The sequence below is a fragment of the Rhinoderma darwinii genome, chromosome 1, assembly GCF_050947455.1.
Source record: "Rhinoderma darwinii isolate aRhiDar2 chromosome 1, aRhiDar2.hap1, whole genome shotgun sequence".
In the NCBI taxonomy this organism is placed as follows: Eukaryota; Metazoa; Chordata; class Amphibia; order Anura; family Rhinodermatidae; genus Rhinoderma; species Rhinoderma darwinii.
The window spans coordinates 564,072,974-564,210,840 of NC_134687.1; the positions used below are offsets into that span (position 1 = coordinate 564,072,974).

Genomic DNA, 137,867 nt, shown 5'->3' on the forward strand with positions numbered 1-137,867 from the left:
AGAGTTCGCGGTTGCCAATATCATAGTTACTCTCATTGGGCGAAAACTTCCTGGAGAAGTAGGCACAGGGACGGAGATGGGTGAGGTACCTGGTACCCTGGGACAAGACAGCCCCCACTCCCACCTCGGACGCGTCAACCTCCACGATAAATGGCTCCATTTGGTTGGGCTGAACCACCACCGGGGCCGAGATAAAGCACTTCTTAAGGACCTCAAAAGCTTTGACAGCCTCAGGAGGCCAGCGGAGGAGATCAGCACCCTTGCGAGTGAGGTCCGTAAGAGGCTTAGCGATGACCGAGAAGTTAGCAATAAATCTCCTGTAATAATTAGCGAACCCCAAGAAACACTGTAACGCCTTCAGGGAGGCAGGTTGGTCCCATTCCGCCACAGCCTGGACCTTGGCGGGGTCCATGCGGAATTCATGAGGAGTGAGGATTTGACCCAAAAATGGTATCTCCTGCACCCCAAACACACATTTTTCGGTCTTCGCAAACAGTTTGTTTTCCCGAAGGACCCGGTGCACCTTCCTGACATGCTCAATGTGGGGTGACCAGTCCTTGGAAAAGACAAGTATGTCATCAAGGTACACTACAAGAAATACCCCCAGGTAATCTCTTAAAATCTCATTTATGAAATTCTGGAAGACCGCGGGAGCATTACACAACCCAAAGGGCATGACGAGGTATTCGAAATGACCTTCGGACATGTTAAACGCAGTCTTCCACTCATCCACCTCTTTGATGCGGATAAGGTTATACGCCCCCCGTAGATCAAACTTAGAGAACCATTGGGCCCCCTGAACCTGATTAAAGAGATCATGAATCAAAGGAAGGGGATACTGGTTCCTTACAGTGACCTTATTCAAGTTACGGTAGTCAATGCATGGCCTAAGACCACCATCCTTCTTCCCTACGAAGAACAAGCCAGCACCTACCGGAGAAGTAGAGGGGCGAATGTAACCCTTGGCCAGGCATTTCTGGATATACTCTCTCATGGCTTCACGTTCGGGACAAGAGAGATTAAATATCCTACCCTTAGGGAGCTTAGCTCCTGGTATCAAATCGATGGCGCAATCGTATTCTCTATGAGGATGTAACACTTCGGAGGCCTCCTTAGAGAAAACATCAGCGAAGTCCTGAACAAACTCAGGTAGCGTGTTCACCTCCTCAGGGGGAGAAATAGAATTAACAGAAAAACATGACGTCAAGCATTCATTACCCCATTTGGTAAGATCCCCAGTATTCCAGTAAAACGTGGGATTATGCAACTGCAACCAGGGAAGGCCTAAATCCAAATCGGACGATAATCCCTGCATCAACAGTACAGAGCACTGCTCCAAATGCATGGAGCCAACAAGGAGTTCGAAAACAGGGGTATGCTGTGTAAAATAACCATTAGCAAGAGGAGTGGAGTCGATACCCACTACCGGGACAGGTTTAGGCAAATCAATCAAAGGCATAGCTAGAGACATAGCAAATTCCACAGACATAATATTAGCAGACGACCCTGAATCCACGAAGGCACTGCCGGTAGCAGACCTACCACCAAAAGAGACCTGAAAGGGAAGCAAGATTTTATTACGTTTCATATTTACGGGAAATACCTGTGCGCCCAAGTAACCTCCCCGATGATCACTTAGGCGCGGAAGTTTTCCGGCTGCTTTTTCTTACGCCTAGGACAGGTGTTCACTTGATGCTTGTCATCCCCACAATAGAAGCAGAGACCATTCTTCCTGCGGAACTCTCTATGTTGTTGGGGGGACACGGAGGCCCCGAGTTGCATAGGCACCTCCGAGTCTTCCGTGGAAGAACGAAGCAACAGAACCTCGGTAGGCATCATGGGGGCGTCAGAGGAGAAAACATAAACGTTCACGTTGTCGTTCCCTGAGACGTCGGTCAAGTCGTACCGCTAAAGCCATAACCTGGTCTAGGGAGTCAGAAGAGGGATAGCTAACTAGCAGGTCTTTCAGGGCGTTCGACAGACCCTACCTAAACTGGCACCTTAAGGCAGGGTCATTCCACCGAGAAGCTACGCACCACTTCCTAAAGTCAGAGCAATACTCCTCAACAGGTCTCTTACCCTGACGTAAGATCACCAGCTGACTCTCGGCAAAGGCAGTACTGTCAGTCTCGTCATAAATGAGTCCGAGGAAAGTTCAGGGGCATCAGGAGCCAAGGAGAAGGCCCATTCTTGGGGCCCTTCCTGGAGCCGGGACATAATTATACCCACCCGCTGGCTCTCAGAAACTGAGGAGTGGAGCTTTAAACGAAAATAGAGCCTAAAACTCTCCCGAAAGGAGAGAAAAGTCTTCCGGTCCCCTGAGAACCGGTCAGGCAACTTGAGGTGGGGTTCAAGAGGTGAGGTGAGGGGTACTACCATGGTAGCATCAGGCTGGTTGACCCTCTGAGCCAGGGCCTGGACCTGTAGGGAGAGACCCTGCATTTGCTGAACCAGGGTCTCAAGGGGGTCCATAGTGGTGTGAGGGACCAGGGTAGAGTAGGTATATGGGCTTGTGATTATGTAATGACAGGGATAGGGAAACAGACAAGTGAGCCCTAATCTACCCGCCACTCAGTCCCTGCCTACTTGCAACGACCTGCCCTAGGCGACGGGGTACAACTGGGCGACGGTCCCTACCCTCAATAAGTGCACGACAGACAACAGACAAGGAAACACAGAACAAAGGGAAAAGGGGCAGTTGCCGACGGCAACACCGTGAGCAGCAAGATTAGTAAACGAGCCGAGTCAAACCAGGAGAGTACGAGGTGCCAAACGTAGAGCAGGAGAGTAGTGAACAAGCCGAGTCAAACCAGGAGTGTACGAGGTACCAAACGCAGAGCAGAAGAGTAGTCAGTAAGCCAGGGTCAATACGAAGCAGGGACAAGTAGTTCAAGAAGCTGCAGCAGGGCCAGGAAACCAACAGAGAAGAATCACAAGCAAGGAGGAACAGGAAAGGCAGGTATAAATAGAGGTTGGGAGCTAGCTCCGTCTGGCCAGGCTGTGAGAGGCTCTCCCACTCCTAAGCCTGCCATCCTGAGTGGTAGAAGATGGAGTCAGTCTCACAGACATAGAAGCAGGTGCAGACTGATTACCTATGGGCGTGGATACAGAAGCTGTGCCTGGCAGAACTTTAACAACAGGTGTGCCAGTGTTTCCAAATCTGAACAACACATTTAGGCTCTGTATCCAGGTAAAATATATACTTCATAAAAATGCGGTCTACCTCATAAATGTGCTACATCGTGGCCTGCAAATCTTTAACCAGAAAACCCAAAGTATTAGGGGTACACCCTCCCTTAAAACATCTTTGTAACAGTCCTATCAACGTACATGCATCAATGAGATGATGCAATTTTTTTCACAGTGGTAGGCTTTTAGCTGAATATTAGTCAATCAAGTGCAACCTCTAAATACTTAAAAAGTTTAATATAGTTAAGAGGTAATTTAGGACCTATAATACCTTCAGGCATTAGTATATATATATATATATATATATATATATATATATATACAAGACATAATTAAATAATAAGTAAGCCAAAATATGTCTCAAAACAGTTACGCAATCAGACCATATAGTCCAAAATATATATTTTATTCGCCCATAAACATGGACAAACCCCCTTCCCACAATTACATACAAAAAATGAAAACTTAATTAAAACCATAAACTCTATTGAGACAATTAAAAAATACCAGCGACTACAATATTTACTTAATCCAATATTACAGGCCGTAGTTACTAATATAGAGGAAGCGTATCTAGAACACAATATATTCCACATGCTAAAAACCCAGATTGCTACTAGAGAAGTACTAAGTAAATCTCCAAAACAGTGCTCAGTAGCAAAAAAGAGAAAGTTAATTCCCTGTTGCTGGCATGATGGAAGATGGAAAAACCTCATAAGAGAGACACCTCGACACGTGTTTCGCACCCTTCGTCAGGAGAATTTTCATGTGGTAAGCTTAATAAACATTGGTAATCGAGGCCACCACTGTGGTTTTGTGCCTTTGTTTATATATGACTTTATGAATAGTGTTCTTCATTGGATTGGACATTTGCCAATTCCTAACCACGAAAATGAAATCAGTGAAAGTAAATTTTACACGTAAAATCTACAAGTTGTGATGTGGTCAGTCCTGTATTCAGTTGCGAAACATATATTCTGCCACATAATGAGATAGCAATACAATAAAATAGCACATCATTTGCGTTGGTTCCAGGAGCTTTAACCCTTCGGAGCACCATGATGTAAATGTACGTCATAAATTGCCTTGCCTAGAGGTTCCACAACCTACGGTTACGTCATGAAATTGTGCGGGGACAGCAGTTGTGGGAGCCCGGCTAGGATTGATATGGAGCAAGAGGGTGTATCCCTACACAGTCAGAAACTGTCAGTGCTGATTGTACAGTATCTGAGTGTATAGGGACATGCCGCATTGTCATGGGGAATGGTAACACCCAGTTGTCAATTTATTATACAATTCCAGGAGGAATAACAGAGGAATAGCACAGTGCAGAGCTTATAAGAAAAGATGCTTAATGAATGGGGAAAGAGATTGTCAAAATCTAGAGGGATTTTGATATAAAGCTATGGATGTTTTTAAGTTTCCCTGAGAGAAAATATGTCAAAAGATAATGACTATCTCGAGGCTCTATTAATTCAAAAGATGTGTCATTGTATATTGAGTGTATTTTCCCTTGCCTCAAAGCCATAAAACTCAGTTGCTCTGGCATTAAATCTTAAAAGAGAGTATAGGCAACCTTGGTGAAACAGAGATCTACTGTAATATTATAGAAAGTGCTTCAAATCTTCACAGGGCGTGTAAGCTGCGTAAAAGCACACAGTGTATCCTCCCCGGGCGCCGCAGGGAATTCCGGGCAAAAAACTGCACCAAATTGTGGTACAGTTTTTCGGCTTGAATGTCCACTGCGGAAAATTGCATGTAGAAAAAGTATAACACATACTTACCCTCTGCCGTCCTGCAGCCCGGCTTCCTGGGATCACGTTTAATCCCATGTCACATGGACACAGAATTCTGGTTAAAGAGGCTCTGTCACCACATTATAAGTGCCTACGTAATCTGATCGGCGCTGTAATGTAGATAACAACACTGTTTTTTATTTTGAAAAACGATCATTTTTTAGCAAGTTATGAGCAATTTTAGATTTATGCAAATTACTTTCTTGATGCCAAACTGGGTGTTTTTTTTACTTTTGACCAAGTGGGCGTTGTGAAGAGAAGTGTATGACGCTGACCAATCAGCTTCATACACTTCTCTCCATTCATGTCCATCTGTACGTGATCTCGCTGTACTGTCACATACATTTACATTAACTTTACTGAAGTGTCTTGAGAGTGAATAGGCATCACCTCCAGCCAGGACGCGATGTCTATTCACAAACCCGACACTTTGGTAACGTTTGTGTGGGACTTAATGACAAAACTGAGTGATCTCACGAGACTTAATGACAACATCTACAAAATTCTCAGTATTTACGCTACGTGTGAACTTACTCTTAATGTATTGTTTCACACAGAAGAGAAGCGACCCTGTTTAGGCCTTAGAAGGTGCTATTTTCACATGATGATTTTGATTTACATGTTCCAATCACATTGTAAGGGACTGTTCATTTCACATTTTGGAGATAATTTTGGTGGGTAACACACATTGTTCAGCTATAACATTAGAACTACCTGCCTAATATTGTGTAGGTTTCCCTCATGCCACCAAAAGATCTCTGACCAGTTGAGGCATGGACTCCACAAGACCTCTGAAGTTGTCCTGTGGTATCTGGCACCAAGACTTTAGCAGCAAATCCTTTAAAGAGGTTGTCCACTACCGGACAACGGAATTCCGGCCGAGCTGCAATACTGCAGCTCTGCTCCTATTCAAGCGTATAGGAGCAGAACTGCAGTTCTTCAGCATGGCCGCTATGAAATGTACGGAGTCAACTGCTTCCTGCTGCGTACAGTGCATACTGTGCAATGACATCTGGTGCCTGCAGGAAGCCGGAGAAGCTGATCGGTGTGGGGTCCGGGTGTCGGACCCACACTGATGTTATACTGATGACCTATCTGGTGGATAGGTCAGTAGTTGTCCAGTAGTGGACAATCCCTTTAAGTCCTGTAAGTTGCGAGGTGGGGCCAGCATGGATCGGACTTGTTTTTACAGAACATCTCACAGATCTAAGGAATTTGGAGGCCAAGACAACACCTTGAATTCTATGTTGTATTCCTCAATGTCACGAAGGGTCTGTGGACCCACTGGGCCGTACCACCTTGATGGTAAGGAAGTTGGCCAACAGGGAGCAGGTGATTGTCTATAGTTCTATAGGTACCTGTGGCAGCTCAGACAGCAGCATGGCAGGCTCGGCTAGGACTTAGATAGCAGGCGGACGTCAGGCGAGGTGAAGCAGGTCAGACGTGGATGTATCGCAGCACGACTTTGGCACAGCTCCGTGCTAGACCAGGAAGGTATAGATTGCTAGGAACAGGAACTGGAAACAAGTATAGGTACAGGGACAGTGACTGGAACAGGAAACACACTAGGAGGCCATCACATAGACAAACTATAGGGAACACAATAATGCTAAGGCATAGAACTAGGGGGCTGGACCCCTCTTATAGTCCAGGGTACTCACGGGTCAAAGTTCGTCAAAAAGTCTGATGCGCGCGCTGCCCCTTTAAGAGCAGGCACGCGCACCCTACGGGATCCGGCAGAGGTGAGTGTACGCGAGCGTTGGCGTCTCCTGAGGAGGAGGCTGGGGCCAGCACTTGCCGACTCGTGGCTGCGGCTGTCAGGGGGAGGTTGGAGCTGACAGCCCGCAGCCACGGACATTACAGTATCCCCCCTCTTACGCCCCCTCTTCTTGGGACCAGAGCGAGAGGGAAACTTCTTCAGAAGAGTAGGGGCATTGAGGTTCTCCTCTGGCTCCCAAGACCTTTCTTCAGGACTAAACCCCCTCCAATCCACCAAATAAAAAGTCTTTCCTCTCACTCACTTGGTGTCCAAGATTTCCTTGACCTCGAAGATGTCCCAGGGGGCCGCTGGAGGCAACCACAGGGCTGGGAGTCTTGAAATAGCGGTTCAGGATCACAGGTTTCAGGAGGGAGACATGGAAGGAGTTGGGAATCCTGAGGGTAGGAGGCAGCAGAAGCTTGTAGGCGACAGGGTTGATCTGCTGCAGGACCTCGAATGGTCCGAGGAACCTGGGGGAAAATTTACATGACGGCACCCTCAGTCGGATATTATTTGACGACAGCCAGACCTTAGTGCCAGGAAGAGACTGAGGAGGCTCTCTTCTCCTTGTGTCAGCCTTCCGTTTCATGTGGTCCACTGCCATTAGGATGAAGGATCGAGTCTGCTGCCATATCTGCAAAAAGTCTCTAAACGTGGAGTCAGCTGCAGGTACCTCGGAAGTATCAGGCACCGGGAGAGGAATTCGTGGGTGCTGGCAGTAGACAATGCAGAACAGTGTATTCCTAGTAGACTTGCTGGTGTGATTATTATAGGAGAACTCCGCCAACGGGAGCAGCTACACCCAGTCATCATGCTGCTTGGAGAGGAAGTGGCATAGGTAGTTCTCCAAAATCTGGTTGATCCTCTCGACCTGACCATTGGACTGAGGATGGTAGGCAGAAGAAAAGTCCAACTTCACGCCAAGAAGTCCGCAGAGGGCTCTCCTGAACCTCGAGGTGAACTGAACCCCCCGATCAGACACAATATGCTGCGGCAAGCCGTGCAGGCGGAAGATGTGTTGGATAAATAACTTGGCCAACTGAGGAGCAGAAGGAAGACCGGTCAGAGGAACGAAGTGGGCCATCTTCGAAAATCGGTCCACGACCACCCAGACAGCACTGCATCCAGCAGAGAGAGGCAGGTTCATGATAAAGTCCATCGCTATATGCTACTAGGGAGCATTGGGCACAGGCAATGGCTGGAGCAGACCAGCAGGTCTGGAGTGGGTGGCCTTGTTGGCTGCACATACAGCACAGGAAGAAACGAAGTCCACAATATCCTTGGGCAGAGTGGGCCAACAGAAATGACGAGCAATCAAATCCCGGGTCTTACGTAACCCCGCGTGACCTGCCAGTCTAGAGGAGTGACCCCAGCGGAGGATTCTTCCACGATCAGCCAGGCGCACAAAAGTCCTCCATGGGGGAATGTCCCCAATTTTCAGGGGATTGACCGAGAAAATGCAAGATGGATCGATAATGTTCTGTGGACTTTCAATGGTGTCTTCTGTCTCGAAAGACCTGGACAAGGCATCGGCCCTCACATTCTTGTCGGCCGGGCGATAATGAAGCTCAAACTGGAACCTTGCAAAGAACAGTGACCACCTGGCCTGACGAGGGTTCAGCCGTTGGGCTGTCTGAAGGTAGGTCAGATTCTCGTGGTCTGTAAAAATCAAGATCGGATGAGCTGCGCCCTCTAGTAGATGTCTCCACTCCTCCAGAGCCAATTTTATGGCCAGTAACTCCCGATCCCCAATCGAGTAGTTGCGTTCTGCGGAAGAGAAGAGCTTGGAAAAGTATTCACATACCCTTGACTTGCCCTTGGGACCTCTCTGGAACAGGAGTGCACCAGCACCAACAGAGGATGCGTCCACCTGTAATGAGAACTGCAGAGAGACATCCGGATGATGGAGGATAGAGGCTGACATGAAGGCACTCTTCAGGCTATTGTATGCGGACTCTGCCTCGGGAATCCACACCTTGGCGTTAATACCCTTCTTAGTAAGGTTAGAGGTGGGAGAAGTCAGTGAGGAGAAGTTCAGAATAAACTGCCTGTAAAAATTAGCAAATCCCAAAAAGCGCTGTATGGCCCTCAAGCCTTGAGGAGGTGGCCACTCCAGGACAGACTTTACCTTTTCAGAGTCCATCTCTAGACCACTATTCGAGACGATGTAGCCCAGGAAGGGTAGAGCATCCTTGTCAAATACGCACTTCTCCATCTTGGCGTACAGATGATTCCCCCTTAACCGTAGCAGAACCTGACGGACATGTCTCTGGTGCGTCATAGGATCTGGGGAGAAAATCAAGATGTCATCAAGGTAGACTACAACACAAACATAGAGGAGGTCACGGAAAATGTAATTCACAAACCCCTGGAAGACCGCGGGGGCATTACACAGGCCGAAGGGCATTACTAGATACTCATAGTGTCCATCACGGGTGTAAAATGCAGTGTTCCATTCATCACCCTTGCGAATGCGGATTAGGTTGTAAGCCCCACGCAGGTCTAGTTTAGAAAAAAAAAATGCACCACGTATACGATCAAACAGTTCGGAGATCAGTGGCAACGGATATTTATACTTCACCATGATCTGGTTGAGACCACGGTAGTTGATGCAAGGACGAAGAGAGCCATCTTTCTTTTTGACGAAGAAGAACCCGGCTCCTGCCGGGGAGGAAGACATTCGTATGAAGCCTCTTTCTAAGTTCTCTTTCACATAGGAGGACATGGACAGAGTCTCTGGCAAGGAGAGAGGATACACCCTACCACGGGGAAGGGATGCACCAGGGATCAGTTCAATAGGGCAGTCATACACCCGATGTGGGGGCAATGTCTTCGCCTCCCTCTAGCTGAAGACGTCCGAAAAGGCAGCATAATGACCAGGCAATCCTGCCAATGTCCGAGGTAGAGAAGGCTGAGTCAAACGAATCCGCACCAGGCATCGACCTTGACACTCAGGGCCCCACTGGAGAACCTCTCCAGAATTCCAGTCCAGAACTGGGGCATGCAGTCGGAGCCAAGGCAGGCCCAGCAACACAGGGTTAACAGCTTTGGGCAGGACATAGAAGAACAGAAGTTCGGAGTGAAGGGCTCCCACTTGGAGCCTCAGCGGCTTGGTCACGGCTATAACTGGGTCTGGCAGAGGTAGTCCATTTACTGAAGCAACTGTCAACGGGCTCTGCAGAGGGGGGGTGGGCAATTGCAGAAGGTCCACCAGATCTCTGCGGATGAAATTAGCAGCGGATCCAGAGTCCAGATACGCAGAGACCTGATGCGTTTTCCCGAAGGACACTATGGTCACAGGTATGGACAATTTAGACGGAAGTCCATCTTTACCCAAGGTCATCACTTAAAGCAACCCTAGGTTTTGGGATCTTTGGGGGCAAAGACGCACAAGATGACCATCGAGTCCAGATGTGCGTCTGCGTTGTCTCTCTTGAGTAGATAACGTACACTGGTCCATTATTACTGACTTCTTATGAGGATCGACATCGGGGGACAGCAGGGGTTGCTGCAAAGTAGGAACCAGACTAGGAAGGGCTCTCTCCCGTTGAACCTCTTGAAGGCGTTCACGGATCCGTATATCAATCCGGGCAGACAGAAGGATGAGGTCATCCAGGGTAGACGGCAGATCCCGGGTGGCAAGTTCGTCTTTAATTCTGGTAGATAGTCTATGCCAGAATGCAGCCACCAGAGCCTCATTGTTCCATAAGAGCTCTCCCGTCAGGGTGCGGAAGTGGATGGCGTACTCACTCAAGGAGGTGTCTCCTTGACGTAGGGTAATCAAAGAGGCCGCTGCAGATGAGACCCATCCAGGCTCCTCAAACACCATGTGAAAAGTCCGGAGGAAAGCAGGGAAGTCACGGGTCTCTGGTCCTTGTCTCTCCCAGATAGGTTTCGCCCATGCAAGAGCCTTGCCGGTGTGGAGAGAAATTATGAAAGCGACCTAGGCACCATCAGACGAAAAAGTCCTAGCATACAGGCTGAAATGGATCTGGCATGGATTAAGAAAACCACGACAGGTACTTGCTTCTCGATCTGAAGTCTATAGTTCCATAGGTATCTGTGGCAGCTTAGACCGCAGCAGGGCAGGTTGGCTGGGACTTAGGTAGCAGGCGGATGTCAGGCGAGGTGAAGCAGGTCAGACGTGTATGTAGCGCAGTACGACTTTGGCACAGCTCCGTGCTAGACCAGGAAGGTATGGATTGCTAGGAACAGGAACTGGAAACAAGTATAGGTACAGGGACAGGGACTGGAACAGGAAACACACTAGGAGGCCATCACATAGACAAACTATAGGGAACACAACAACGCTCAGGCATAGAACTAGGGGGGTGGACCCCTCTTATAGTCCAGGGTACTCACGGGTCAAAGTTCATCCATGAGGTCCCTTTAAGAGCGGGCACGAGCATGCGCGCGCACCCTACGGAATCTGGCAGAGGTGAGTGGATGCGAGTGCTGGCGTCTCCTGAGGAGGAGGCTGGGGCCAGTGCTTGCCGACTCGTGGCTGCGGCTGTCAGGGGGAGGTTGGAGCTGACAGCCCGCAGCCACGGACATTACACTCAAACCAGTAGCTGAACAATTTGTGCCATGTGGAAGACTGGATTATCCTGAGAGAGGCCACTGCCATGAGGGAATACAATGCCATGAAGGTGTGTGCTTGGTTTGTGTAACGTCCGTGTTCGCTGACCACGAACTCCTTCCTTCCTGTCGACGCCCTTCTCTCCAGAGATGTCTGCACATGCGGCCGTCCTGTTCCTCTGTGACCATTAGGGTGCGCTCACGAGCTCAGTCCAGCCTTAAGGAGCCAGAGCGCACACATGTGTGAGATTGAGCTGATTGCTCCCAGATCACCCTGGACTATAAGAAGGGCTCTGCCCCTCCCTGCATTGCCTGAGCTTGTTTGTATTTACCCGTGTCTGTCTTGCAAATGGTTCCTTGAGTGTTTTCCAGTTCCAGTGTTCCCGTTCCTGCTACCTGTATCCTGTTTCCCATGCTACCGTGCAAATTTCATCCTACAACAGGACAATGACCCAAAGCACACCTCCAAATTATGCAAGAACTATTTAGGGAAGAAGCAGGCAGCTGGTATTCTATCTGTAATGGAGTGGCCAGCGCAGTCACCAGATCTCAACCCCATAGAGCTGTTGTGGGAGCAGCTTGACCGTATGGTACGCAAGAAGTGCCCATCAAGCCAATCCAACTTGTGGGAGGGGCTTCTGGAAGCATGGGGTGAAATTTCTCCCGATTACCTCAGCAAATTAACAGCTAGAATGCTGTTATTGCTGCAAATGGAGCATTCTTTGACGAAAGCAAAGTTTGAAGGAGAAAATTATTATTTCAAATAAAAATCATTATATCTAACCTTGTCAATGTCTTGACTATATTTTCTAGTCATTTTGCAACTCATTTGATAAATATAAGCGTGAGTTTTCATGGAAAAAACAAAATTGTCTGGGTGACCCCAAACTTTTGAACGGAAGTGTATATACATATATATGTGTATATATATATATATATATATATATATATATATATATATATATACACACACCCCTTGACAGTCGCCGTTGTAACAAGATAATCAACATTATTCACTTACCCTGTCTGTGGTTTTAATGTTATGGCTGATTGGTGTATATTTTGCCTATGTAAATGCTATAGACACACATAAATACACAAATAGAAAAAGTAAAAATTCTCATACAGTACTTTGAGCTTTTCCTGTAATATGGCAGAAACTGATATTACTGTTGCATATAATTATCCTGAAAATTCTTCTAGAACCCAAAATTCACTCCACGCCATGTGTCAGGTTAGTGAAGACATAGTTAACATTGGTTTATCTCCTCATGGGAATGTGAATGTTTTTACTGCTTGAAACCTTAAATCCCTGGCATAACCTCACTGTGCCAGGCAAGAAGTGTTTTGTATCTCTCCAATACTTTTACACTTTCTTTGAAGGTGGAGGTAATAAACACCCTGGGATTTAAAGCCCAGCTGGCATTTCCCCCAAGATCCCACCTCTTTTTGTCAGAGGGACTGCCAAATAAACACTGTAGGAGTGAGAGCAGATCTTCAGTGTCCCCAAGAAGTGTTCTGCTGGCCAGCTGTAGCCTCTTCCCATGCATGTTTAATAGAAGAGATCAAGTCCTTCCACTGCTCCCGGGCACTCTATAGACCAGCCCTCTGCTGGGGAGCGCTCTACTTCCACTGCCTGTCTGAAAGGAGAGAGCAATCTGCGTCCTGGATAATATCACACAGTAGAAATGATAATGCCTAAAAGGAAAATCTTGCTGCTTTTGTTGCAGATGCTACTGGAATTATACTGGGGATGTGAGGCACAGACAAATTACCAAGGTAAGCAATTTATATTTAGCTCATAATTCACAATGTACAAATTCAGCAAAGTGACTATATTCTAAGCACCCATTAGTATTCTATTTCCTACTTTCGGTCAAACTAGGTCTACTTTAGCTCCCCATATACGTAATTATTCATTGTTCATAATGCAAATATAATTGTTACATATATAATACTAAAAACCATTGGTTCCGAATGATGGAAATTTGGTCCATTGATTTAAACACTTAGGCTGCATGTAAACGTGAAGATTATCTTCAGGTTTTTTTTTTAAGTCGTTTTTTAATTCGAAAAAAACTGTGAATTTTGCAGTAAATACTTAATTATAGTGCTTAATTCACTATATTCTGAGCAAAATACACATGGGACAATAGAAATTCCATATATTTTACATGATACTAATCATTTTCAACAGGATATATCTTTTAGTGTATGTCACCTTCCCAGTGTGTGTGCTGAGAAAATAGGAATGCTCATCATATCGTGGCCAAATCTTTACTTCTTTTTCATATATATTTATTAATTACCTTGTGGAATATACTTTTTTTTTTTGTAGATACTAACTTGAGTAAAATAATTAACACAGAAGAGGACAGTATTATGTTACACATTGATCTGGATAGGTTGATGGCTTTCGCAGAAGATGAGGTTTAACACTGATAAATGTAAGGTTATGCACTTGGGAAGGGAAAATATATGTTACCATTACATACTAAATATTAAAACACTGGGTCAAACTGGCATGGAAAAGGACTTAGGAATATTAATGGACAGTAAACTTAACTGTATCTATCAGTGTCAGGCAGCTGCTGCCAAGGCAAAGAAGTTCATATGATGCATCAAAAGGAGCATAGCTGCACAGGAGAATGCAGTTCTACCACTTTACAAATCACTAGTCAGACCGCATATAGAGAGAGTATTGTGTACAGTTTTGAACACCAGTGTACAGGAAAGTCATAAAAGAGATGGAGCAGTTTTAGAGTTGGACAACCAAATAAAAAAATAGAATGGGTGCACTACAGTACCCAGAAAGATAATCATAACTGACCTAATAACTATGTATAAATATATCAAAGTCAGCACAGAGATCGGTTTAATTATTTTTTATATCAAGAACTGTAAAACTATAACTATGTCTAGAGGGAAGAAGGTTTCACCATCATCATGGAAGGGATTATTTACTGTAAGAGCAATGAGACTATGGAACTGCCTGCTAGAGGAAAATTTATGGTTGATTCGTTGAAAGAGGTTAAAAGTCCTGAATGCCTGTTTTGTAAGTGATAATATTCAAGTTAGGCTTCATTCACATCTGCGTTGGGCTCCCGTTGTGACGTTCCGTCTGGGCTTTCCGTCAGAACAGGACCCTGAACAGACACAAACGGAAACCAGAGATTTCAATGGTGACGGATCCGTTGCCCATGGTTTTTGTTTGTCTCTGTTGTGCACTGGACCCGTCGTTCTGCCGGAAGCAATAGCGTTGTCGACTACGCTATTGCTTCTGCCAAAACTAGGGATCTGGTGCACAACAGAGACAGACGTAAACCATGGGCATCAAATATAACAAAACATAACAAAAATTATATACATTTGGTATCGCCGTAATCGTATCGACCCACAGAATAAAGTAAAATTGTCATTTATAGCCCACGGTGAACGCCGTAACAAAATAAATAAAAAAAATTGTCAGAATTGCTGTTTTTCGGTCACCTTGCTTGGCAAAAAATGGAATAAAAAGTGATCAAAAAGTCGCGTGCACCCCAAAATGGTACCAATGAAAACTACAGATTGTCCCGCAACAAATAAGCCCCGACACAGCTGTAGTGGAGAAAAAATAAAAAAGTTCTGGCTCTCAGAATGCTGTGATGCAAAATGTGCAGAGCGTTCCAAAAGCGGATAAGATTTATCAGTGCGACACCGGCCACACATCTATGAATTATTATTTATTTACCATGTTATTATACCCTCTTATACCCTGATGTACCCGTCACAGTTTACATATGCCCCCACATTATAAACTGAAATATCAGCTATACCCCAAACAGAACAACTATCAATCAAGATCTGCACTCCGAAAGCCAAATGGCGCTCCCTCCCTTCTGATCCCTACAGTGTGCCCAAACACCAGTTTACGTCCAGATATACGGCATTGCCATACCCGGGAGAAGCCGCTTAAAATTTTAGGAGGTATTTATCTTTGGTGGCACAAACTGGGCACAACATATTGTGCGCTAAAATGGCATATCAGCGGAAAATTGCAATTTTCACATTGCACCATCTGCTGTGCATTAATTTCACATGAAAAAACACCTTTGAGGTCAAAATGCTCACTACATGCATTAAAATGCCTTAAGGGGTGTCGTTTCCAAAATAGGGGGTCACTACTTGGGGGTTTGTTTTCCTATTTGACTTCAGAACCCTGCAATTGTGGGCCAATGGTGTGAAAATCACCGAAATAGACCTCAAATGTGCATGGTGCTCTTCACTTCTAAGCCCTGTCATGTTTCCAGGCAAATGATAAATGTCTTGAGGGGTGTAGTTTCTAAAATGGGGTCACTTCTTGGGGGCTACCACTGTACTTTGGTACCTTAGGGTTTTGCAAATGCAACATGGCGTCCAAAAACTAAGCCAGCAAAATCTGCATGCCAAATAGCACTCCTGCCTTTCTGAGTCCTGCAGTGTGTCCAAACAGCAGTTTTTGACCCCATATGGGGTATTGCCGTAATCGGGAGAAATTGCTTTTCAAATGTTTTTCCCCTTTATTCCTTGTAAAAATGTCAACTTTCCATGTTTTATCAGAAGAAAAGTAATTTTTAATTTCACAGCATAATTCCACTAAATTCAGCAAAAAAAGTGTGGTGTCAAAATGCTCTCTATACCCCTCGATAAATTCCTTCAGGGGTGTAGTTTCACAAATGGGGTCACTTTTGAGTGGTTTCCACTGTTTTGTCCCCTCAGGCGCTTTGAGCTCCAAAAGCCAAATGAGGCTGCTTCCCTTCTAAGCCCTGCCGTGGGTCCAAACAGCAATTTATCACCAGATATTGGGTAATTCCATGCTCAGAAGAGTTTGCTTTACAAATGTTGGGGTACTTTTTTTCCCTTTATCTATTGTAAAGTTCTAAGCCTTGTAACATCCTGGAAAAAGAAAAGAATGTTCAAAAAACAATGCCAACATAAAGTAGACATATGGGATATGTGAACCAGTAACTATTTTGTGTGGTATTACTATCTGTTTTACAAGTAGATACATTTAAATTTAGAAAAATGCTAATTTTTGCTAATTTTCTCTAAATTTTGGTATTTTTTACAAATAAACACTGAATGTATCGAGCAAATTTTACCACTAACTTAAAGTACAATGTGTCTCGAGAAAACAATCTCAGAATCGCTTGAAAAAACAAAAGCATTCCAAAGTTATTATCATATAAAGTTACACAAAAAATGGCCTGGTCCATTAGGTGAAAACAAGCTGTGTCCTTATGGAGTTAAAGGGAATGTGTTGCTAGAATTTTTATTTTTATTTTTTTTAGTTAAACAATTATTATTTGAGTGATTACACATTGTTTTAATTTTTGTAATTTTTTCACAAGTCAGGAAATATTATAAATTAGATTCTAGTTTATAACATTTCCATGTGCTGGGCACTAGAGGGAGCAGTTCCCAAAATTGTAGCATGGTCAATGTGGTAAAGCAACCTCATTGCTTTATGCTGCAAATTTGGGGTAGACACAATCTCTTCTAGTGTCCTCACACAATCCCCCCCCCCCCTTATTCTGGCTAGTGCCAGGAGAAGGAGGGGTTTGAATCTTCAAACCTCCTACACTGTGTTCCGCCATTTTCTGAGCGACTGCACAGTGTAGGAGGATTAGATACAGTGCTCAGCAGACAGTATAACACGAACATACACGAACATAATACACACATCACATACACGAACATAAATTACCAGCTCCTGCCACCGCTGCCGCCTCCGCTCCTATGCCTTGCGCCTTCGCTTCCTTGAACATATGGCCGGAAGTCGCGGCCGGAAGTCGTCATCTTACTGTCCGGCAGTGGCTTCCGGTCCACATGAAAATGGTGCCAGATTTCGCTCTGCGAACGAGCTTCGTTTTGGTCTGTGTGGGAGCGGCGCATGCCACGCAGACGGCGTTACGCTGCAGAGAATGGAACGGCTCCCGTTCGCATTCTCTATGGAGTTGTATGTGCCGTATTCCATCTCTGTATGTGTCGTTAATCGACACATACAGAGATGAAAAAAAAAATGTTAGCCCCCATAGAGAAGTAAAAGTAAGAAAAAAGTAAAAAGTAGAACACAAATAAATAAAATGTATTTTAATATCATACTAAAAGCAATATGATAAAAAAAAATATTTCATGACACCTTCCCTTTAAAACTGATTATTTTGTATTGATGTGTATGGATAGATAGATAGATAGATAGATAGATAGATAGATAGATAGATAGATAGATAGATAGATAGATAGATAGATAGATAGATAGATAGATAGATAGATAGATAGATGATCCTCTGGTGGGCCCAGGCAGTGAGCTGCTTTTATCCGGCAGCAGAACAGAGAGACATTGTCCCCCTGCCCCGCTGCTTACCATGGGCGTCGCTAGCAACGGGCCTTCGGGGCCAAAGCACCGGAGGTGTGTACTGTTAGTATGCTTCCTATATGCTCCAGAGGAAGCCGGAAGGGCGAAACCCAGGGTCGGGCTGCAGAACCAGGCATGCCGTATGAGATTGTTATATGCCTTTTTATTCTGTTTGTCTTGTAAGTATGGATTAGAAACGTGGAGTTTGTACTCTCCATAAGGTGGTGCACTATCTGTTTTTTCTCCCTTGTTGGAGGTATAGACTAGCAACTGTAAGAACTTACATAGCACGCTGCTATATCGCTTAGTGGAACTATAAGAACCAGTTCTATCAGACATTTTTGGCATTTCCTGTGGATATGTCATAAATGTCCTAGATGGGAAAATTCCTTTAAATATGGTCTGCAGAGCACTTGTGTAGGACTGGTGTCTACCACTAATTGGTCACTAGGTGGTGGTAATATCGGTCTTTGGTTTACTACACACGTTTTACTACACAATTAAGAGTGGTCACAATAGATAGATAGATAGATAGATAGATAGATAGATAGATAGATAGATAGATAGATAGATAGATAGATAGATAGATAGATAGATAGATAGATAGATAGATAGATAGATAGATAGATAGATAGATAGATAGATAGATAGATAGATAGATAGATAGATATGGCATAGATAGAATCTATCTATCTATCTATCTATCTATCTATCTATCTATCTATCTATCTATCTATCTATCTATCTATCTATCTATCTATCTATCTATCTATCATGGAGTGAAGCTCTATACATGTACTGTCCAATGTAGAATAAAAAACGGCAACTCTGACATAGTTTTTAGGGATTTTTTTTATACAGCGTTCACCATGCGTTATAAACTACATGTTAACTTTATTCTGCGGGTTAGTCTGATTCCGGCGACATCTAATTTATAGCACTTTATGTTTTACGACTTTTTGCACAATAAAATTACTTTTGTAAAAATAATGTATATTTTCTGTTGCCATGTTGTGAGAACCATAACGTTTTAATTTTTTAGTCACCGGAGATGTAGGAGGGCTTGTTTTTTGCGAGACGAGCTATAGTTTTTCTAGGTATCGATTTTGGATACCTGCGACTTTTTGATCACATTTTAATCAAATATTTATAGGGCAAAATGACCAAAAACCAGAAATTCTGGTATAGTTTTTTACAGGTTTTTTTTATGCCGTTCACCGCATGGAATAAATAAAATCATATTATAGTTCAGGCCGCTACGTTCGAGGCGATACCAAATACGCATGGTTTCTTTTTTTAAATAAAGGACTTGATAAGGATAACGAGCGATTGTATTTTATTATATTACTTGAAATTTTTATTATATGTTTTTTTCACTAGGGGATTTGAAGGTCCAACCAAGATTTCTTTTTTGCTAATACATTGCATTACCTATGTAGTGCAATGTATTAGATCTATCAGTCATTCACTGACAGCATTGTACACTAGACATTTTATAAACATTAAAAGTTATCAGCTACCTAAATGTACAGCCAAGAGTTGTACATCATCAGCAGTGGTGAAATTTCCCAAAATATGAGGTGCCAATTATCTACATATATACTGTATATGCATAACAAAATAATTCTACGCTTAGCATGCCCTATGAGAGTTTATGGTTCATGTGTTCCCTCATTATAATTACATTGGCATACCTCAGTGATATTTATGGTCCCTGTGCACATTAGGCTTTTCTGTAAAACCTATGATGACAATAGCAGTCTATCTGGACTGTGCCAACATCTGTTTTTATTCTTAATACTCTAAGAATGGACTCTGTGGATGCCATCATGCATATTTTCCATTGCCCGGTCAGGATTTTAATAAGCTTCCATTGTGTAATGCCACGCAAGACGCTTTTCTATGTAGCACAATGTGCAGACGTAACTGCTGCTGAGTACGGATATTAGTCATCTTTTAAGAAAAATGGACATATCAACTTCTCTTTCATTTTTTAAAAATGCTGCACTAATAGGCGTGGTATAAGATTAGAAAATGGATCGGGTTGTGTCTGGTATTGTAGCTGAGCTTCATGCACTTGAATGGGCCTTAGCTGCAATACCAGCATAGCCAACGGACAAGACCACGCTGTTTCTGGAAAAAAGTAGACCTGTTTTCTAATCTCGAACAACCCCTTTAAGCAGACAGTACTATCCTGCCAGTGCATTGAAATGCTATGTTTGATGTGACATATGAATTGATTGATGTACCAGATCTGGATTTATTAAAGAGAAATCTATTCACTGACATTTACTAGTTGTGTATTGAAAAGCATCCACAATTAGCAAATTTGATCCCACCATATGACTTTGTTGAGGTGACACATCCTTGTCCAAAAACCACTCAGCACTGTAGTTCTATGTTCACACCACTGTTAGGCTGGGTTCACACGACCTATTTTCAGGCGTAAACGAGGCGTATTATGCCTCGATTTACGCCTAAAAATACGGCTACAATACGTGGGCAAACATCTGGCCATTCATTTGAATGGGTTTGCCGACGTACTGTGCCGACGACCTGTCATTTCCGCGTCGTCGTTTGACAGCTGTCAAACGACGACGCGTAAAATGACTGCCTCGTCAAAGTAGTGCAGGACAATTCTTTGGACGTAATTTGAGCAGTTTTTCATTGAATTCAATGAAGAACAGCTCTAAATTACGGCCGTCAATGACGCCTCACAAAATGCGAGGACGAGCAACTACGTCTGCAATTACGCAGCTGTTTTCTCCTGAAAACAGCTCTGTAATTTCAGACGTAAATGCAGTTTACGTGTGCACATACCCTAAGGCTGGATTCACGCGAGCACATTACGTCCGTAATGGACGGACGTATTTCGGCCGGAAGTCCCGGACCGAACACAGTGCAGGGAGCCGGGCTCCTATCATCATAGTTATATACGATGCTAGGAGTCCCTGTCTCGCTGCAGGACAACTGTCCCGTACTGTAATCATGTTTTCAGTACGGGACAGTAGTTCCACGGAGAGGCAGGGACTCCTAGTGTCGTACATAACTATGATGCTAGGAGCCCGGCTCCCTGCAGTGTGTTCGGTCTGGGACTTGCGGCCGAAATACGTCCGTCCATTACGGACGTAATGTGCTCGTGTGAATCCAGCCTAATGGCTTCTGTTCTTAAAAGTGCCACGACTGGTATGACAGATCCGTTTTCGAACAGAGCCTGTCGGATCCCACAGACTTATAATGAGGTTCTTTAGGTTCCCATTGGGGTTTTTGATGGCAAGAATAGCACTGAAGACTATGCTATTCTCTCCATCAAAACTCTGACGAACGGAAAACAACACCTATGTGAACTGAGCTGTAATTCTTTTCCATCAGGTTTCTGTTGCTTTTTGACTAGAATAGTGTAGCGCACTGCAGTATTCTTTTCAGAAAAGAAACAGATACCTGGTGGACACATTATGAATCAATGGGAATAAAAAAAAACAGATTGTAATGCATCATAATGGATCTGTCATTTCCATCATAGATCCTGTAAAAACAGAAGTCTTGATGCCAGTGTGAACTGAGCCTTATAAATAGGCATTCTTCTAAGCTACATCTTAGCAACAGGTTACCCTATTAGGTTTCCTCTAACCTGAAACTGAAGTTCACCTGCATTCACCTGCCATCCACAACTGGCAAATGCTAATGACTTGAGTCCAGATCATTTCCCCATTTGTTTCTATGCAGTCTTCCTAGTTTACTTGGTGTTGGGCCAGTATACTTCTTCCCTGTGTCTGGCAGCTGTAGTCACTTTGTGCTAAAATGAACTATGACTTTTTTGGGGGGAGAAGGGATTTGTGAATCTTCTTTTATGTAAAATTTGAAATTTGAAATAAAAACGATATGATTTTAAAAAATTAACTATGACCACAACCTTCTACTGTTGTTCGCAAAAAAAAAAAAGCAGGGGAACTGTTCATAAGTGCCTTGTTCACACAGTGCAGATTTGCTGCACAGATTTTGCATGTAATTTTTAATCCAAAACCAGGAATGGAACCTAGACAGAAGAAATATATAAAAGAGGGCCTTACGTCTGCTCTCCTGGACGCAATTCTGGTTTTGTCTTAAATAATGTATGCAAAGTCTGCAGCAAATCTGAACTGTGTGAACAAGACGTGAATAACGTCCGTGTGCTGCACATGGAAATCACGCGCAGCACATGGACCCATTGATTTTAATGGGGCCGTTCACATATGCGTGAGTTTTCCCGCAGCGAGAGTCCGCTGCGTGAAACTCACTGCATGTCCTATATTGGTGCGTTTTCACGCACCTACGCACCCATTGAAGTCTATGGTGGCGTGAAAACTACGCACTGCACACGGATGCACATCCGTGTGCGGTGCGTGATTTGTGCATCAATTCGTTTGAAAATAAAAAAAGATGTGCTTTGCGAGGGCGTGAATAACACATGCCACTCGCAAAGCACACTGATGCAAAACGCAACACACGCAGACCAGATTCACGTGCGTTTTTCACTCGCGTGAATGTGATACGCTCGTGTGAATGAGGCCTAAAGGAGTTTAGATATGTGGCATAGCCTGGATCAGTAACACATCCACAATATTGATTAAACTAAGAGTTAGGCTACATTCACACGAGCGTATATCTGGTCCGTGTGCGTTGTGTTATTGCATCTGTGCTTTGCAAGTGCCATGTGTTTTTCACGCACTCGCAAAGCACATCTTTTTATTTTTAAATTAAATTGATGCGCAAATCACGCACAGCACACGGATATGCACCCGTGTGCTGTGCATGATTTTCACGCACCCATTGACTTCAATGGGCGATAGGTGCATGAAAAACACACCAATATAGGACATGCGGTGAGTTTTACGCAACGGACACACGCTGCATAAAAACTCCTGCATGTGTGAGTGGCCCCATTGAAATCAATGGGTCAGTGTGCTGTGCGTGATTTTCACGCACAGCACACGTACGAGTTTTACGCTCGTCTGAATGAGCCCTTATTCTATCATTTAGTTAATATGTTATTCCTGTAATATTAGTTGCGTATCTGTAACCATGACCAATAGAAGTGCTTTAGGTTTATAGTTCTAATGTATTAAAAAACATATGCAGAAAATCAGTGTTAGATGACCCAAACATTTTCAAAACAAAATAGTTTTTATTGAGACATCCAACGCGTTTCGCCACCTTTTCCCCCTGACGAAGCCTGGTGGCGAAACGCGTTGGGTGTAAGTGGGCTCCTGGCACATCGCTACTCTATACCCCATTGTATATCTGCATGATCTGTCAACTTCTATTCTATTATTTTTTGGCTACCTTGCCAGTTCTGTGTATCGATTCTGATGGTCTATTTCAAAGTTGTTTATTTTTGTTATGTGACTCACCATGGCTGTTTATTTACAATGTACTTCTATATGGTATACATGTTATGGCCAGTAGCCCACTCAGTATTTTCTTTACTGTGAGGACTTATATTTGAATCCATTTTTGATGCTATTAACTGTATTTTGTATTTTTATCATGTCTCAATAAAAACTATTTTATTTTGAAAATGTTTGGGTCATTTAACACTGCATATGTGTTTAAACTATGACTTTGGTGTTTGACCAAATTATTCTATTGAGGAACTTTTTGGGTGTTATAGAGTTCTAATGTATTGTGCAACCAAAAGTTAATCGTGTAAAAATAAAATATCTTCAATAAGGGGACCTGTCAGCTCTCCTGATATGTATTCTTCAGTAAATACATTGTTATTTCAATGGGAATACAAGCACAGTATTGATTAGCCAGAAGAGCCTACAGATTTAAAGGGATTAGTATCAGTTCCTTGGGGGTGGAGATATGTTAATACAGATCACACATCTCATAAATATTGAATATATTCTGATGGGGTATATTCACACGTGGCAGATTCATTGCAGAAAATTCTGAAATCCATTCCATAAACTTGATAAATGAAACAGTCGTAGAAATTTCTGAAACAAATCTGCCGCATATGAATATACCCTTGCTATATGAGATTTGATGAATCTGATAATAGTTGGTAAACAAGGTAATACAAGGGCATCATGGGATATCAAAATATAATCATATAATGTGCCTGGGGCTTTGTCAGTAATTAAAGGATTCAATATGAGATAAAGAAGTTGCGGCACTTACCAAAGAATTTGGAAATTTCAAGGTTTTATTCCCTCGTGGTGAATTTCACAGCGTAGTGGATGCGGCTGTTACCTTTTTACTTGTGATTGTGTCTGCCATGCGGTGAAATACACTATGAGGGAATAAATCCTAGACGTTTCCAAATTCTTTGCGGAGTGCCGCAACTTCTTTCTCTTCTACTGGATCATACATTGCAGCTGCATTCATTTGCTACTGAGCAACACCATTGACTACTGGGATCAGGTTTAAAATTTGGAAGAGTGCCGATGCGTCTCTATCACTATTAGATCAATAATTAAAAGGGTTTTCTATGAAAAACAATGATGGTCTATGTTTAGATCGGTGGGGATCCGACCCTTGAATGGGACTGAGCTGCAGTACCAGGTACAACTACACATATGAATGAACCTCTTTGCCTGGATAAACAATGCAGGGGTCCCTTTGTACTGCTGATCGTGGAGGTCCCATGTGTAGGACCACACACTGATCACACATTAATAGACTATCCTCATTTCCCATTAAAGATATAGGGCAGAGAGCTTTTACTTGACTGCACTCCAGGCCTTGCCTTCGCCAGAGTCAAATTAATTATTACTATACATAATTTAATCTCTATAAAAATTCCAGTTTTATTTCAATAAAACGTAACCATCGTATAATGAAAGTTCTGCAACTTTTAATATACTTTATTTTATTTCTTCCCTATTTTCAAGACCTCTGCCTCCAGTCAGTTGATGGAAACCTACTATGTTCACAAGTATGCATGGCTCGTTTCATTTTTCCAGTCTCTGGAGCAAAACAATAAATTTTTCATTCATTGACTGCCAGCAGAAATCTTGAAAATGATGAGTAAAATAAAACACAAAGTACATTGGACAGCTGTAAAACTTTTCATGGCACTTTATATTGCATAAATCTGGAAACCCATTAATTGCAAGCAATGCTTTCCCATAGGACATAAATATGATTGGTTCTCAAGTTGGCAGGCTATGCATGTGTTTTTGCAATTTGTAAGCATGCTGTTGAGTTCTGCAAAGTCCAAATATGATTAAATGTATGTTTTATTAGACAGACCTTTGTGTATATACATTGCATAAAGAATAATAGATTAACTTTTAGATTTGTTTAACTTTGATTTGGTTTATTTTCCTATTACAGCCCTTGATCTCCTATCGCCTTCAGTCCAGAGACAGATCACACATTACCTTCAACAGGCGCTCAACAATCCCTCCATGAATGAAGTGTATATACTGTCCACATTTAAGCTGCAGCCTAAATCCACAGCCACTCTCTTTGGCCTTTATTCTACAAAGGACAACAGTCGTTTCTTTGAGTTCACAGTGATGGGACGTTTAAATAAAGGTAATCCAAAAGAATGAAATTTTCATACTGAAATCCAGACAAAAGTCAAGTGATTGCTGTATAAAACATTTTATCATACTATACCCCCACATCATGTCTATCCAGCACTGTCCCCCATTATTTGTATTACTCAAATGCATCTAAAAGAAAAAAAGATGAAGCAACTATGCAAATAAACTTGACTACAGATAGCTGTCAGGCTACTGGGGTAAGTGATCACCAGGGGAAAGTTTTGTTCAGTCATACATCCAATGAATGAATGAATGGTCAACCATGTAATACATGGATGGGCTCTCCGCTCTGGCTCATGTATGTGGGTCACGAGAAGGGGCCCCCTCATTGACATAACTTAATGGGGCATATGGATATATTCAGTCTTAATAAGACAACTCGTTTAAGAAAATCCAACTATTTTGTGTCTACAACTCCTATGCAGACCTATGTGTCTCCATAGTTACAGACTACAAACAAACCAGTGTGTGGGCTGGTCCTGCAGATTACGACAAAAATCCCGGACAAAAGAGTGCAGCATGCAGCACTATTTTTTTTCAGGTACAATGACGGAAACCCGATGGAACCCATTAAAGTCAATGGGCGCTTTCATCCCAATATTGTACTAATTTCAGGTAAACCCTATAGGCGGTTTATTCTGCTCTCCAAGAATAACCATATTTTGTGTGCACTGTCTTGATCCCTCGACATTGAAAGTCTCTAAAAGTGAGGCTCTTGAGCATCTGCATAAAATCTTCATTCTGTATATAGACATGAACGTTATGGGGAATTGTTGCAATCAGCATCTCTGTACTAAAAATACATTTTAATGTAAAACAACTATACTGTAAGCTCCATTAGTCGCTACCAGGACCTTGGACAGCCATTTGTGGTCATACATTTAGAATTGTTGCCAACCTACATTAGCAACTATACCTTCAACCCTCAGATACTACGCAACAGTTCCCTCCTTATTATTTTATTACGTAAGGGTATGGCCTTAGCAGATCATGCAGGAGCTTGCACGTATAATTCACATTACAATCCACTCTACCATTAATTTATTATATACTCATGTATTACAAGTAGCTACCAAAAAGGCACATTGTTAAAAACTCTCCTTTATGGTCATGTCTCAAATTATTGTGGCAATGTGAAGAACACTGAATGTGATTTTATGATGGGGCATGAGTGCCTGAAGATCGCTATTAAAACTTGTTATGAGCCCAACACTGTCCTGCAAGTTCATTCCTGCCAAGAGTCCAGAACACTACAAGTGCCAAGTGTCCTGAAAATGCACTGATTCTTGGATATTATGAATGAAGTCTATCTAAAGCATGCATAATTATGCTCACATGAACACTGACACAAAAATGGGATATAAATGGGACTGCAGGCATGGCTGGGCTTAAAGGGGTTTTCCAGCTTCTGACAACTGATGACCTATCCACCGGATAGGTCATCAGTACATGACATGTGGGGGTCCGAAAAGCCGGGCCCCGCACAAATCAGCTGGTCCGGTGCCTCCATGCATTGGACGTACATGCCGGAAGATGTTGGCTCTGGCCACGGAATAGCGGCCGAGCTGCAGTACAATTCAAGTGAATAGGAGCATACCTGCAGTTCTGCAGCATGGTCGCCTATGCTATGTACGGAGCCAACTGCTTTCGGGCTCCGTACCAAGCATTATGTGCCACAACATCAGGTGCCTGCAGGCCACCGGAGCGGCCTATCCAGGTGTCGGACCCGCACCGATGACATACTGATGTACTATATAGTGCCAAAATTCTATAATCATACAGTTTTTTAACGAACATACCATATCCTGTATAGTGCCCAAATAACAGTGCTAGACAGTTTCCTAAATAACAGTGTCCAAAATATAAACTAGGGAATGTAGCTGTATCCTTAAAGAGGCTCTGTCACCAGTTTATAAGTGCCCTATCTCCTACCTAATCTGATAGGCGCTGTAATGTAGATAACAACAGTGGTTTTTATTTTGAAAAACTATCAATTTTGAGCAAGTTATGAACAATTTTAGTTTTATGCTAATTAGTTCTTAATGACCAACTGAGCGGCTTTTTACTTTTTACCAAGTGGGCGTTGTAAAGAGACGTGTATGATGCTGACCAATCAGCATCTTACACTTCTCTTCATTCTGGTTTAGCTTCTTTCACTGCACAGCGTGATCTCGCGAGATCACGCTGTGACGGGACTTCCTCCCACAGGTCCTTCACCGGAGCGATGGAAGAGTCAACAGACATCGCCTCCAGCCATGCCAGGAAGTTTATCCGAATCTGCAGCGGCTGGAGGCGATGTCTGTTGACTCTTCCATCGCTCCGGTGAAGGACCTGTGGGAGGAAGTCCCGTCACAGCGTGATCTCGCGAGATCACGCTGTGCTGTGAAACAAGCTAAATATGAATAAAGAGAAGTGTATGTTGCTGTTTGTTCAGCATCATACACTTCTCTTTACGACGCCCACTTGGTAAAAGGTTAAAAAACGCCCACTTGGTCATTAAGAACTAATTAGCACAAATCTAAAATTGTTCATAACTTGCTCAAAAGTGATAGTTTTTCAAAATATAAACCACGGTTTTTATCTATATTACAGCGCCTATCAGATTAGGTAGGAGATAAACTGGTGACAGAGCCTCTTTAAGGATACAGCTACATTCCGTAGTTTATATTTTGGACATTGTTATTTAGGAAACTGTCTGACACTGTTGAGAAGGATCTGGGTGTACTTGTAAATCGTAAACTAAATAACAGCATGCAATGTCAATCAGCTGCTTCAAAGGCCAGCAAGATATTGTCATGTATTAAAAGAGGCAAGGACTCACGGGACAGGGATGTAATATTACCACTTTACAAAGCATTAGTGAGGCCTTATCTAGAATATGCAGTTCAGTTCTTTGCTCCAGTTCATAGAAAGGATGCCCTGGAGTTGGAAAAAATACAAAGAAGAGCAACGAAGCTAATAAGGGGCATGGAGAATCTAAGTTATGAGGAGAGATTAAAAGAACTAAACCTATTTAGCCTTGAAAAAAGACAACTAAGGGGGGACATGATTAATTTATATAAATATATGAATGGCACACACAAAAAATATGGTGAAATCCTGTTCCATGTAAATCCCCTCAAAAAACAAGGGGACACTCCCTCCGTCTGGAGAAAAAAAGGTTCAACCTGCCGAGGCGACAAGGCTTCTTTACTGTGAGAACGGTGAATCTATGGAATAGCCTACCACAGGAGCTGGTCACAGCAGGGACAGTAGATGGCTTTAAAAAAGGCTTAGATCATTTCCTAGAACAAAAAAATATTAGCTCCTATGTGTAGAAAGTTTTACCTTCCCTTTTCCCGTCCCTTGGTTGAACTTGATGGACATGTGTCTTTTTTTCAGCCGTACTAACTATGTAACTATATGTAACTGTTATTTGGGCACGATACAGGAATGGTATGTCCATTAAAAAACTGTATGATTATAGAATTTTGGCACTATATAGTACACCATAAGGTGGGCGTTAATAGAAGGTACTGCACAGGGCACCAACCAACCCAGCCTTTGCTAAAAACACAACTAAAGAATAAAAATGGGGATGGACAGATAAAATGATGCAAAAAAAGGTTGAAAATGTAATGAAGGCAAGAGCTAGAGTGTTCTTGTCGTGATAGTAGATAGTGCCCTACACGCTATAATTTGTCTTTTTTGCTTCTCTTTTAATATTGGTTCCATCACATTCTTGGCTCAGCCTCCCTTCGATACCTCAAGAGTGATGGGAAAATTAACTCTGTCATCTTCAGCAATATTGAACTAGCTGACGGGAAGCAGCACTCAATCCTTCTACACCTCAGTGGTCTACATCGAGGGTCTAGCACTGCTGAGCTCTACTTGGACTGTGACCAAGTGGATGCAGTCAAAGATCTGCCCCGTCCACTGTCAGGGGTGACCCTAAATGCAGGATCTGTGCATCTAAAGACACTGCAGAAAAAAGCACAAGTAAGTAAACATATGGAAGAAACATCCTGCAAACCCTTATTTACCTGCCAGGGAATGTATATTTGAACATTTTTTACCTAAACATTTTTACTATGTTTATTCATATTTATAAAATTGGTTTATTTATGCTGAGCCTATTTTCTAACTTTCTAACAGAAATTACTTCTAAAAGTTGATTAAAAAAAAGTTGCTAATAAAAAAGCATTCCTGTAATAAATGATAGGACAAATTTAATCTAAATATATTGCAACATAATCATCAGTATTTTATGTTTCCAGCAACTCAAAGGGAACAAAATAACTTCTTCAGCCAGTTTCACAAGGTTGTAATACGTCTGAATTTTAGAGCACATAAAGGCCACATCACTCAAAATTCTACTAAACTGTTTTAAACTTGTCCTAAAGGGGTTAAAAATAAATAAACTTGTCCAAGATGTTGAAATAACACAATTCCTAATATACTTTAGAATTCTTCACCATATCTGTTTACACTATTGTATACGGTCCGCTGCAGTGATGTGTCAACCATAGTGACGTCACTACAGCAGGCCCATGGCTGGCTGGCCATCCCTATGGATGACGTCACGCAGGACATCATGCAGGAGTGTAAAAAGAGATAGGTCGAAGGACCAAATCATCAGTAACGGTGGAACAGAGAAGATTTTTAAAGGTAAATATATTAAGAATTTTATACCTCCAAAACTAAGATGCATTCTAGAGGTCTACCTTCTCTTTTAAGACACATGTCCTGATCTGCCAATAGGAAAAAGTTATACTATTTTTAACCGATTACTGAATCTTCCTACAGATCTTCCTACATCAATAATATGTTCTTTTCTATATAACAACCTTGTTGTTGTTGCAGGATTCTATGGATGAACTTAAGTTGGTAATGGGGGGTTCTCTTACACAAGTCGCATCTATACAAGAGTGCTTTATGCAGCAGAGTGAACCTGGCCAATATACAGGTGGGTTTCTATGTAGAAAACTTTTGAGAACTATCTCCATTAAAGAAGATAAATGGAATTGAATATAATAGCATAACAGAAATATCATCACTGTTATTCTTCCAAATGTCCGTTTTGATGAATAATTTCTCAAGGTACTGATTTTCGGAAACAGTCTCCTATAATACACATATAGGATTATATAGGATACATCGATCACGAATACTATTACAGAAAGGGATGGCATATTGTTAGAAGCTCTGGTTTAGCGCTGCTTCACCTTCAAAGATTTTCTCTGCACAGCGGCACTCTCAGCCAACGCCTGAGTAGGGAACTGCAGCATGGTCCCATTCACCAGAATAGAGCTCTGCTGCAGTTCTCTGCACAGCGGATGGCCAGGAGCACTGCTGTGCATGAAAAAACTGTGAATTGGAAGCAGCGCTAAACCTTAGCTGCGCCCCTTCAATCTCAGGATATGTGGTAGTCCAAGTAGTCGGACACCCACCGATCAGAATTTGATAGCATATCCTAGCAATATACCATCACCCTCTTTAGCACCACTTTTTTATTGTTTTAATGCAAAATTTAAAAAAGAAAGCTACCTTGCAAATAGTCATGATTAAAAATCAAAAATAGTCATGATTGAAAAAAAAAAAAAAAATAGTCAAAAAATAGCAAATGCGGGTTACAGTCCACGGCCATCCGTGACCGTAATCATGGACCGTGCTAACCTACAGACAATAGAAGAAGAAAACATGGACGAGAATAACACATGACTGCAGGGTGGTACAGGACATGTATGTAGTCTGTAATCATATAGGTTGACATAGGAGCTATATACACAATTTTTTAATCAAGACTATGTGAAAAGCAGATGCAATACAAATGGTTGCAGAGTGTAAATAACTGTTAGGGTATGTGCACATGAGAACTGTCTTTTACGTCTGAAAAGACAGACTGTTTTCAGGAGAAAACAGCTGCGTCGTTTCAGACGTAAAAGCTCCTCCTCGCATTATGCGAGGCGTCTTTGACGCTCGTAATCTTGAGCTGCTCTTCATTGAATTCAATGAAGAACGGCTCAAATTACGTTGCAAAGAAGTGTCCTGCACTTCTTTGACGAGGTAGTCATTTTACGCGTCGTCGTTTGACAGCTGTCAAACGACGACGCGTAAATGACAGGTAGCCGGCACAGTACGTCGGCAAACCCATTCAAATGAATGGGCAGATGTTTGCCGACGTATTGGAGCCGTATTTTCAGACGTAAAACGAAGCATAATACGCCTCGTTTACGCCTGAAAATAGGTCGTGTGAACCCAGCCTTAAACCAGATCATACTGATATTTTATAATATTGTAATAGAGATAGGAATATGGCAAACCCAGCCCTGGAGAAGGTGATGTTTATCACCGTTAAAGATCATGCTGTATAAATAGTCCCATTCTGAAATTTGTATGACTGAAAAATGCCTTCCATACATCTGAATGGGGTTGTTTCTGCAGAATGTGCATGGATTTCTGTAAGCCCCGTTCTAATGAATGGGACCGTCACAGAAATTTCTACAACAAATCTGCCGTTTTTCGAATATGGAGTCACCTAATTTAAACGACTTTTCTTAAAGTATCTTTCTGAGGTTATTTTGTAAATACTATAGTACTACTACCAGTAATCTCTAAAGACACAAAAATGCTGTACCACAATTGTAAGAAGCTCCTGATCCATTCTGACATTTTTTACTATTAGGATTCTGGAGGTTATAGAGGGATGCACAGGGAATGTGTCCCTGTGTAGAAGGACTTTATCAGTGATCATTTATATGGAGTAGTCACACTATAGTCACAATATTAAAGTGATCGATTATCCCTATATGACACTTTCCACATAGTCACCACAATACCTGTCTGTATCCACTAATTCTATAATATACCTGTAACTTATAGATGTGTTTTTGTGTAGGTGACGTCAGTAGACAACTCTTGGGTCAAATCTCACAGCTGAACCAGCTACTTGGGGAACTCAGGGATGTTATGAGACAACAGGTAAATTCAATATATTAGCAATGTTTAAAGATGATGTTTTCTGAAAGAAAGATGATATACTGAAATTATACCAAATTTAAAGGGATAACATATTCATAGGGCATAACATAGATACATTTGAAAGTATTTTAGATAATTTCTTTATATTTTAAAGGTGAAAGAGACCATGTTTTTGAGGAACACTGTGTCAGAATGCCAGGCTTGTGGTAAGTACTGCTGGATTATTGTATGGTCATGCAATATAAAAGCTCACCTGTAAGGATAAAGAACTTCCAGGAAGACAGTCTAAATAAAAGGCTAACACAAAATGAGAGTGAAAGTGAGAGAGGGAGAGAGGGAGGGAGAGCGAGAGAGCGAGAGAGAGAGAGACAGAATGTAGATGCCTCATTTTGTACCCTATTCATATTCCCCATCTCCTCTACTACTTTCAGCCAGGGGCGTTTCTAGGGTGTCCCAATCTGTGGGTGTGTGGACCCACTGGGCCGCACTGCCGTAGCAGGATGGCAGCTGGCCAAACTACACCGTGTTCCAAATTATTATGCAAATGTTATTTTTCGCTGATTTTCCTAAATAGTCGATGCAAATGACAGTCAGTATAATCTTCAAGCCATCAGCCGTTGGAGTATAATGCACAAATCTCCTAATGATAACAGATTTTTTTTTAGAAGTAAAAAACTCAAAATGCACTGTTTCAAATTATTATGCACAACAGAGATCAAAACATTTTAAAGGTTGTAAAGAGAACTAAAATGGTAATTTGTTGAATTTGCAGCATCAGGAGATATTTACAGAAATCAAAAGCTCTTTCAATCAAAAAAAACTGAACAGGCCAAGTTACATGTTAACATAGGACCCCTTCTTTGATATCACCTTCACAATTCTTGCATCCATTGAATTTGTGAGTATTTGGACAGTTTCTGCTTGAATATGTTTGCAGGATGTCAGAATAGCCTCCCAGAGATTCTGTTTTGATGTGAACTGCCTCCCACCCTCATAGATATTTTGCTTGAGGATGCTCCAAAGGTTCTCAATAGGGTTGAGGTCAGGGGAACATGGGGGCCACACTATGAGTTTCTCTCCTTTTATGCCCATAGCAGCCAATGGCACAGAGGTATTCTTTGCAACATGAGATGGTGCATTGTCATGCATGAACATAATTTTGCTACGGAAGGCACGGTTCTTCTTTTTGTACCACGGAAGAAAGTGGTCAGTCCTAAACTCTACGTACTTTGCAGAGGTCATTTTGCACACCATCACTGACCCTAAAGGGGCCTACCAGCTCTCTCCCTATGATTCCAGCCCAAAACATGACTCCGCCACCTCCTTGCTGACGTCGCAGCCTTGTTGGGACATGGTGGCCATTTACCAACCATCCACTACTCCATCCATCTGGACCATCCAGGGTTGCACGGCACTCATCAGTAAACAACACGGTTTGAAAATTAGTCTTCATGTATTTCTGAGCCCACTGCAACCGTTTCTGCTTGTGAGCATTGTTTAGGGGTTGCCAAATAATAGCTTTATGCACACTTGCAAACCTCGGGAGGATTCTACACCATGAGGTTCGCGGGACTCCAGAGGCACCAGCAGCTTCACATACCTGTTTGCTGCTTTGCAATGGCATTTTAGCAGCTGCTCTCCTAATCCTATTAATTTGTCTGGCAGAAACCTTCCTATGCCTTTATCTGAACGAACCCGTCTGTGCTCTGAATCAGCCACAAATCTTTTCACAATACGATGATCACGCTAAAGTTTTCTTGAAATATCCAATGTTTTCATACCTTGTCCAAGGTATTGCACTATTTCACGCTTTTCGGCAGCAGAGGGATCCTTTTTCTTTCCCATATTGCATGAAACCTGTGGCCTGCTTAATAATGTGGAACGTCCTTCTTAAGTAGTTTTCCTTTGATTGGGCACACCTGGAAAACTAAATATCACAGGTGTCTGAGATTGATTACAATGATCCAAAGAGCCCTAAGACACAATACCATCCATGAGTTTAATTGAAAAACTAATAATTAAATGTTTATGACACTTAAATCCAATGTGCATAATAATTTGGAACACAGTGTACAGTGTACCAAGTTAATATATATAGTCCAAGCACAAGGGTACCTGTGATAGTCCAGACAGTAGCAACGGCTAGGCACAAATGGAATCTTGATAGCAGGTGATGCAGGCGAGACAGATGACACCAGACGTGGTGTAACACAGCAGACGTGACAGATGGCAGAACTCAACTCCAACACTATAGCGGGCACAGGAACAACTACAACACGGAATACAGGATACAGGTAGCAGGGCACGGGAACAACGGGAACAGGATAACACTGAGGGACCATTTGCAAAACTAACAGGATTACGAACAACGCTCAGGCAATGAGCAAAAGGGCAGGGCCCTACTTAAGTTCAGGAAAATCATGGGCTAATTAGTGATGTTAAACATGTGTGCGCACTCGCCCTTTAAGGCCGGCCGTAAGCATGTGCACGCACCCTACGGGACACAGCAGAGTCGAGCAGAAGTGAGTGTTGGCATCTCCTGGGGAGGAGATGCAGACCAGCGCACACAAGTCAATGGCTGCGGCCGTTGGGGGGTGACTAGTCCCGATGGTCTGCGGCTATGGATGTTACATAGGGTCTTAAAAGATCAGGGGCACAAGCCCCAAGACAAATGTTTTGCCCCTCATAAACGATGTTATGTGCGCCGTGCATTTAATGTTCTGACGCTGAACAGCATCAGGACCAAGCGCTGTGCCCTAAATCCGACTTAGGAGCGAGGAAGATAATAAGTATATGTAAACTTTACAGTAGTAACAGGCACCTTTGTAGTTTACTACATAGGCCCCAGTTACTACATTTACTGTGGAAAGACGTGGTATGGGGGGCTCATGACTTCAGGACCCTGTCGTAACTGCGACCGCGGCCACTCTTGTTGCTACGCCACTGCACAAACCCAAACTGAAATAGAATTATGTGGCAGTTTGACAGGCAATAAAATCTTGAATTATCAGTAGGGAATACTTGTGTGCCTAGGTAAGCTTCCCAGGACTCACCCAGGCGCTGAAGTCCTGTTAGTTGTCGCCTAGATTATTTGATGATTTGGTGTCCGGTCTCAACACAGTAGAAGACATCCAACATCCCTGCCAACCGCAACAAGAGTCTCATTGCGTCGGCTATCAGCGAGAAACCACAGAGAGGTAAGTACATTACATCAGGACTTCCCCTTCCAGATGAACTGCATTGTTAGCAAAGGGAAAAATTGGCCCATGGGTCCTGAAAAAAAGCATTAAGCAAAAAAACAGCAGGCCCTTCCTCTCTGAGTGACAAAATCCAAAGCCATAATTGGGGGATCCATGTTGATCTTTGTTATGGTGCCCTCCGACTTCTAAGTACGCCACAGATTGCAAAGATGTATAAAAATATTTACCAAAGGAATAGGTTTTACCCTTGTTTAAAGGGTCTATGTTTTACTCCAAGAGCCAATAAAGTAGGAGGTATAATATTGATAAGTATTTATACAGGTTCCCTAACTAAATTTAGTTCAAAGTCAGTTACCCTGTAAAAGAATAGATGCTGATAGTGTAGAAAACATTAAGAGCTTATTTACACGAATGTTGTATATGTCCTTGTGACGTCACACGGACGCATGTATGTCAATGGGGCCGTTCACACGACTGTTGTTTTAACAGACCGTGTGAAGGGTCCGTTGAAAAATAGAACATGTCCTATTTTCTTCTGTTTTCATGGATCCCTCAATAGTTTCAAGTCTATGGGGATCCGCGAAAATGGGTCCCATGGGTGAAACTCCGATGTGAAAAACAGCCGGTTTTTCACGTCACAGTTTGCACTTGTTCGTCTGAATAAGCCCTTATTTGCAGCATTGTCACAGAGTCATATTTTGACGGCCTTCTTGCTGATTTCTGGAGGCAGGAGGATCTAGCATTTTCTAAGAGGGTTGAACATGGCTGGGATAAATGATTGTAGTCTGTGTAGCCTGTATTCTGCTGTTCTATGTGTATGCCATAACTGTAGTTTGTTATTACTGTTATCTGACTGGTTATATGTGTAGGAGCAATATTATTACTAAATAAGCATGCCCAGAAAGCCCAGCACAGGAGACTGAGGAAAGTTCTAGAGCGAAGGGGAAGGAGCAGGAGGCGGAGCTCTGTGCTGACTGGAGCAGACAGAAAGTGAAGGGAGAGAAACTGCTGAGAAACTCATGAGAGGAGAGTATAAAGATAAATAAAGTTGTGTAAAATCTGCCATCTGCCTGGTTCCTGAGCTAATATATTGCGCTGGTTGTGCCCCGCTTACAATCTTGGAGCATAAAGACACTTGTGAAATGTCACATTCTTGGAGGTATGTCCTGTCAAGGATGATGAAATACTGGAGATGGCGCAGTTAACCTGATGATCATTGTAGTACCTCTGCAGATGTTCTCTTTATTGAAAGAATTAGTTAAGGTCCAGAATGATGAGGAGATGTGGACGGAGCTTTAGAGTTTAGATGATGTGAAGATGGTAGTCAGTTGACATATCGCAACCAGGGCTAGACTGGTAGCCATGTAATAAATACATAGTGGAGCAGAACAGTAGGGCTCACCTATCCTAGGGCTGATAAAATCCCTGCTGATTGCAACAATGATCCCTTACAAGATACAGTCCCATGTGCAAAACATAACCCCCCCCCCCCTTCCTCCCTCTCCAACATACAGCCCTGTGGGTAAAACATCAATCGCATCCCTTTAGCCCCCTCCAAAATAGTCCCATGTAAAAAAAGAAAAACATCCCTCCCTGCAGCCCCCCTAGCATACAGTCCTACGTAAAAAAAAAAAAAACACACACATCACTCTCCACCCTTCATCTTCATCCAACATAGTCTCATGTGCAAAACATCACTCTCCTCCCTTCAGCTCCCTCAAACATACAGTCCTATGTAAAAAAAACACATCCTTCCCATCCCTTCAGCTCCCTCCAACATGCAGTCCTATGTAAAAACATAATTCCCCTCCCTTTAACCCCTCCAACATACAGTCCGATGTTAAAACAAAACATTACTTCTCTCCCTTTATCCCCTGCCAAAATACAGTATTATGTGCAAAGCATCATTTAGCTGCCTCCAACATACAGTCCTATGTAAAAACGTTACTCCCATCCATTTAGCCCCCTCCAACATAAAGTTCCATGTTAAAAATAAATAATTCTCCTCTCTTCATCCCCTTCCAACATAGTCATATGTGCAAAACCTTCTTCTCCTCCCTGGCATTTGCCAGATGGGCAATACAGCCCTGACTGCAACCTTGAATGACATGAGCTGAATTTTTTTTTCTAATGTTTCTCATTTTTCAGGTCTTCAGGCTTTAGAAAAGTCAGATCTTATTAAAGAATGAAACATTTTAAATAAGCCAAAAACATAGAACACAATGGAATTGATAAAGGCCATTTAAAAAAGCCAAAAACACAAAGATAAGACAAATAGATAAATACCCAATGGAGACCAGACTGTGATCCCCACACATGGAAGAATCTTACCCCAACCTTGAAAATGTTATATTTATTAACAAAGAACTTACTGAATCTTTATCCTGTTCTCTAAACAGAGGTTTCATCCATAGAAGAGTCTTCATGAGAATTTAAGATGCTATCGAAATGCTATTATAGATGTTAATATAGATCAGGGGTCTCAAACTCGGCCGGGTAAGTGGGCCGCATATAGAAAAAATGGGAAGTTGACGGGCCGCATTACTTTCAAATTTGATACAATACAAAATTATTGTTAATCAATTAGTTATTTGAACTACTATAACATTATATTACTAGAAAAATAATACTACATTACTATAATAATAGCGCTAGGTTTAAAATTTGAGATATTTCTCCACGTGCTTATTTCAACAATCCAGCTTTCCAGTTTAAGTGTCGCTAAATGCAGTCCGGCGGCTCAGTTAGCACACATGTCAAGATTGGGCAGCCCCTTTTTAGATAGTGCCGCAGTGCCCTCTGTGGATGCTGCCGCAGTGCCCTCTGTGGATGCTGCCGCAGTGCCCTCTGTGGATGCTGCCGCAGTGCCCTCTGTGGATAATGCAACACACCCCTAGATAAGGCCACAGTGCCCTCTGTAGATAAGGCCACAGTGCCCTCTGTAGATAAGGCCACAGTGCCCTCTGTAGATAAGGCCACAGTGCCCTCTGTAGATAAGGCCACAGTGCCCTCTGTAGATAAGGCCACAGTGCCCTCTGTAGATAAGGCCACACTGCCCTCTGTAGATAAGGCCACAGTGCCCTCTGTAGATAAGGCCACAGTGCCCTCTGTAGATAAGGCCACAGTGCCCTCTGTAGATAATGCCAGTGTCCTCTTCAGATACTGCCACACACCCACTTGTAGATAATGCCACAGTGCCCTCTGTAGAGGCTGCCAAAGTGCCCTCTGTAGAGGCTGCCCCAGTGCCCTCTGTAGAGGCTGCCCCAGTGCCCTCTGTAGAGGCTGCCCCAGTGCCCTCTGTAGAGGCTGCCCCAGTGCCCTCTGTAGAGGCTGCCCCAGTGATGTCAGGGGCTTGCCCAGAGCTGGAGTCCCGGAGCAGAGCCGCTTCTGGCACTCTGCCTGGGATTCCAGCTCTGCTCCTGACATCACTGTCCATATATGGACAGAGATGTCAGGGGCAACCCCAGAGCTGGAGTCCCAGGCAGAGCGCTAGTAGGCTCTTCCTGGGACTCCAGCTGTGCTCCTGACATCACTGGGACTCCTGCTGCGGGGAAGCCCCTGACATCATTATCGATGTATGGACAGCGATGTCAGAGGCTTCCCCAGAGTCCCGGAGCAGAGCCGATAATAGCGCTCTGCCCGGGACTCTGACACACTGTACATATATGGGCAGTGATGTCAGGGAATTCCACAGAGTCCCGGAGCAGAGCCTGTACTAGCGCTCTGCCCGGGACTCCGGCTCTGGGGAAGCCCCAGACAAAGCTGTTCATATGTGGACAGCGATGTCAGGGAATTCCACAGAGTCCAGGAGCAGAGCCGACACCAGCGCTCTGCTCGGGACTCCAGCTCTGGGGAAGCCCCAGACATCGCTGTTCATATGTGGACAACGATGTCAGGGAATTCCACAGAGTCCAGGAGCAGAGCCGACACTAGCTCTCTGCTCCGCTCTGGGCAAGACCCTGACTCACTGTCCATATATGGGCAGCGATGTCAGGGAATTCCGCAGACTCCCGGAGCAGAGCCGACACCAGCGCTCTGCCCGGGACTCCGGCTCTGGGGAAGCCCCAGACATCGCTGTTCATATGTGGACAGCGATGTCAGGGAATTCCACAGAGTCCGGAGCAGAGCTGACACCAGCGCTCTGCTCGGGACTCCGTCTCTGGGGAAGCCCCAGACATCGCTGTTCATATGTGGACAGCGATGTCAGGGAATTCCTCAAAGTCCCGGAGCAGAGCCGACACCAGCGCTCTGCTCGGGACTCCGGCTCTGGGGAAGCCCCAGACATCGTAGTTCATATGTGGACAGCGATGTCAGGGAATTCCTCAGAGTCCCGGAGCAGAGCCGACACCAGCGCTCTGCTCGGGACTCCGGCTCTGGGGAAGCCCCAGACATCGCTGTTCATATGTGGACAGCGATGTCAGGGAATTCTCCACAGAGTCCAGGAGCAGAGCCGACACCAGCGCTCTGCTCCGCTCTGGGCAAGACCCTGACACACTGTCCATATATGGGATGCGATGTCAGGGAATTCCACAGAGTCCCGGAGCAGAGCCGACACCAGCGCTCTGCCCGGGACTCCGGCTCTGGGGAAGCCCCAGACATCGTTGTTCATATGTGGACAGCGATGTCAGGGAATTCCAGAGTCTCGGAGCAGAGCCGATATTAGTGGCTCTGTGTCCCGCGGGCCGCAGATGACAGCCCCAGGGGCCGCATGCGGCCCGCGGGCCGCGTGCTTGAGACCCCTGATATAGATGTTATTATAGATGGTGTAGTATTCACATCATTCCAGAACAGTTCTGTAATGAAAATATAATTACTGCAAAGGGCCCGGGCAGCAGATGTTATCAATGATCTAGGAATAGAAAACCATTTTACATTGAAGAGATAAGACTGACACATTTATCAAGGTGTGAGACATACTTATAGGCTTGATGATGTCATAATATGTTAGAACTATATCATGTTGTCACAGGAATCATGTGTAAATGGACCACACCCATCTTCTAGATGATGTAAGTACAGGAAGTGTGTACAGATGCTCCATGCCTAGATTGTAGATTATGACATCACAAGAAGTATGTTCTGATTCCATTCCAGACAGTGATGGATAGATGGATCCAACATATTCATAGTATTTTTTGATACTTTCTTGTTTCTGTTCAGTGCCAACACTATAATATAATATAATATAATATACACATCCAGCATATTTAATATAATGATATTAATTTTACTCAGCACTAAGGCCCTATTCACATCAGCGTTCGGTTTCAGTTGATGGGTTCTGTCAGACCTTTCCGTCGGAGGAATACATCAATGGAAAGGCAAATGGAAACTATAGCTTCCATTTGCATTACCATTGATTTCAATGGTAATGCTTCTATTGCTAATGGTTATCATGTGTCTCCGTTACGTAAGGTTTCTAGTTGTTTTTTTGCGGAAACAATATTGCAGTCGACTGCGCTGTTGTTTCTGCCAAGAAAACGGAAACCTTACATAAAGGAGACAAACGGAAACCATTAGCAATGGAAGCATTACTATTAAAATCAATGGTAATGCAAATTTATTCTATATTTAGAATGGTAATTCTAAAATATTTATTTTATTATAGTATTTATTTATAAATAGAATATTTTATTGTGGTTCCTTAAAAGGAGAGCAAAATAGGTTGTCCCCCCAATCATTAGGAGAAGACATCAATATTTGATTGGCAGGGATCTGAATAAGGAGCCTTGCAAATAAGCAGAATTAAGGCGCCACGTACCATGTGATGTGTACACAGTGGCTTATCTGTATGTGTTGCCTGTGCCTGGTGCTGCAGCTTGGACCCCAACCAATCACATATTGATAATCTATCCCGAGGATAAGCAGTCAAATTTAAATCCTTGGAAATACAAATGTGATCATTTTTCTTATGGGATTTCACAACAACTTTTTCACTCTGTAAGAATGGTTTCATACTCAAAGTTTTTATAGCGAAACACACTATAAACAGCATGCTATAGAAGAAAAACTAATGTTACAAATGTAATTTGGTGTAAGTTGTAGACAGAAAAAATCAGGTGCATGATCCGTGTAAAAACTTTTTTCACCACTTTTTTATGCTGATTTTTTAAATACTGTACCTTAAAACCTGTGAGGTACGTTTAAAAATGTACAGGCCAAAAAAAATGTGCTGCGAATTTTGCGCACTTTTGCACATGCAAAAGCACTCAAAAGAGCAAGCAAGCCTGTTTTGTCAGCATTTTAAATCCTCCCATTGGCTTCAATAGGAAAATTTGTTGCATTTTTGGAGTGGAAAATGCACAAAGAATTGACATGACTTTATTTTTTTCTCAATGCGATGTGTAATTTAATTGCGTCCTTGTATAAAAATAGCGCTTATTCCCATTGAAGTCAATTGGAAGTTTTATAAAGTGCCTGTACTTTCAGAAAACGTTTGATATTATTGATATTGTCATAGAGGCATGTCAGAAGATTTGATCGGTGGGGTTCTGGGTACTACCGATCGCTTAAACCATGGGGCAGAGCCACCCATCTACCATGTGCCATTTATAATACTTATGTGGCAGATAGGGCTTTGGGCCCCCACAAGCACCAGGGGGGCTGCCTCTGCACCCACTACAATTATGCCCCTGCTCACTTTGTTATAAACTCATAAACCATTTATACCCCATCTCAAATTATGATTCTTCTGGTAATCTTTTACAGTACTTATAAATATATTCGGCACGGGCCGCTACCTTGCTACGCCCCACAGAGGTAAACTTCGATTTCCGCTATAATTTATGTTAGTTGCAAATTGTGACTTTTGGGTCTTTCTGCAAACTTGCGTAGATAGCTTGATATATTCCCCAGTGTATATACAGTGAAGGAAATAAGTATTTGATCCCTTGCTGATTTTGTAAGTTTGCCCACTATCAAAGACATGAACAGTCTAGAATTTTTAGGCTAGGTTAATTTTACCAGTGAGAGATAGATTATATTAAAAAAAAAAAAAAAACAGAAAATCACATAGTCAAAATTATATATATTTATTTGCATTGTGCACAGAGAAATAAGTATTTGATCCCCTACCAACCATTAAGAGTTCAGCCTCCTCCAGACCAGTTACACGCTCCAAATCAACTTTGTGTCTTAAATGGTCACCTGTATAAAAGACTCCTGTCCACAGACTCAATTAATCAGTCTGACTCTAACCTCTACAACATGGGCAAGACCAAAATGTTTTCTAAGGATGTCAGGGACAAGATCATAGACCTGCACAAGGCTGGAATGGGCTACAAAACCATAAGTAAGACGCTGGGTGAGAAGGAGACAACTGTTGGTGCAATAGTAAGAAAATGGAAGACATACAAAATGACTGTCATTCGACATCGATCTGGGGCTCCATGCAAAATCTCACCTCGTGGGGTATCCTTGATCCTGAGGAAGGTGAGAACTCATCCGAAAACTACACGGGGGGAACTTGTTAATGATCTCAAGGCAGCTGGGATCACAGTCACCAAGAAAACCATTGGTAACACATTACGCCGTAATAGATTAAAATCCTGCAGTGCCCGCAAGGTCGCCCTACTCAAGAAGGCACATGTACAGGCCCGTCTGAAGTTTGCAAATGAACATCTGGATGATTCTGAGAGTGATTGGGAGAAGGTGCTGTGGTCAGATGAGACTAAAATTGAGCTCTTTGGCATTAACTCAAATCGCCGTGTTTGGAGGAAGAGAAATGCTGCCTATGACCCAAAGAACACCATCCCCACTGTCAAGCATGGAGGTGGAAACATTATGTTTTGGGGGTGTTTCTGTGCTAAGGGCACAGGACTACTTCACCGCATCAATGAGAGAATGGATGGAGCCATGTACCGTCAAATCCTGAGTGACAACCTCCTTCCCTCCACCAGGACATTAAAAATGGCTCGTGGCTGGGTCTTCCAGCACGAAAATGACCCGAAACATACAGCCAAGGCAACAAAGGAGTGGCTCAAAAAGAAGCACATTAAGGTCATGCAGTGGCCTAGCCAGTCTCCAGACCTTAATCCCATCGAAAACTTATGGAGGGAGCTGAAGATACGAGTTGCCAAGCGACAGCCTCGAAATCTTAATGATTTAGAGATGATCTGCAAATAGGAGTGGGCCAAAATTCCATCTAACATGTGTGCAAACCTCATCATCAACTACAAAAAACATCTGACTGCTGTGCTTGCCAAGAAGGGTTTTGACACCAAGTATTAAGTCTTGTTTGCCAAAGGGATCAAATACTTATTTCTCTGTGCAAAATGCAAAGAAATATATATAATTTTGACAATGTGATTTTATTTAATTTTTTTTTATATAATCTATCTCTCACTAGTAAAATTAACCTAGCCTAAAAATTTTAGACTGTTCATGTCTTTGACAGTGGGCAAACTTACAAAATCAGCAAGGGATCAAATACTTATTTCCTTCACTGTATATAATCTCAGTAGTTAGAATATAAAATATGGGTCTAGTATCTAGGTCTTCAATATCTGCTGTCACTGCTTTACATTTATGTTGCCCTTTCTAATTTTACTATATCTCATTTGATAACATTATTATTATTGTTTTTCCAATAAAGGTTTAACGCCAGACTATCCAAATCCAACACAAGCTCCAAAACCGCCACAACCTACTACACCTCCAAAGCCTCGGTGTGATGCTACCTCATGTTTCCGGGGTGTGAAATGCACGGAGACAGAAAGCGGGTTTCAGTGTGGACCTTGTCCTGAAGGTTACACTGGCAATGGTGTCATCTGTACTGATATAGATGAGGTACTAAACCTGTAATGGCATCTGCAATGATAGATTAAAGGGGTATTCCCCACTCACATATCTATGTCATATTCACAGGATTTGCTATAAATATGTGATAGGTGCGGGTCCCACCTTTGCTCACTTGTTTCGGCCTTTTCCATAACTGAAATGAATTGTGAGATCTGCTCACATGCATGGTCGCCTTCCCATTTATTCACCACCTGGATGCGGTGGCTGGCAGCTAACTCACCAAGCTGGATGGGGGTCAAGGGACCCCCGTTCTCCAAATAGATGCAGGTCCCAGAGGTAAGACCTGCGCCTATCACATATTTATGGCATATCCATATCCTGTGGATGTGCCATAAATGTGCAGTATTGGAATACCCTTTAAACCCCTTCGCGCACCCAGGCGTGCTTTTACGTATGGGTGCGGGGGGTAATATTTATAGTGCCTTCACGCGCTGGGCAGTCCCCCTATACTGCGGGTGTCGGCTGTATTTTACAGCCGACACCCGGGACTAACAGCCAGGAGCAGCGATTGCGCTGTTCCTGGCTGTTTAACCCCTCAAATGCTGCGGTCATTCGCGACCCCAGCATCTGAAGCATTGAAAAGAGTGGGGGGCAGCTCCCTCCAACAGCTCATCGCCCCCCCCTCCCCCCGCAACGAGATCGGGGGCTGACGACAGTTGTCATAGCAGCCCAGGTGTCTAATGAAGGCACCCAGGAAAAAATATTAAAAGTTAAAAAAAAAAAACTTTTCCCATTTTTCCCCTAAAGTAATGTAAAAAAATAAACAAAATTGGTATCGCTGCATCCATAAAAGTCTGAACTATTACAATATAGTGTTATTTAACACGCACGGTGAACGCCGTAAAAAATAAAAAACGTAAACTGCCAAAATCAGTTTTTTGGTCACCTTAGCTCTAAAAAAAAAAATTCATAAAAAGTGATAAAAAAAAGTTCTACGTACCGATAGAAATGGTACCGATAGAAATTATAGCTTGTCCAGCAAAAAATAAGCTCTCACACCATTCAATCAGTAAAAAAATAAAAAAGTTATGGTTCTCAGAATGTGGCAAAACATTTTTTAACATTTTTTTTAATAAAAAGTTTTTTATCAATAAATTTAGTAAAATATATTAAAAAAAACTATATAAATTTGGTATCACCGTAAACAAATTGAGCCACAGAATAAAGATAAGTTGTCGTTTTTACCGCACGGTGAAAGCCGTAAAAACTAAACGCAGTTTTTCCAACTTCAGCCCACAAGTTCAGTTTCCCAGTACATTATATAGAACTATAAATGGTGTCAATAAAAACTACAACTCCTCCCGCAAAACAATAAGCCCTCACACCACTCTATTCATGGAATAATAAAAAAGTTATGGCTCTTGGAATGCGGGGAGTGAAAAACAAAAATAAAAAAAAATGGCTCAGTCCTGAAGGGGTTAATCATAATTTAATGAAAAGTTCCGTAGTTTTTATATATTTTGCATTTCAATTCCTCACCATTTTCAAGGTCTCTGCTTGCTCTCATTGAATACAAACATTCTTGTTTACATCCAGGTGCTAAAAACCTGTCTTGATCATGTCCTGCTGACACAGTAGCACAGCTTGTTACAAGAGAGAGCTCTGATGCACTTAGGGCATGACCTGACGTGGCGGAATTGTTCTGGAATTCCGCTGCGGAAATCCGCAGCGTACACGTTTTTCCATTGCCTTCCACAGATTTGTGGTTGGGTTCGTTTACACGTTGCGGACAATTCCGCTGCGGAGCATAGGCTGCAGTGCGGAATTTGGTGTCCGCAGCATACGCTGACTGTTGCGGACGTGTAGCGGACTTGTTGCGGACTCATTGCGGAATTTCTCCATTGACTTCAATGGAGAGTCAAAATTCCGCAATGAAGTCCGCAGATGTTATGTGTGCTGCGAAGCGTATTGGTTTTACAAACATGACATTTCTTCATTCTGGCTGGACCTATGTATTTCTAGGTCTACAGCCAGACTGAGGAAGTCAATGGGGCTCCCATAATTACGGGTGACTACGTGTGTGCACCCGTAATTACGGGAGCGTTGCTAGGCGACGTCAGTAAATAGTCACTGTCCAGGGTGCTGAAAGAGTTAAGCGATCGGCAGTAACTATTTCAGCACCCTGGACAGTGACTTCCGATCACAAAATACATCAACCTGTAAAAAAAATAGAAGTTCATATTTACCGAGAACTCCCTACTTCTTCCTCCAGTCCGGCATCCCTGGATGACGTTTCAGTCCAAGTGACGGCTGCAGCCAATCACGGGCTGCAGCGGTCACATCGACTGCCGCGTCATCCAGGGAGGTCGGGCTGGATGGCGAAAGAGGGAAGCGTGACCAAGACAACGGCCGGGTAAGTATGAATTTCTTTTACTTTTACTATGGAAAGGGCTGTCCCTTCTCTCTATCCTGCACTGATAGAGAGAAGGGAAGTACTTTCACCTCAATACGCAACGGCCAGTCCGCTTCAATTTAATGCCCATTTTAGGCAAAGCCGCAACAGAATCTGCAACGCAGATTCTGTGCGCCATTGATGCGGACAGTGGTGGAAGAACTCCGCCACGTCTGGGCATACGATTTTCAGAAGTTTTTTGTGCAACTCGCAATTTTCGCAGCGTTTTCCAAAAACGTCCCAAGAAGTGTCCTGCACTTCTTTTGACGAGCCATCATTTTACGCGCCGTATTTTTACAGCGACACATAAAATGACAGCTCGTCTGCACAGAACATCCTAAGACCCATGGCAAGCAATGGGCAGATGTTTGCCGACGTATTGGAGCCGTCATTTCAGGCATAATTCGGGGCGTAAAACGCCTCCATTACGTCTGAAAAGAGGTCTTGTGTACATACCCTAACGCCACGTTCACATATGGGAGAATTTTTCCGCTGCAAATGTTGGTGCAGTTCCGGGACAATTACGCAACGAATCTGCACCAACATTTGCATATTTGACAGGTAATTCAGACGTTGGAGATATCACAGCGGACTTGCCACAGATTTCAAAGGCTGAAATCCGCAGGGAAATTCCGCTGCTTCTCTGCAACATAATATGCATGCTGCGGAGGAAAAATTCTGCACCGCATCCTAAATTCCGCACAGTTATTTTCCGCAACGTCTGAACTAAGTTTCCTAAAAATTTATAGAAACAAATGTAAAAAACGGCTGCTGCAGAATTCCACTGCGAACTATCCACAGCGGAATTCAACAGCAACTCCGCCACGTCTGAACGTGGCATAAACAAACCATTTACCTGTGGGAACAGGAACTTATCAGGACGGGTTTTCAGTCTCTGGATGAAAACAAGAATGTTTCCTTTTGCTGATAGCCAGCAGTGATCCAAAAAATGGAAACAAGGAATGGAAACAAGTTGCAGAACATTTCATTACACTTTAAGCCCTTCCCGCACCTTGACGTAACTGCACGTCAAGGTGAGCAGTAACTTTGCGCACCTTAACGTGCAGTTACGTCTGTGCTTTGACAGTTAGTAGCGCAGTACGGCGGTTAACTGTGCAGCGTGTCTGCCCTGCTCTCCCCGTTACCGATCAGCGGCCCATCGCCGCTGATTTCGGCAGTTAAACACTTAGATATGGCAGTCGATTGTGATGGCTGCATTTAAGGAGTTTAGAGCAGATCGGCAGCCCCCACGTGAAATCACGAGGGCTGGCGATGGTTGCCATGGCAATCGGAGGCCATACAATGACCTCCGGGCTGCCATGCCGGAGGCTGGTCCTCATAGGCTTCCTGTCAGTGTGACTGTCATGTCACAATGACAGTTAGAATACATTACACTACGTAAGTAGTGTAATATGTTCTAGCAGCGATCAGAGCTGCAAGTCTAAGGCTATGTTCACACTGCCTATTTTCTGACATTTTTCGGGCAGTAAACGCACAAAAAACGGCTGAAAAATCGGAAGCAGAACGCCTCCAAACATCTGCCCATTGATTTAAATGGGAAAAACGGTGTTTTTTTCCGAGTGCAGGTCACTTCTTGGGACAATTTTGGAGCCATTTTTCATAGACTCTATTGAAAACAGCTCCAAAAACGGCCGTAAAAAAACGCTGCGAAAAACGCAGCGAAAATCACGAGTGGCTTAAAAACCGTCTGATAATCAGGAGCTGTTTTCCCTTGAAAACAGCTCCGTATTTTCAGATGTTTTTGAGTTTGTGTGTGAACATACCCTTAGGCCTCATTCACACGACAGGGTCCGAGTGTTAATGCCACCCTGCCCCTTGTAGGTAATGCCACCCTTCCCCTTGTAGGTAATGCCACCCAGCTCCCTGTTGGTAATGCCACGCACTTCTCCTGTAGCGTAATCCCCGGCCATAGAGTCGGGGATTCCGCTGCAGAAGTGAGTGACATCGCTGTGTCCATATATGGACAGTGTAGTCACTCACTTCTCCTGTAGCGGAATCCTCGGCCATAGCGTCAGGGATTCCGCTGCAGAAGTGAGTGACATCGCTGTGTCCATATATGGACAGTGTAGTCACTCACTTCTCCTGTAGCGGAATCCCCGGCCATAGCGTCGGGGATTCTGCTGCAGAAGTGAGTGACATCGCTATGTCCATATATGGACAGTGTAGTCACTCACTTCTCCTGTAGCGGAATCCCCGGCAATAGCGTCGGGGATTCCGCTGCAGAAGTGAGTGACATCGCTGTGTCCATATATGGACAGTGTAGTCACGCACTTCTCCTGTAGCGGAATCCCCGGCCATAGAGTCGGGGATTCCGCTGCAGAAGTGAGTGACATCGCTGTGTCCATATATGGACAGTGTAGTCACGCACTTCTACTGTAGCGGACTCCCCGGCCATAGAGTCAGGGATTCCGCTGCAGAAGTGAGTGACTTCGCTGTGTCCATATATGGACAGTGTAGTCACGCACTTCTCCTGTAGCGGAATCCCCTATCCCGGTCGGGGATTGGGGATTCCGACTCCTACAGGGAGCAAAAAAAGAACCTCCTCCTCCTCACATGCACTCTGCACTGTGAGGAGGAGGAGGAGAGCTAGCGCGAGCGACGGTAGACCCAGCCATCACTCGGGACACATTCCGGTGATGGCCGTGTATTACCCGGCCCCATAGACTTCTATGGGAGCCGGGCGGCCGGGCACCCGGCCGAAAATAGGGCATGTCCCATTTTTTGATGGCCGGTTTTCCCGGCCCGTCAAAAAATCGGTCGTGTGAATAGCCCCATTAGGGGTCTATTGTTCCTAATGCAGCCCGGTGACGGCCGATTTATGAACGGCCGGCACCCGCCCGGGAAACGCAGTCGTGTGGATTCCGCCTTAATGTCTCCTAGTGGGACAAGTAAAAAAAAGTATAAATAAGTTCATAAAAATATTTTATAAAAGTTTAAAAATAAAAGTTATAAGTTACATAAACAAACAATGCTTTCTTTCCTATAAGTCTTTTATTATAGGAAAAATATTAACACGTTAAAAAAAGTACACATATTTGGTATCGCCGCATTCGTAACGACCCAATCTATAAAACTATAATGTTATTATACCCGCACGGTAAACATCGCAAAAAAAAACAAGTAAAAAACAATGCCAGAATCACTATTTTTTGTTCACCACCCCTCCCAAAATATACAATAAAAAGTGATCAAAAAGTCCCATGTACCCCAAAATAGTACCAATAAAAACGACAACCCATCCCGCAAAAAACAAGCCCTTACAAAGCTTTTTTGACTGCAAAAGTTATGGCTCTCAGAATATGGTGACACAAAAAATAAATAATTTTATTAAAAAAAGTGATTTTTATTGTGAAAACACTGCAAAACATACAAAAAACTATATACATATGGTATCGCCGTAATCGTACCGACCCGCAGAATAAAGTAAAATTGTCATTTATAGCCCACGTTGTAAGTCGCAAAACAAAAAAAAAGAATAAAAACATTGTCAGAATTGCTTGTTTTTGGTCACCTTGCTTGTCAAAAAATGGAATAAAAAGTGAGCAAAAAAATCGCATTTACCCCAAAATAGTACCAATGAAATCTACATATTTTCCTGCAACAAATAAGCCCTCACACAGCTCCGGTGGAGAAAAAATAAAAAAGTTCTGGCTCTCAGAATATGGCGACGCAAAATGTACAGAGTGTTCCAAAAGCAGATAAGATCGGGTGCCCTTTATCAGTGCGACACCGGCCACATAAGACCAAAAAATGTCTAAACAAAAATGACACAAAAGTATTTCTAATTTTCAAAAAATACAAATCTTTATTGTCCCATTACGGGAATAACCGCCCTCCCACAATTACATACAATAGTTAAAAAACATATAATAAAAGACAACCTCATGCGAAAGACTCCACCATGATATAATCACGTTTATAGTCAATTGAAAACTACCAATAATAAAGTTAAGTGTTTACACCAGAGACCAAGTATCTAGAATATGGTCTCTCATGTTACACCATATGATTATTGCATAATGATAATAACACAATGGCAATGTATATCAATATCTTAGTGGTTTACCTAGGGTGGACATGCTGGTAGATGACATTCTCAGATCCGAGGAATCCAAACGGCGCTCCTTCTCTTTTGAGCTCTGCTGTGGATCCAAACAGCAGTTTATTACCACATGTGGGGTATTGCCGTAATCGGAAGAAATTGCTTTTCAAATGCTGGGGTGTTTTTTCAGAAAAAAAGTAGATTTTGATCTTCGCAGACTAATTCATTTAGCAAAAAAAAACTGTGGGGTCAAAATGCTAACTATACACTTAGATAAATTCATTGAGGGGAAAAAAAATTCACCTCTACGTTGCTTTAATTCCTGAAGGGTTAAAACACTTACTGAATGCTCTTTTGCATACTTTGAGGGGTGCACTTTTCAAAATGGGGTGATTTATGGGGACTTTCTAATATATAAGGCCCTCAAAGCACTTCAGAACTGAACTGGTTCCTGAAATTTTATTGAAAATATGAAATATTGCTGCTAAAGTTCAAAGCCTTGTAACGTCCTGGAAAAATGAAAGAATGTTCAAAAAACAATGCAAACATAAAGTAGACATATGGGTTATATGAAATAGTAACTATTTTGTGTGGTATTGCTGCTTGTCTTACAAGCAGATACATTTAAATTTAGAAAAATGCTAATTTTTGCACATTTTCTCTACATTTTGGTGTTTTTCACACATAAATATTGAATTTATCTACAAATTTTTTTTTACTAACATAAAGTACAATATGTCACGAGAAAACAATCTCAGAATCACTTGGCTAGGTAAAAGCATTCCCACATTGTTACTACATAAAGGAACACATATCAGATTTGATATGCTTCGTCCTAAAGACCAAAACAGGCTCAGTCCTGAAGGGGTTAATTAAGCTTTATTTCCAGAAAATCAGGAAAACTCTAAGCTAAATGTTCAACACTACAGTGATGTCACAGTAAAATATGTCACCTCTCTCTAACTTTCATTGTTTTTCCCTTTTTGTTTCAGTGCCGATTGAACCCTTGTTTCCCTGGAGTTCGATGCATAAACACTATGCCAGGTTTCAGGTGTGAGGCTTGTCCCCCTGGATACACAGGACCAGTGGTTCAAGGGGTTGGCAGTAATTATGCCAAGCAAAATAAACAGGTAAATGCATCTTGCGATGTAAGAAAGGTAGATTGTAATTGAGTTCCTGTCATTCTCTGATGCGGTAGATGGGATTTCATACATTACATTTCAAAGGTGGTCACTGGTTACAATAAATGAAGGTTATGTATCCCCTATCATGGCTTTAAACAACCTCCTGGATGTATGGAGATGGAATATGGCACCCATAGATTTCTATGGGGCTCTGCTGTATTCCGTATGCCCTCTATGATGCCATGTTCCATGAGATGCCGTATACATTGTGGTTATGGGTTAATAACTCATACCCCTAGAGGTCTATAGTGCTTTAGTGGTTAACACTTAACCATTAATTAATTACTATTATATTGTTTAGGATTTTGCAGGGGTTAGAGGTCGTCTTGGGTAGGAAAGTGCACCTATCATTTAATTTCATTTAATTTAATTTAATAAATAGGTCCAAAATTATTTTTAAGGTCAGAATTCTGTTTGTTTTTTTTTTAATAAAGAGCTCCAAATCCACTGGTTCATTTCATGCGTTTATAGCGTAAAATGATTAAAAAAAAAATCTGTCTTCGCGCAGTTGCCACTCGAGGGTGGTGGCAGAAAGAACTTCAGCCTTTAACTGGTTGTTTTTCCAAAATGTCTTAGTGGCAGGATTTCTAGGTACTAGGAAACCCCCCACAGTGCATTCCTGCCATCACAAAAGGAAGAAATCCACAATTAAAACCTGTGTCAAAAATCCACACAAGAATGGTGCGGATTTCGTCACAATAAATTAGATCTCTTTAAACATAGTCAAAGAGGTGAAGAAGGAGTGGAATACCGGGGTTGTATGGCGTTACACCTGAACTTTCCGTTTTTTTACGTGACGTAAGAGTTCATCCACTGGAATGGACTAGAATAATTGTAAATAATTGATTTGTGTTGACCATTGATTGTAAATAAGTGCTTTACCTGTATAGGGTATTGAAGGGCACAATAATCAAGATTAATATACTCTTCCATAACTGCCTAGTAATACCTACTAACTGATATAGACTGCTGATGTCTTATAAAGGCGCATCCAACTAAAGTTTCTAGATGAGAATATTGAGGTGCAAGGAGGTGGCACATGAACTGCGGTACCGGTCCATAGTACAACACCATATTGTAGCATGTGTGTCTCTGGGCACCATGTGCCTAGCACTGCCAGAAATCCAGTTGGACCAAGAGGTTCTACAATGTGGGGGAATTGAGACCACTTTTCCTAAACTGTCTAGTAATGTACAGCTTTTATTTTGCTTGTTATAACAACAGCACTTCTTCAAACTTACTAGTGGAACAGTTTTCATCAATGTTCCTTATTATATAAGGCTTAGAGTATTTCAGTGTTCAGGTCTCGGTATCATGGCCTGTCATTCTACATGAGGATTTCCCCTTTACAATGTAGCAGAGACAGAGACATCCTGAAAAATGTCTGACCAACCACCGGAAAAATAAACCGCATCATTTCTAAATTAATGGAAAAACCTGAGGCTATGGTAATATTTGTGCGGGAAATGATTACATTCACTGCATGAAGCTGAGCTTGTGTTTTCTTCATTGAGAACTTTGCAGGAAACCCCTCAGACATGACACATGGCGATCATATGATTGCATTACCTGACTGGTTTCCTGGATCTAAAATTACCACACTGAAGAAGAATTGTCTGAGTTACTGTACATAGGTGGAAGCAATTTATTGATATTCATGAAAGACGAAGACGGGGGACTGATGAGCGACATGACGAGCAACAATTCTGTCTAAATGTTAAAAGTTATGGTATCTGATCCATTATTGTATCTTATGTCCTTTTTTTTCTATTGACGAAGTTATACTTGAGAGCATCCTATGTCCATTTTCAGGAGCGTAACAAGTCTCGAATTCACATTGTTGACAATGAACTAAAGTGTGGTAATAAAAACAGCAACGTACTTACTGTGGCAGTAACCACAGGAGGGATAGGGGAACCCACACGCATACTTGCAAACAGTCTCGTTTTTGTGGGGCAGTTTTGTGAACCGAACTGTTAATATAGTATATTAAAATGGTGCTTTTGCCATTTTGGGGCATTCTGTGGAATGGGGTGGGACTTACAATGCCCTGCGATTTGGAAGTCAAATGTTGGTAAGTATGCGCATATCTGAGCTGAATAACAAAAAGCGATAATAAACCATGTGTCTTTTTCCCCCCAAACCGGAACAATGCACCAAATTCTGACTCAAATTGTGGCCCAAAAAAACATTCATGTAGCGCTGCACATTTTTTATGCATTTTAGACACTTTTTACACCTCACTCAACAGTTTTGAAAGTGTAGTGTAAGGAAGAGAAGGGTGCCTAACCTGTCTAGCAAGATGTGCCGAATTTATCATACAGCGTGCTCCGATGTAATAAGTTTGTGGCATCTTCTGACTGTCTGGTCTAGTTTTCTCTTCTCTAACTTTAAGGCTATGTCCACATGTAGCAGATTTGCTGCAGAAAATTTCCCCAGCAAATGCAGCTTTTTCCCTGCAACGAGTGTCTTAAAAAGAAAAAAATCCACACTGGCAATGCTTCCCCGGTCCCCCGCTGGTCTCTGCTCACTCGGCATCCAGCGATAATGTGAAGTCACATGTGACCGCTGCAGCCTGTGATTGGCTGCAGTGGTCACATCTCTCGACTGTATTTACATGAATGTAGCCATTATGCAGACAGTATCTCCCAACATTGTTCCTTCACCTGTTTGGCCCCCTTTAGCTTTTGGACCCTGCAGGAGCCATAACAGATGTAAGTACACCAATCTTTCCCATCTATATAAAGTAATAGGTAAAATCTTATGCCCATCATGTATGGTATCTTTCTCCTCTAACTGTGCAATGTTTGTATGTTATAACACATTTTATGATTCATTTTTTTCTGATCTGATGTTAATGCAGGAATGTTTTCTTGTTTTCATAAAGATCTGCCTTGATATTAATGAATGTGAAAATGAAAGAAATGGCGGATGTGTTGCTAACTCTATTTGCACTAATACCATGGTAAGTAGCCTCGTCACTGTGCTGGATATCTGGATCTACAAATATCATGTATGAGAGTCCACTCAGATCTTTCCATATAATAGGGGAGATCTATCAAAACTAGTGCAAGAGAAAGGTGGAGTAGATTCAATCAGATTCCAGTACTCATTTCTCAGTGGCTCTTGGAAGCAGTGATCTGGTTGCTATGGGCAACTGCTCTAGTTTTGAAAAATCTTTCCTAATGTTCTTTAATTTTCAGTGATACGTCCTCTGGATAGTTCAGTTGATCTTGGCACTTGTGTGATTACATAAACAAGTCACCCTGGCATGGAGGCACGTGCTGGCAAAGAAACAACAGTTAGGCCTGGTTTACATCTCTGTTGGAGGCTCAGATAGGGGCCTCCGTCGCAGATACAGCCCAAAATACCCGAAAACAATAGCGCATCATGCTCCGCTATTGTGTGGGGTAAAACCACGGACACCCTGATGGAAACCCAATGGAACCCATTAAAGTCAATGGGTTTTCTCGGCCATCGGTGGTGTCCATAGTGCAACGGAAACGGCGCTTCCAGTCATTCCATTGTTCTGCTCCTCTGATGGAGCAGAGCAACGGAAGGGCAACGCTGGTGCGAACCTAGCCTTAGGCCTTATTCACATGAACGTGTTATACGTCCGCGCTACGTGATTTTCACGTGCGTCACACGGACCTATTTAAGTGAATGGGGCCGTTCAGACTGTCAGTGATTTTCACGCAGCGTATGTGCGCTGCGTAAAACTCACGACATGTCCTATACTTGCCCGTGTTTCATGCAGCACGCACCCATTGAAATCAATGGGTGCGTGCAAATCGCGCTCGGCACCCAGAAGCAATTCCGGGTGCCTCACGTGATTCGCGCTACAGTAGTAAAAAGAATGAATGAAAACAGAAAAGCTTTTCTCTTTTTAAACATAAAAACAGAGAGTCATAATGATGCCGGCTGCGCGAAAATCACGCAGCCACGCACCATATGCTGATGCCACACGGACCTTTTGCACGCGCAAAACGCAGCATTTTTTGCGCGCGCAAAACGGACACGTCCGTGTGAATAAGGCCTAACACACAAGTTTTCGGTCTAAGATTGTCTGGTCATATAAACAGTGTATTAGGTCAGGGGTCAATGTGCACAACTGCTAGCAAACCTCTACATTTGGCTGCAGTCTCTAACACGCTGTAGTGGTGCCATGTGGTCCTTTATGTACACATATTTAAGACTGGGGCAAGGGAGGAACAAGCTCTAATGGTGCTCAAGGTAGTGATTATAGAATGCACAATTTGCCCCTGTAGTTCAGTACAATAGCTGTCGGATGGCAATAATTCAGCTTACAGCCATTTGCCCCCATTCATCCATTTGTGCATGTAACGACCATATATGCATGCATGGTTGTGTCCCGTGTGTGTGTGTGTATATATATATATATATATATATATATATACCTGTATATATGTGTGTGTATATTAAAACCAATATTGGAAAAACTGTAAGGAAATGTATCATCAGAAATTAGGTTTTACTTGAATAAGGTTTTTATTATACAAATATTTTTTTACATATGTTAGTGGTGGTTTGTTTTTTTATATTTCACTATCTGCATCAATTTTTTTTTCAAAATATTCCAGCTTTCAGACTGTCCACTAGAGCAGTCACAATAAGTGGATATTTCTTCTTCTCTATACCTCACTTGTCAGCCTGTATATACAGGCACAGGATAAGGAGAACAGCTCTATTGTATTACCGGCAGTCTAGATAAGGTAGAATAATAACACCATACACACAGATAAGGGTATGTTCACACGGCCAAATTTCAGACGTATACGAGGCGTATTATGCCTCGTTTTACGTCTGAAAATAGGGCTGCAATACGTCGGCAAACATCTGCCCATTCATTTGAATGGGTTTGCCGACGTACTGTGCAGACGACCTGTAATTTACGCGTCGTCGTTTGACAGCTGTCAAACGACGACGCGTAAATTTACTGCCTCGGCAAAGAAGTGCAGGACACTTCTTTGCCACGTAATTTGAGCCGTTCTTCATTGAAATCAATGAAGCACGGCTCAAGGTTTACGAGCGTCTCAGACGCCTCGTAAATTACGAGGAGGAGCTTTTACGTGTGAAACGAGGCAGCTGTTAAGGGTATGTTCACACGGCGGGGGTCCGTAACGGCTGAAATTACGGGGATGTTTCAGCCTGAAAACATCCCCGTAATTTCAGCCGTACCGGCATGTGCAGGCGCTTGAACGCCGCGTCAATTACGGCCGTAATTAGCGCTGCTATTCATTGGAGTCAATGAATAACGGCTCCAATTACGGCCAAAGAAGTGACAGGTCACTTCTTCTACGCGGGCGTCTATTTACGCGCCGTCATTTGACAGCGGCGCGTAAATATACGCCTCGTGTGAACAGACAAACGTCTGCCCATTGCTTTCAATGGGCAGATGTTTGTCAGCGCTATGGAGGCGCTATTTTCAGACGTAATTCGGGGCAAAAACGCCCGAATTACGTCCGTAAATAGGCCGTGTGAACATACCCTAACAGTCTGTCTTTTCACACGTAACTGCCTCTCAGCGTGTGAACATACCCTTAGGCTCTATATGCAGCTCCCCTGGTCACTGCGGCAGGGGCTCTACTCCATCAGTTGACTCCCATTTATTTCAGCTGCCATAAAGCGCATACACCCTACTATACTGACTACACAGGAAGTACAGGAAGTAAGTGTGGGTCTCCAATATGTCCACCCCCAGGGAAGGTTTACAAATAAAAAATAAAAAGATACAACATTTAAAAAAACACCAAACACATTATTTATTATCTATATACTTGAATCTCATGAATGAAACTGAAATGAAATACATGACACATTCCCTTTAAATCTTGCTGTCCAGGGTTCTTTCCGCTGTGGACCTTGTAAACAAGGCTTCGTCGGTGATCAGATCAAAGGCTGCAAAGCAGAAAAGAAAAGCTGCTGGAACAGGGGGCAGTACCCCTGTGATGCCAATGCACAGTGTATCGAGGAGAAAGGAGGAGACATAACCTGCATTGTGAGTATTATACAGTATTATACAGGAGAACTATAACTGGATATTCAGGTTCCTGGGTTAGGGCACAGTACATAGAATATCGATAGTCTCTACTAGCTCCCTTTATCCAAATATTATAATGCAATAATGTATCCAAGCAGAATTATTTCTTATTGTTTATTATTTATTCTTATTTTAACCTCTTGTTATAACCAAGAGCCATATGCATATTCACTATACTATCAGAGTGCATGTGCTGGACAGCAAGCCTTGTCCAACCCTTGAGATCATCAAGCCAGTCTGTTCTGCCTTCATTCAGCATATATACAAACATATCGCAACACGCAACATTTTGAGGGTAGCACGCCATGCTTCTTAAGAGTGACGCTTGAGAAAGAGGGTGGGTCACCCTCGAAACAACACGTGTTGCGAGCAGGTTGTATATGCTGCCCGAACACTAAACGAACTGGCTTGATAGTTTCAAAGATGGGACCAGACTTGATGTCCTTCAAGTGCACGCTGATGGTATAGTGAATGCACATATGTGCGACTGCAACTGTTAATGACTTACCCTGTTCATACTGCAGCAAAAACGGGCGAAATTGCCTCCCATTTTAGGAAGGCGGAGGCGTAGGGAGGTGCGAGCAGAAAAAAACGCTTGATGTAAAAAGAAGCGACATGCCCTTTCTTCGGGCGTTTCCGTTTCTGACCTCCCAATGGGAGGCATGGAAAGCATTTTTCGCTGCGTTTTTTGCCCGCAGTGCTCAATGGATGCGGCCGAAAAACACCGCCAAAAACGTGGCAAATGGCGGGCATTCAGGTCAAAATCTGTCTGCAAAAAACTCTGTGTGAACAGGGCCTTACAGTTGACTTAGGTGTAACTTATTGTCACTTCCTGTAAGCAATTTAACTTTGACAGAGGAAAAAAATTGAATTATAAAAAGTTATTTGCCTCAGTCACACACAACTTTGACACAATTGGAAATGACGCAACAAATGTCACCATGTAGCCCTAGCCCAAGAAATATTTATCATGAGCCTTGCTAACATTAAAAAATATATATATTTCTGGCAACACCATATTTCATTATATGGTTGTCAATGATCAAATAATAATAACTTACTTTAAGCAACATACTTTACAGTGCACAAAAACAGTTAACAAGCAGAATGACAGGAAATACAAACTACGAGGGAGGACCCTCTCCATAACAGATTACAATCTAAAGGTTTACATTCTAAGGCCCCATGCACACAAACATATATTTGTGGCCGCAATTCACCCGCAAATCTGCGGGTGAATTGCGGCCCCATTCATTTCAATGGGCCCATGCGTGGTTTCCACGGTCCGTGCATTTCCCAGGAGCCTGGACCGCAAAAACATAGGACATGTCTTATTACGGCCGCATTTTGCAGTCCAGGCTCATTGAAATGAATGCACACGGCCATGTGCATGGCCCACGATTTGCGGGCGGCCCGTGAGTGACACTCCGCGGTCATCCGAACGGCAAATCACGGCCGTGCACACCACTACGGTCGTGTGCACGAGGCCTAAATCCCTCATACCTCCTAATAGGAACTCTGTAGGATCTGATTTACTAAATATTCCTATCACGCTGAGCTTCTGCTACTTAGTGGTATGAACTATAATTATACATAAAAGACAGCCCTGCTAACATGAAAAGAAGTTTATGAATAATAGAAAAGACATTGATACAATCCAAAAACAAACCATGACCCAATTATTTGAACAATTAATAATAATGAAAAAAAAATAATTAAGAATTTCGGAAACATTGCGAAAGAAATATTGTAAAGAAAAACGGAAAGGACAAAATTGAAGATATAACTTCAACCATTCTAAAACAATCCGATTATTTAAGTAATTAAAATAAGGGCAAATTCACACGTGGCGGAATTGCTGTTGAATTCCGCTGTGGACAGTCCGCTATGGAATTCTGCAGCAGCCGTTTTTTACATTTGTTTCTATAAATTTTTAGGAAAGTTAGTTCAGACCAGGGGCGTAACTAGGAAAGACTGGGCCCCATAGTAAACTTTTGACTGGGGCCCCCGCTCCCCTGGGTATCACACAACCCCCTATAGATAGTGCCTCCCTATAGATTCCGCCACACAGCGCCCCCTATAGATAGCATCATACAGCCCCCTGTAGATAGCGTCATACACAGCCCCCTGTAGATAATGCCTTACAGCCCCCTGTAGATAACTTCATACAGCCCCCCTGTAGATAACGCCATACAGCCCTCCCCCTGTAGATAACGCCATACAGCCCCCCTGTAGATAACGCCATACATCCCCAAATCCCCCTGTAGAGAACGCCATACGGCCCCCCTGTAGATAACACCATACAGCCCCCCTGTAGATAACGCCATACAGCCCCCCTGTAGATAACGCCATACATCCCCAAATCCCCCTGTAGAGAACGCCATACGGCCCCCCTGTAGATAACACCATACAGCCCCCCTGTAGATAACACCATACAACCCCCCCTGTAGATAAGGCCATACAGCCCCCCTGTAGATAATACCATACAGACCCCCCTGTAGATAACACCATACAGCACCCCCTGTAGATAACGCCATACAGCACCCCCTGTAGATAACGCTATATAGACCCCACCCCAAACAAAAAAATGGCCTATAGTTTGTCCTACAAACGAGATGTATCCCCTATCTACAAGATAGGGGATACATGTGTGATCGCTGGCAGCGATAAGGAGAACGGGGGACCGAAAGTCCCCCGAAGTTCTCCATGACAAACCTCGGACTTCCGGGGTCTGCGCAGTTCAATAAAAATGAAAGGAGCTCTGGTCACACATGCGCACAAGCGCGACCGGTGCACAAGTCATTTCTATGGAGCTGCCGACAGACCCCGGAAGTCCGAGGTTTGTCATGGAGAACTTCGGGGGACTTTCGGTCCCCGGTTCTCCTTATCGCTGGGCGTCCCAGCGATCACACATGTATTCCCTATCCTGTGGATAGGGGATGCATGTCTTTTGTAGGAACAACCCCTTCAGTGGCGTCGCGCTGTAGCAGCCATAGCGGCTGCTAGCGGAGCCTCCAGTCATGGGAGGGGGGCCCCTCCGGCTGCTATAGCGGTAGTTACGCCACTGGTTCAGACGTTGCAGAAAATAGGCTGCGGTGCTGAATTTTCCTTACGCAGCATGCTCATGACGTTGCGGTGAAGAAGTGGAATTTCACTGCGGATTTCAGCATTTGCATTGCAAAAACTGAAATCTGTGGCAAGTCCGCTGGGTTTTCTGCAACGTCTGAATTACCTGTCAAATATGCAAATGTTGGTGCCGATTCATTGCGTAATTGCCCCAAATCTGCAGCAACATTTGCAGCGGAAAAATTCTGCCACGTCTGAACGTGCCCTAAATCTGAAATTCCTCAAGTATGTATGATAACAATCCTACAAAGGAGACACAAATTTCCAAAACATAGAACTTATATGAAAAAAATTAAAAAAATCTTTATTGAAAATACAGTACGGAAATTGATATAATATGAAGGATAAAATGTTAGCAGAGAACAAAACAGGGGACCAGCATGTCCAGATCACCCCACAATTTAACAATAATCCATAATGATTTTATGTTCAAAACAAAATTGAGATTAAAGAGGCTCTGTCACCACATTATAAGTGCCCTATCTCCTACATAAGGAGATGGGCGCTGTAATGTAGGTGACAGTAATCCTTTTTATTTAAAAAAACGATCTTTTTTCACAACGTTAGGAGCGATTTTGGTTTATGCTAATGAGCTTTCTTAATGCCCAAGTGGGCGTACTTTTACTTTCGTCCAAGTGGGCGTTGTACAGAGGAGTGCATGACGCTGACCAATCGGCATCATGCACTCCTCTCCATTCATTTACACTGCACTAGCGATATAGTTATATCACTATGTGCAGCCTCATACACAAGCCCTAACATTACTAGTGTCCTGATAATGAATACACATGACCATCCAGCCTGGACATCATGTGTACTCAGAATCCTGACACTTCTGACTCTTTTTTTGTGACATTCCGGCAAGTGAAACCAAATCTCGCGAGATTACGGAGCTAAACGAGATTTGGTTTCACTTGCCGGAATCTCACAAAAAAGAGTCAGAAGTGTCAGGATTCTGAGTACACATGAAGTCCAGGCTGGATGGTCATGTGTATTCATTATCAGGACACTGTAGTAATGTTAGGGTTTGTGTATGAGGCTGCACATAGTGATATATCTATATCGCTAGTGCAGTGTAAATGAATGGAGAGAAGTGCATGATGCCGATTGGTCAGCGTCATGCACTCCTCTGTACAACGCCCACTTGGTCGAAAGTAAAAGTACGCCCACTTGGGCATTAAGAAAGCTCATTAGCATAAACCAAAATCGCTCCTAACGTTGTGAAAAAAGATCGTTTTTTTAAATAAAAAGCATTACTGTCATCTACATTACAGCGCCGATCTCCTTATGTAGGAGATGAGGCACTTATAATGTGGTGACAGAGCCTCTTTAAATACATAGACTAGCAGTGTCAAACTGGGATTCACTGAGCCCTCCATAGGAGAGGGTTCTGAGCGCCCACCCATCTATACAGATTGTGCACATTGTAAATGTTGTCATTGCACACACAAGACATTATCCATAAGGTCATATAGGTTGTTTGTGAATAATCATATAAGAAGGTATAGATCCTAGTAGCAAGTGATTGGTTCCAAAGGTCCATTTTCCTATTGGACCTTTGGGACCCTGCTGTCTAAGGGACCAAATAATGTATCAGTGCTTTGGCCTACTAGAGGATCCTCTTGTTATCTTGTGGGCCAGTCCGACCCTGCAGACTAGAGCAGATTTAGAGTAAAAAATATCTAAAACTGTTTACAACTAAAGTGGTGCAGGTAAACCATGTATTCTATCCAGCAAAGTGCCCTCCCTCCCGGTATTTGTGATTTATGAAGCTTGTTAGATGCACAGACTGTATTATAAGCTATTACACAATGTAGGTCATGTACTGTTGTATTGCTACTTGTGTCATTTTATGTCCTGTAATGGTTTCCTCTTCTCCGCCTTTATTCCAGTGTGCAGTCGGCTGGGCTGGTAATGGATTTGTCTGTGGAAAAGATACTGACATTGATGGATATCCCGATGCAGCTCTTCTGTGCAGTGATGAAAATTGCAAGAAGGTTGACAATTTCTATTCATATGAATGACAGTTGTAGCAATTGATGCTGAAAAATGAGAATCATTTGTTCCCAGTTATTCACCTGCTACTTCATATATGACTTTTTTTTTTTTACAATCTAAGCACGATCTGTGTGGTTTTTTTTTATCATGATGGTTTGTCATTAGATTTTCAGTCCGTTTAACTATATGCAAAGTAAATTTAAAAAAAAGAAAAAGCCAAAGAAAGAAGGTCACATTCCTATAATAAAGCTCTAGAATAAACAATTGTTATTTTGTCTCTATCCATTATTTGACAGTTATGTGCTTTTCTCATTCAGGACAATTGTATGTACGTTCCCAATTCTGGTCAGGAAGACTCTGACAAGGATGGCATAGGAAATTCCTGTGATGATGACGCAGACGGAGATGGTATTCTTAATGAGCAGGTAATTTGTAGCATTGAACCCCAGTACTCTGGGGAAAGAAAAATGTAATTTCATGTCCTTATTATCCATAGTGTGTTTTTAGGTAGAGGAGCTTAACCTGTGGGTTGGGACTGCACTAGACGGACTATTATACAGTATGCCTTGGTATCGCTACGCCAGGAATACACTTTCCGGTAGATAGATAGATAGATAGATAGATAGATAGATGGATGGATGGATGGATGGATGGATGGATGGATGGATGGATGGATGGATGGATGGATGGATGGATGGATGGATGGATGGATGGATGGATGGATAGATAGATAGATAGATAGATAGATAGATAGATAGATAGATAGATAGATAGATAGATAGATAGATAGATAGATAGATAGATAGATAGATAGATAGATAGATACTGTGACGATTCTGTGCCAACGGTTCCATGGTCACCCGCCGGTCATTGTTTACTGGGCCGCAGCAGTGGTGATGTCAGTATGGATGGCATATCACCACTGCGCCCAGTTATTGACTGCTGCATTCTCATGTACATTTTATAGTATTTTACCACAAAAATCCAACTTAGCTGCTATTTTTCTAAAGATCAGGGAACATAATATGTTGGATAACACCAGGGGCGGTTCATGGGCCCCGGTGCAAAAGTCCTACATGGCGGCCCCCCCCCCCCCCCCCCAGTTCTCTCAATGGCTGATGGCCCACAGCTTTCAGCTGAATTGCTGGGTCTCAGGGGCGTAGTTAAGGTCTTAAAACATCAGGGGCAATAGCCTCAATATATATGCCCCCCCATAAAAAATGTATGTGTGTGTGTGTGTGTGTGTGTGTGTGTGTGTGTGTGTATATATATATATATATATATCTTTATATATTTATATACACAAATATATAATTTTATATCGGAGACAGCATATCTGTAGCACTATGACCCTGTAGCTATGGATAGGATTAGATACAGTGGCACAGCAGACAGTATCACACATGATAGGATTAGATACAGCAGCTCAGCAGACAGTATCACACATGATAGGACTAGATATCGGTTGTTGGACTACATCGGATTCGAGGACTACTTCGATGACGGCAGTTTTTTACTCAATAAAATGGTTAACAAGGTTAATTGTTTTTTCTTTTATTTCAATAAAAGAATTTTTCTGTCTTTGTATTTTTTTAAACTTTATTACTATCGCCATAGTAATGGCCACTGGCTGGTTGACAGTGTCCATTACTAAGGCTGCGCTTAATGTTAGCCGGTGAAAAGGCTAACACTAACCCCCATTATTACCCCGGTATCCTTCGTCACCAGGGGTACCGGGAAGATCCGGGTACGATCCAGTACCCGACCATCAGTACTGATGGTGGAGCACTGGGGCTGCTGCAGGCTGGTTTTATTAAGCTGGTAAAGGCCAGAAACAGTGACCCTTCCCACCCTGGTAATGCTAACCTTCTGCTGCTATGTTGTATCTGGCTGGTTATGAAAATTGGGGGGGACCCCACGTCGTTTATTTTTTTTTAAATGATGTGCGGTCCCGCTCATTTTTCATAACCAGCCAAATGCAATATAGCGGCAGGCTAGTATTACCAAGGTGGGAAGGGCCACGGTTTCTGCCCTTTCCCAGACTAATAGTACCAGCCTGCGGCCGCCCCAGTACTCGGACATCACTAAAGATGGTCGTGTACTGGATTGTACCCGGCACTTCCCAAAACCCCTGGTGGCGGTGGGTAGCGGGGTAATAATGAGGGTTAGTATTAGCCTTTTCACTGGCTAACATTAAGCCCCGCCTTAGTAATGGATGCTGTCAGTCATTGGCCTTTAACTGAAATAAAACTCCCGCACATAACCCTCGTTAACCATTTTATTGAAAATAAAAAAAGCAGTCATCGAAGTGGTCCTTGAATCCGACTTCGTCCAACAACCAAACCTGTAAAAAACACAAACACAAAAAAAACCATTAACATTTAAAAAAGCAAAACAATTATTATACTTACCTTCCTGGGTCCATGGCAGTTTACGAAGCAGTGACAGCTCTAAACTCTCATTGGTTAGTTTACATCACATGGTCCCAGATTATCCCCTGGTCATTGGCCTACTTTTAAAGGTAGGACAATTAAATAAGGTGCCGGGCACCACATGATGTAAACTAACCAATGGGAGCTTGGAGCGTCACTGCTTAGTTTACTGAGGCTTGTGAGAAGCGCATGACCATCCGACATGCGTCAGTATTTTGGCACATCACGGGCCTGTGCGCCACTAAAACAAAAACCTATTGCGGGGACTCCTTCAGATACAAAGGAGTCCCTGCAATAGGAGTTAATAGCGGTCATTCACCTACTTTCAAAAGTAGGCGAATGATCGCTAGTAACCGGGTAAGGCCCTGTAGGCCCAACATACCTGTAGACATGATAGAGGCAGGGAACATGAAGAGATGGCACAAAAACACCTCGACGCGCGTTTCGCCTGAGACCGGCTTCGTCAGGACGAAACGCGCGTCGAGGCGTTTTTGGGCCATCTCTTCACATTCCCTGCCTCTATCATGTCTACAGGTATGTTGGTATGTTGTCCCTTCTATATATTATATGGGGCATGCACTAGTGTTTCTTTGTATATGCGCTGTTAACTCTCAGCGTTTGTCTGCTATGCATGCATTGCATTAGGCAGCATCTATTTAACACATATAGTTATTCTGTATTTCTTGCCTTTTTTGGCATCTTGTTACACCTTCATTTATGGCATGCTAGAACTGGGACGTTTTTGAGTTTGGTTGTCTCTTGTTTCCCTTATGGTATGTTGTCATCTATACCTGATCGCTACTTCTCTCGATATATGATCCGTTTTATCCTTACTGTATTTATTACTGTGACACCATGTATTGTTATGTATCAATAAAGATGTATATTTTCTACAATATATGTCAGTGATTTATCCTTATACTCTATTGGGGTGTTATGTCCCCTGTGCTTTTGTGCTTTTTAGGTTGTTTCTGAGGTTTGTTGGGGACTTCCCTTGTGTTCTACCTTGTCCTGAGGTTTTTTGTAGGTGTAAGATCTTGACTTGCCGGCAGAACACTTGCCGCATTTTATGGCCGCAGCCATTGAGCGCCGCAGGCAAAAACCGCTGCGGAAAACGCTTTCTCTGACTCCCATTGAGATCAATGGGAGGTCAGAGACTATGACGCCTGAAGAAAGGACACCACGCTTTTTTTCCTGCAAGCGTTTTTTTCCGCTCACGGGGGAAAAAACACCTCCGCCCCCATTGAAATCAATGGAAGGCGATTTCTGTCATTTTTTGGCACAATTTCCAATGCAGTTTCCGCGTCAAAAACTGCGCCAAAAGACTGTGTGATCTCCCCCTAAGCATTACGGCACCGAACCATAATCATATAATTGATAAAGGCACCACTTAGTAGTTATTAATCAAGTAATCATTTAAATAACTACTGGCTTCATTCTGCAGCGCTCATCATACCTATGTTTTCTTGCTACTTGTGATATTAGGATGTACCGTGTTCACAGTGCGGTCAAATTGCATTTTTTGCCAATACAGGGGGGCTGTATAGCACTGCCTACAGGGGGGGGGCTGTATAGCACTGTCTACAGGGGGGGCTGTATGGCACTGTCTAAAGGAGGGGGCTGTATGGTACTATTTACAGGGGGGCACTATCTACAAGGCCAGGCTGTGTGTGGCACCCAGGGGAGGGGGGCCCAGTCAAAAGTTTGCTATGGAGCCCAGTGTTTCCTAGTTACGCCCCTGGATGTAGTGAAGGGGGGGAGGGTGCCGCAGAGCAGCTGTATCTGTCCATCTATCTATCTATCTATCTATCTATCTATCTATCTATCTATCTATCTATCTATCTATCTATCTATCTATCTATCTCATATCTATCTATTTTTGTTTATGTCTAATTGTAAGTGTGTGTGTTCAATATTAACCCCTTAGTGACCAGCCTATTTTAGGTCCTAATTACCAAGCTATTTTTTTTTGTTTTTCTATAGTCGCATTCAAAGAGCTATAACTTTTCGATTTTTCTGTCAACATAGCTGTATGAGGACTTGTTTTTTTGCGGGATTAGTTGTATTTTTTAATGGCACCATTTCGGGGTACATATAATTTTTGATCAACTTTTATTAACTTTTTTTGGGGGAATAGAAAAAAAAAACTGAAATTCCGCCATAGTTATATGCGTTTTAAATTCATGTCATTCACTGTGCGGCGTAAAGAACATGTTACCTTTATTCTATGGGTCGGTACGTTTACGACAATACCACATATGTAGAGGTTTTTTATGTTTTACGACTTTTACGACTACCACAATAAAAACACTTTTGGACTAAACTTATTTGTTTTTGCATCATCGCTTTCCAAGAGCCGTAATTTTTTTATTTCACCGTCAATGTCATGATATGAGGGCTTGTTTTTTGCAGGACAAGGCTTAGTTTTGATTGGTACTGTTTTGGGGTATATGGGACTTATTGATTAACTTTTATTCTGACTTTTTTGGGGGGCAATGGATATAAATAGCAATTTCGCCATTGTTTTTTGCGGTTTCTTTTTACGGTGTTCACCTTGCGGTTTAAATTTTTTATTTTTTACACTTTTACTAAATAAAACCACTTTTTATGGGAAAAAAATATATATTTTTTTACAGTCATTTTTATTAATTTTTATTTTACATTACTTACTTAGTTTTTTAGTCCCACTAGGGGACTTTACTATGCGATCTTTAGATTGCTGCTATAATGCTTTGGTATACTTCGTATACCAAAGCATTATTGCCTGTCAGTGTAAATCTGACAGGCAATCTATTAGGACGTGCCGTGGTCGCTATTGACCACGGCATTTAACGGGTTAACCGGCAGCGTTTGAAGTAAACTTCAATCGCGGCCATTGGAGCAGGAGCCCGGCTGTCAGACAACTGAGCCCCAGCTCAAGCCTGCACAGGACACCCGAAGTAGCCACTGACGTCACTGTCCATATAGCATATATGTGACTGGCTGGGTGATTCCGCTTCTAGAGGGAGTCCCAATTGCACAATCTACAGGGGGGAGGGGCTCTGTGGCACTACCTGGGATGTGGCACTATCTACATGGACACTGTGGTACTATGTAGGGGCACTATCTACAGGGGACACTATGGCGCTATGTACATGGGCACTATCTACATCAGGGGTCTCAAGCACGCGGCCCGCGGGCTGCATGCGGCCTCTGAGGCTGTCATCTGCGGCCCGCGACCCACGGGGAGAGGAGAGAGCGTTTGGAAGGAGGATCGCTCCTTCATGACGTCAGTCCTCCGGCGATGCGAACACATTGGTGAGCCCACGGGGAGAGGATAGAGCGGTCGGAAGGAGGAGCGCTCCTTCATGACGTCAGTCCTCCCGCCAGGGGCGAATTAAGGGTACCATGGGCCCCGGGCACTTTTTCAAGTATGCCCCCACCTGAACTACGAAGAAAGTACTTTGAAGATGTTGTACCGTATATATTTGCAGATTTCTGTTTAGGCGGACACAGATCTGGCACAGTTTTAAAATAGCTGTAAAAGCAAAATGAGCCATATAGAAGAGAAAAACCAGAATACTTTGAGACACTGAAGTGGTCAGGAGCTTTATAACTTTTTTATTTTTACGTCAATGGAGTGGTGTGTGAAGGATTATTTTTTGCGGGAGGAGTTGTAGTTTTTATTGGCACCATGTAAAGTACTATGTTATGGGTGAATTGGAAAAAACGGAGATTCCTTCATGTTTTTTTGGGGGATTTAGTTTTTACTGTATAGTTTTTACCTTCTCTTAAGGTAAAAGTAGATTTAACATATACTTTTATCTTAAGAGAAGGTAAATATAAACAGACCCAGAATCAAGCTCAGTTCAAATATACAGACCCAGAACCAAGCACAGTACATATATACAGCCCCAGAACCAAACTCAGTACATATATACAGCCCCAGAATCAAGCTCAGTACATATATACAGCACTAGAACCAAGCTCAGTACATAAATACAGCCCCAGAACCAAGCTCAGTACATAAATACAGCACCAGAACCAAGCTCAGTACATATATACAGCACTAGAACCAAGCTCGGTACATATATACATCCCCAGAACCAAGCTCATTACATATATACAGCACCGGAACAAAGCTCAGTACATAAATACATCCCCAGAACCAAGCTCAGTACATATATACAACACCAGAACCAAGCTCAGTACATATATATAAGTCCAGAACCAATCTCAGTATATATATACAGCACCAGAACCAAGCTCAGTACATATATACAGCACCAGAACAAATACATTCGAGTACAGAGATCATTTGCAAATTCAGTTTAACCCCTGCTGTATAAATTTGTACGACATAAAACGACAGCTCCCAGTATAGCCTGAACAATGGTTAGAATATGCTAGGAGTTGCTGTTTAACAAAAAAGAATGCTACCATCCGTCATCTCGTTGCAGATCATACAGTGACTACAGTACTGATAAGTCACAGGGAGAATAAACATTTACATTGAGTGACTCACAGGTGACATCTCAGATTCTTTTTCTCTTTTGTTCTCCATCCGATCCAGACCTCTATGATGACTTCTCTCGGGCACGGCCCATTTCTGCAGTTCACAGCTCAGATGTCTTCAGCTCCTCACTTTTCCAACATTTCCGTATCTGTAAAAGTAGATAAAATTCTCATGATGCCACACTCTATGCCCCTAAATATAATAGTATCATACAATGAATATAATAGTACTATACACTGTACTCCTGAATATAATAGTATTATACACTGCGCCCCTGAATATAATAGTACTATACACTGTGCCACTGAATATAATAGTACCATACACTGCGCCCCTGAATATATTAGTACTATACACTGTGCTCCTGAATATAATAGTACTATACACTGTACTCCTGAATATAATAGTACTATACACTGTGCCCCTGAATATAATAGTACTATACACTGTGCTCCTGAATATAATAGTACTATACACTGCGCCCCTGAATATAATAGTACTATACACTGTGCCACTGAATATAATAGTACCATACACTGCTCCCCTGAATATAATAGTACTATACACTGTACTCCTGAATATAATAGTACTATACACTGTACTCCTGAATATAATAGTACTATACACTGTGCCCCTGAATATAATAGTACTATACACTGTGCTCCTGAATATAATAGTACTATACACTGCGCCCCTGAATATAATAGTACTATACACTGTACTCCTGAATATAATAGTACTATACACTGTACCCCTGAATATAATAGTACAATACACTGTACTCCGGAATATAATAGTACAATACACTGTACTCCGGAATATAATAGTACTATATACTGCACTCCTGAATATAATAGTACTATACACTGCGCCCCTAAATATAATAGTACTATACACTCTACTCCTGAATATAATAGTACTATACACTGTATTCCTGAATATAATAGTACTATATACTCTACTCCTGAATATAATAGTACTATACACTGTACTCCTGAATATAATAGTACTATACACTGCGCCCCTGAATATAATAGTACTATACACTGTACTCCTGAATATAATAGTACTATATACTCTACTCCTGAATATAATAGTACTATACACTGTACTCCTGAATATAATAGTACTATACACTGTACTCCTGAATATAATAGTACTATACACTGTACTCCTGAATATAATAGTACTATAGACTGTGCTGAATATAATAGTACCATACACTGCACTCCTGAATATACGGTAATAGTACCACACACTGCGCCCCTGAATATAATAGTACTATACACTGCACCCCTGAATATAATAGCACCATACACTGTGCTGAATATAATAGTACTATACACTGTGCTCCTGAATATATATTTGTGTGTGTGTGTGTGTGTGTGTGTGTGTAGTATAGGAGACAGCATACCTATAGCGCTACGACTATAAACTATGGACAGGATTAGATACAGTGGCTCAGCAGACAGTATCACACATGATAGGATTAGGTACAGTAGCTCAACAGAGAGTATCACACATGATAGTATTAGATACAGTAGCTCAACAGACAGTATCACACATTATAGGACAAACCTATAAAGTGTAGGGCACAAGTAACACAAATATGTTTGGAAAGATATATAAATTTTTATTGAATATTACAACATTAAAAAATAGGTCATACTGAGCAAAAGCACAAAGACGTCTGACAATTACAGTGGACATACAAAAATGGTGAATAACGATGTCAAGGGTGAAATATATATCTATTTCTAGGTTAAGTTAGCCTGATCAGATGGTAATTAAAGCCTCTGTATATATATTAGCATGTAGATTTGCAAAGTGCAAGATATATACAGATGAGAGGAAGCTTGCATGAAAGATAAATGCAACCAGTTCAAGGCATATCAACAAGCAGCGAGCTTGAGGCTAAGGTCCGGTGTAAGGAACACAACGTATCTACAATCTATGATACAGGCAGTTTAAATGAAAGAATACCTAGAGAATAAGGTATGTGACGTACCCATTGTAGTCCTCTGCATGGAGAGAACGTCAGTCCCGACGCGCATTTCGGCGAGATGCCTTCGTCCTACTGTATCTATAGGATTAGATACAGTAGCTCAACAGACAGTATCACACATGATAGGATTAGATATAGGGCCCAGCTCGCTGACATTGCGGTTCCAGCGCTGGACCCAGGAAAGGTAAGTATAAGAATTGTTTTGCTTTTTTATGTGTTACTAGTTATTTTTCTGTGTTTGTGTTATTTTACAGGTTTGGTTGATGGACTAAGTCAGATTCGAGGACTACATCAATGACAGGTTTTTTTTATTCTCAATAATATGGTTAATGAGGGTTGTGTTGTTTTTTTTGATGTCAATAAAATATTTTTTCTATGTCCTTGTATTTTTTTAAACTTTATTATTACCGCCTTAGTAATGGCAGCTGGCTGATTGACAACGTCCATAACTAAGACGGGGCTTAATGTTAGCAGGTGCAGAGGCTAACACTAACCCCTATTATTACCCCGATACCCACCGCCATTAGGGCTACTGGGAAGAGCCGGGAACGAACCAGTACCCGGCCATCTGTAGCGATGGCTGGGCACCAGGGCGGCCGCAGGCTGGTATTATTAGGCTGGGGAAGGCCAAAAACAGTGGCCCACCCCATCCTGATAATGCTAGGCTGCTGCTTTTGATGTATCTGGCTGGTTATGAAAATTGGGGGGGACCCCACATCGTTCTTTCCAATTATTTCTTTTTAAAAAAAAACGAAGTGGGGTCCCCCCCATTTTTCATAACCAGTCAGATACAATAAAACAGCAGCAGGTTAGCATTACCAGGGGGGAAGGGCCGCTGTTTCTGGCCTGTCCCAGCCTGATAATACCAGCCTGCAGCCGCCACATTGCCCAGGCGTCACTACAGATGGTCAGGTACTGGATCGTACCCGACTCTTCCCGGCACCCCTGGTGGCGGTGGGTACCGGGGTAATAGGGGGGGTTAGGGTTAGCCTATGCACCGGCTAACACTAAGCCCCGCCTTAGTAATGGACGCTGCCGGCGGCCATTACTAAGGCGGTAATAATAAAGTTTAAAAAGAAAAAAAAAGACATAGAAAATATATTTTATTGAAATAAAAAACTCCCACACAACCCTCATTATCCATTTTATTCATAATAAAAAAAAGCCGTCATCGAAGTAGTCCTCGAATCCAACGCAGTCCAAAGACCGAACCTGTAAGAAAACACAAACACAAAAAAACTATTAGTAACATATGTGGTAGGCTTAGATACAGCGCCCATGTGTGATACGGTCTGTCAAGCTAGGCTTAGATACAGGGTCCAGCAGACAGTAATCTTATACAGTATAAGATTACTGTCTGCTGGAACCTTGTATCTAAGCCTACCATGTGGTAGGCTTAGATACCGGGTCCAAATGACAGTATCACACATGGGCCCTGTATCTAAGCTTACCATGTGGTTATAGTAAGATGCTTAGATACAGGGTCAAACAGACAGTAATCTTATACAGTATAAGATTACTGTGTGCTGGGGCCCTGTGTCTAAACCTACCGTGTGGTAGGCTTATATACAGGGCCCATCAGACAGGATAACACATGGGCTATGTATCTAAGCCCACCATGTGATTGGTTTAGATACAGGGCCCAGCAGACAGGATCACAGATTGTGTGATGCTGTCTCATGGGCCCTCTAAACCTGCCACATCGTAGGCTTAAAGGGGTTGTCCAGTCCCTAAACATTGATGGCCTATCCTCAGGATAGGTCATTAATAGCTGATGGGTCTGGGTCCGACACGGATTCACAGTTTGAGCAAGTGACAAGAATGAAGGGGAAGCAGCTGTTGTACGAGCGCTGCGGCCCTTTAAAACAGCTGATTGGCAGGTTCCCAGGAGTCGGACCCCGCCAATCGGTATCAGAAGACAGGGATATTAAACTTACCCTCCTCTTCACCCGAAGTGGAAGTCCTGACTCTAACCAGGATCAGGATGCTGTGTGCGGCGCATAGCGTTGTGACCTCATGCGCTGCGCGCAGCGTTGTGACGTCAGGGCCTCTGCTGCGCTCCAGAAGCAGGAAAGTAAGTACTGTAGTTACTATAGTAACAGGGGCCCGCGGCCCCAGTTACTATTAGAAATTTTTTATTGATGTAGTGCGGCCCCTGGCTTCGGGGCCCGGTCACAATTGCGACCGCTACGACCCCTATAGCTACGCCACTGGATAACACCTATAAACATTAAGAATGTCACATAATCTTTTGCCTATCCCATTACTACCCCTATTTGTTATTCTGCGTCAGTTAAAGTTAACACACCCAACAAACTTTTTCTTTTGGGGATACTATACCCTGTTAAAAAACAGACAAATGCTTCCCGCTTGCTCTGACATTTCATACATACAATCCACTTTTACATCAATTAAGATAAATGGGGGGAAAAATGGGTCTGTCCATACAGCATCTGCAGTGTACATTCAGTGTATGAGCTAGTAAATGCATAACGTGTCCATAGACCACCATAGGAGATATGTGCCATGAGTATTTCCTGACTGTACCACAGACAGACGCCCTAAACATAGTGTGAATAGAGCCTAAAAATTTTTTAAAAAGTAAAAAGAAATTATGATGTGGACCACGATCTTTTCTCTACATTATGAGTCTCTGTGGTCTCCATAGGCCTTCATCGACATCACTTGTCCCCTGGATGTATGTTTTGTGCTACAACCTTCCCTGGCTCTGCTGATTAGTTTGATATGACATTTTTTTAATTATTTTTTTAGGATAACTGTGTATTGGTGGTCAACATTAACCAGAAAAATAGTGATCAAGATATATTTGGGGATGCCTGTGATAATTGCCGCTTCAAACTGAACAATGACCAGAGGGACACAGACAATGACGGGGAAGGTGATGTCTGCGATGACGATATGGATGGAGATGGTAAGTAGATGATGACATTTCTAGAACTAGAACTTGTTTTTCCATTAACATGAATACACTTTGATATGGTCCAAAAGGAAAATGACACTGACTAGATGCCCCTTTATTGAAGGTATCAAGAACTTTCTGGACAATTGTCAGCGTATCCCTAACATAGACCAGAAAGACAAGGACGGAGATGGTGTTGGTGATGCTTGCGACAGCTGCCCTGATATTATTAATCCAAATCAGGTTAGTGGTGATAGGGCTGGAGTACATGGAGAATGGACCAGAATAAAATCAGATAATAGATTCACAAGAATATTAGCTGGGCCAGTTATTTTGACCCACAAGGCAAAATACTGCACAAATTCCTTAGTAAATTATTTTTGTGCCCTATTATCCAATGTACAGTGGTTAAGTGCCCATTCTGTTTCCCAGTAATTTATTCACTGGTGTCCAATAGTTTCGTGTTCATTCCCTGATATCCATTATTTCAGCACCCCTGGCTCCTGCATCTAGAGGGTTAGTGCCTCATGCCCTGATGCCCAATGATTTGGTACCTCAGTCTCTTGGGTCCAGTGATTTAGTACCTCAGTCTCTGGTGTCCAGTGATTTAGTACCTCAGTCTCTGAGGTCCAGTGATGTTATACCTCAGTCTCTGGTGTCCAGTGATTAAGACCTTAGTCTCTGAGGTCCAGTGATGTTATACCTCAGTCTCTGGTGTCCAGTGATTTTGTACCTCAGTCTCTGGTGTCCAGTGATTTTGTACCTCAGTCTCTGGTGTCCAGTGATTTAGAACCTCAGTCTCTTGTGTCCAGTGATTTAGACCTTAGTCTCTGGTGTCCAGTGATTTAGAACCTCAGTCTCTGGTGTCCAGTGATTTAGAACCTCAGTCTCTGGTGTCCACTTGTAATGGCAGGAAGGAGGTGAAGGGAACAAGTGAGCCCTAATCTACCCACCGCCCTGTCCCTGCCTACTTGCAACGACCCGCCCTAGGCGACGGGGTACAACTTGGCGGCGGTCCCTACGCTGTCTAAGTGCAAGGGAGTACAAACAGGGAACACGCAAGGGAATACAGTAGCCCACGGAACGCCGCGAGGAAACGGAGCGGTGAATGAGCCAGTCAGGATCAGGAAGTAGTGGAGTATACAAAGGTGAGCACGGAGCAGAAGCAAGCCAGGGGCAGAGCAACGCAGGATAACGGAACTGAAGCAAGGCAGAAGCACGGCAGAAGCAGGCTGGAGCAAGGCAGCAGTGGGGCCAGGAATCCAAGAAGAATAACAAGCAAGGAGGAAGAGAAAAAGGCATGTATAAATGGACAGGGGGCGGAGCTAACTCTGACTGACCAGGCCGCGATAGGCTCTCCCACTCCTGAGCCTGCCACCCTGATTGGTGGGAGCAGGTGTCAGTGTCAGTGGTCTGGCCTCAGGTGTCCACTGATTAATCCTGGGAGTATACCCAGACGTAGTGCCTGGCAGATCCTTTACAGTACTCCCCCTTTTATGAGGGGCCACCGGACCCTTACTAAGAGGACCCGGTTTAGTGGGGAAGAGAAGGTGGAACCTCCTGATCAATACCCCAGCGTGAACATCTCGAGCAGGTACCCAAGTCCTCTCCTCCGGCCCGTATCCTCTCCAATGGACCAGGTACTGGAGGGAGCCCTGGATCATCCTACTGTCCACAATCTTGGCCACCTCGAATTCCACCCCCTTAGGGGTGAGAACGGGAACAGGAGGTTTCCTCGAGGGGGACCAGGACGGGGAGCAGCGTTTCAGGAGGGAGGCATGGAAGACGTCGTGTATGCGAAAGGATGGGGGCAGCTCCAGACGGAAGGATACAGGGTTGAGGACTTCAATGACCTTATAAGGTCCAATAAATCGGGGAGCAAACTTCCTGGACGGGACCTTAAGGCGCAAGTTCCTCGACGACAACCACACCAGATCCCCGACGACAAACCGGGGGTTAGCAGAACGTCTACAATCAGCCTGAATCTTTTGTACGCTCTGGGACGCCTCTAGGTTCTTCTGAACCTGGGCCCAGACTGTGCACAGTTCCCGATGAACGTCCTCTACCTCGGGATTATTGGAACAACCAGGGGAAACGGAGGAGAACCTAGGATTAAACCCGAAATTACAGAAAAACGGGGAGACCCCTGACGAGTTACTGACCCGGTTATTCAGGGAAAATTCGGCGAGGGGAAGGAATGAGACCCAATCAAATTGACAGTCAGAAATGAAACACCTTAAATATTGTTCCAGGGATTGGTTAGTCCTTTCCGTTTGGCCATTAGTTTCGGGATGGAAGGCGGAGGAGAAGGATAGATCAATCTCCAACTTTTTACAAAAAGCTCTCCAAAATAAGGAAACAAATTGTACCCCTCTGTCCGAAACGATATTGACTGGGGCCCCATGGAGACGCAGAATGTGTTTCACAAACAAAGAAGCTAACGTCTTGGCGTTAGGTAGTTTCTTAAGGGGCACAAAGTGGCACATCTTGCTGAAGCGGTCTACTACCACCCACACCACCGACTTGCCCTGAGATGGAGGCAAATCGGTGATAAAATCCATGGAGATATGGGTCCAAGGTCTCTGGGGAATGGGCAAGGAACGTAGTAAGCCCGCAGGTCGGGACCTAGGGGTCTTGGACCTAGCACAGACCTCACAAGCGGCGACGTAGGCCCTAACGTCTTTAGGCAACCCAGGCCACCAATAGTTTCTGGTAATGAGGAGTTTGGTACCCAAGATGCCAGGATGATCAGATAGAGAGGAGTCATGGTTTTCCCTGAGTACCCTTAGCCGGTATTGCAGGGGGACAAACAGTTTGTCCCCAGGGAGGTTCCCGGGAGCTGAACCTTGATCAGCCGCGATGTCAGAGGCTAAGTCAGAATCAGTGGCAGAAACAATTATACCAGGGGGTAAAATACAAGCAGGATCCTTCTCAGAAGGAGGATTAGCCATGAAACTACGTGACAGTGCATCAGCCTTAATATTTTTGGACCCAGCCCTATAGGTAACCAAGAAATTAAATCTGGTAAAGAATAGTGCCCAACGAGCTTGTCTAGGATTAAGCCTCCGGGCAGATTCTAGGAAAACCAGATTCTTGTGGTCAGTAAGGACCGTTACCTGGTGTCTGGCCCCCTCCAAGAAGTGACGCCACTCTTCAAAAGCCCATTTAATGGCTAAAAGTTCGCGGTTGCCAATATCATAGTTACACTCCGTGGGCGAAAACTTCCTAGAGAAGTAAGCACAGGGGCGGAGATGGGTGAGGGAGCTGGTACCCTGGGACAAGACGGCCCCCACTCCCACCTCGGACGCGTCAACCTCCACAATAAATGGCTCCCTTTGGTTGGGCTGAACCAGCACGGGGGCCGAGATAAAGCACTTCTTGAGGGTCTCAAAAGCCTGGACGGCCTCAGGGGGCCAATGGAGGACATCAGCACCCTTGCGAGTGAGGTCCGTAAGAGGCTTAGCGACGACCGAGAAGTTGGCAATAAATCTCCTGTAATAGTTAGCGAACCCCAAAAAACACTGTAGCGCCTTCAGGGAGGCAGGTTGGACCCATTCCGCCACAGCCTGAACCTTGGCAGGGTCCATGCGGAATTCATGAGGAGTGAGGATTTGACCTAAAAATGGTATCTCCTGTACCCCAAACACACATTTTTCGGTCTTCGCAAACAGATTATTTTCCCGAAGGACCTGGAGGACCTTCCTGACATGCTCCACGTGCGAGGACCAGTCCTTGGAAAACACCAGTATGTCATCAAGGTACACTACAAGAAAATTACCCAGGTAATCTCTCAGAATTTCATTAATAAAATTCTGGAAGACGGCAGGGGCATTACACAACCCAAAGGGCATGACTAGGTATTCGAAATGACCTTCGGGCGTGTTGAACGCAGTTTTCCACTCATCCCCCTCTTTGATGCGGATAAGGTTATATGCCCCCCGTAGATCGAACTTAGAGAACCATTGGGCCCCCTGAACCTGATTAAAAAGATCCGGAATCAAAGGAAGGGGATACTGGTTCCTTACTGTGACCTTATTCAAGTTCCGATAATCAATGCACGGCCTAAGACCACCATCCTTCTTCCCCACGAAGAAGAAGCCAGCACCTACAGGAGAAGTCGAGGGGCGAATGAAACCCTTGGCCAGGCATTCTTGGATATACTCCCTCATAGCTTTACGTTCAGGACATGAAAGATTAAATATCCTCCCCTTAGGAAGCTTGGCACCAGGCACCAAATCGATGGCGCAATCGTATTCTCTATGAGGGGGCAACACCTCGGAGGCCTCCTTAGAAAACACATCAGCGAAGTCCAGAACAAACTCAGGAAGCGTGTTTACCTCCTCCCGGGGAGAAATAGAGTTAACCGAAAGACATGACATCAGGCAATCACTACCCCATTTGGTGAGATCCCCAGTATTCCAATCAAATGTGGGATTATGCAGCTGCAACCAGGGAAGACCTAATACCAGATCGGACGATAATCCCTGCATCACCAGTACAGAGCACTGCTCCAAATGCATGGAGCCAACACGGAGTTCAAAAACAGGAGTATGCTGAGTAAAATAACCATTAGCAAGAGGAGTGGAGTCGATACCCACTACCGGGATAGGATAAGGTAAATCAATAAAAGGCATTTTTAGAGACATAGCAAATTCCACAGACATGATATTGGCAGATGAGCCCGAATCCACGAAGGCACTGCCAGTGGCAGACCAGCCAGCAAACGAGAGCTGAAAGGGAAGCAAAATCTTATTGCGTTTAGTATTAACGGGAAATACCTGTGCGCCCAAGTGACCTCCCCGATGATCACTTAGGCGCGGAAGTTTTCCGGCTGCTTATTCTTGCGCCTGGGACAGGTGTTCAGTAGATGCTTGTCGTCCCCACAATAGAAGCAGAGACCATTCTTCCTGCGAAACTCTCTACGTTGTCGAGGGGACATGGAGGCCCCGAGTTGCATAGGTACCTCCGAGTCCTCCGTGGAAGAGCGAGGAGACGGGACCTCGGGGGGAATCGCAGGGCAGTCAGAGGGGAAAACATTGAAACGTTCAAGCTGACGTTCCCTGAGACGTCGGTCAAGTCGTACTGCTAGGGCCATAACCTGGTCTAGGGAGTCAGAAGAGGGGTAGCTAACCAGCAGATCCTTCAGGGCGTCAGATAATCCTAACCTAAACTGGCACTTTAGGGCCGGGTCGTTCCACCGAGAAGCTACGCACCACTTTCTAAAATCAGAACAGTATTCCTCAACAGGTCTCCTACCCTGACGTAAGGTCACCAGCTGACTCTCGGCTAAGGCAGTCCTGTCAGTCTCGTCGTAAATGAGACCGAGGGCAGAGAAAAACCGATCAACGGAGGAAAGTTCAGGGGCGTCAGGAGCCAAGGAGAAGGCCCACTCTTGGGGCCCTTCCTGGAGTCGGGATATAATGATACCCACCCGCTGGTTCTCGGAACCTGAGGAGTGAGGTCTTAGGCGGAAATAAAGTCTGCAACTCTCCCGGAAGGAGAGAAAAGTCTTACGGTCCCCTGAGAACCGGTCAGGTAACTTGAGGTTGGGTTCTAAAGGTGAGGTGAGGGGTACTACAAAGGCAGCGTCAGACTGATTGACCCTCTGAGCCAGGGCCTGGACCTGTAGGGAGAGGCCCTGCATCTGCTGGGTCAGGGTCTCAAGGGGGTCCATGATAGCGTCAGCGTAGAAGAAATGGTAGACTAGGTAAGGCCTTGTTATTATGTAATGGCAGGAAGGAGGTGAAGGGAACAAGTGAGCCCTAATCTACCCACCGCCCTGTCCCTGCCTACTTGCAACGACCCGCCCTAGGCGACGGGGTACAACTTGGCGGCGGTGCCTACGCTGTCTAAGTGCAAGGGAGTACAAACAGGGAACACGCAAGGGAATACAGTAGCCCAAGGAACGCCGCGAGGAAACGGAGCGGTGAATGAGCCAGTCAGGATCAGGAAGTAGTGGAGTATACAAACGGGAGCACGGAGCAGAAGCAAGCCAGGGGCAGAGCAACGCAGGATAACGGAACTGAAGCAAGGCAGAAGCACGGCAGAAGCAGGCTGGAGCAAGGCAGCAGTGGGGCCAGGAATCCAAGAAGAATAACAAGCAAGGAGGAAGAGAAAAAGGCAGGTATAAATGGACAGGGGGCGGAGCTAACTCTGACTGACCAGGCCGCGATAGGCTCTCCCACTCCTGAGCCTGCCACCCTGATTGGTGGGAGCAGGTGTCAGTCTCAGAGGTCTGGCCTCAGGTGTCGACTGATTAATCCTGGGAGTATACCCAGACGTAGTGCCTGGCAGATCCTTTACACCACTGATTTAGAACCGCAGTCTCTGGTGTCCAGTGATTTAGAACCTCAGTCTCTGGTGTCCAATGATGTAGACCTTAGTCACTGGTGTCCAGTAATTGAATCATCTCTTGTGTCCAGTAATTTTGTGGCCCCATTCCTGGTATTTAGTTGTTTAGAATCACAATTCTATATATCCCGTATATATAGGCCTTATCTATAATATGCAGTTCAGTTCTGGGCTCCAGTTCATAGGAAGGATGCCCTGGAGTTGGAAAAAATACAACGAAGGTAATAAGGGGCATGGAGAATCGAAATTATGAGGAAAGATGAAAATAATTAAACCTATTTAGCCTTGAAAAAAGACGACTAAGGGGGGACATGATTAACTTACATAAATATATGAATGGCACATACAAAAAATATGGTGAAATCCTGTTCCATGTAAAACCCCCTCAAAAAACAAGGGGGCACTCCCTCTGTCTTGAGAAAAAAAGGTTCAACCTGCAGAGGCGACAAGCCTTCTTTACTATGAAAACTGTGAATCTATGGAATAGTCTACCGCAGGTGCTGGTCGCAGCAGGGACAGTAGATGGCTTTAAAAAAGGCTTAGATAATTTCCTAGAACAAAAAAATATAAGCTCCTATGTGTAGAAATTTTTCCCTTCCCTTTCCCATCCCTTGGTTGAACTTGATGGACATGTGTCTTTTTTGAACCGTACTAACTATGTAACTATGTAAATCCAACTTCCCCCATCTCACCCACACACATGGGAAGTCATTTAGCCCTTAAGTATAATTTTGGAGTTTGGGAGAAAGGTCACACAAACATACAAACTCTATGTAGACGTTGCCCTTAGTCGGATTCAATGCCTGGACTCAGTACTGCCAGGAAAAAATGCTAAACACTGAGCCACCATGCTGCCCGTATAATTATTATCTAGTCTACATAACTGTCACAATGGCAGTATATGGTTGATTTTCACATGTCACCTTTTGTCTTCATAGTCAGACATTGATAATGACTTGGTGGGAGATTCCTGTGACACTAACCAAGACAGGTATAGTATATAAATTATTAGTGTCATAATGTATGTCTTGTAAAATATACTGCAAACATTTGTATTCTCTATGTGAGTCAGAATATAGCCTAAGGCCTCATGCACACGACGTGCATCTGCGTCCGCAATTTATCCAAATTTTTGCAGATAAATTGTGGACACATTCTTTCTATGGCCCCAGGCTGTGAATTCAGACCGCAAAAACTCATTTTACGGTCCGGAATTGCGGCTTCACTAAACTGGTGAAATTTTTTTTTTTGTTGTGAATCCTGATGACACATGGATGCACAACAAAGGTTTTTTTTTGTGGTCAAATGGACCGCAGCAGATCAGTGGTTTAGTTGTTTTGCATATCGCAAAACCGCTATGGTCGTGCTCAAGAGGCATAAGCATGTGAAATATGTGACTCTCCCGTTATTGTTAAGCATTAAAATATATAGCTATATACTGTATACAGTATATTTAGGTATATACAGTATATAAAATATTATAAATCTCCAACATAATTATATTTTTTAACAAAAAGTGGACGTATGATTCCTAAAAAGTAAATATAAAGAGTTGCACTTCATGTTACTGGCCACTAGATGGAGTAAAGTCATAACAATAAATCATTCTTTTCTCATCATGGTTCGCCATAAAAAAAAATTGCATTTATATTGGAGAATTCCATTTACAGCCATTAAAGTCATAGTTACTATCTACCTACAGGGAGGGGGTCTGAGTGGCACTATCAGAGAGGGTGACTGTGTGGCACTACCAGGGAGGTTGGCTGTGTAGCATTACCAGGGAGTGGGTTGTGTGGCACTACCTGGGAGGGGGGCTGTGTGGTACTACCATGGAGGGGGGTTGTGTGGCACTACCAGGAAGGGGGCTGTGTGCCACTCCCTGGGAGGAGGGGGCTGTGTGGCACTACCTGGGAGGGGGACTGTGTGGCACTACCTGGGAGGGGGGCTGTGTGGCACTATCTACAGAGGGCACTAAGTTTATGGGGGTACAAACTGGGGCCTAACTTCTATATGGGGGCATAAACATGGCCTAACGTCTATATCAATGACGTTTTCTGCCATTTTACTGCCGCCTTGAGTTCCCCCGCAAAGGGGCCTACTAAGTCTGTGTCGCCCAAGGGCCCACTGAAGCCGGCCCTGTAGAGGGGGATCCCCCTGCTTTTAAACTGTTTCTATTAGTCACAGTGGAGAGCAGCGGCAAGGAACGGCCCTTAGGCCCCATGCAAACGACAGTATTTTTCTTTAGTAATTACAGACAGTAAATACTGACAGTAATTACGGACCCATTCATTTCTATTGGCCACGGACACCATTCAGTATTTTTACTGATGGGTGTCCGTGCTGAAAAAATTATAGAACCTGTCCTATTCTTGTCAGTAATTACGGCAAGGACTCTCCCATAGAAGTCTATGGGAGCTTCCGTAAATTCGGACGGCTACTGATGTGCATCTGTAAACCGTCCATATTTACGGAAACATTGCTATGCAACATGTTGAAGACATCATTTGCAACTTCCCTCTTTTTGTAAGGATCCGTATATACGGATCGAATACAGATGCAATACACACCGTATTTACGGCCACCCTTCCGTATAATATACGGGTGAAATACGGATGCCTACTGATCCGTATTTACGGTCAGTATTTCGGGATAGATGAAAATACTGATGTGTGTATGGGGCCTTAGGCCCCATGCACACGACCGTGGCCGCAAACACGGCCCGCGATTGCGTGCACGGCCGGCCGCCGACTGACAGCCGCATTTTCGGGCCGTGCTCCCATACAAAGTATGAGAGCACGGCCCGCAAAATGCAAAAGAACGGACATGTTCCATAATTCCCGGAACATTTCCACGGCACGGACACCCTTCCGTAGTGCTACGGAAAGGTGTCAGTGTTCAATGAAAGTGAGGTTTTTTACAGTCGTGTGCATGGGGCCTAAGTGCTACCATTTTTATTTACTCCTGCAGTGCTCACCTGTAGCTTCCCTGAGTGATTGATCGCCGGCTGATCGCCAGCAGGTCCTCATTTACAGATGGGGTTGCCATTATGGTATGATTTCACTCCATCCAGTGACCAGTTCTGCAACATATCCATTAAACATTACAGAATTTAGTGTTGCTATATATTTTCAATCATCAACACCAGCAGAAAACACAATTAGGGCATATTTATGCGTAATGGTTCTTCTTCTGTTTATTATCTAATAGCTAGCTATCTGTACATACTATACCATGTATGAATCTTCATATCTTCTACACAGTGATGGAGATGGTCACCAGGACAGCACAGACAATTGCCCTACAGTTATTAACAGTTCACAGCTGGACACCGATAAGGATGGCCTGGGAGATGAGTGCGATGATGACGATGATAATGATGGAATACCTGATATTATCCCTCCAGGACCTGACAACTGCAGACTAGTCCCCAACACAGGGCAAGAAGATGACAACAGTATGAAAGCATTATGATTTCATTTAATATAACTGCAGGGGAGAAAAGACCATTAGTGGTCCAGCTTATCAGTAATGGATCCAGCTCATAACATATCTTCTTCTAGTCTGTAGCATTAAAGAGAACCTGGCATCACTTTTTTCCTTATGATTCCAACGTATTAGAGGGTACAGGTCCTCCAAGAAATTATCATAGTTTCACATCCTTTTCATTTTGCTAAAACATTCTATAGGGGTTGATCAGTGTCCCGAAACTTGTTGCATATATGAATTAGGAATCCTGGGAAGAGAAGTTGTCCTACCCTACTTGAAACATACAATGATAGCGAATGTCATGGTACATAGGGTAACTGTCCATGCATGTCAAGAAGATAGAACATTTTTGGAATACTATCACCCCTACAGAACAAGTTAATCACTTGATTTGCTTATTCACTACAGTGTTAAAATTTCCTTTTGAAATCAGTTTTTCTCGTGTAATGTATGGACGTGCTAGATCTTTCAGATCCAAAGACGTATCTAGAGGACTATCCTTATTAAATCAGAATTCCCACATAGGGTATTTGGAAACAGATTTTCTATCCAGAACAATTCTAGTAGAATCTTTTATTAAGGACTAGATGTATGGAGGCTCATCATGCAGCCATGTATTAAATTATAAATCTTTAGTTTAATTATCTTACGTCTTGTATAGAGCTATAGCATAGTGGTGTCAGGAGCTCTCATTATTAGGAAGATCTCAATTTATAAAGTCTGAAACGTCTTCTCCTGTGCCCAGATGATGGAGTTGGAGACATCTGTGAGTCTGACTTTGACCAGGACACAATCATTGACCGAATTGATGTCTGCCCAGAAAATGCTGAGATCACCCTGACCGACTTTAGAGCCTATCAAACTGTTGTTCTTGACCCTGAGGGTGATGCCCAAATTGATCCCAACTGGATTGTTCTGAACCAGGTGAGACATGAGAGTATGATGAATGCTGTTGCATTGGGCATCATTAAATTCAAACCAAATTTGAGATTTTTTTGTCATTGGTGAAAAATAAAATCTTATACACACTGATGTTTTGTATGAAATTGTTTTTGTTTTAATTGAAACATGAAGGCCCAACATCAATTGTATGTAAAATTCTGCATCTATCCAATGTCACATGATCAGAGGATACAAGAGTCCCTAATAGTTTAAAGATTTGTAGAAATGTCATGTGTCGTTTGTTTGATTCTTGCCATCAGTACATGTTTTTCCATAAACAGCGCCACTCTTGTCTATGGGCGGTGTATTGAATTGTAGTTGAGTCCCATATAGCAATGTTTCTGGAGAAAAAATTCATTTATTTTGTAATCTCAAACTTTCCCTTTAAATTCTGAGGACACTGTATCACACAATTGTATGACATGTTTATGAAACATTTCCTAGCGCAGGGTGTGAATGACACAGGGATTGAAAAAACACCAAAGAGAGAATCCTGGTGTCATGCATGTCCCTGCTCAGGTCCTGCACTAGGCATAACACAGTTTTGCTCAGAGTGTTTCTTTAACGTGAATCTCCACTTTTATAATGCATCACAGGTAATTACAAATATAGGTCGTATGCTAGAAGAGCACCCATGCCGAGGTACAGACTTCATCAAAAAACGTTACATAATAAATCATTAGTTCTGTGTACAAGAATTTGGTAGTAAATTAAAGGACCAAATAGAAAAGTGTTTCGTAATGTGATATGCTTATTTCTATTATAATTTTTACATGAAGTATTATTAACTATCTAAACCATGTGCTTTTATTTTTAGGGAATGGAGATCGTACAAACAATGAACAGTGACCCAGGACTTGCCGTAGGTATGTCATCACCGGTGCTCTTCTTTCAGTCATGACTACACAGCATTCCAAATTATTATGCAAATGTTATTTTTTGCTGATTTTCCTAAATAGTCGATGCAAATGACAGTCAGTATAATCTTCAAGCCATCAACCGTTGGAGTATAATGCAAATTTTATTGAACAAATCTCCTAATGATAACAGATTTTTTTTTAGAAGTAAAAAACTCAAAATGCCCTGTTTCAAATTATTATGCACAACAGAGATCAAAACATTTTAAAGGTTGTAAAGAGAACTAAAATGGTAATTTGTTGAATTTGCAGCATCAGGAGGTCATATTTACAGAAATCAAAAGCTCTTTCAATCAAAAAAAAACTTAGCAGGCCAAGTTACATGTTAACATAGGACCCCTTCTTTGATATCACCTTCACAATTCTTGCATCCATTGAATTTATGAGTATTTGGACAGTTTCTGCTTGAATATCTTTGCAGGATGTCAGAATAGCCTCCCCGAGCTTCTGTTTTGATGTGAACTGCCTCCCACCTTCATAGATATTTTGCTTGAGGATGCTCCAAAAGTTCTCAATAGGGTTGAGGTCAGGGGAACATGGGGGCCACACCATGAGTTTCTCTCCTTTTATGCCCATACCAGCCAATGACACAGAGGTATTCTTTGCAGCATGAGATGGTGCATTGTCATGCATGAAGATAATTTTGCTACGGAAGGCAGGGTTCTTCTTTTTGTACCACGGAAGAAAGTGGTCAGTCCTAAACTCTACGTACTTTGCAGAGGTCATTTTCACACCGTCAGGGACCCTAAAGGGGCCTACCAGCTCTCTCCCCATGATTTTGCAGCCTTGTTGGGACATGGTGGCCATTCACCAACCATCCACTACTCCATCCATCTGGACCATCCAGGGTTGTACGGCACTCATCAGTAAACAACACGGTTTGAAAATTAGTCTTCATGTATTTCTGAGCCCACTGCAACCGTTTCTGCTGTTGAGCATTGTTTAGGGGTGGCCGAATAATAGCTTTATGCACACTTGCAAACCTCTGGAGGATCCTACACCTTGAGGTTCGCGGGACTCCAGAGGCACCAGCAGCTTCAAATACCTGTTTGCTGCTTTGCAATGGCATTTTAGCAGCTGCTCTCCTAATCCTATTAATTTATCAGGCAGAAACCTTCCTCATTATGCCTTTATCTGAACGAACCCGTCTGTGCTCTGAATCAGCCACAAATCTTTTCACAGTATGATGATCACGCTTAAGTTTTCTTGAAATATCCAATGTTTTCATACCTTGTCCAAGGTATTGCAGTATTTCACGATTTTCGGCAGCAGAGAGATCCTCTTTCTTTCCCATATTGCTTGAAACCTGTGGCCTGCTTAATAATGTGGAACGTCCTTCTTAAGTAGTTTTCCTTTGATTGGGCACACCTGGCAAACTAATTATGACAGGTGTCTGAGATTGATTACAATGATCCAAAGAGCCCTAAGACACAATACCATCCATGAGTTTAATTGAAAAACTAATAATTAAATGTTTATGACACTTAAATCCAATGTGCATAATAATTTGGAACACAGTGTAGAAACTAGAGTGTAACATTGAGATTAAGGCCTTATTCACACGAATGTTTTATACGTCCGTGCAACGCGCGTGATTTTCACGCGCGTCGCACGGACCTATGCTAGTGAATGGGGCCGTTCAGACGGTCAGTGAATTGCACGCAGCGTATGTGCGCTGCGTAAAACTCACGACATGTCCTATACTTGCCCGTGTTTCGCGCATCACGCACCCATTGAAGTCAATGGGTGCGTGCAAATCGCGCACGGCACACGGAAGCACTTCCGGGTGCCGCGCGTGATGCGCGCTACAGTAGTAAAATAAATGAATGAAAACAGAAAAGCACCTCGTGCTTTTCTGTTTGTAAACATAAAACCAGAGTGTCATCATGATGCCGGCTGCACAAAAATCACGCAGCCCCGCACCATATGCTGATGACACACGGACCTTTTGCGCACGCAAAGCGCAGCGTTTTTTTTGTGCGCGCAGAAAGGGACACATCCGTGTGAATAAGGCCTAAGGCCTCATGTACATCGCCATATTACAGCTTCTGTTTGTACGTATCTGGAATAGGTCACCCATGGAGGTGATGGGACCTTTACTGTACCTCCCTATGTCTCCGGTTTCATACAGAGCATTGCTTCTAGGGGAGAATACCTGTGTATGTAGGACACCCCATGATAATTTGTAGACGGCACACACTGCAGCTCAGAGCCATGTGGGACTCCGTGTTTTGCCGCATAGCCTCAATGCTGTGTGCGCAAGGCATAATACACCTGAGAGCTCCCTAACATCTGCAAATCCAGCACGCCTCCCGCCACCACTGCCAGATTATCAGACTTTTACTTTTATTCATCGTTTTGTTTTTTCAAGGCTATACAGCTTTTAATGGCGTTGACTTTGAAGGCACCTTCCATGTGAACACCGTTACAGATGATGATTACGCCGGTTTCATATTTGGCTATCAGGACAGTTCTAGTTTCTATGTGGTTATGTGGAAGCAGACGGAGCAGACATACTGGCAGGCCACTCCTTTCCGAGCCGTTGCGGAACCTGGCATTCAGCTCAAGGTAATCATACGGATCACTCACTCCCTAATTATCTATCTACCTGTATATTATTACTTTCATATTATATCTAAAGCTTTAAAATGTGGCTGTGATCTAAATACAAAAGTTTAGATTGTGTACCATCTTCTTCCCTGCACGTTTCCTAAAGTGTTCTGCACAGACATCTTTTTATGATTAGACTGCTGAAATATTTCTTGGCTACGTGTCAGTAAATATTTAAATTGCACTGGGAGATGTTCGAGGTCAGCTCTTGGTAATCTTCCATATATAACGTGTTCAGTTGATGGTAGGTGTGTACAGTGATAGCATCATTCCAGAGACATGAGTCTCCCACATGCCAAGTCTCCCTCAGTAAGAGAGGGGTGAAGTCATACTTGTCTTTTTAGAGCAGCATCTTCCCCAGCACTCTGTAGAGAATATCTGGCGTCATAAACATGTGGTATTGATAATATGCAGCACATACTGCAATTTCCCAAAATCTTGGCATTCATAAGCAAGCATTACAGAGTTTCCTGACAGCAACAACTGTCAGCCGGAACTGCTGGATACCTACTGATGCTGGTAGAAGGGGATCATATTGATCATTGATCATAGGCCAATCACTTCCCCTTCCTTGCACTACTTTAGAGAATGCTCAACAAAATAGGGCATAGGACATGTATTTCATGTCACCATCACTTTTCCAACACCTTTTTTTTTTAATTAGAAAAACTTGCAGAAAACAATGCCAGTTCCAATTTGGCATTATTTAACATCCAACACCATATTCATGAACAGGGCATGAGACCTCTTTATAAACATTGTATACACTGCATTGGGGAAGAGATATTGGCACACCACCGGGATGGTGCTCCAGTATTAATAAATGTCCCCTCATCAAAAACTGTCCTTCTTACCAATAGTAACCAATCCTACCAACTTCTCTGCTCTGGAAAAATGAAACTGTGAAGTGATTGGTTGTTAGGAGCATCAAGGCCAGTTCGACAATTTTGGGGAATAAGTAATTGAAATTGAAACAAAAAAAACTAACATACAAACAATAAAGTAGACCGGGCTGGTGTGACCTTTCCATAGATTTCCTTGCTCCTCTCGTTGCTCGTGATCTGATGGAATAACAAGCAAAATGACATTATGTTGCAAATCTATTATTTCTACTTTTGGAATAAAAGAGAATTTTGATTTCACAATCTTGTTTACGTTTAGATATGACTAGGAGGACATAGTCTCCCTGACTAATATCTTACTAGTTTCGCAATCTATGCCCTTCTAGGCTGTCAAATCAAAGACAGGACCTGGAGAACATCTTCGAAATTCCCTGTGGCATACTGGGGACTCCAATGACCAAGTGAGGCTGTTATGGAAAGACCCCAGAAATGTAGGCTGGAAAGATAAAGTGTCTTATCGCTGGTTCCTGCAGCACAGACCTCAGGTTGGATATATTAGGTCAGTATATATTTTCAGGAATATCAATTCCTTTGTATAAATTACAATATGCGTAGATGTCTGTGGTTAAGGCGGGATTCACACGACCGGGTCGCGCCCGAGCCCGTGTGCCGGCCGGTAAAACCGGCCATTCTGCCCGGCCGGTTTGCATAAAGTTTTGCATCCGTGCCGGGCCGGGCAGATCTGGACAGTGACATCAGCGGCAACTCCTGAAGGGGAATCCCCATGTGTTCGGGGATTCCGCTTCAGGAGTTTCCCCTGATGTCACTGCCCAGATATGGACAGAGACAACAAGCGCTCTGTCCAGGAGCGGAATCCCCGAAAACACGGGGATTCCGCTCCTTCAAGGAGCTAAAGTGCGGCTAGCACATAGCAGAGCAGGGGGATACCTCCCTGCTCTGCTATAGTGGTGTCACTGCAGTTGTAGCAGCCGCAGCAGCAGCAGCTGCTAGCGGCGCCATCGAAGGTGTCGCCGGACCAGGGCGCTTTTAAAACAAGCAGGGGAAGGGAGCCAGCGCAGCGCTCCCTTCCACCTGCTGTACACCCCGGCCCTGCAACACAGTGTACAGCGATGCCATTCGTCAGAATGGCATCAACTCCTCCTCCTCACATGCACTCTGCGCTGTGAGGAGGAGGAGATAGAGCGCAAGCGCCGGAAAACCCGGCCATCACTCGGGACACATCCCGGTGATGGCCGGGTATTACCCGGCCTCATAGACTTCTATGGGAGCCGGGCGGCCGGGTACCCGGCCGAAGATAGAGCATGACCTACTTTTTGACGCCCGGTTTCCCCGGCCGTCAAAAAATCGGTCGTGTGAATAGCCCCATTAGGGGTCTATTATTCCTAATGCAGCCGTGTGCCGGCCGATTTATGAACGGCCGGCACCCGGCCGGGAAGCCCTGTCGTGGGAATGAGGCCTTACAGTCCATGCCATTATAGAACATACCAGAAATAAAATACATGGTGGATTTACCTACTGTCTCTTCCTTATGTTTGTAAATAATTTATATGATGTTGAGTGAATTTATAATATAATTCCAGGGCAAGGTTCTTTGAAGGTAGCGAGCTGGTAGCAGATTCGGGAGTCACTGTGGATACCACTATGCGTGGTGGAAGACTTGGCGTTTTCTGTTTTTCACAGGAAAACATTATCTGGTCTAACCTGAAGTATCGCTGTAATGGTAAATATTCCTTTTAATAATAATAAAAATTAATGAAAATGGATCCTGCAATAGAAACATACAACTACTAGGACGGGGCCACTACTGTGAATCGACTTATCTATATAATATAATCCACAGCAGGATATGGGTTAAGCAGAACAAGGTTTGCCAGGGCAAGGATTAGGAAGAATAGGCAGCTGCCTAAGGCGCCACTGAGGGGAAGGAATTTATAGATTAGAAAATGTAAAAAAAATAATGCTGTCCATGACTATAGTATCGTTATAAGGGTATGTCCAAATGTAGCAGAAGGGATCCGCCACAGCGAATCAGCAGCAAAAGCCCCCCAAATCCGCAACGTAATTGACATGCTGCGAATTTGAAAATCTATAGCAGGGCATCAATTCTGTGTGTTTTTTTTCCCACTACATGTGGATAGGGTTTCGAAAACTCCATCCGCATGTCTTACACAGTACTTTGCTGAGGATTTGTCGTGCGTAATCCACCTAGCAAAACCACAGCGAATAGGCTACATCTCAACTCGTTTTCACAGAGCCAAACAAATGTAATAACTTTGGTAGGCCAGATAACAGCCAGCGGTTATATAAGAAAAATTTGACCTATTGGTATCACACCAAATATCACTGTGTGTTTACACCCCAACCAATTCTCTAGACTATTAAATCAGATAGGCCAATAACAGGGCGTCTAAGGTATAGGTTGGAGGTCGGGGTCGTCCCTTCAGTAGGGGCGTTGCTCTGTTTAGGCAGGGTGACCTGGTAAGGTTTGAACAGGGGTCAGTTTGTTTTCCCTATAGCATTTTTTGACCCCGCCTCTTTTTTAAAGGACAACATCCCTTTTTATCAATAATAAGTAAAAGTTACGTTTTATTGTATAGTTTTTTTTAATCAGTCTGTTTTTTCTGTGACTTTACTTCTGAACTCGGCCTAAGACTACAGGGAATTAGTGTGTGAACATGGATAATTATTTAGCAAATTTGCAGAAACCACAATGATTTTCCATATGCACAAATAATAGTATTAAATATTAAACTTTTCAGAAGTGTAATTGCCATTGATTCTTCTAGCCAGTAGAGGAACAACGTTCAGACTGCAAGATAATGTGTTTTCCTCTTTATTTCCAGACACAATCCCTGAGGACTTTCAAGCATTTCAAGCTCAGCAGTTTGCAAGTTAAAGTAACAGAGCCACAGAAGAAGTTTATTTTTTGTTTTGCTGTAATCACATTTTTTTTTGTTGATAAGGAAACAATCTCTGATGTAACAAAGTTCTTTTTATACCTACTGTACATGAATGTATGTGAAATGAAACAGATACAATAAAGACATGTTTAAAATTAGGTTACACAGTTGGATGTTATTTAGGATGTCCCAAAGGCACTTCAACGAACACTGTCTAAAGAGACAAAAGAAGATAAGCAATAAAAAACATTAGGGGGGGAATTTATCATGACTGGCATTTCATATGCCAGACTTAATAGAAAGAAAGTTGGAGTAAGATGAAACACATTTATTAAGAGGTGAACGCATCTTTCGACAAAACGCTCCTCTTCTCCCCTCCAGATCTCCTCAGGCTCCCTTAGCATGCCGCGCGTTTCATACCAGCTCCTGATGCCGAGCAGCATCAGGGCCTTATATGCAATGCAACACTCAACGTCATCAGTGCTGCGTCACATATGAGCAGGGCCGCCATCAGGAGGGTATTAGGGGTACTACTGTAGGGGGCCCGGCCAAACTTAATTGAAAGGGGGGCCCGGCAACTGCCGCGACTTGCCTTTGGTAGAAAAAAACAGGCCCCTGCAATGGGGCCTGTTCTTTTCACCAAAACAATGTCGTGAGCTGCGGGCCCCCCTCTCGTCAAACACCGCTGTGAGCTGCGGGCACCCCTCTCGTCAAACACCGCCGTGAAACACCGCCCGCTTGCGCGCTCAACCGCACAAGCGCGCGCACGAAGGACAACAGGCACGCGCCCGCGCGCGAACGACCGGGCGTGCCGACGCGCAACCCGCTCGTGCCCGCCGGCAAGAGGGAAGCGGTGCACCCGCACCACAAGAACATCGCCGAACTACTGGCAAGGACAGCCACACAGGGCCGCCTCCGCCTCCTCCGCCTTCTCCTCCGCCTCCTCCTCCAGAGCGTAGCTGCGTAAGGAAAGGGGGAGGAGTCCAGTTGTTGCGTGGCGGCAGGAGTTCTACGATCCCCGCCATTTTCTGGAGCCTGGAGGTGAAGGACTGGACATCTGGACCGAAGACATCGCCTGACGAGGACTGGAGTGGGAGCCAGCAGCTCTTCTGACAGTGAGTAAAGTGTCTCAAAGTGCTGATCATGTATGGCCCTGTTCACACAGAGTATTTTGCAGGCTGAAAAAATCTGCCTCAAAATTCCTTAAAGAATTTTGAGGCAGATTTTGACCTGCCCCTGCTATCTTGCCGCGTTTTTTGCTGCGTTTTTTGCCTGCGGCGATTGAGGACAGCAGACAAAAAACGCACCGAAAAATGCATTTTCTGCCTCCCATTGATTTCGATGGGAGGTCAGAGGCAGAACCGCGACTGGCTCCCATTGATTTCAGATTAAATCAATGGGAGGCGGTTTTGGAAGTTTTTGGTGCTGAGATGAGGCCGGATTCACACGAGCGTGTGCTTTTTGCGCGCGCAAAAAACGTGGCGTTTTGCGCATGCAAATGGTCCATAACAGCTCTGTGTGGCAGCAGCGTATGATGGGTGGCTGCGTGATTTTCGCGCAGCCGTCATCATTATGACACTCTGTATGTTTGTAGCACGTGGTGCTTTTCTGTTTTCATTCATAGTTTATACTGCTGCGGAAGTGCTGGGCGTGATTTTCACACACCCATTGACTTCAATGGGTGCGTGATGCGCGAACAATGCACAAATATAGGACATGTCGTGAGTTTTACGCAGCGGACACACGCTGCGTGAAAATCACTGAAGTCTGCACAGCCCCATAGAGTAACATAGGTCCGTGTGAGGCGCGTAAAAATCACGCACGTTGCACGGATGTATTACACGTTCGTCTGAATAAGCCCTAACAATAAGGCCCAGTTCACAGAGTTTTTGGGCCTTGATATTGACTCGGACACTGCGTCAGAATCAGCACCAAACAACTTCCAAAACCGCCTCCCATTGATTTAATCTGAAATCAATGGGAGCCAGTCGCGGAAAAAAGAAAAAGCAGCACGTCCTTTCTTGCCGCGGTTCCGCCTCTGACCTCCCATCGAAATCAATGGGAGGCAGAAAATGCATTTTTCGGTGCGTTTTTTTCTGCTGTCCTCAATCGCCGCAGGCAAAAAACGCAGCAAAAAACGCGGCAAGATAGTGTGGGCAGGTCAAAATCTGCCTCAAAATTCGGTGCGCGGTTCCAGGCGGTCGCGGTTGCACGGGCGGTCGCAGGTACGTGCGGTCGCGGGTGCGCGCTCGCGAGTGCGCGCACGGGAGTTTGCGCGGTGTTTGACGGCCCCCATGACGACCCCCATGTTACCCAGGGCCGCCATCAGGGGGGTATTAGGGGTACTGATGTGAGAGGCCCGGCCAAACCTAATTGAAAGGGGGGCCCGCAGCCCACGACATTCTTTTGATGAAAAAAATGGGCCCCATTGCAGGGGCTTGTTTTTTTTCTACCAAAGGCAAGTCGCGGTTGTTGCCGGGCCCCCCTTTCAATTAGGTTTGGCAGGGCCTCTCACATCAGTACGCCTAATACCCCCCCTGATGGCGGCCCTGGGTAGCATGATATAGTGCTGGACGGAGTACCGTTAACAGGCGGTGCCACGGTAGGGGGGCCCAGAAAATTTAGCTGTATGGGGCCCTGAAATTCCTGATGGCGGCCCTGCATATGAGGTCCTGATGCTGGCATCAGAGCGTGGTAACATGCTAAGAGAGCGTGAGGGAACTCGGAGAGAAGAGGTAAATTGAGCATTAATTTTTATTTACTTTTTCTTTTTTTTTTATGTTGTCCGATTGGGGGGGAGCAAGGTACAGGGTCGGCACGGGCCTCTACCTTACTACTCCCCACAAAGTGAAATCTACGCCAGTTAGGCGCTTGCGTAGATTTTAACAAGAATTTATGCCAGTTTTCTGGCGTAAATTATAATACATTTTTAAGGACGCTGTGCCCCCGTCACCTTTTGCATAGCCACGCCCCATTTCATAAAAGAGGCAAGGGCAGCGTAAAAGGGCAAAAGTCTTTTGGACCCTTTTGCAACTTGTCTACAACCAGAAAACTGGTGTAAAAAGGTTGACAAATTCTTCCTAGAATTTCTGTCGGTCATCGGAACGAGGGCTGTCTGCTTAGGCCTAGTAGGCCTTAAAATGATGACTGATGACTACATAGTTCAGGCCTAGTTCTTCTTGAGATGGTGACTGCTGGCTGGTTTGTATACAGAATTTACAGTATAAGCCTCCACATGAACCAACTCTCCCATTAATCTTTCACTGCTTCTGGACACTAACCGGTACACCTCTCTGACTGTCTTAGGTCACGTCTCCTCTTTGTACCCTTTACTACTGCCCGCCAAGCCATCCGTACAGTGGGGCCTCATATATCACTCCTGCTCGCTCTTCAGGACCTGTCGCAACCAGGCCCATCGATAACTACTGACATAATATGATCCTCATCAGTCCACACAGGCTTCTCAATGCTAGTTGCTCTCAGTCGGTCTCTGTCTCTTTGCCAATAACAGTTTTTACTACTTTCCCCTCCTTGCAACTACACTTCTCTTTTTTAGTATGCTCAGGTCTGGGTCTGGCAAACTTCCTCCCAACAATGACTGCTAAATGGCGGGCTAACCGCTGTTATATACTCTAAGTATTGCCCCCAGACGTGATGACGCATACTTGCTCATGTGTCCGCCAACACTCAGTTTCAGAACGATAAATGCAGCCTTAAAATGGCGTCCTCATCAAAAACAGTCAATACGTACAGGATGCAATATGAACACACAGTCTTCGGTGGCCTAATCGCCCACCCTCTTCTCCAATATTGCATATCTTATCCCATACATTGCCAGATAGATGCTGGTTTTACCACCGCACAATTGCCACATAGTAGAGGGATAAAGAAGACAGCAGCAACAACACAGCATAGCAGCACCGACAAAACTTTACTAATGACGTATTTACAATGCCACGAGGGGCACAAAATACCATGAAAACAGAAAACACAGGGTTTACCCATTTTAGTTATTAGGATGCATTTCCTTAATATTACAACCAGAACATCAATACCTTAGTGATTCCTTCATAACTGTCACCAAGGGTCTGTGGACCCACTGGACCGTACCGCCTTGGCGATAAGGCAGCTGGCCAACAGGGCGCAGGTCAATGTCTATAGTTCGTATAGGTACCTGTAGCAGCTCGGACAGCAGCAAGGCAGGCTCGGCTGGGACTAGGCAGCAGGTGGGGGTCAGGCGCGGTGAAGCAGGTCAGACGTGGATATAGCACGACACGACTTTGGCACAGCAGAGTGCTCGACCAGGATAGTATGGAATGCAAGGAACAGGAACAGGAACACACTAGTAGGCCATCACATAGACAAACTTAGGAAACATCAACAACGCTCAGGCATAGAAGCAGGGGGCTGAACCCCTCTTATAGTCCAGGGTACTCACGGGTTCAAAGTTCATCAAAAGTCAGGTACGCGCGCTGCCCCTCTAAGAGCGGGCACGAGCATGCGCGCGCACCCTACGGGATCCGGCTGAGGTGAGTGGAAGCGAGCGTTGGCGTCTCCTGAGCAGGAGGCTGGGGCCAGCGCTTACCGACTCGTGGCTGCGGCTGTCAGGAAGGGATTGGAGCTGACAGCCCGCAGCCACGGACATTACAATAAAATTAAGTTGCACTACCTTTGCCCTCATAACAGCCTAAATAGGCCAGGACACAGAATCACCTTTATGTTTACGCATTCTGACAACAATCTTTCACAATGTCGTTTTGTATTGGATTAAAGCAGATCTCTGTTACTTATATTTATTTTCATTCCACCTCCTATTTGTTCAGCTGGGTTAATATTTGGTGACAGGAAAGGAGGGAAATTTGTACTAATATGTCAATAAAAAACATCCCTGGACAATCTAAGGCCTCGTTCACATCTGCGTTTGGTATTTCCGTTGCTCTGCTTCGTAATAGGGGCAGGGCAAGAAAATCGTCCCCGTTACATGATTGACACCATCAGCGCCCGACAGAACCCATTGACTTTAAGGGTATGTTCACACGAGCGCATTACGTCCGTAATTGACGGACGTATTTCGGCCGCAAGTCCTGGACTGAACACAGTGCAGGGAGCCGGGCTCCTAGCATCATAGTTATGTACGACGCTAGGAGTCCCTGCCTCTCTGTTAACGGAGAGAGAGAAAAAAAATGGATCATTTTTTTTCTCTCTCTCCGTTAACCAAGCGGTCCCTTCTGGGAACCGATCCGGATCTGGCAGCAGCATTGTGGATTTATCCTTACGCTTTAAACATCCTACCTAGGTGAGCATGGTAATTGCCCCCTTGCCGTACCCACCCAACATATTGACCTGCACAAGGTGGCGCCGTGTGTTTTTTGCTCTCTCTCTTTCCTGCCTCTCTGTGGAACTATTGTCCCGTACTGAAAACATGATTACAGTACGGGACAGTTGTCCTGCAGCGAGGCAGGGACTCCTAGCGTCGTACATAACTATGATGCTAGGAGCCCGGCTCCCTGCAGTGTGTTCAGTCCAGGACTTGCGGCCGAAATACGTCCGTCAATTACAGACGTAATGCGCTCGTGTGAACATACCCTAAGGGTATGTGCACACGTAGTGACCAAAAACGTCTGAAAATACAGAGCTGTTTTCAAGGGAAAACAGCCCCTGATTTTCAGACGTTTTTTGAGCAACTCACGTTTTTCGCAGCGTTTTCGCAGCGTTTTTTATGTCTGTTTTTGGAGCTGTTTTCATTGGAGTCTATGAGAAAACGGCTCCAAAAACGTCCAAAGAAGTGTCCTGCACTTCTTTGACGAGGCAGTCATTTTACGCGTCGTCATTTGACAGCTGTCAAACGACGACGCGTAAATTACAGGTCGTCAGCACAGTACGTCGGCAAACCCATTCAAATGAATGGGCAGATGTTTGCCAACGTATTGGAGCCGTATTTTCAGGCGTAAATCGAGGCACAGTACGCCTCGTTTACGTCTGAAAATAGGTAGTGTGAACCAAGCCTAATAGTTTCCCTTGGGTTTCCGCCATGGTGTCAGTCATTTTACGGGACAAATTAGCACAGCATCCTGTGGCATTTTGTTCGGCGTATTTGCAGATGTGAAAAAAGCCTTAGACATGTGGCTATTTTTACATTTTTTTTGCTAAAAGATATAAAAACATTACGTTTTTTATTATTTCTTACTGAGGGAAAAAAAATTATAATTATTGCACATATCCTGCCCTGTAGCTCTATCCTAATGCTGTGGCTACATACAGACTTTTGTTGTGCAATCTATAGTAGACTATAGGAAAGATTGGGGAAAGTAATTGTAAAAAGTAGGGCGAGATCAAAGTCCCCTGGTCTAAATGTGGGGACTCCTGAGTAATACTACCATAATACTGCTCAAATAGTACAGCTATACAGTAGTATACTAATACCACCATACAGTGCCAAATAGCAGCACTACTCAGAACATAATACTGCCATACAATACATGCATAAAACATACCACCATGCAGTTTAAAATATGAGTCATTGGTTGCTCACCCCCTTTTGTTTTGTGAGGGGTTGAGCAACCTTAGAAATAAATAGTAGTAGCCAATTATGTTTTTACGATATATCTAATCAGCATTTTATTTTAAATAGTTTAGATTAAAAAGTATAGTTTTAAGTTTCTTCATTACTTGCAGTGATATGAGTCATAGGTTTGCAACAACCTGTGGGAGTTTACAGCAGTCTATGCATAGTGATGAAAGAGTGGTGGAGGTCTCTATATAATGGAAGCCCCCTTTTGCCCATTCTATGATCCAACCCTGGGTAGCAGAGTCAAAACAGACAAATATATGTGTGTAGTCCCAGCAACAAAGGCACCTTCATAGTTGCGCTAGATGTATTAGCACTCATACATAAATATATTTATATGGATATACCTATGATATTTTCACTACAGACTCATGAGATCTATTTGGTCACAGGTTTCTCGATAATTGCATGAGGAACTGATTTAGCTACATGTAACAAAGTAAAGACATGCCTATAAAGTCATACTTACGGTATTTATTACGGTTGTGAAACATACAATTTTGATCCATTTTAGGTCCAGTTAAGGGAGTTACACCATGTCATGTTCTTTTCTCTGTATACATATATTCACTAGCCACGTTAGCTTAGAATATTCATCCTGAAATAATTTACTATAGTGCTATATGATTCTGGGAAGACTCCGTGACCTATTATAAGCTGTGGTTGTTCCAGGGGACATAAAATTATAGGTCAGGGTATACTCAACTGAAAGCACAGCAGACGGCGGGAACCACAAACTGATGAGAGCTTTCCATTCAGAGAACAAGCTGTATTTTATTCTGCCCATTTCTTGTCATCCAAGATGTACTGAACAGACCACATCTATCTGCATACAAATGTAACCTAAATAAAAAAAAAGCATGTGAAACCCAAAACCAAACATAATATTTAAAGATAATGCAATACATCTAAAAATAATACCTGAATTTTCCAAACTTTAATTCATTCCAGTGCTCCAGCTTACCCCAACAGTCCAAAAATGACTGGCAGTTTCGGGTAAAGTAGGTCCTAAAAAATAATATTTATAGATTCCCAATTTTATTATCTCTTTTAAAAATTCTCCTTAAAGGGGTTTTCCTAAATGTATTATCTAACTTTTCGCAGATGACAAGCATTAAGACAGCAACTAGGAAGATGATTTAAAACTTGAAAGTGAAAGGATAAAACAGAGAAAATAAAAGAAATTATGTGTGAGGGAACATTTATTTACCATGGCTGATTGGAATTGGAAAGAGAAAACGCAGGATGTTGGCGGCGACGAGCGTGGATCATACACATGAACTCTAGGGAGTTCGTGCACGCTTATTACAGCATGCAAGGCATGCAGGGATATGTAGTCTGAGATGAAAGAAACAACAACGAAACGGACCTTAAATGTACATAAACAAGGGGAGCTAAATTTAAAAAAAATTATGGGTAAGTTACATTTTTATTTGACATACTAGTGTTCAAAGGTTGTGTATGTAAGGGTAAATGTATTACATATTTTTTTTAAAAAGTAGGTTAAAGAGGCTCTGTCACCAGATTTTGCAACCCCTATCTGCTATTGCAGCAGATAGGCGCTGCAATGTAGATTACAGTAACGTTTTTATTTTTAAAAAACGAGCATTTTTGGCCAAGTTATGACCATTTTTGTAGTTATGCAAATGAGGCTTGCAAAAGTCCAAGTGGGTGTGTTTAAAAGTAAAAGTCCAAGTGGGCGTGTATTAGGTGCGTACATCGGGGCGTTTTTAATACTTTTACTAGCTGGGCGCTCTGATGAGAAGTATCATCCACTTCTCTTCAGAACGCCCAGCTTCTGGCAGTGCAGACACAGCCGTGTTCTCGAGAGATCACGCTGTGACGTCACTCACAGGTCCTGCATCGTGTCAGACGAGCGAGGACACCGGCACCAGAGGCTACAGTTGATTCTGCAGCAGCATCGGCGTTAGCAGGTAAGTCGATGTAGCTACTTACCTGCAAACGCTGATGCTGCTGCAGAATCAACTGTATCCTCTGGTGCCGGTGTCCTCGCTCGTCTGACACGATGCAGGACCTGTGAGTGACGTCACAGCGTGATCTCTCGAGAACACGGCTGTGTCTGCACTGCCAGAAGCTGGGCGTTCTGAAGAGAAGTGGATGATACTTCTCATCAGAGCGCCCAGCTAGTAAAAGTATTAAAAACGCCCCGATGTACGCACCTAATACACGCCCACTTGGACTTTTACTTTTAAACACACCCACTTGGACTTTTGCAAACCTCATTTGCATAACTACAAAAATGGTCATAACTTGGCCAAAAATGCTCGTTTTTTAAAAATAAAAACGTTACTGTAATCTACATTGCAGAGCCTATCTGCTGCAATAGCAGATAGGGGTTGCAAAATCTGGTGACAGAGCCTCTTTAACTCGGAAAACCCCTTCAAGGGAAAACCCTACCCAAATTATTTTTCGCTGAGCTATCATGCAGGACAATGTTACTTATATTGAAATATTGATTTTACTTAGAAGAGGTTCTCTGGTTTAGAAATGTAAACTTTCAAATACTGTACTCTATAAGTACATTTTGAGTTAAAGGGGCTGCCTCATAAGACACATTGTCTTTCATATGGGATCCAGTGGGTCTGGCCGTTTGTCTGGCTCCCAGGAACCCCCGACAACCCCTAGAAAAAGGGCGGCTCTCTGTTTTGGCTCATAGAGGGGGGTCCAAAGTTGGGGACTCCTCTCTTTTATGTCCATATGCCTCAATAGGACATATGGAGAGGGGTTTTCTTCATGAGATGACCCCTGTATTAGAGATAGATTGTTTCTGAATGAGAAAATCCTATTTGCCAGAGCAGAGAGTTGCCACAAGGAATGTCTCTTGCTCTGGAGGATGCCAGGGTTAAACTGGCCCATCTGAGAGTTCATCGGTGGGCATCCGGAACTGACAAAATAATGTACCCAAAAGGTCCAATACAAAACAACCCTATTTGAAATTGAGCACAACAACAACGCACCATAGTGTGGTATATATGAGGATCCGCAATGTTGACAGTAATGTTTGCACTCACATTTGGTTAGAGAAAAGTAGGCATATCAAATACTGGTGATCGTCTCTGGAAATCCTCCTCATATAGTTCCCGCACTTGATATTGTTCATCAGAAAACCATCACACAGCGAATGGTGAGGATAGTAATTATATACGTTTATTTGTTATAGAAAAGAATAAAATTAAGTTAAAAAAAAGGCATCAAAGTTTCACGGGCGTCTCGCTTTATCAGGAGCTACTAGAGAATAAAAAAAACTCATCTTTTAATGTTTGTAATGCTACGGTCAGTTGAAATATGTGATAGGGGTCAGAGTTTATAGGTGACAGGCACATGTATTAAAAATACTAATATTACAATGCTGTACACGTACAAAAAACGAATTATAAAATAGACAATATTGTAATACGATACATTTTGACATACATATGATTCAAGTATTGTTAGAAGTGTGTGTGTGTGTGTGTGTGTGTGTGTGTGTGTGTGTGTGTGTGTGTGTGTGTACGTACGTACGTACGATAGCTCCCCCCGGAATTACACGGCTGCTATAATAGGCCAGACTCTCTATCATATTTATAATGTGAGAAAAGCCAAATTGCTGACTTCTACGAGCTGGCGGAACTCGCTCCTAAATCTGATGAGCTTCCCAAACTAGGCAATAATAATCTGTTTGGTACCGAATTTATACGTGAAGTGAAGGCACATTATAGGACACACAAATCATTTGGTTGGGCTGAACCAGCACCGGGGCCGAGATAAAGCACTTCTTAAGGACCTCAAAAGCCTGGACAGCCTCAGGAGGCCAGTGGAGGAGATCAGCAACTTTGCGAGTGAGGTCCGTAAGAGGCTTAGCGATGACCGAGAAGTTAGCAATAAATCTCCTGTAATAATTAGCGAACCCCAAGAAGCACTGTAACGCCTTCAGGGAGGCAGGTTGGACCCACTCCGCCACAGCCTGGACCTTGGCGGGGTCCATGCGGAATTCATGAGGAGTGAGGATTTGACCCAGAAATTGTATCTCCTGTACCCCAAACACACATTTTTCGGTCTTCGCAAACAGTTTGTTTTCCCGAAGGACCTGGAGCACCTTCCTGACATGCTCAATGTGGGAGGACCAGTCCTTGGAAAACACCAGTATGTCATCAAGGTACACTACAAGAAATACCCCCAGGTAATCTCTTAAAATCTCATTTATCAAATTCTGGAAGACCGCAGAAGCATTACACAACCCAAAGGGCATGACGAGGTATTCGAAATGACCTTCGGGCGTGTTAAACGCAGTCTTCCACTCATCCCCCTCTTTGATGCGGATAAGGTTATACGCCCCCCGTAGATCAAACTTAGAGAACCATTGGGCCCCCTGAACCTGATTAAAGAGATCAGGAATCAAAGGAAGGGGATACTGGTTCCTTACAGTGACCTTATTCAAGTTACGGTAGTCAATGCATGGCCTAAGACCTCCATCCTTCTTCCCTACGAAGAACAAGCCAGCACCTACCGGAGAAGTAGAGGGGCGAATGTAACCCTTGGCCAGGCATTCCTGGATATACTCTCTCATGGCTTCACGTTCGGGACAAGAGAGATTAAATATCCTACCCTTAGGGAGCTTAGCTCCTGGTACCAAATCGATAGCGCAATCGTATTCTCTATGAGGAGGTAACACTTCGGAGGCCTCCTTAGAGAAAACATCAGCGAAGTCCTGAACAAACTCAGGTATTGTGTTCACCTCCTCAGGGGGAGAAATAGAATTAACAGAAAAACATAACGTCAAGCATTCATTACCCCATTTGGTAAGCTCCCCAGTATTCCAGTCAAACGTGGGATTATGCAACTGCAACCAGGGAAGGCCTAAAACCAAATCGGACGATAATCCCTGCATTAACAGTACAGAGCACTGCTCCAAATGCATGGAGCCAACAAGACGTTCAAAAACAGGGGTATGCTGTGTAAAATAACCATTAGCAAGAGGAGTGGAGTCGATACCCACTACCGGGACAGGTTTAGGCAAATCAATCAAAGGCATAGCTAGAGACATAGCAAATTCCACAGACATGATATTAGCAGAAGACCCTGAATCCACGAAGGCACTGCCGGTAGCAGACCTACCACCAAAAGAGACCTGAAAGGGAAGCAAGATTTTATTACGTTTCATATTTACGGGAAATACCTGTGCGCCCAAGTGACCTCCCCGATGATCACTTAGGCGCGGAAGTTTTCCGGCTGCTTATTCTTACGCCTAGGACAGGTGTTCACTTGATGCTTGTCATCCCCACAATAGAAGCAGAGACCATTCTTCCTGCGGAACTCTCTACGTTGTCGGGGGGACACGGAGGCCCGAGTTGCATAGGTACCTCCGAGTCTTCCGTGGAAGAGCGAAACAACGGAACCTCGGGAGGCATCATGGGGGAGTCAGAGGGGAAAACACAAAAACTTTCAAGTTGTCGTTCCCTGAGACGTCGGTCAAGTCGTACCGCTAAAGCCATAACCTGGTCTAGGGAGTCAGAAGAGGGATAGCTAACTAGCAGGTCTTTCAGGGCGTTCGACAGACCCAACCTAAACTGGCACCTTAAGGCAGGGTCATTCCACCGAGAAGCTACGCACCACTTCCTAAAGTCAGAACAATACTCCTCAACAGGTCTCTTACCCTGACGTAAGGTCACCAGCTGACTCTCGGCAAAGGCAGTCCTGTCAGTCTCGTCATAAATGAGTCCGAGAGCAGAAAAGAAAAGATCAACGGAGGAAAGTTCAGGGGCGTCAGGAGCCAAGGAAAAGGCCCATTCTTGGGGCCCTTCCTGGAGCCGGGACATAATTATACCCACCCGCTGGCTCTCAGAACCTGAGGAGTGGGGCTTTAAGCGAAAATAGAGCCTACAACTCTCCCGAAAGGAGAGAAAAGTCTTCCGGTCCCCTGAGAACCGGTCAGGCAACTTGAGGTGGGGTTCAAGAGGTGAGGTGAGGGGCACTACCATGGTAGCATCAGGCTGGTTGACCCTCTGAGCCAGGGCCTGGAACTGTAGGGAGAGACCCTGCATTTGCTGAGCCAGGGTCTCAAGGGGGTCCATAGTAGTGTGAGGGACCAGGGTAGACTAGGTATATGGGCTTGTGATTATGTAATGATGGGGGTAGACTGGAAACAGATAAAACAACACGGCGCCAGAATGTGCAAAATAACGGTAAACAACCCTAGGGGCAAAAAGGATGGAAATTTGCTCACCTAGGGACGTGGACACCGGTTAGGATGTCGTAAACGTATGAGAGCTGCTGCCAGGTCCATGCACAAACAAAGCAAGTTTGTTGTCAAGAGGTAATGTAAATCCAACAGAGAAAAAGGGGACCAAAAAGGCGCTGCTCAGGAAGGATGTCAGATGAGACGAAATTATAATAATAAGGAATTTATTAGGAGTAGAGTAGGCTACGCGTTTCGACGCCGGACCGGCGTCTTCATCAGGCCAATGTATACAATACAATATTTGCTCCTTTATATACATGGAGGAATTGACAAAGAAAAGCTGACAAGCTAGTGAAAAAACCGCCAACAAAGCGGGTCAGAGGTCACACACAGCGTTTGCCTGATGTTTAAAACATTTTCTAAAATTTACATAAAAACATACAGATGTAATATCATAATTGTATTAAAAGCTATCTCTAAAGAAAAAAACACAAATTGAAACTTATATGGAAAAGGGAAATTCTAAGGAAAATATCTAAGAGACGGCCGGTGACACGCAGAGTTGAACCGCAACACAGTTCAACATGAAGGAGGTGAGCCGCACGGTGGACCGCAAGAAACAGAGTCGATTTGTGAATGAATGGACTAGAGACCACAACAGAACGTAAACAGTAGGTCACGTGGGGCATGGAAGGGGACCGCCGTCGCAATGTTGGATCGCAAGACTGCAAGGGCGAATGGACCGGAGCAGAGTAAGTGATTGAAAAGTTTTCCAAGTTATTTAGAAATAATGTCAGAAGTGTGTATTGCGGACCGTATTAGTAAAACACTTAATAAGTTGGTTGAATACATGAAAACCGTGATGAAGAGATAATATATATGTATATACAATATAAATATATAATGCGCGGCAGGTACTGTGATGAATGGGAAAAAACATACTACCATGGGAGAACCGAAAAAAATATATTTTTGGGGAACATGACAAGGGACATGAGGCATTTTAGTCTAGGGATGTTTCTATGAGGTCATTCAGGCCATTTGGGTGCAGGGTTTCCAATTTAAAGATCCAAAAATTCTCTCTCTGTTTGAGTTTTGTAAACCTATTGGGGGTATCCGCAGGAATCTGTTCGATCGGGGTGACAACTAAATCAACAAAACTACAATTATGTTTGAGGGCACAATGACGTGACACACTTTGTTTTAAAATATCGGCCAATACTGGTAATGCGGAAAAAACTATAAAAAATAAATTTAATAAACAGAATGTAAATTTCATCACCTCATTTAACAAAAGTAGCAAGAATATTTTGTCCATTTTTAGAAGACATTGGCACGTTTTAACCAACGACCCTTTTTTAAAAACATTACTCCCTGCGAAACCTTTAATCACCTTTAGAAGAGCTAAAACTCTGAAAAATTTATTAGCCCCCAGCAGGCTACATAGCAACAAAAAGAAAGCTGCGAATCCTTCAACGCAAAATGGCTCTTTTTCATGTAATCATGCTAGATGTTTGTGCTGTAAAAACATCGCAAAAAAATCTATACAATTTCACTCCTTAAAAACCAATATATATTATCCCATTCAAAGTCATTTAGATTGTGGCAGTACTTATGTTGTGTACCTCCTGCAGTGTACATGTAACCTGCAATACGTAGGTCGCACCACCCAAACGTTGAGAAACCGAATCAATAAACATAGATTCAATGTCAAGCAAGGTTTTTTAAAACAAAGTGTGTCACGTCATTGTGCCCTCAAACATAATTGTAGTTTTGTTGATTTAGTTGTCACCCCGATCGAACAGATTCCTGCGGATACCTCCAATAGGTTTACAAAACTCAAACAGAGAGAGAATTTTTGGATCTTTAAATTGGAAACCCTGCACCCAAATGGCCTGAATGACCTCATAGAAACGTCCCTAGACTAAAATGCCTCATGTCCCTTGTCATGTTCCCCAAAAATATATTTTTTTCGGTTCTCCCATGGTAGTATGTTTTTTCCCATTCATCACAGTACCTGCCGCGCATTATATATTTATATTGTATATACATATATATTATCTCTTCATCACGGTTTTCATGTATTCAACCAACTTATTAAGTTTTTTACTAATACGGTCCGCAATACACACTTCTGACATTATTTCTAAATAACTTGGAAAACTTTTCAATCACTTACTCTGCTCCGGTCCATTCGCCCTTGCAGTCTTGCGATCCAACATTGCGACGGCGGTCCCCTTCCATGCCCCACGTGACCTACTGTTTACGTTCTGTTGTGGTCTCTAGTCCATTCATTCACAAATCGACTCGGTTTCTTGCGGTCCACCGTGCGGCTCACCTCCTTCATGTTGAACTGTGTTGCGGTTCAACTCTGCGTGTCACCGGCCGTCTCTTAGATATTTTCCTTAGAATTTCCCTTTTCCATATAAGTTTCAATTTGTGTTTTTTTCTTTAGAGATAGCTTTTAATACAATTATGATATTACATCTGTATGTTTTTATGTAAATTTTAGAAAATGTTTTAAACATCAGGCAAACGCTGTGTGTGACCTCTGACCCGCTTTGTTGGCGGTTTTTTCACTAGCTTGTCAGCTTTTCTTTGTCAATTCCTCCATGTATATAAAGGAGCAAATATTGTATTGTATACATTGGCCTGATGAAGACGCCGGTCCGGCGTCGAAACGCGTAGCCTACTCTACTCCTAATAAATTCCTTATTATTATAATTTCGTCTCATCTGACATCCTTCCTGAGCAGCGCCTTTTTGGTCCCCTTTTTCTCTGTTGGATTTACATGATGGGGGTAGGGAAACAGACAAGTGAGCCCTAATCTACCCGCCACTCAGTCCCTGCCTACTTGCAACGACCCTCCCTAGGCAACGGGGTACAACTGGGCGACGGTCCCTACGCTCAATAAGTACACGACAGACAAACAGACAAGGGTACACAGAAGCTAAGGGAAATGGGGCAGTTGCCCACGGCAACACCGTGAGCAACAAGAGTGGTGAACGAGCCAAGTCAAAGCAGGAGTGTACGAGGTGCCAAACGCAGAGCAGAAGAGTAGTGAACAAGCCGAGTCAAACCAGGAGTGTACGAGGTACCAATCGCAGAGCAGGAGAGTAGTCGGTAAGCCAGGGTCAATATGAAGCAGGGTCAAATAGTTCAGAAGCTGCAGCAGGGCCAGGAAACCAAACGAGAAGAATCACAAGCAAGGAGGAACAGGAAAGGCAGGTATAAATAGACAGAGGGCGGGAGCTAGCTCCGTCTGGCCAGGCTGTGATAGGCTCTCCCACTCCTAAGCCTGCCATCCTGAGTGGTGGAAGATGGAGTCAGTCTCACAGACATAGAAGCAGGTGCAGACTGATTACCTATGGGCGTTGACACAGAAGCTGTGCCTGGCAGATCCTTTACAGAGAACATGTCAGAACTGAGATACCTCCTAGAAAAGGACATGTATCCAGTAACACTAGACTTCCATTCTATCTATTTTACTGCTTCAAAACATAGAAGCCTTCTACAATTCTGTTGGAGACAAAAATTTACCATTGGAACGTGTTGGTATTTGGCCTCTACAATTCCCCTGATATATTTACAAGGGTCATGAAAATACCAGTTTCACATCTAAGGTCATCAGGCATAATGTGCCTCATATATAGACGACCTCCTCCTTGTCCATCCCAATATGCACACTTCTCATCTCAGAAAGATACGACAATGTCACAGCTAAGGGAACCAGGATTTTCCATAAACACAGTAAATTGGTTCTATTACTCACTCAAATTCTCATGTTTCCAGGTTTCTGTTAAAGGGAGTCTGTCACCCGAATGTCTGCATTAAACTAGTAACAGGGTATTGTAGAGGACACTAACCTGTTTCTAATGCTTATTTTAATTTTCTGCTTATTGTCTCCTTTGTAGAGAAATTAATTTTATTAAGTTTATGCTAATGAGCATTTAGGTGCAATGAGGGCATTACCATTGCACCTAAATGCTCTTTCTTTGCTCCCCAGTTCAACCCCCCTCCCTCCCTTCTTACATTAATTGACAGGGGCCAGGCAGCATCCCTGCTCTTCACTCGGCGCATGTGCAGTACGATCTTTCTGCTCGACGTTCTAATCGGCAGTACTGCACAGGCGCAGCGTCCCTGCTCTTTATTCGGCGCATGCGCAGTACTGCTGATTAGAACATCGAGCAAAAAGATGGTACTGCGCATGCGACGATTGTATAGCAGTGACACGCGAGCGTTACAGATAGAACTAGGGAGCGACGTAAGAGCATTTAGGTGCAATGGTAACGCCCTCATTGCACCTAATTGCTCATTAGCATAAACTTAATAAAACGGATTTCTCTACAAAGCAGATAGTAAGCAGAACATGAAAATAAACGCTAGAAACAGGTTAGTGTCTTCTACAATACCCTGTTACTAGTTTAAGGGTTTGTTCACACGGCTTATTTACAGACGTAATTCGGGCGTTTTACGCCTCGATTTATGTCCGAAAATGCGCCTCGATAGCGTTGGAAAACATCTGCCCATTCATTAGAATGGGTCTTACGATGTTCTGTGCACACAGTCATTTTTGACAGCGGTGCGTAAAAAAGACGCCCGCGTCAAAGAAGTGCCTGTCACTTCTTCAGACGTAATTGGAGCCGTTTTCCATTGACTCGATGGAAAAGCAGCTCCAATTACGTCCGTAATGGACGCAGCGAAAAAGCGCCTCAACATGCCATTACGGCTGAAATTACGGAGCTGATTTCTCCTGAAAACAGCCCCATAATTTCAGCCGTTACGGACGCTGCCATGTGAACATACCCTAACTTGGACATTCTGGTGACAGACTCCTTTTAAACATGATCTCCTTTACAATAGGTGTTCTAGAATGGAAATGGTCAAAGGTGGTAGCCCAATTTTCAGGGAAATTGTCCAAAGGAGAGGTGCCAGTAAGAGTACTGTCCAGTCTCATAAGGGAACTAGTGGCGACACAACTGAGATTCCACACTGTGCCAATGATATGTCGTTAGATTCAGTTTTGGATGATCTATCTCCTGAGAAAGGACATGAAGTTATGAAACAGGGGTGTAGCCCTCAGAGCCTGGTATGTTATAGGTCATTCCAATGGAAATGATATTGTCTTCTCTGGCTCTGAAATTAGAGATCTTTCACAGAATAGAGTAGACATCAGATGTCATGGAAATAGCTCTTTTCGCATTGGCCTTCTAGGCTCCGACCAAAAGGTTTGTTTCAAAGTTTAGTCTTAAGGGGCATGGAAATTGGACGCCTTATCATTTTCATGGACCCATCTGAAGAATCTTTATGATTTCCCTTCTCCAACACTACTGTCCCAAGTGTCGCAGAAGATCCAAGAGGATCTTGTAGAGGAGATGGTACTTGTCTATGGTACCCAGTGAACCACAAACTAATCCCAGGAAGCAAAGTTCCCCTCGGCTAGACAACAGACTGTTTTCAGTGATCGGCAGATCTCCTGCACCAACTTCCACGATTAATGTGGATAGTGGCTCTGATAGACTCTTCCCCTTCTCTAACTCATCAGATGACGTTAGGCAGCTAAATCAACCACTCTTTGAGCTATAGAACTAGAAATAGATATAAGCTTTTTGCTGAATTTTAGACCTGGTACTCTAATATGATATCTAAAGTTAATCCTTTCTCCCAACTCGATGCAACCCTGGAGTTCCTAACACAGAAATTCCTGGTGGGCTTGCTTTGCACACCATTAAGTCCATCGGTTCTACATTAACCCCTCAAGGACGTGGACTAGTAGGCACGTTCAGGACGAAGCCACATTTTTAAAATCTGATATGTGTCACTTTATGTGGTAATAACTTTGGAATGCTTTTACCTATCCAAGCGATTCTGAGATTGTTTTCTCGTGACACATTGGACTTTATGTTACTGGTAAAATATGGTCGATACATTCAGTATTTAATTGTGAAAAACATTAGCATTTTTCAAAATGTTAATGTATCTGCTTGTAAGACAGATAGTTATACCACACAAAATAGATCCTAATTAACATTTCCCATATGTCTACTTTAGATTGGCATCATATTTGAACATCCTTTTATTTTAGCTCAGATTTTTCCATTTGCACAATAAATAAAGGAGAAAAAGCACCCCAACATTTGTAAAGCAACCTCTTCTGAGCACAGCAAGATCCCATATGTGGTAATAAACTGCTGTTTGGACCCACGGCAGGGCTTAGAAGGGAAAGAGTCGGGGCCTAGCCAGCTATGAGAGTGTGAGGACGTGTTTCCCTGAGCTCCTCCACCAGCTTACCTGCAATCAGCTACGATCCTGCATTTTCAATTTGGAAGGAGTCTAAAAAGTCCAAGGCACCCTCCTCTACACGGCCCGCATCCACGCAAGGTGACATCGGGACGTTTTTTCAGGAGACAGACCCCAATGCAACTCCGGGGCTCCGCTCCGGTCTGAGGCCCATGAGCAAGATGGCCGACCGCTATCTCCACCTGTGCTATCCCAGGGCTCCGGGGCACTGAACAACAGTCTGCTGACATCTCCCTACCTCCTCAGGTGCAGATGCAGAGGACATTGAGCTGTTCGCTCCATTTCAATGGGCATGGATGAAACCGGGCCCCAGGCATCCGGGCTCGCCGCCATCGAAGATAGCCGACCGGATCTCTCCACGGCCTATCCTGGGCCTGCTGCTGTATCCCAGCTGTCCTCCCCTGCTGGGGAAGCCCGGAGTACGGGGACTCCCCTGAACAGCCCTGCTGCCGCCGAGTCAGCTTCCGGACCCTTCGCTCCTTTCCCAGCCGCATGTGAGGCCTTACAAAATGGCCATCGGCACTCATCATCAGGGTCGCAGCGGCCAGAACTATATGCTCGGCCCTCTCTGGAGGCTGCATCCCTGCAGGCCTCGTTTTCGCTGTCTGCGGGTCCTCCTCCTGCAGCATCTACCTGCCTGCTGTCCGCACCTGATCTGGGCCCATCCATAATGGGGGATCCAGGATCCGCTGACTCAGACCCTCTGGACCTGCCTCGTCCTGCATCTGAGCCATCCCAGGAGACCTCGTCTTATCTCCTCCACAGGAACTATGAGTACGGAGGTCACAGACCTCATGCCATTAGGCCCACTGTTGCGACCTCAGGGTCACAGGCCCAGGTCCTCCTGCAGACACACCAGAGCCCCATGCCCCTAGGGGTTGCCACCTCGTGGTCCTCAATCTCTCACTGGGGTGGACCCCTGCATGTCCATCCGACCACTCCACCCTTGTTGCTCCAGCAGTCTCCTCCACACCATTGGCCTCTGTCTTCCTCCCATGTGCCTAGTCATGGTTCCGATATTTTTTCTTCCAGTCTTCCTGTTCTGGACTCTGCTCACGACCTGGACACTCCGGCTGTTTTCAGATTAAGTCATCCAGACTCCTCATCTGTACCTGTCTGTGAAAATCATCCGGCCACTCTTTCGGATATCCATCAGATGGTTCAAATGTTACCCACTAGGGCTGATATGTCTTCCTTTGCCAAGCAGATTGTGGACGAACGTAAAGTGGAGTTTACCCAGTTCCGTGCTGAACTTTCTTCACTCTCTACGAGAGTGGATACTCTTGCTCATGACCGTGTCACCAACTCTGCTACGTTGACAACTATGCAATCCACTCTGCAGCAACATTCTGCTCACCTGCTTACTCTGCAACAACATCTGGATGATATTGAGAATCGTAATCGGAGGAACAATCTTCGTGTTCGAGGTTTGCCTGAATCTATCCATACATCGGATCTGTTCTCTACTCTGTCTACGATCTTCAATAACTTACTGGGTCGTTCGCCAAATACGCATATTGAACTTGATCGTGCTCATAGAGCCCTGCACCCACTGAATCTTGATGACCAGCGGCCCAGAGATGTCATTTGTCGGATTCATTTCTATGCCATAAAAAACTCGATTCTGCAAAAAAACTGACAACAACCTACAATCTTCCATCAAGGTACGCAGATACGTATCTTACCGGATCTGTCTAGACACACCTCGGCGCAACGATCTGCTCTCAAACCACTTTTGGAGGTACTTTCGGAACCGAGGCATCATCTATAGATGGGGCTTCCCCTTTGCCCTAATAGTCAGACACAAAAGCCATCTCTACACTTTGAGAGCTCCGAGTGACTTACCTGAGCTCCTTCGGAATCTAGGCCTTCCTCCCATTGCTATACACGAATGGCCCTCGCTGTTGTATTCTGCTGGCAGAGGCTCTCACGCAGGATGCCCTCCTTATTCGCACCCGCCACCTGCTGAGGGTCGCCCCCCCGCCCCCGCAAGATCCCAGAAGACGGTCTGGTCGCAGCCGCGACAGGGAGCCTACACCGCCTAGAGATCCTGCCCATTCAGCCTGATAGTTTGGGGTGCACATTGTCCGGTTTATATACTCTAGGACTTATTTTGCTACCTGCCATTGATTTTCTAGGTCCTAGAAGTCTTCTTTTGTTCCCGATTATTGTAGGATGTCTAATTTGTTTTCTGCCTTCGGTATTGTTTTCCTGCTGTTCTAACATGCCTTCCCCTCTATTTTCAGCATATCTATAATAATAGCTGTTTATATTTATATTTCTGTTATTATATGCTGTGGAGCATGGATTGTTCTTATGCATAGCTGTCACCTTCCCCCTGCAACATGGCGTGCAGTCGACGCTTCCTGGTCCTTCACAATTTTTGGATTAGTTTGTGCGGCAGTCTCCATTTTGTTGCCTTTTTTGTTGATGCTTTTGTTTTTCTTTAATGCTCTGATTTCTCTCCCTAGACTGTCTCTTCCCCTTCTCTTCCTTGTGGTGATCCTGGACTCCTGCTTTTCCTGTTCTTTCCGGAACGTTTCAGAGAGAGCGGTTTTGCCTGCGTCTATGGCTGGCCTCACTCTAGCCTCCTTCAGGGTATGTGCACACGTGAAATGTCTTTTACGTCTGAAAAGACAGACTGTTTTCAGGAGAAAACAGCTGCCTCGTTTCAGACGTAAAAGCTCCTCCTTGTATTATGCGAGGCGTCTTTGAAGCTCGTAATCTTGAGCTGCTCTTCATTGACTTCAATGAAGAACGGCTGAAATTACGTTGCAAAGAAGTGTCCTGCACTTCTTTCACGAGGCAGTCATTTTACGCGTCGTCGTTTGACAGCTGTCAAACGACGACGCGTAAATGACAAGTCGTCGGCACAGTACGTCGGCAAACCCATTCAAATGAATGGGCAGATGTTTGCCGACGTATTGTAGCCGCATTTTCAGGCGTAAATCGAGGCATAATACGCCTCGTTTATGCCTGAGAATAGGTTGTGTGAACCCAGCCTCAATGTGAAGGGGTTGAATACGCCTGAAAAGAGAGCGCAAATGCTGCACAACTTGCATAAGCGTAAGGTACATATTGCATGTTTCCAGGAAACACACTTTACAGAGGGTCACTCCCCTGCTATTAGACATACATTTTACACACACTGGCATTTTAGTAATAATTCCCTTTCCAGATCTTGTGGAGTAGTCATAGCTCTTCATAAATCCCTCACTCATTGTCAGGGTAGCTTCCTTCTCCATGTTATCTCACACCGAATAACCACCTCTGTAAATTGAAAGCTGAATGCATTCATAGAAAAAAGTACACCACACAGACAAATGTTGGTATATATCTTTCCCTCAGTCCAGTAGGAAGTGTACTAACTTTATTTGAACAAAGAACACAAAAGAAAATCTTCTCTGTAGGAAGGTGGGACGTGCTTAAGCCCCATTGGCTCTACTCAGCTGTAAGTTCTTCTGTACACTCCTCTTGCATTCCAGGGGCGGTGTCTTCCATAGGCGTGTCCGTCATGCAGACTCCTTCGTGTTCCATAGATCCAATCTCTTTGTGAAATACACTGATATATATATATATATATATACTACATATATGTAAGGATAATATTTTTGCAAACAATATACATGGTAATGATCCCTGACATCATCAGGTCGTCAATGTTGTAACTGACTCTGAAGCTAGATATATAATCCTAGTTCTAAATATTGGTGGTCGTGTGTTCACTGTGATTAAGGCCTGCACCCCTAATACCGGTTAGGTCCCTTTCCTCCTTCATCTCAGAGACACTGCCCTTCCAGTTGTATGGGGGACTGTGATATTATGCGGAGACTTTAATCTCACTTTAGATCCGACACTGGATAATTCTACTGGTCTCTCCAGTATTGTGTATTGTTGCTGTCAGACGGGTGAAACGCACTCCTGCACAGCTTCAACTCTGTGATGCTTGGCGTCTACAACACCCTTCCGATAGAGATTATAGTTTTTACTCTCATCCGCATGGCACCTACAGTCGCTTGGACTACATTTTCCTTCAACACCATGCCCTCCCATGGGCCGCTTCCACGTCCATTGGCAACATATTATGGTCTGATCATGCCCCAGTGAATTATAACCTACACCTTCCTTTTCTCACTAAAGGTCCCTGGTACTGGAAACTTAATGAGTCCTTGCTCCTTGATGGGGTCTGCAGTGCTGAACTGTAGCAAGCGGTGGAGCACTTCACATCCGATCACGCACATGATACCACATCTCCTATGATGCAGTGGGAGGCCCTTAAATGTGTGCTCCAAGGCGTCCTTATAAACCATGGAGCACACCTTAAAAGAGAAACGGCCCATTCCTTGAAACTTGGTCTCCAAAAAATTAGCTCCCTTGAACTGGCTCACAAGCGTGCGCTTTCTCTTCCGCTCTTACAGGAGTTACAGTGTGTCCGACAAGATGCCCGACGTCTGTTAGACTCGGCTCAAAAGCGTGCCCTCCAGGTGTGTCGGAGTAAGTTTTATGAATTTGGTAACAAAAGCGGACGCATGTTAGCCAGAGCTTCAAAGGCTCAATTGGCCCAATCCCATATACCAAATATTAAATCGCCCTCTGGCCATGTGGTCCATACGGCCCCCGAGATTGCGGACTGCTTTCACGCATTTTATTCTGACCTCTATAACCTTAGGCCCTACACTGACTCTTCCTCCCGGATCGGGCCTCTTTCCCTTCTCCATTCACGCCTTTGTCCAGGGAGATCCTTGCTGTTATAAAGGACCTCCCAGGGGGAAAGAGTCCCGGACCGGATGGATATACTGCCAAATTTTATAAAACATTGTGTCATGTCCGTGGCTGCGGTCCGTCAGGTTCTCTCCGATGCCTCTCTGCTCCCATTAGCCACGATTTTCCCTGCTGATACGCCTTCACCACGTCACATATTTGAATACTCCCTGTTAAAACATTTTTATAGTGTCACTAGGCGTCAGGCTCATCTTTACCGGCCACTTACTGACTTCGAGCGTTACGTGTTTCCACCCTGTCTCCTACACAGTCCATCTCCACACTCTATAAACTACTCCTCTCCCAGCGATCCCCTCATCTCTCATCCTTCTGCAAGGCCTGGGAGACAGAATTGGACGCAACATTCTCTGACGCACAATGGAGACGATGTTTCTATCTTTACCAGAAAGCCTCGATAGCCATCCGAGCTCAGGAAACTAGCTACAAAATTATCTCTAGGTGGTATCGGGTCCCCACTGCCCTGCATAAATGGTACCCGTCTGTACCTAACACATGTTGGCGATGTGGGGCGACGGGAGCATCCATGTCTCATATTTGGTGGAGTTGCCCCTCCTTGCGGAGGTTTTGGGGGGCGGTTCTTAAAATTATATTAGAAGTTACTGGGGTCTCGGTCCCTAATTCTCCTGAGGCGGTCCTTTTATTCATGTTCCCTATGCCACTACCCATTTACAAACGCCCCCTAATTAGACACCTCCTCCAAGCCACCAAATCAGTTGTTCCCCGCAGGTGGAAACGACGGTTCCTCCACTGATGGATGAGTGGTTTCAGGAGGTCGCTTTGATACAGCGAATGGAGCACCTTCTGGCTCATTCCTCGGCCGCTTCTATACGGTACAAGGACACTTGGTCTCACTGGCTTACGTTCCTCTCTTCTTCCACCTACCGCACTGCAATGACTTGAGACACAATAATCATCATTTCCCATGAGACTTCATCAGCGTAGGGATTACATACCAGTGTGCGAGGATTTGTTTGCTCTCTGACAGGCGCATGGCTGCTTCTTTTCATCTACCTATGATAATCCGGAACTGGAGTCCAGGTTCACCATGACCTCCCCTTCTTTCTCCCTTGGACTTGTTTGTTTCCCATTCTATCTTTTCCTTCCCTTATTGTGTCTATTCCGGGTGGTCATTGCTTCCTGTGACTGCGCTTACATGTTATTGCCACTGCATTTTAGGATGTCTGGGTAGCTGAATTGGTGTATTTTATTTTCCTTTTTTATGCAATGCTCATTTCCTTTATGCTTCCTCAGACTGCTGTCGTATTTTGCGCTTCTTATAGGTTGTGTTGTTCACCCTCTTGTATGGGCCTATTGTCATGTTCTTTTTATTATGGGGACACATTTTCTCCGACTGTGTTTGTACTTGTTTGTATTAAAAGCAATAAAATTTTGAATATGAAAAAAAAAAAGAAGGGAAAGAGCGCTATTTGGCTTTTGGAGCTCAAATTTTGCTGGAATAGTTTGCGGCGCCATGCCAAATTTTCAAAGCTCCTGCGGGACCAAATCAGTGGAGACCCCGCAAAATCGACCCCATTCGGGAAACTACACCCCTGAAGGGATTTATCGAGGGGTATAGTGAGCATTTTGACCCCATAGTTTTTTTTGCTGAATTTAGTGGAATTAGGCCATGAAATTGAATAGCTAAATTTTTTGAGATTTTTTTTGGACAATTTTCAATTTTTACAAGGAATAAAAGGAGAAAAACCACACCAACATTTGGAAAGCAAATTCTCCCGATTACGGAAATTCCCCACATGTCGTCATAAACTGCTGTTTGGAAACACTGCAGGGCTCAGAATGGTAGGAGCGCTATTTGGCATGCAGATTTTGCTGATTTTTGAGTGCCATATCGCATTTGCAAAACCCGAAGGTACCAGAATACAGTGGAAGCCTCCAAGAAGTGACCCCATTTTGGAAACTACACCCCTCAAGGCATTAAACATTTGCCTAGCCATATGACAGGGCTCGGAAGTGAAGTGCAACATGCGCATTTGAGGTCTATTTTGGTGATTTTCACAGCATTGGCCCACAATTGCAGGGCTCTGAGGTCAAATAGTAAGACAAACCTATCTTGGAAACGACACCACATAGGGCATATTAAGGGCTGTAGTGAGCATTTTGACCTGACGTGTTTTTTCATTAGAAATGAATGCATAGCGGATGGTGCAAAGTAAAAATAAAAAATTTCCACTGATATGCCATTTTAGTGCACAATATGTTGTGTCCAGTTTGTGCCACCAGGGCCGCCATCAGGGGGGTATTACTGGTACTCCCGTCAGGGGCCCGGCCACATGGATGAAGAAAAGGGGCCCGCCGGGCTGCCGTCGCCCCCCCCTCTGACTTTTGCCCCCCCCCCCCACCGCAACGCTCACGGGCCCCCCCTCGCAACGCTCGCGCCCCGCCCCTAGCAATGCCCGCGGCACCCCCCTAGCAACGCCCGCGGCACCCCCTGCATACCTGTTGTAGCTTCACTGGATGGGGAAGATGCAGCATGTGTTGAAGCTCCGTGTGCAGATCCCGCCCCCCAGCTCCTCTACACTGCCGAACAGACCTGCAGGCTGGTGAGTATTTTACCCTATCCATCCTGCATCCCATCCCCCTGACCCCGTTTGTAGTATGTATAAAGTTGATTAAAATGTTTTTTTTTAGTTTTCCTAGCGGTTTTTGTTTGCCGCGATTTTCGTAATCGCGGCAAAAATGGCGCAGTTTTGCCGCGATTATATAAAAATTGCGGCAAAACCGCGTGATTTGTACCGCAATTACGAAAATTGCATAAAAAAAGGATACAAGACATGAAAAGTGCTGTTAGGCTATATTCTCACAGTGCAGTCAAATCACGTTTTTGCCGCGATTTTGCAAAAATTGTGGCAAAAAAATGGGATTTCACCGCACTGTGTAACTAGACTAAGGCCTTATTCAGACGGCCGCGTTCGGTCCGTGACATACGGAGCGTGTATCGGCCGTATTTCCCAGGCTGACCACAATTCATGGAGCCGGACTCCTAGCATCATAGTTATCAGTGTTGCTGGGAGTCCCTGCCTCTCCACGGGAATACTGTCCCATATTGTAATGATGCTTTCAGTACGGGACCGGGAACAGTATTCCGACGGGAAGGGAGGGACTATGATCATAGATGACTGTGATGCTAGAAACCCGGCTCCCTGAACTGTGGTCGGTCCTGGAAATATGGCCGATACACGCTCCGTATTTCACAAACCGAACATGGACGTCTGAATAAGGCCACTTACTTGCCTCCTATTTTTGGTGCTGATTGCGCACTGAAAATTCACTACAAATTACAATATAAGGCCTTATTCACACAAACGTGTTATACGTCCGTGCTACTAGCGTGATTTTCACGGGCATCGCACGGACTTATGTTAGTGAATGGGGCCGTTCAGACTGTCAGTGAATTTCACGCCGCGTGTGTCCGCTGTGTAAAACTCACGACATGTCCTATACTTTGCCCGTGTTTCGCGCAGCACGCACCCATTGAAGTAATTGGGTGCGTGCAAATCGCGCACGGCACACGGAAGCACTTCCGGGTGACATGCGTGATTCGCACTACAGTAGGTAAAGAAGAGAAGGGAAACCTAAAAGCCCCTCCTTCTTTACTGTGTTGTAACATCAAAACAGAGTGTCATAATGATGCCGGCTGCGCGAAAATCACGCAGCCACGCACCATTTGCTGCTGACACACCGAACTTTTGCTAGCGCAAAACGCAGCGTTTTTGCACGTGCAAAACGGACACGTTCGTGTGAATAAGGCCTAAGGCGATATTCAGACCAACGTGTGTGAAATCAGACGTGAAGAACGGCCGATTTGCAGCCGTTCGGGACCCGTTTTCACAGACTTGAGTCTATTGAGGGATCCGTGAAAACGCACAAAAATAGGACATGTCCTATTTTTTTACAGGCCCTTCACACGGTCTGTTAGAACAACGACCATGTGAATAACCCCATAGAAATACACGCAGCCGTGTGACGGCCATTAAAAAAAACATCCTTCACACGGACGATTAACACGTTAGTCTGAATAAGCCCCAACTCATGTGAATGGGGTTTGTCAAAACCTCATGCACGTGCAGCATTTCACCCCACAAATAATTTTTTTTCAGCTTCCCAGTACATCATGCGGCAAAATAAATGGTGGCATGAAAAACTACAACTTGTACCGCAAAAAACAAGCCCTCAAGTAAAAAAAATGATAGCTTTTGGAATGTGGAGAGGAAAAAACAAAAGTTAAAATCCAAAAAATGGCTGAGAAGGGAAGGGGTTAAATAAGCTGCATGCCTATTAGGCTATGTTCACACAATTCGCAAAAACAGTCTGAAAATACGGAGATATTCAAGCGAAAACCGCTCCTGATTTTCAGAAGTTTTTTAAGCAAACTCGATTTTTTCGCTGTGTTTTTTATGGCCGTTTTTGGAGCTGTTTTTCTATAGAGTCAATGAAAAACGGCTCCAGAAACGTCTGAAGAAGTGACCTGCACTTCTTTTTCGCGGCCGTTTTTTTACGCAGCCGTTTTTTTCTCATTGAAATCAATGGGCAGATGTTTGGAGGTGTTCTGTTCTGATATATCAGACGATTACGGCCAGAAAAACGGCAGAAAATAAGCTGTGTGAACATAACCTAATGTTGCAGAATTGTAACGTATTTCATCCTTTACAATGTAAAGGGTTAATTTGCGGTAAATCCCCAGCAAATTCTGTAACGCACACATTGAGGAATTTGGTGCACAAAATCCGTATCAAAACCGCAGGTAAAATCTGCACCTAATAGTGCGTTTTTTTATACATTTTTAGGTGCGGTTTTTACTTTTTGATGCGGAAATAGGTGCAGGTTTTATGCTGCAGATTTTTTATTTTTTTTTAAACTAGTCAGAAACAATTCGCAAGCGGAAACGCAAGATAAAGAGACATGTATCATATTTTCAAATACGCACCGCAGGTCAGTTTTTGTGCAGAAAACACGACATGTAAATGAGATTTCTTGATCTCATTTACTTTGCTGGTCCTGTATTACACTGCAGATTTGCCGCACGAAAATACCCACGTGAGTGCCACAATTTCCGTTGCCCACCCCCGGTAATGGAGGGGGGCCCCAGACATCTTGGCTGTATGGGGCCCAGAAATTCCTGATGGCGGGAATTTGTGTGCCACTGAAGACAAATACCTCATAAAATGTTAAGCGGGTTCTCCCGAGTATGGCGATGCCATATATGTGGACATAAACTGCTGTTTTGGCACACTGTAGGGCTCAAAAGCGAGGGAGCGCCATTTGGCTTTTGGAGCGCAGATTTTGCTTGGTAATAGTTATTTAACACTAATAGTCTATATCAGATATGTATTTTTTTAGTTTATTAATATATAGATGCTAGTGACATGAGAGCCTATTGTGTTAGAGCACTACCAGTTAGTCATTTGGTTCAGCTCCTATATTCATCAGTCCCACACCCACATTAACCCTGTATTCAGGGAATCACAACATGGAAGATATATATGTGGCATGCACTAGGGGACTTGAAGGTCAGCAGCTCTGATTTTTACACTAATACATTGCACTACCCACATAGTGCAATGCAAATCAGTCAGTCATTCACTGACAGCAAGCCTATTCGGTCCCATCTCTAGGCGGGGCCTAATAGGCTATCGTATGCGGCAGATCAGGAGGCCATTGTTGGGCTTCCAGTTGCCATAGCAATCACATTGTGTCGATGCCGATCGCTACAAACCACTAAGATGCCGCGATCACTTTTGTTTGCGGCACCTACAGGGTTAATGGCAGGGAACGGGGCTAGCTCTGTTCCCTGCCAGTACAGCACGTTGTCAGCTGTAACGTACAGCTGACACTGGCACACACTGACAGAAGCTGAGCCTGCGCCATTTTGTTAATGTGGCCGGATACCTTTTATGCCCTGCCTCTGGGTGGGACCCAGCAGGCTTTCGTACTTGGCAGACAGGAGACCATTGTTACGCCTCCGGTCTGCCGGCGCAGTCATCGAAACCCCGCGATTTCTTTGCAGGGTTCCAATCTGCTTGTAAACACCATAGATGCAGCACTACGGTCCTGGCCTTGAAGTAGTGATCGCGTTAAGCTATCACTGCTTTAAAACGGTGTCTGCAGACACAGTACCCTGTTAACGCTATGACGCAATAGTCAGTCAGTTTGCATTTACAGGACACCGCCTGTGACGTACTATTACGTCATATAGCGTTAAGGGGTTAAACTTATTAATACCATATCTTAGCGAGGATAAACTGTACTGTAGATTCATTGAGGGCACTTATGCTGTAGGACTAATCGTTCTGAATTACTCCTGCACCTGGGAAATTTATCCCCATTACATTTTCTTAGCACATAGACCAAAGCGCACTTTGGAACAAAGGTATAAAGCTAGAATTCCTTCTTTCTCTAGCCATTGCAGCATGTATAGCAGAACTTATTCCTTTCCATCTTATGGAACCCCGGCTATCTGTCACACCAGGTGGTTTTTATCTAAATCTTAGGGACAGAACAAAAACTTCTCATTGGATAAGACGCTAGTAAAGTTAGATCTAGTAAGGGACCGAGAGGAAACTTTCTTAGGTTTAGTTAATACCCTTTAGGCCTCGTGCACACGTACATCACCGTTTTCACGGCTGCTTTTGACGGGTCCGTGAACCCGTTTTAGCAGCCGTGTGATTTCCGTGTGCACTCCCGTGTGAACTCCGTGTTTCCGTTTCCGTGCGCCGAGCATGGTACTGTCCAGTGTGCTGAAAAAGTTAATGGGCTGCACTGATCGGCGGTAACTCTTTCAGCAACCTTGAGGGTATGTGCACACACACTAATTACGTCCGTAATTGACGGACGTATTTCGGCCGCAAGTACCGGACCGAACACAGTGCAGGGAGCCGGGCTCCTAGCATCATACTTATGTACGATGCTAGGAGTCCCTGCCTCGCTGCAGGACAACTGTCCCGTACTGTAATCATGTTTTCAGTACGGGACAGTTGTCCTGCAGCGAGGCAGGGACTCCTAGCATCGTACATAACTATGATGCTAGGAGCCCGGCTCCCTGCACTGTGTTCGGTCCGGTACTTGCGGCCGAAATACGTCCGTCAATTACGGACGTAATTAGTGTGTGTGCACATACCCTGACAGTACCATGCTCGACGCGCGGAAAATAAAATTTTTATGTAATAAAAAAATATAAGTTCATACTTACATTCCTCCTGTCCGGCCTCCAGCGATGGCGTTCAATCCATGTCGCCGCTGCAGCCAATCACAGGCTGTAGTGGCGGTCACGCACATCAGGATAACGTCAGAAGGCCGGTCTCCAGGGATGACGCTTCATCCCACGTGACCGCCTCTGCAGCCAATCACAGGCTGCAGCGGCCTCTGCAGCCAATCACAGGCTGCTGCGTCACAAAAGAAGGTCGGACTGGAGGAAGAAGAGGAACTCGTCACCAAGACAACGACCGGGTACGTATGAAATGCTTTTTATTTTATTTTTAATCAGCAGCCTCTTTTGTCTATCAGTTATTGATAGAGACAAGTGGCTGCCGATTAGTGTAATACTTTTCTAATGTTTTTCTGCCCGCCCGGCGGTTGCTAGGCTACGACTCCGTCACACACGGACGGCACACGGATGCCTTCCGTGTGCCTTCAGTTTTTTTGACGGCCCCATTGACTTGCATGGGCCTCACGGATTCTCGGACCAAAGTAGGACATGCTCTACTTTGTATCGGAACAGAGCAACGGACCGTCAAAAAAACTGAAGTGTGCATGGCCCCATTTTCTCAAAATGTTAAAACTTATAGGAATTAACGATTTAATTATTATTTGAGACTAACTATTTTCTTCTACCTGCGAGTAGAACTGTTCACATATATTTTCTGATGTCTCAACTGTTTAATAAAGACATATTGAAACAGAAATAAATGGGTTCAGGGTGCTATCTGTGACAAAAACGGATAGCACCCTGAAGGAAAAAACTGAAGTGGGCATGGGGCCTTAGGAGTATCTTACCCTTTCTGACCCTCATAGAGCGGAGTTGATCACTCAGTTTATCAAGATGGTCTTCTAGCAAAACCTTCGTCAAGATCTAATGGCGTCCTCTCGAAACACGTCGTCGTGAATTTTTCTGAGCTACCACCAGGTGTGTGCTATTCTACCCATTAGCTGGAGCCAGGTGGCTGTCTCTCCGACGAACAAAAAAGAGTTTGCAGGGATCTATGACCTGCAAACGGTATTTGTTCTAGGGGTAAGAACAGCCACCTAGCAACAGCGACCCTCCCGTTCTCCCTCCCTAACAAGGTTGTCCTGTGGTAGCTGCCTTCTAAGGGTATGTTCACACGGCCTATTTACGGACGTAAATCGGGCGTTTTTGCCCCGAATTACGCCCGAAAATAGCGCCTCAATAGCGCTGACAAACATCTGCCCATTGAAAGCAATGGGCAGACGTTTGTCTGTTCACACGAGGCGTATATTTACGCGCCGCTGTCAAATGACGGCGCGTAAATAGACGCCCGCGTAGAAGAAGTGACCTGTCACTTCTTTGGCCGTAATTAGAGCCGTTATTCATTGACTCCAATGAATAGCAGCGCTAATTACGGCCGTAATTGACGCGGCGTTCAAGCGCCTGCACATGCCGGTACGGCTGAAATTACGGGGATGTTTTCAGGCTGAAACATCCCCGTAATTTCAGCCGTTACGGACCCCCGCCGTGTGAACATACCCTTAGGGTATGTGCACACGTAGTGACCAAAAACGTCTGAAAATCCAGAGCTGTTTTCAAGGGAAAACAGACCCTGCTTTTCAGACGTTTTTTTACCAACCCGCATTTTTCACTGCGTTTTTCGCGCCGTTTTCGCGCCGTTTTTTACGTCCGTTTTTGGAGCTGTTTTCATTGGAGTCTATGAGAAAACAGCTCCAAAAACGTCCAAAGAAGTGTCCTGCACTTCTTTTGACGAGGCTGTATTTTTACGCGTCGTCGTTTGACAGCTGTCAAATGACGACGCGTAAATGACAGGTCGTCTGCACAGTACGTCGGCAAACCCATTCAAATGAATGGGCAGATGTTTGCCGACGTATTGTAGCCCTATTTTCAGACGTAAAACGAGGCATAATACGCCTCGTTTACGTCTGAAAATAGGTCGTGTGAACCCAGCCTTAGGGTATGTTCATACGCAGTGGTTTCAGGCATATTGTGGGGAGTTTACTCCTCGAAAAACCGGAAGCTGAACGCCTACAAACATCTGCCCATTGAAGTCAATTAGAAAAACAGCATTTAGTTCATACGGGGAGTCGTTTTACGCCGGTTTTAAAAAACGGAGCGTAAAAAGACGCCCCGTTAAAAGAAGTAGCATGTCACTTCTTGAGGCGTTTTTTGGTGATGATTTTTAATTGAACACTATGAAAAACACCTCAAACAACGCCTCAAAAGAAGCTCCAAATTAAAAGAAGCTTCATTTTCAGCTTCAAAAACACCTGAAAATCAGAGGCTGTTTTTTCTGAAAACAGCTCCGTATTTTTAGACTTTGAGTTTGCGTGTGAACATACCCTGATTTTCTCTTTCTTCTCGGTCAGCTAAGAAACCAGAGGCAAGGGAGCCATCAGCAAGCAAATCCAAGAAATAGACACTGGTCTTGAGGCTTCACTTCTAGACTGAGATTTACTTTGCTCCCAGGACCCTTTACGTATGTTTTAATGGTTTCCAATTCCAAGTTCAGTTTCTTCTCCATCAACCATTCCCAGATGACAGACATGTTAGGCCGGGTTCCCACGTAGCGTAAACGCTGCTGAATTTCCGCAACGAAATTCTGTGCGGAAATTCCGCAGCGTTTAAAGTAATAGCAAAGTGGATGAAATTTATAAAATCTCATGCCCGCACTGCAGAAAAAACCTGCAGCGTAAACGTTAATAACTTGACCTGCAGTGCGCAATTTAATTCCGCAGCATGTCAATTTATGCTGCGTTTTTGTTCATTTTCTGTTGCAGGTTTTCCCCATTGAATTCAATGGGAATGCAAAACCCGCAACAGAAAGCCAAGCGTTTACGCCTCAAAAATCGCAACGCTGGAAGATAAAAATTAACATACTTACGCTGAATACCCTTTTTCTTCATGCAGTCCGGCCTCCTGGGATGACGTTGCGTCCCATGTGACAGCTGCAGCCAATCACAGGCTGCAGCGTCACATGGCCTGAAACGTCATCCAGGGAGGACGGAGCTGACGTCAGAGGAGGGAGAAGGTAAGTATGAACGGCTTTCCTCTGCAGCGGAATTTCCGGCCGACAAATCACACCACAATGTGGTGCAATTTTTCGGAGATGATGTCCTCACTTGTGTTTAAATAATTAAAAGGGCACAAAGTGGAGATTGGCATGTGCGTGCTGCAGTTTATTTTCTAGCCACCTGTCTGGAATAGCAGTAGGCCATTTAGTGGGTGCAATTCTGCCCTCTAGTTAAGTTATCAGGGTAGTGGAAAAGCACTTAAAGACTAGCGCAAAACGAAGTTACAGGAATTTACCAAAAGTAGTCAGTCAATCACACAATACTACCTCCCAGCCAGAGACCAGGCATCCTGAGCCTCAACCCTTTCACCATACCTATATATTAGAATTTTGTCAGAATCGTCCAACAATTTTATGTGTATGTGGCAGGCTGTCGAAGAAAGTAGAATCGGGTACATTGTATTTCACCTTTGGCAGCTCCCCCTATTGAAAGAAACATGCATGACCCGGGGGTGCACGTGTATCGGGGAGTCCGTAGAAATAGCTAGGTCACATGTACGGCCAGCTTTTCTTATAGTTTAGCCCTTGAATTGCAATTTGATACAGAACAGGATCATGAAGAGTGGGATATAATGGGAAATGTTGATAGTCTTGGTTATGTGGTAAGTTTAGTGAGCATTTGTTTTCTTGCAGTTCGGTACGAACTTCTACCAAGATAAACGATGCACACATACTTCGTTTGGCTTTACAAATAGCCCCTATGTGCCGTAACCATGGGCATTCTCTGTGCACATATATAGTGTCTTCGTTAGGTATGCAACAATTTTGTTTTCCATATAAATCTGACCAAAACCTCTACGTACCCATGATTTTATATGGACCAAGACTATGAGCGACATTTTACAGATCCATAATACAGCCATGTGCATGAGCCCTAAAAATACTTGTTTGGCGCTTGATTATTTTCAAAAATTGTGTAAAGTACAGTGTCTATTGTGCGGTCACATGTACAGAAGACTACAAATGTTACTTTTACAACAAAACTTTATTAAGAATACGGTGTTTAAAAAGGATATAAAAAGACTTTACAAAGGAAACAGTGTGACTTTTGTAATTTCACAGAAATGACAACTGAACTCATAGCTGGTACTCCCATGACCAATATAGCCTGCTATCTTTTGTGGAAAAAACAGAACTTCGGATGAAATACAAATCTTTCTATTTCCCATAATGCACATCACATCCTACTTCTGTCAGCTTTTTTAGAGACGTTCAATTTCCTGAGATAATTCTGCACAGAAGCCTTAGCTCATACTCCAGGAGGCCTGAGAATTGGCCCACAAATGTTCTGCTGCACTTCTAACATCCCAATTTTTTTAGGTTTATAATAAATTATCAAAATCCCCCACCCAATAAAAAGGAAACTTGTACAAAAGCAATATTTAAAGCTATAAGTTAGGACTTAAACATGCCAAATATATAAATATTCAAAATTTTGTAAGAATATGCCCTGGCATATTTTTTGTTGCACACCCATCTGTTCACTTCAGTGTCTTTGAAGCTAAGGTTTAATGTTCTAAACTGTTACCTCTGGATAGCTTAATTTATTAGCAAAATTGAATCTTTGGGATCAGTCTAAAACTACCAGTTTGGCAGTAGGTGAAACTCAATGCCCAATGGCATCGCCCTTTGACAACAGTTTACAGCAGTATATACACGGCCCTCCAGTCTTTTCCACATTAGAGGGAAACAGATGACAAAACTGATCCTATGGGGTCAGTATCGTGACCAGTTGGGATGCCGGACGTCTCCTCCAGCCGAATAGAGATGTTGCATGCTATGTTTCTCCATCTGGCTTTGGACGATGAGCAGGTGCACAAAGAGCGCAACTTTTTCATCAGTTCAGGCTAAAAAGTACTGACTGGACACAACTGATATACGTAAAGGAACACTAAACAAGGAGAAATGGAGGAGTGACGGCAGGGTGTTATTTGTCTAACTACAGCTTGTTTCACTGGGTTGACCTGTGGTGTAACAATAGATAATATCTATGGGTGCCATCTTCTGGTGCCTGTAGGAGATTTTACTCCATTTCCCGCACATAAGTCTATGGTAAATCATTGGTTTTTTATTATTATTTGCTGCTAATAAAGTACACAGCGATGTTGATCGCATCTCGGTAAATACAGCTCAGATAGAAAGAGTCTAGAAGGCTGAGCTGTGTTCTAATACTTGCTGTGAAAGGAGTCGCATGATATTTTAGGGAAATCTAAGAATAGATAACAGGAAGACAACAACTTGATTTTAAAGTCATGTTGTATTAAAAATAAATGTGTTTTTATCTCTAGTTAAGTCTGAGCACAATTTCCTGGCATCATAGACACTGAATCAGTGCTGCGTGCCGGCAATCTCTACATGCTGGTTAATGGTTATTTTGTGCTCACGTCTGTAATATATAGTATGGTAACATTTTTCGGAGAGAGCGGCTACGGGGACTGGTGGTGAGGCTCTGTACAGCCGTGTCTATTTAGGAGCAGTTTACATTGATTGTTTGGAAAGCAGCTCCGTCCTTAGACGGTGTAGCCACATCCGTGCTTACTGCTCTAAGCTCCCTTCTCGCCGTCCCCTGTAGCATCTTTTATTGGTAAAATATACAAAGTGTGAGCACAGTGACTATTGAACAGCACGTAAGATTGGTTTAAACCCCTTTAAAAGTTGTTGTCCACCAAATTTATATTTTTACAAAAACATATTAAGAAAAAGACAGTAAGAGATAGGCCAGGTTTAGGTCATGCCTCGTGGTGCAGCCCTTAATTCAGGAGCTTGGTGATGAAGACCTGGGTAATCTGAGACAGCCTGGTTGCTAGGGACATTCGACCTATTAGACTGCAGCTTTTATACAGTGTATCCCTAGCAACCAGCCTATCCGACTGTTCGGCTCAAAGCTGGATTGGCACTGTGCTGCCCGCAGAGAAAGTAAAAAGCAGCTCATCAGTCACATCAGGTCAGATTGCATTATCAGAGGTTTCTAAATATATTTTGATGAAAATACTCTAAGATTTCCCATTTAGATCATAATATGGGAGCTAATCTCAAATTCATAGCCTCACCCACAAGCCACCAGATCTACTCCTCATGGGCACTTTTTAATTTACATGCATAGAAATATCAGTTAGCAAACGCCTACATTTTAGTGCATAACAAATGGATTGCAGTCTTTTATTGCTTTCCACACTTCGAATTACATTATGCACATGGACAAAAAACGCTGCTGGTAAGTGAAAGGAATGGAAAGCATTTTAGGTAAAAGCAACAAATAGTCTGACCCTTGTTTTACAGAAAGTGTATACTGAACTATTACTGAAATATGGAATTGTAGTCACGGTCACCTTTGACATATCAACTCTTATGGACTGCACAGTACAAAACATAGTACAGTATCACTATCCTATAGAAACAATATTACCCAACAGAGAAGAGTCAGTTTAACGCACACTCCGTTCCAGATTCCATTGTGCATATTAGAATGGACAGTAAATTTCGTGATCCAAAGAATAACAGATACTTTGTGAAAACATAAAACGGAGGTTAAGGAGAAGTAGCTTACACAGAATACAGAAAATTCTGCCAAATGTTTTAGTTTTTCAAATTTTTTTTTTTAAGGAATAATGTTTCATTTTACAATGATTCATGATCTTGTTCCAACTTTGCAGTCTCTGAACTAAAGCTGCCCATACACGTTAGACAAACGTCAGCCAATTATAACAACAACCTAATGTGTATGGGGGCCTCTCCTGATCGTCCCAACAGCAAATGTCGGGGAAAAGAATGTTTGGACACGTTGGATTTCATGCCCTAAGCGCGATTGTTTGTTTCCGCAGGAGTTAAACTGGCAACGGTGTATTTCCTTCTCCCCATTGAAATAAATGTGCACACTCAGATGAGAGCGTGCATGGTTATGGTGGAGTTGGGTAAAATAGCGTAAAACTACAGAGCACATCAGAATTTAGGTGGTTGTTTGTTTTTTTTTACTATTTTTAATGGTACTGCCCCGGCTCCTAGTGGGTTAACAATCTATTTTCCCTTCATAATATACATTGTGGTCAACTTCACAGGAAAAGTAAGCATGTTTTTGGAGTGTGTGGGCAAGAGGGAAGGGGAAAAAAAACCACATGCACACCAAGAACATGCAACATTAAAATATATGTATATAAGGTAAAAATTGAATCCCAGTCCTGCAATACAACAGTGCTACCCCTATATTTTATTAGGTACCCTTGCTGCCAGACATAATCAGTACTGCAAGATGTAGTTTGGCTTCTTCCCCCAACTATTTCCCTCATCATAAAATGAAGCTGTCCAATGCCCAGACCCAGGTAGAAGTTTCAGTGTCGTGCCCAAGCAAAAAGCATGTTGGTCCATATAAAAATTTTCTTCGTGTTTATTCACACATGAATGGAAGAGAATATTAAATTGGTTATTCGAGATAAGCAAAAAAGATCTGCATATTTTTCCAGAAACAGCTCCACTCTTACACATTGGCTCTGTCTGGTATTGCAGATTAGCCACATTTAAGTGAGAAAATAATATTTTGTGAAACTTATGGTTTTAACAAATTGGATTTAGTGCATCAGTTGTATGTACAAAAATGTACAACGCACTGCCCATGTAAGCATGTTGGTAAAATCCCCCAGTAATAAATGCCCAAAACACATTTTACCATGTACACTACAATAAAAGCTCTTAGGAGTAACAAAAACCAGACTGCACCGGAAACCCAACAATAATAATAAGAACAATCCTGAAATAGGACATGATATACAGTACAGGCAGCCAAGTCCAAAGGAAAATGTAAAAAAAGATCTACAGGAAAAAGGGGCGAGGGGATTCATTTTAGTCAAAAATGCTAAGACTACCTAAATGTTCTAAAGCGGCGAGCACAGCTGGGGATAAACTAGAACTATACACTGGATCTAAAGGCAATGACTACAACTGGTATGTTGAATATAGGCTTTCTGAATATACAGTACACAGTAGGCATAGGAAAGTTGTATATACAATGCAAAACGTAAAACACAGCAAGTATAGGCCTACTGAATTTTATACTGTAGCAAGGATAGCGAGAGTTAAACTAGCCCTCGTATACTAGATCTAAAAACAAGAACTGGTACAATGGTTATAAAATGCACTGAGCATTGCCTTACTAGACATACAATGTACTAAATACACAATATGACAGCACTGCTGACAGCCGCCATGAATGCAGAATGTTTGGACAGTCTCAGTCAAATTGCATAAAAACTCATCTCAAACAGTTCCTATACTTTCTAATCTGGAGGAGACAGACAGATGAACATTTGTTTCACAGCTCATGTCAGAATTAAAGAGAGATGGTTTTCACAGAACCGGATTAGAGTTATTAGCGAGAGCGTTTAACAGCATAATGAATTGGGCACATTACCCAGGCCTGTCTTATTTTACAGTAGGTGTGTATTTGGATCACAGGATAATGAAATGTCCTATGCATATATCTCCTAGAGAAAGGCTGCATCCCCTGCCCAGACAGAGTGATTGACAGCTAGGTCTGTATAAATGTAGATCTGTCGATCACAGGCTCTCTCAATGAGTCTTGGCAGCATTTACCCAGCTTGTTACATGAAAATACTGAATCAAATCACAGGAAACTATATATCCTAAAGCTCAGCATCTCCCCCTTTATTATTTGCTGCCTTTAGATAGGAGACCTGACAGAGTCCTTTAAATCAGTAAAGTTACAACAATTAGAATACAAAAAGCAGCTGTTTAATGGCTCTGAAAGATTCACAGCTTTAACAAAGACAACAAATAGTTAAGTTTTTGGCAATGTTATGTACATGTGCATAGGCTTTATATAGTTTATATTACTATAGAATATACTATATGATCTTTTATAAAGCTGCTCTACTCTGTATACTTCAATAAATGATTAAGATATAACAAACACAAAATATAATATAAAATGGTAATAGATGGAAAACATAATCACTCTTTTTAGTATAGAAATTTGTTACCACAGTTTGCAGAACAATACACGGTGAATTGCACTCAGTTTGTCCAGTCTACTGTATATTATATATATTTTCACGGTAGAGGTTTGCCAGAAGTGTGGCCCCAATAATTACCATTGGTTTCTATATGTAAACAGTACAAATGTCCCAAAAACAAGCCTATCAGACATCTTTCCATTGTGTAAAAAATGGAATAGTCAATGTCGATTGGTCTTTGTGGTTTGGGGACAATTTACACCTTGGCCGGGCTCATTCAATATTTTTTGACTGAACTCTCCCGGCATATATTCTTTTCATATAGTCACATAATTCAGTAGATTCTAACGACAGCCGGGCAGAAACCAGCGGTGTCGTATATACACTCATAGCCCTCGTTGTAGGTGGATACAGATTAGATAGACATCAGGACATAGACATCCCTAGCTTTTTGGGCTCTAAAATGGCAAATTGGTCATAGCCAAAAATGTAAATTGTGCCAAAATCACCACATGCATATTCAGAAAAATTGCTGACTAGAGACTTAGATTCATTACAACAACACTGAGCTAAAATGGACGTGTGTACATAAGATAAACAAATTATTTAGGTCAACGCTTTATTTCTAAATAAAAGTAAAATCCTTCCGATTTTGGTTGTGAGCCATATATGCATCTCTTATAGAACAGTTGAAACTTTAGTAAAGAGGGATAACGTGTGAGAACGTTGGATCAGGATTAGTGTCCAAATTAGACCCTTTACATCATGTTTGGGCCAAACAGTTCAGGCATATATTTTTTTTGTGGCAATTCTGTCAAACGTACGCCAAAAGTAACCACTTTGTATACGTTTTCCCCTCATAAACCTATGGGCAGGTTAAAGAATACCTTAGTATATGTGGTATTTGGTATACATCTTATGTAGAACAACAAACGGGATGTGAACTAAATCTTAGGCTCAACTTTCCACCCTCATGGTCTTATGATATATTAATGATTGTTTCTGGGCACTTCTCTTGAGCACGATACCCATGGTACATGCATTGACGGATGCCATGATGCAGCCTGTCCATATAAAGGGCAAGATGTATCATGGCCCCACTTTCTTGTTGTAATTAGGAATAAGCAGAACCCCCAAGATCTGGAATTTACCTTATACAGCGCAAAGGAGTTAGAGAAGCATATCTCACCTGAATAAACAGAATATTTACTCTTTAAATGGTTGAATATCACAGTGAAATCCACATATCTTCTGCTAATTATTTCCCTTGACACAATTTGTCAGATACAATTATCAAATAATTTATAATTATCATCCAGATGATTCTCAGGCCCTGTTCACAAGGTTTGTGATGTACGTTTAGCTCTAAAAACGTTGATAGGACATTAGCCTGATGGGGGCCAAAGAGTGTCCTTTGAGCCTGTCTGGCCAGTATAAAGCAAAAGAAGAGTATGCAATAGCCTACAGAAGTCTATGGGTGATTGATGCTACTGTATGACATCCGTGATAAGTAAATCCATGGCACGCCTTCATTGCAGCAAAAATGAATAGCTTTATTTGTCACCAATTAATATAGAGTAAGTCCGGTATCATTAAGCATATTGCTTCATAAACAGAATTCTTCTGAAGCGAATCCCAATAAATAATTGTATTTGTTTATGAAGAATTCTAGGTTTATGAAGTAATATGCTTGATGGTACCGGATTTCATTTCTGTGAATCGGTGACCAATAAAGCTTTTCATTTTTGCTGCAATGAAGGAGTGCCATGGATTTACTTACCCTTGATATATGGATTGAACAATCCTTCCAAGTGGCACCCACATTAAGGCCTCATTTACACGAGCGTATTATACGCGCGTGCGACGCGCGTGCTTTTCACGCGTGTCGTACGCACCTATAATAGTCTATGGGGCTGTTTAGACGATGCGTGAATTTTGCGCAGTGCGCGTGCGTTGCGTAAAACTCACGACATGTTCTAAAATCGTGCGTTTTTCGCGCATCACGCACCCATTGAAGTCAATGGGTGCGTGAAAACCACGCATGCTGCACGGAAGCACTTCCGTGCGAACTGCGTGATTCGCGCAAGAGCTGTCAAACTCCTGAATGTAAACAGAAAAGCACCACGTGCTTTTCTGTTTACAAACATCCAAACGGAGTGTCAAATTCGAGATGAGCGCACCGAACTTCACCGGGTTCGGCCAAACTCGTTTTGACCGAAACCGGTAAAAAATGTTCGGGTACGCGACGTCAGGAGACAGTCTCTGTCCACGGTGCTGAAAGCGTTAAACTGGTTCAGCACCATGGACAGTGACTTCCGCTCCGAAAATCCATGAACCTGTAAAAAAAAAAAGACGTTCTGACTTACCGATAACTCCGGTCCGACCTCCCGGGATGACAGTTAAGTCCAAGTGACAGCTGCAGCCAATCACAGGCCAAGCACAGGCTGCAGCCAATCACAGGCTGCAGCGGTCTCATGGACTGCGGCGTCATCCTGGGAGGTGGGGCCGGATGACGAGAGAGGGACGCGTCACCAAGGCAACGGCCGGGAGACCGGACTGGAGGAAGCAGGCAGTTCATGGTAAGTTTGAACATCTTTTTTTATTCACAGGTTGGTGTATATTGTGATCGGCATTCACTGTCGAGGTTGCTGAAAGAGTTACTGCCGATCAGTTAGCTCTTTCAGCACCTTGGACAGTGACGGGCGTCGACTAGCCTCATCTCTATGATGGCGGCTGCGCGAAAATCACGCAGCCGCGCATCATACACGGATGACACACGGAGCTGCCAAGTGCCTTTTGCGCGCGCAAAACGCAGCGTTTTTTGCGCGCGCAAAACGCACACGCTCGTGTAAATGAGGCCTTAATAGGAGAGTTATCCTTATCTTTCTAAAAAAAAAGTGCATGGCATCCGTCACAGGCATCCATTTACCGTGTATGTCATACGTTTTTCATGGTGTATATGTTAAATGGATGCCATGTCACAGCCTCCATTTAACACATACATGTGTATGGAAATATGTATATATTCCGGTTGATATACGAAATGTATGGCCAAAAAACGTGATGCGAATAGGGCCTAAAGCAAAAAAAATTCCAATCATTAGTTATGTGGCTAGTTCCCATAACAGGCAGCGAGTATCTACACACCATCTCACTATGCGTTGACCTCCATGTGTGAAAATCAGTATTTTCCGGTTATTCATTTTGGGATTAAATGAAGAATGTGGTGAGGGATAGATAGCTGGCCCGGGAACAGCCATTGGAAAGAAATATAAAATATGCTTTAAAAAAAAAAAAATCACTAACCGAAAAACGATAGCACACACAAACATATAATTGCACCTGAGATCAAACACAAAAATGTTGACCTGCACGAAAAAAAAATGTAACACAGCAAACACTGACTTAAAAAAATAAAAATAAAATAAAGTACCCCAACAATGTTTCATTTATAGTAAAATAAATGTTAGTTTATTACACTATGCAAGGATAGTGTGTAAAGCAGACCATAGATATTACAGATTTGTCATTAGGGACCACCAACGTAATATCTATGGGGACTGCCAGACCCTCATCTGAGGTCTAATATTGAGGGGAATCATGTCGGAAGATGGATTTTATATTGATGTCACCGCTCCCCGTCATCTTACTGCTGACATAAAAGGGTATTCCCAACTCACATATTTATGGGATATTCACTGGCCGCTGCATCCAAGCGGAAAATGAATGGAGAACAGGTGGCCGCACATTGCGTGGCTCTGTCCGTTCAGTTCTATGGAGGTTATAGAAAAAGGTCTGGGACCCGAACCTATTATACATGTATGGATATACCATAAACGTGTGAGTTGGGAATACCGCTTTAAATGTACAGTTTTTAATTACAAGTGATATTAGTGGAGACACACGTACAAAAAAAAAAGTAATAAAAAAGTTAGTTGCACATTTTGAAAGGTAAAAAAAAAAGTAAAAAGGTGAGATGACATTCTGAACACAGAGGAAGACATCTGAAAAGGAATAAATATGATAAGTTGTAGTGTAACAAAATGTAGGCCTAGTAAGGAACCCTAAGGGTATGTTCACATGGCCTATTTACAGATGTAATTCAGGCGTTTTACGCCTCGAATTACGCCTGAAAAGACGGCTATTACGCCTACAAACATCTGCCCGTTGCTTTCAATGGGTTTTACGGTGTTCTGTTCCCACGAACCTTAATTTTACGCGTCGCTGTCAAAAGACGGCGCGTAAAATTACGCCCGCGTCAAAGAAGTGCATGCCACTTCTTGGGACGTAATTGGAGCCATTTTTCATGGACTCCATTGAAAAACAGCTCCAATTACATCCGTAATGGACGCCGCGCAAAACGCGTGCACTTGTAAAAACGTCTGAAATTCAGGAGCTGTTTTCGCCTGAAAACAGCTCCGTAATTTCAGACGTATTTTGCTTTGCCGTGTGAACATACCCTAATTAAATAGCAAGTATCAATCCTATTTTACAATAAGTAGCCCCAAGCTATTTTATTACAGCTCCGTCAATTCTTTTGCTATGCTTTACGCACTAAGGCTGGGTTCACACAACCTATTTTCAGACGTAAACGAGGCGTATTATGCCTCGTTTTACGTCTGAAAATAGGGCTCCAATACGTCGGCAAACATCTGCCCATTCATTTGAATGGGTTTGCCGACGTACTGTGCAGACCTGTAAATTACGCGTCGTCGTTTGACAGCTGTCAAACGACGACGCGTAAATGGACTGCCTCGGCAAAGAAGTGCAGGGCACTTCTTTGCCACGTAATTTGAGCTGTTCTTCATTGAACTCAATGAAGCACAGCTCAAGATTTACGAGCGTCTCAGACGGCTCGCAAA

The 137,867-nt window shown here is 43.6% G+C and overlaps 1 protein-coding gene across 1 annotated transcript; it reads left to right on the forward strand.

Annotated features, from left to right (window-relative positions):
* The first annotated feature begins 12,816 nt into the window (after positions 1-12,816).
* THBS4 (thrombospondin 4) lies at positions 12,817-93,098 on the forward strand. Its single transcript, XM_075838825.1, has 22 exons — positions 12,817-13,101; positions 25,022-25,225; positions 28,967-29,214; positions 30,079-30,181; positions 32,114-32,196; positions 32,351-32,402; positions 43,990-44,183; positions 51,643-51,780; positions 54,722-54,799; positions 57,698-57,853; positions 62,914-63,018; positions 63,337-63,444; positions 74,724-74,883; positions 74,996-75,114; positions 82,161-82,213; positions 84,483-84,676; positions 85,454-85,632; positions 86,468-86,516; positions 88,939-89,135; positions 90,406-90,578; positions 91,621-91,760; positions 92,884-93,098. The coding sequence occupies exons 1-22, from the start codon at positions 13,011-13,013 to the stop codon at positions 92,934-92,936; spliced, it is 2,877 nt and encodes a 958-aa protein (XP_075694940.1). The 5' UTR covers positions 12,817-13,010; the 3' UTR covers positions 92,937-93,098.
* The last annotated feature ends 44,769 nt before the right edge of the window (positions 93,099-137,867 follow it).

Excerpts from the sequence above, each read along its gene's own strand:
- THBS4 (XM_075838825.1), top strand. The coding sequence starts at position 13,011 with ATGATAATGCCTAAAAGGAAAATCTTGCTGCTTTTGTTGCAGATGCTA. Across the intron at positions 30,182-32,113 it reads TGAACCTGGCCAATATACAG|GTGACGTCAGTAGACAACTC; the intron begins GTGGGTTTCTAT and ends GTTTTTGTGTAG. Across the intron at positions 91,761-92,883 it reads CCTGAAGTATCGCTGTAATG|ACACAATCCCTGAGGACTTT; the intron begins GTAAATATTCCT and ends CTTTATTTCCAG.